At 45.8% G+C, this 144,179-nt stretch overlaps 1 non-coding gene across 1 annotated transcript; it reads left to right on the top strand.

Moving 5' to 3' along the window:
• Window positions 1-135,325: 135,325 nt before the first annotated feature.
• On the top strand, window positions 135,326-135,398 carry TRNAG-CCC (transfer RNA glycine (anticodon CCC)). Its single transcript has one exon. It is a non-coding gene; the product is annotated as a tRNA-Gly (tRNA).
• Window positions 135,399-144,179: the final 8,781 nt, after the last annotated feature.

Here is a 144,179-nt window from a genome sequence, read left to right as displayed (position 1 = left end):
AGGCTTGAGGTCTGAGGGGGCTAACGTCACAACTCGGCCACTCACCAGCTGTGCAGACCTGCAGATAATCTTCTCTGCCTCCCTGGACCTGCTTGGGAAAGGCTTCTGTTGCTAAAACACAAAAAGGAATCTGAACACAGAAGGCGCCTGTGGAAGATGTTCAGTGATTATCAATGTAGCACTGCCCCCTTCTTATCACCTATGGAACTCTGATCAGATTGCCAAATCTTCTGTGCCTCAGTTTCCTTATCTGTAGAAGGAAGGTGTGATTGCATTTACCCGCAGATTGTTGAGAGGATTAAATGAGAAAATGGGAGTAAGCAACTCAGCACAATGCCCAGCACATGGCAAGCAATCCACAGACAGTATGTATTGCTACTGTTTTCATTAACTATTGACTCTAAGTCCTTTTGGTTAGTAGTTAAGCACATGAATTTTGCTGTCAGATCAACCCAAGTTTGACTCTGCTGCTGCTGCTGTCGCTTCAGTCGTGTCCAACTCTGTGCGACCCCATAGACGGCAGCACACCAGGCTTCCCCGTCCCTGGGATTCCCAGCTGGGTGAATAACTTATGGGAATTAATTTCTTGGGACCTCAGTTTGCTCAACTACAGAGGTGGGAATGATACTACTATTGCTACCTTGCAGGGTTGCTATGAGGCTTTCATGGGACCATCTATAGAAACCCAGGGTATAGAACATAGCTTAAAAGAGGGTGGCTGTTGTTGGGGGTGGGGGGGGCTATTCCCAGGTAATTCAGATCTCATAAGTGACATTCCATGACGAGGGGAGAAAAATCTGAATGCCACTGGGATGGGGCTCAGGACTGATGACACCAGGTTCAGGGCTGGAGCATCTGTGCTTTGGAAAGGGACCTCATCTGGGTGCTGAATTTGCAACTCATTTATTGAGCATTGACTGTGCTGGGGCTTCCTTAGTGGCTCAGATGGTAAAGAGTCCACCTGTGATGCAGGAGATTTGGGTTCAATCCCTGGGTCAGAAACATCCCCTGGAGAAGGGAATGGCTACCCACTTCAGTGTTTTTGCCTGAAGAATCCCATGGACAGAGGATCCTGGGGGCTACAGTCCACGGGGTTGCATAAAGAGTTGTACATGACTGAGTGACATATACTTTCATTTCCTGTGTACTGGGGTACAAAGATGGAAACAAGGAGCTAGCAAGCAGTTCCCACGACCCATGTGGATTTGGGCAGAAGGGAAACAAGTGTACACTGAGTGTCCACTAAGGGTTCATACTACACTGGATGTTTTATGTACTACAACCCACTGAATTCCCATAGTAACCCTTTGAGACAGCATGTTAGCCCCCTAGGGCTAGCATAACAAAATGTCATACCATAGGGAATTCACATGACAGAGATTTATTTTCTCATGGTTCTGGAGGCTATAAGTCCAAGATCAAGGTGTTGACATGTTGGTTTCTCCTGAGGTTTCTCTCCTTGGCTTGCAAATGGTCACCTTCTTATTGCAACCTCACAAGGTCTTTTCTTTGTGTGCACACAGCCCTGCTGTCTAGCGTATCCAAATTCCCTCCTCTTATAAGGACACCAGTCTGATTCCCTGGGCTTCCCTGGTGGCTCACATGGTAAAGAATCTGCCTACAATGTGGGAGATCCAGGCTCAATCCCTGGGTCGAGAAGATCTCCTGGAGAAGGGAATGGCAAAACACTCCAGTTTTCTTGCCTGGAGAGTCCCATGGACAGAGGAGCCTGCTGAGCTACAGTCCAGGGGGTCACAAAAGAGTCAGACATGACTGAGCAGACACAGCATAGCATAACCTTAAAAAATCCCATGACCCTATTGATGGGATTATAAAACGTTCAACCTCTATGGAAAACAGTAGAGTTCTTTTAAATAAAATGAAAACAGAACTACCATATGACATAGCAATTCCACGTCTGAGTACACATCCCAAAGAATTGAAAACACTATATCAGAGATACTTGTACACCCATAGCAGCATTATTCACAAGAGCCAAAAGATGCAAGCAACCCTAGTGTCCAGTGACAGAACAGTGGATAAACAAAACATGGCATGTACATAAAATGGAATATTATTAAGCCTCAGAAAAGAAGGAAATTCTGACACACATTACAGCATGGACAAATCTCAAAGCCATAATGCTAAGTGAAATAACCCAGTCACAGAAAGACAAATACCTTATGAGTCTATTTATTAGCTCATTATTGACCAGGAGATTTTTGCAAAAACTAACGCCTATGCCCAGAGATTTGTTATGCAGGAGATATTGATACGTCTCCCGTCAATAATGTTCAGGTAACAAAAGACAAATTAATATGTCTCTGGTCAATAATGTGTTCCATACAAAGTTGAGGGGGCAGGGGGGGGAATCCCATGACCTTCCTAGATCTCAGTTTTCTCACCAGCAGAATGGAGCCCATATCTCATAAAATGGGAGATTGACCTAAATCACCTGTTGGAGTTAAAGAACTTAGTGAAGGACTTCCCTGGTGGTCCAGTGGTTAAGAACTTGCCTATCAATGCAGGGGACACAGGTTCAGTTCCTGATCTGGGAAGATTCCACGTGCCTTGGGTCAACTACACTTGTGTGCTACAACTACTGAGCCCACACACCTCAACTATAGAAGCCTGCACGCTACAACCTGTGCAAGAGAAGCCACTGCAACAAGAAGCTCCCGTAATGAGAAGCTCCACATCATAACTAGAGAGCAGTCCCCGCTTGATTGCTGCAACTAGAGAAAGCCCTTGTGCAGCAATGAAGACCCACCCAGTGTGGCAAAAATAAATAAATTAAATTAAATTAATTTTTTAAAGAAGCACTTGGCAGAGAGGAGATAATTTCCCCCCACCACCATGCACTCTCTCTCCATTTCCACTTCCCCTTCTTCCTTTCTCATCTTTGCATCCTCGACACCTTCGTCAGAGCTTCTTGGCTCATGCCAGGCATGCATATTTCCTCCATTGTCGACCGGTTTTCTACCTCTTAGTCTCCAGTGTTATCTGAACTCTCTGCTGCTCGGCTGGCAGAGAATCATCTTAATCTCTTCATCGCCAGGTACCTGAGCTGAGTTTTGAATTAGGGAAAGTGAACGCAAGTGGTGGAGATCCAAATGACAGGGCTTTGAGAAAAAAGTTTGATTTTTGTATCATGTAACAAGGACTGACATTTGAAATAAAGCTAGGAGTATTTTTTAAATTCCATCAACAGATATGAAAATTGATTTGGTGTCCAATTAAAATCCCATAGATTCGAAGTCCTCCTATGGACGGGGACATTTTACAGATGTGTATTTAATGCATAATTCATGGGAAAGAGGTATGATTTATTTATGTTTATCTATGAGTATGGGCTGAGCAGGAGCGACTTTAAACGAATAGTTTTACAGCCTTGAAAAATGAAAGAGGCTCCATTTTACATTCATAATTAAAGGGCCACCATTAACTGGGCTGCCCAGGTGGTGCTGCTGCTGCTGCTGCTGCTAAGTCACTTCAGTCATGTCTGACCCTGTGCGACCCCGTAGACAGCAGCCCACTGGGCTCCCCAGACCCTTGGATTCTCCAGGCAAGAACACTGGAGTGGGTTGCCTTTCCTGAACTCGCCTGCCAATGCAGGAGACATAAGAGATGCAGGTTCGATCCCTGGGTCAGGAAGATCCCCTGGATGAAGGGAATGGCAACCCACTTCAGTATTCTTGCCTGGAGAAGCCCATGGACAGAGGAACCTGGTGGGCTATAGTCCATGCGGTCACAAAGAGTTGGACACAACCGAGCTACTAACATGCACACAAATGACTGAGCATAGTGTAGGCACAACTCAGCCTGTCCGCAAGCCAGCGGTTTGTGAGAAATGGAACGTCCAGATTCCTAAGGGTTCTGAGAATGGTCCTGGAGGGCTCGTAGGTGACCGAATGGCATCACACAGAGCTTTGCTGGGGCCTCTTTACCAAAACCACTGAGAGATCATTTCAGAATCTGAAGCAGGAGAGGGCACTGGTTCAAGGTAAGATCTGCAGGTGAGGATAAGGTCAGTGCCTGGACCTCATGGGACAACCTGGGGGAGAGACCGGCAGGCAGCCAGCACTCAGGGACATGCCGCACAGAACTTGGAAACCTAGCAGCACCAGCAGGAAGGCCCTCCCCCGTCTTCAGAGCATCACCGTCAAGAGCACTGAACACAAACAGGAATGCGAGCAAGTTCTAGACCTTGAGTCCTTCACTGAGCCTCCCTCATGCCAAGTTTACTCATCTGTCAACTAGGGTAATGACAGCAACAGTCTCACAGGAGTATTGCAAGGAATGAAATAGGAGCGTACGTCTTACCGTGGATCCCCTCTAGCACTGTTGGTATCGCCTCCCTTAGCGATGAGTAAGGGGACCTCACGGCCCGCTTCCGGCATAATCGAACAGCGTCCCCTTCACGCTCCCTGTGTCCCTGTTCAGATAGTTAATCATCTAAACAAATTAATAGTTCCCCTAGAGAAGAAAACCGAGGTGAAAGAAGTAACTTGCCCCAGATCACACAACAGAGCCAGGCTCACACCCCGACATTCATCTCCACTCCTTCCTGCCTCTGATTCGGAACTGACCTCCCAGTGCTCTTGGTAAAGAGGCTCCAAGCAATGTCAGTCGCCTGGGGGCCTGGGAGCCATGCAAGACCGTCCTCAGAACCTCTGGGGTTCTTGAAGCTTTGCTCCTCACATGCCACATAGGTGGGCTGAGCCATGTCTATATTATGCTCAGTTAACTTCTCATCCTTTGATTATGAATATACAACTGCCATCCTTCACCTGTTTAGGATTGCTCCTGGGGTGTTAAAACTCTCTAGCACATTTGCCTACATGAGGCACAGGCCAAGGATGCCCCAGAGGGTGGACAGAGTGCACCCCAGGGAGCCAGAGAAAACCATCAGGATGCAGAGGAGCTGAAACCCCAGCCGAGGCCGAGGGGTGCATGCAGGGCCCCTGCAGCATCTGCTCCAATAGGTCTGGTGGCAACATCTGTGGTCTGGCTCTTGCAGCTCCCAGGAGGTACCTGTGATCTGAGCTACTGTCCCGAGTGTTCCCTGAGCCAGCATCTATCACACGTGGTCCAGGGAGACCACAGCCTGAGATGATGTTGAAGGGGAAACAAAGCCTGGGAGAGCATTGATGGAGCTTCAGAGTTTACCCCGAGGACAGTGGGGAGCAACTAATGGGGAAACTGAGACTACATGTGATCTGATGAACACTTTCAAGCAATCACCCTAACTGCGGCATTGTAAAAAATAAAAAAATCCCAGGGATGATCAGTACTCATCAAAGTGAAGAAGGGCGAGTGAGGAAGAAGAAGGTGACCAGGCAAGGGCCTGGCATGTGTGAAGGCTCTGCCTCTCCATCACTATCGAATCTCATACCTGGGAGACCAGAGAACACACACAACCCCCAAGGGGCCCAGGGTTCAGGGGAGGGGAGCACCTGAAGATGGTCCATGGACAGTCGCATCTCCATGGCAACACACTCACTTTCCTGGGACACAAAGATCTGGAGGGTGAGGTTGGATCTTCCAGTATCTTCTGGAGAATCATTCATTCATTCGTTTGCTTGTTCATTCATCCAATAAATATTCACCAAGCTCCTCCTAGGTACCAAGCCCCATAAGGGAAACAAGGACAAACCAAACCCATAAGATATGTCCTCATGGAGCTCAGTGTCAACCTTCACATCTCCACGATGACAAGCCAGTCTTCTCAACCAGGATCCTCGGAGTTCCCAGGAGAAGGGGGAAAGGCGGTCACTTTGGGAACAAACCCCTGGTGGCTTTAGTAGACTTCCCTGCAGTACCTGAGGCTCCAGCAGCCTCTCCTGCTGACCCAGCGCTTCTTCCAGAAATGGACAAAGCCTGAGCAGGGGTCTCGATGTCATGTACACATTCAAAGGGTTCAGCACAGGCCCTTGTTCCTGAAAATAATCAAGTCTCAGGCAGCACCCGCCTAGTGAGGAGGCAGAATCTAATTGCCACAAGGAAAGCAAAACAGCACAAGCTGGTTGGTTACCTGTATGTTCTTGGCTCCAGAGAACCATAAACCAGGGCTGGTTCATATGCAAAACAGCTTTGTTCAGACCTCTGCTTGTTCCGGCTTTCCACCTTCAAAGGCAAGACTTTGCTTTGTTTGCAGACTTGGAGGCTTTTTCAGGACGCACGTCTACAGTCAGCTCCTCCGCGCTTAGAGGCTCTGCAAAGGCCGCTGAACTCCTGAAGGATAAGCCTTTCCCCTGAATTTCCCAGACCTCAAGGCTGCTGGGAACTTACTCGTCTCTTTTTATCCATTAGCTTCTCCTCAAATGTTCTTGATATCAGAAGAATTATAACAACTATGACAATATTGTCAAAGACCGTTCATTGAGAGGCTGATATGTGACATGTGTGTGTCAGAATAGTGTTAGTCAGTCAGTTGCGTCCGACTGATTGCAACCGCAGGGAATATAGCCCACCAGGCTCCTCTGTCCATGGGGATTCACCAGGCAAGGATATTGGAGAATTGAATGGGTTGCCGTTCCCTTCTCCAGGGGATCTTTCCAACCCAGGGATTGAACCCATATCTCCTGCATTGCAGGCAGATTCTTTACAGACAGAGTCACCAGGGAAGCCCAAGGAATGGGTGGGTTGTGCTCAAAAAACCTGAACTCCCCAAAAGGTTTTTCAGCAAAGCATTTTTTAAGACCAGTTGAAGGAGGGGCATCCGGGTATGCAATCAACTCATGCACAATTCTCTGATTGGCTGACGGGGAGGAAACAGGGCAGTGTCACGGGCATCAACATTAGCAATCCTTAGGTACCAGCAGTCCTAAGGATTCCTTAGGGCTTCCCTGGTCGCTCAGCTGGTAAAGAATCTGCCTGCAATGCCAGAGATGTGGGTTCAATCCCTGGGTTGGGATGATCCCCTAGAGAAAGGAACAGCTACCCATGCCAGTATTCTGGCCTGGAGAACTCCATGGACTATTCCATGGGATCACAAAGAGTTGGACATGACTGAGTGACTTCCATTTTCACTTTTCTGGCACCAGCAGGTCTGGGGGCTACACGACCATCAAGTAGTTAATTTATTCCATTTGCTAGTGGCTTTAACATATGTAGGGGCTTCCCAGGTGGCTCAGTGGTAATAAAGAATCCACCCGCCAATGCAGGAGACACAGGAGACTTGGTTTCAATCGGTGGGTCAGAAAGATCCCTCAGGAAATAAACATCTGATACTATTATCCAGTACTTCAGAGAAGAGATAAAGTAGAGGATATGGGGGAGGGCTCTGCACCAGAAAGGCCCCACAGGGTCCTGCTCAGGCACAATGATATGGTAATTGGCTGAGGTCTCTTTTGTAGCCCTACCAATTCTCCTCTTCCTACTGCCAAATCCTGCTCCTTTACCTTCCAACAAGTGTTGAGCCCTAGAACTCTCCCCTCTAAACCTCCAGACAAATCTCCACCTCAGTCTGTTTCCTGGGAACCTGATCCACCACAGTGGATTTTATTATACCTTTTCTGCACAAAAGAAAGCAGAGGCTCAGAGAGGTGGTATAATTTGCCCCAGGCCACTCAGCCAGGAAGTAGACTTGGTGCTTGGGGTCCTAGACCCCAGCTTCAAAACCCCTTCAAAGGATTCCATCCTTTCACTGAATCCATTCCTTTCCTCCTGTCTTCCAATAACTGCTGGTTCCAAGGTTCACGAGTTCCCTCCGATGAATCTCCTTAACACATCCCTCCACCCTCCCTAGCACTTCTGCTGAAAGAGCAAAGCAGGGATGCCCTTTCTAACTCTCCTGGCCAGCGGGTTATCAGGATGCTCGGCAGACAGGAAATAATGTCAAAATCAGGTTCGAAAAGGCTCTGCAACCCTTGGGGGCAAACCGGTCACAAAAAATTTATTTTTTCCAAATCAAATCAGATCAGACTCTGAGTTCCATCTGCCGAGGTAGTGACAAATGAAGTCTCGGTTGGGTTTTGCTGTCCCTCCTCTCTGAAATCCTCCAGGTTTCTCGATGCCTGGAGAATGGAAGAGAGACGTGGACCTGAGATGGATGGGGTCCTAGAATCAGTGCCAATTTTTCTGTTTTGTGACACCTGTTGAACCCACTTTTCAGCAATCTCTGGCTGTTGATGCCTAATTAGGCTCAAAGTAGCCACGGCCAGAGATCCCCTCTCACTGACCACTGGTCCAGCCACAAAGGCTTGCACCACTGCTGGCAGCTTCCACCCTTGCACAGGCATCCTGAGAGGGTCACCAACTTCACCACCCACAGAACCGCCCTCAAATCCCATGCCCTCTCTCATCCAGGGACCCCAACCCCATCCCTACCACCAGAGCTATTTCCATCTCATCCAATCCTTAAGAATTTTACTTTAAAAAAAAAAACCCACACACTTTTTTCACCTCAAAAGGAGTTAGATTTAGGAAATAAAGTCTTTCCAGTTCTTCCCAGGAGCAAAGAATCTATCCTGGAAACACGTCCTCCCTGCTTAACCCACGGAGATTCTTGTACCTATTGCAGGGGAAAGTCAATTTTGACTCTACATTGGAATTGTTTCTTTGACTTGGTTTTCATTGCTTTTGTTATTATAATCACACAGAAGGGCCTGCCTCAAAGAATCCTGCCCTTTTCTGACTGTTAAGCTAAAGTGCTTTTGTTCAGAACCCAGTCTACCTGTATACCGGAGGAAAGTAATGGGGCTGGGCCTTGACGCTGCCAGGCATTTCGCTCTCTCTCTCTCTCTCCCCTTCCTTCATCAACTTCTGAGCTCCCTTTTCTCTCCTTGACTTCATTATTTTCCACTACAGTATGGGTCTTCTCTACAGGACAGGAAAAAATGACAGCTGCCAGCACCTACAACTTACATACTCCTTTATATTTCCAGCCAAAAACAAGACTGTCTTTCCTTCAGCATCAGTTCCAGGGAAGAGTGCCCATTGGCTCTCCTAAGGTCACATGATCACTCACTGAGCCAATTACTGATGCCTGAGGTATAGAGTTCAATGATCAGCCAGACCTGAGCCATATGCCGATCTCATTGGCCAGATCTGTTATCAGAAGGAGAGAGATGCAAAACCCTGCCAGATTTTTTTTTCCAGTAGCTACTTTACTTAAACATGCTTATCTGTACCCACAGTCTCCAAGAACATCAAGTCATGACAGCAAGAGCATGGACATTTGATGAGAGTTGTCAAAGCTAGAAGATTTTCTTTAAAGTAACTTGGAAATTCACTTTTAGAAGTGAGAAGATGATGGAAGGGTAACTGATCAACATCCAGACGCCCACCTTCAATTGATTCCAAACAGACAGCACATAATTATGCTATTTACCTGGAGATCTCATATGCCAGACGACAAATGTTTCTCTGCAATTATCTGATTTTGCGCTGCCTAATTTAGATGTTCAAGTTGTCAGGAAAGAGCACTTATCCATAAATATAAAATTAACGTATGTGTATCATCCGGTTATAAGATAATCAGAAAACACGGTATTTAAGAAAAGTGTACAGTAATTACTGAGGCATGTTGTTTGGGGGCATATTTCAGGTAATGAAATAACTGAACATGAGTTTCTATTTAAATGTCATTCATCTGCAGATAAGAAAATATTCTGCAGCACTTAAACCATAACATCTCTCAGCCTGACTGTGCATTTGGTAGCAGTTGCTACTAGTTCTCTTTCACAATGAGAGGAACTAATGTTTACTTCTCTGGCTCAGAACCCAGAAATAAGGGTTATGAAATCTTCAATAAAATTTTCCACATCCCTTTCACATTGGCCTCATACCAAAAAAAAAAAAAAATGAAATAACTTCTATAAGCATAAAGCTTGACTTACAGTTGACCTCAGCACTGAGACAGAAGAGGGGAACAGGGGAACAGGCAGGAACAGGCAGTTTGTAGAGTGCCTCGTATGTGCTGGGTACCGTGCAAAGAGAGCATTTCCCATGTGCTATCTCATTATACACACACTGCCTTTTGTAGGGGATGAAGCCGAGTCTCAAAAGGCTGACTTTGTACACCCAAGGTCATACAGCTTGTGAGGGGCAGAGCTGGAGCTAGAAATCAGGCCTGCTGCTCTCCAAGGTCCATGCTCTCACTGCCGCCACAGGGGTTCATAAGCAGGGAGCTAAAAGGGATGGATACCAAGGTTTCCTTCAAACTGTCAGGTTCCATGAGGCCAGTTTTGGTGGCTCTGCTCATACATGACACCAAAATAGCATCTATGAATCAGGGCTCAAGACAACCGAATTCTGCTGGGTAGTTCTGTCATCTGTTGTATTTTGCAACGCAAAACCTGTCAGCGTTATCTTGCTTGCTGCAGACGTTACACCCTCCCTTGAGGATGGCAGGTGATAGAGCTTAGCACATGGACCAGAGGCCACAGAGTATGGATTTTGGACTCAAACCACCCACACTGCACTATTTCCCATCTGCGACTATCCCTGGAAATATAGGCAAGGGATTTCTCCCCTCTAAGCTCCAGAACTCTCACCTGTAAAATGAGGTCAAATATATTCATCTCACCTTTACTACTCTGAAATTACTACCTGACTTTTGTTTAAATATATTATTTACTTGGACCAGAGCATATAAATTGGGTGTTTCTGCCTTCTTCATACTTTGAATAGTAATGAAACTATTTCACAGTTTGAAATGTCTGAAATGCATTTATTTGTCCATTCAATAATTATTTTATAGAGTGCTAACTATGTGCCCAGAGAAGGCAATGGCACCCCACTCCAGTACTCTTGCCTGGAAAATCCCATGGGCAGAGGAGCCTGGTAGGCTGCAGGCCATGGGGTCGCTAAGAATCCGACACGACTGAACGACTGAGCGACTTCACTTTTCCCTTTCATGCATTGGAGAAGGAAATGGCAACCCACTCAGTGTTCTTGCCTGGAGAATCCCAGGGAGGGGGAGCCTGGTGGGCTGCCATCTATGGAGTTGCACAGAGTCGGACACGACTGAAGTGACTTAGCAGCAGCAGCAGCTATGTGCCAGACACTGTGCTAAGCCTTGTATATATGTGTATGTATGTATGTATATATATATACATACATACATATATACACTAGAGAACAAACAGATGCAATGCTGCCTTTTTGGAGCTTACTATCCACCTGGTGAGAGAGATATATGGTTTAGAAATGTGTTCAACTTCAATTAATTGTTTTTAAAATACCAACACATCTTGCAACATAAGTGCATTTGTGGCTTGCAAAATACACTCATAGTAAAGAAAACTAGCAGCAGCTCAGTGATATCATGAGGGTCCCTGGATCTTCCTGTCTTCTGTTATTCTCAGTGAGAGAATTAAAATGGTCACAAAATGGCTGCCACAACTCAAAGTATCACATCTTCACATGGCAGTTTTCCAAAAGGAAGGAATTCTTCTTTTATGAGAGAGAAAACGCTTTGCCAAAAACTCCCAGTAGAGCTACTCCTTAGATGTCATTGGCCAGAACTGGGTCACGTGTCCACGACAAAACCCAGGCGGTTTTGGAAATGAATTGGAATTTCCACAGATAACCTAGACCAACTGTGATTCATCCTCCAAGGCTGAACATACTGCCTTTTCCTTCAGAAGAACAAAGGCGGGGAGGAAATGTTTGTTGGGCAAAAACAAAACCAGCAGTGCTTGCCACAACAGGCAGATGAGCCATGTCAGATACAGCCTGGGTTGGGTGTGAAGCAATCACCTGGAGATGCTGAGAAGCAGGCTGGCCGAGGTGCCAAATGCCCAGTGAGAAAAACAGCCTGGAATATGTAGCTGGCAGTCAGAAGCAAAGGAACAACACAGAGAGTATCAAACTCAAATGCCTACAGGGACCAAGGTTGGTAATAACTCTTGGCAGAGCCCCCGGCAGACGTAAAGGCGAAGTAAGGGGGGCCTAGCCCATCTGTCTAGAGGGTCAGCAGCTAGTCAGTAATTCCTGCCAGCAGGAATTCTGACCCAGAGTTACTAGAGCTTCTGAATTTTCCAGAGAAGCCAGAAATCTAGACTTCTTAAGGAAATCTCCCGATTTTCATTTATGTGTTTATTTCTTTATTTTTGGCTGCACTATGTCTTCATGTCTGCACACGAGCTTTTTCTCATTGTGGCAAGCGGTGAGGGTACTCTCTAGCTGCGGTGCTAGAGAGTTTTTACTAGTTTTACTCCTACGGTGCAAGAGGGTTTCTCTTGTTCCAGAGCATGGGCTCTAGGCACTTGTGCTTCAGGAGTTGTAGCTCACGCACTTAGATATTGAACGACATGTGCAGTCTTCCCAGACCAGGGATTGAACCCATGTCCTCTGCATTGGCAGGTGGATTCTTAAACACTGGACCACCAGGGAAGCCCCAAATCTCCCAATTTTCAAGTGTTGGTAACAAATTTAAAATATCATTAATAAACTGGTGATCCAAACAAGATAGCTGAGGAACTACATTCTCTGCATAGCCCTCAAGTATGTAGCCCCTGGAGAATCTCTTCTCATCTTTTCCAGAAGGCATGTTCAGAGAAAAGCTGAGTTACACGTGTGTGGGTTCCCGTCTCTGGCATCTCCATGCCTCATCATGTTCCTGGCCCACAGTGATGCCCTGAGGTTATATATTTCCAGTCTTTCTAGAACCTTCTAGCCATAGAGCTATTAATATACTTCAGTTCTGGATCATCCTTATCTTTATATCCAGAAGAATCAAGAAGGAAAGTCCTGGAGACCACTCATGATAGCTCTTGAAAAGCAATAGTGTTTTCTTTAAGTGCATTCATCATTAATTTAATTTAGTTTAAGCGGTTTCCCAGGTGCTTCAGTGGTAATGAATCCGCCTGCCAATGCAGGAGCCACAGGAGACGTGGGTTCAATCCCTAAGTTGGGAAGATCCCCTGAAGGAGGGCATGGCAACCCACCCCAATATTCTTGCCTGGAGAATCCCATGAATGGAGGAGCCTGGTGGGCTACAGTCCACAGGGTCTCGAAGAGTCGGACACGATTGAGCACACACACATCATTAATTTAACAAATATTGATGCAGCACCTGTTGTATTGCAGGTACTGTCCCAGAAACTAGAAATACAGTGAAATCAAGACAGATGGCCCCTGCCCTGGCAGAGTTTTCCTTCTCTGTGTCTTTGGGGGGCCCCTGACACAACTCTCTGCTCCATCTTTTCCAATGTGGTGTGGTGCCCACCCTGGAACCCCCAAGTTCTGACTCTCTCCTTGCCATCCCAACATTAGTTACTTGGTTTCCTGGAGAATTCTTTACCTTCTGGGCTACCTTTCTATACTTTTCTTCCTAACTTGGGAAAATATAAAGTGATTTTTTTTTTAATAAAAAGCTTAAAAGCAAGAGGAGAACATTCTTTCCATCACCATCAAACATCACTCCTGAGCGATGCTAAGCCACAGGGGTCTCTGTCATTCCTAAAGGGCCTCCCATCAGGGCTCTGGGAAGAGACACAGAGTAAAGTGTGCACCATGTGAGCTCTGCTCCAGCTCAGTGCAAGGTGTAACATCTGCCGTCCCCTCATGGTTTAGAAGGGTGCAGTTGACAAAGTATTTGCATCTCGCTAGGGACTTCTCCAAGTCAGCAAAGACCTAACCCAATGCATCTCAACCCTGACTGCACGCTGGAATCCCTAATTCTGATGCTCCTCTCATATCAAATACGTCAACACCCTTGAGGGTGGGGCCTGGGCATCAGCATTGTGTCAGAGCTCCCCAGGTTGAGAACCAGGTTACAAACCTGAGAGAATGAACCTATAATGAAGCTGGCACTTATACATGAAGAAGAGTTTTACAGACAGGGGGCTTCTCTTCACCAAGGTAACCTTGGAAATGCAGCTTGGCCACAGAGTGGATAAAGCAATTAACTTGATTTTGTGGTGCTTGCTGTTTGCTGTTTTAGGTGCTAACTCACATCCAACTCTTGGTGATCCCATGGACTGTAGCCCCACCAGGCTCCTCTGTCCGTGGGATTGTTCAAGCAAGAATATGGGAGTGGATTGTCATTTCCTTCTCCAGGGGATCTTCCTGACCCAGGGATGAAACCCAAGTCTCCTGCTTGGCAGACGGATTCTTTAGCTCTGACTCAACTTGACCATCTGTAAAATTCGGGTAGTAATAAGTAATAACTGTCTTGCCAGACTAAATAAGGTAAAGAATATGATTCGTGATGAAAGCTGTTATTAATTGCTCATCTTCCTACTCTCTTCATGGAGAATCATCTGCCAGGTAAGACCAGTCCTGACTCCTACATGGTTTAGGTGTGAGTCCCAGGTTGTGTGAACGAGTGTGTGTGTGTGTGTGTGGTCTTTTATTCCTGTCTCCCTCATGCACCTCAACCAAAATTTTCATCAAGTCCTGTCACAGGGAGAGGTTCTGATCATTTAGAAGATGCTCACAATTCAACATGTCTGCTGGGCTACCTGGCAGAATTAGAAAAGTCTTTTCCCCTTCATTCAAAACTCTTTCTAGAATATGGTCACGTTTTTCCTTAAAATGAAAAGTGAAGAAAACAGCAGCTCAGTTATGTTTAGTCATCACTACTGTCTAGAGACGGAGAAGGCAATGGCACCCCACTCCAGTACTCTTGCCTGGAAAATCCCATGGATGGAGGAGCCTGGTAGGCTGCAGTCCATGGGGTCGCTAAGAGTCGGACACGACTGAGCAACTTCACTTTCACTTTTCACTTTCATGCATTGAAGAAGGAAATGGCAACCCACTCCAGTGTTCTTGCCTGGAGAATCCCAGGGACAGGGGAGCCTGATAGGCTGCGGTCTATGGGGTCGCACAGAGTCGGACACGACTGAAGCGACTTAGCAGAAGCAGCAGCAACCGTCTAGAGAGACTTGGAATGGCTCTTTCACCTCCAAGCAGAACCAAGAGAAGCCAGTCTTCCCCCAGAGAGTCCCGAGGCAACTGGAGCTGACAGCTCTTAGCCAGTAAGGTTTCTGCAAGCGTGTGTGGAGGTATACTGCAGTGGGGGCAGGGGATGGGGGAGAAGGCTATTATTAAAGGTCAGTGAGGAGGACTTTTCAAAAGAAACCCAATATTGTGGAATAAAAAGAGAAAAGAAAAAATTAATAGCTTTCTATACTTCCCACTGCATCTTAATGTCACCTCTCTGATGACTCAATTCATTTGGTGAAAAATTAGGATTTGAAGCTGACATTCTAGGATCCCCAGTGTCCAAGGGTAGAAGGTCCACATCACACAGGGCAATGAGAGGCAAAGTACGCACTGGCCTTGGAGCCAGACAAGCTTCCATTTTAGTCTCAGCTCAGCCACGGACCAGGCCAACCAATGACTCTCCCTGGACTCTGTTGCCCCACCTATAAAATGAAGGCACTAATAAATCAGACCTACTTGCCTGGATTAAATGAGATGATGAATGGAAAGGCCTTGACTGGTATTTATTGTTCATTTGTTCATTTATTCAGCAAATAATTACTGAGGGCTGACATTCAGCATGCTTTCAGAAGCTGGGGCTTGCAGCCAGGAACAAAACGCAGTTGGGGGTGGAGGATTTTGGCTTGTGTGTCCAGGGAAGGCGTCACCAAGAAGTAGGAGAGTGGGTCATGCAGAAATCTGGCTAAGAGCATGTCAGGCAGAGGAATCAGCAAAGATGCTGAAGAGGAAAGAGGCCTGGAGAGTGTGAGGACCAGCAGAGGCCAGAGCGGATGAGGGAGGAGTCAGAGAGAAAACAGGGGACAGGGCTCTGCGAGGCCCGCTGGATCATTATAAGGATGTGGGATTTACTCTGAGTTGAGAGCTATCGGAAGAGTTTGAGCCTAGGAATCACATGGCCTGCTTATGTTCCCGTATGGTCCCTCTGGCAGCTTGTGGAGAATAGAGTGAATGGGTGCAAAGGAGGAGCCCACTGTAATAACCCAGACCAAAGATGAGGGCGGCCGGGAGCAGGATGATATCCCAAGAGGTGGTGAGAAGTGGCCAAATTCCAGAAATTTTGAAAATATAGGATATGAGGTAAAGAGAGAAGTCAAGGGCAACTCTAAGGTTTGGGTTTTTTTAACCTTTTTAAGTATTATTCAGAAAGAACATAACCTCAAAATAAAGACCAGTCCTTCCCCAAAAGACCCTGGTAGCCTTACACCAGCATCTTATCTATCTATCTACCCATCCACCCATCTCTCCATAACTATAGACATAGATTAGTAAATTACTTTTCCAGTTTAATGAGGAACTTCCTGAAAACCAACGTTAATAAAACAAATTATTTGTAATAAACAAATAAGTCCACCAGCCCCTCGGAGCCCAGTCAGTAAAGAAACCACCTGCAATAGAGACCTGGCTTCAATTCCTGGGGTCAATTCAATAGAAGATCCCCTGGAGAAGGAAATGGCAACCCTCTCCAGTATTCTTGCCTGGGAAATCCTATGGACAGAGGAGTCTGGCAGGCTACAGTCCATGGGGTTGCAAGAGGCAGACACGACTTAGCAACTAAACCACCACCACCGGTCCACCAGCCAGCCTCCTTACGAACCTAACAGTGTCATTTTACCTGGACAATAGGTTCTGGGTGGAAGAATTTCTCTTGGGTTTAGTTTCTCCTCTAAGTGTACTTTTCCCTAGTACTCCCCACAAGGAATTCAGAGTTCTCTGCTATTTCTGTGACACCTTCAGAAATCCTAATCGAGTGGTTTTGAATGGAAGAAAGCACTTCAGAAGGCCCCAAGGTACCAAGCTCACCCAACATCACATCTCCTTGCATGATCTGTGGGTCAGTCACTCAGCCTCAAACCTCGGCCTCCTATTGGTTAAAAAGGGACCAATGATATAATCCCTCATCTACCTGGAAAGGTAGCCAGCCTCGTAGACAGCCCCGTGATTCTCATCTCCTGAGGGTCACACTGGCAAAGTCCCCTCCCACACTTGATAGGCTGAGCTGGTGATCAAAAGGATATCACAGGAATGTGTGACTTCCAGTGTTAGGGCATGAAGGACATTGCCTCTCTGCCTTGGTCTCTCTTGGACCGCTTGCTCTGGGGGAAGTCAGAAATCATATTGTGAGGACTCCCAAGCAGCCCTAATGCAAAAATCCATGAAGAACAGAGCCTTCCAGCCACCAGCCTACACCAACCTGCCAGCCATGTGAGGGCACCATCTTGGAAGTGGGTCCTACCTTCCCAGTTAAGCCTTCAGATGACACCTTGACCAAAACCTCCTTTAGAGATCCTAAGTCAGAACCACTCAACTGAGTTGCTCCCAAATTCCTGACTCTCAGAAACTGTGAGACAATAAAGGTTTCTTGATGTTTAAAGATGCTAATCTGAGGGGTAATTTTTTGAGTTCATTCATTTCAGTTCAGTCACTCAGTTGTATCTGACTCTTTGCAACCCCATGGACTGCAACACACCAGGCTTCCCTGTCCATCACCAGCTCCCAGAGCTTACTCAAACTCATGTCCATTGAGTTGATGATGCCACCCAACCACCTCATTCTCTGTCATCCCCTTCTCCTCCTGCCTTTGATCTTTCCCAGCATCAGGGTCTTTTCAAATGAGTCAGCTCTTTGCATCAGGTGGCCAAAGTATTGGAGTTTCAGCTTCAGCATCAGTCCTTTCAATGAATATTCAGGACTGATTTCCTTTAGGATGGACTGGTTGGATCTCCTTGCAGTCCAAGGGACTCTCGAGAGTCCTCCAACACCACAGTTCAAAAGCATAAATTCTTTGGCACTCAGCTTTCTTTATAGTCCAACTCTCACATCCATACATGACTACTGGAAAAACCATAGCTTTGACGAGAAGGACCTTTGTTGGCAAAGTAATGTCTCTGCTTTTTAATATGCTGTCTAGGTTGGTCTATGAGTTCATAAACATAATATAATCCTCCATTAATAATCAGTGGTTGGTCTATGAGTTCATAGACATAATATAATCCTCCATTAATAATCAGTGAGGACTTTCCTGGTAGTCCAGAGCTTAAGAATCCACTTGCCAATGCAGGGGACGCAGGTTCGATCACTGGTCCAAGAAGATTCCACATGCCTTAGAACAACTAAGCCCGCACACCACAACTACTGATCCCTCACCCTGGAGCCCATGTCCTTCAACAAGAGAAGCCACCACAATGAGAAGCCCCTGCTCGCTGCAGCTAGAGAAAGTCCACACAAAGCAGTCAAAAATAGGGCAGTCAGAAATAAAAATAAATAAATAAAATTTAGAAAAACAAAATAATCAATGAAAGCACATTTCTTAGCCTGATACAGACACCTCACCCTCATTTGCAGCCCTTGTCCTCCGTCCTCATCTCTCAGCCCTCCCCATAGATACCCTTGGTCCTAACCCACCAGATCTGTTTGAGTTTTCTGCAAGCAGAGAGCATTCCCAGCTCTGCACTCTCTCAAAAGCTCTTCCCCATCCCTCTGCAATGCCCTCCCCAAGCCTTCTTAGCAATCCTTTCTCACCATCCAGCTTAAACAACACCTCCCACTAAAGCCTTCCCAAGGAGAAAAGTGTGTCTGTGTTTCCATGGTTCCCTGTAAACACCTTTATCCATCCGTGTCCTGATCACTGGTTACTGTGATTAATTACACACTGTTGCTTCCCGCACATGACAAGAATCACGTCTTATCCATATTGGTTATTATCACTCCCTTGCCTGGTACATAGTAGGTTCTCAGAAACTGTCCATCCATATAGCCTCCAGAGACTAAGAATATTCAGTTACCACATGCTGAGCACCTTTCTTGTGTCTGTACATTCTATCTCCAACCCACCCACTTCCACTTTTGGGGCTGGGGGCACACCATGAAGTATTGGGATCTTCCCCGACCAGGGATCAAACCTGTGCCCCCTACATTGGGAGTACAGAGTCTCAGCCACTGGATTGCCAGGGAAGTCCCCCACCCACACTTTGAAGTAAGAATTTTATAAATAAGGAAATGGGCTCAGAGAGGCTGCTAACACTTTGCTCATAAAGTCCCAGCTGCCCGGTGATGTGTTCAGAATTGAAGCCTAGGGAACAAAATGAATTGTCTCCAAACACTTTTAGCTTTCAGGGTTTTCTCTGATTTCAATCTCTCACCACAACCCCGTAGGTAATTGGCAATCAAATGAGAGAAACGTATGCCCAGAACATTCGCAACGATAAATCCTGTGCCAGCGCAAGGGGTGATAATTGCCTCTGACAACCGCAGTCTTCTTGCTTCAGATCTAGAGGCTGAGATCCAAATTCCTGGAGCCCTTTTGCTTCCAAATGTCTTCAAGCCCCCACCAGGCACTGTTCTGCAATGACCCTTTCAAAAAGGTGCTCTGACATTTCCGTGGCCACCCCTCAGATGAGTTGCCTGCCCATGCCGCCTGCAAACAGGCAAAGGGAGCCAGAGGGAGGAGTCCCACGGTTGAGCACTGTTTATGTAACATTTGGATTGATTGTCCCGTCATGGCCACTTCGTTTGGTATTCACTGTGATCGCATCCATCCTAATGAATTTATCTGGTAGGAACGTGGATGTCATAGGTTCTGAGGCAGCATTTCCGCCGGCAGAGAGTGGCAACACGCTTGCCCAGGAACTTCGCCAACTTTCAAAGGTTTGGGGGTTTTCTTCCACCTTCTTCACATGACTCGGGTGTTTCTGCTGAGTGGTAGTTATTGTTTGCCTCTATAACCCATAACCGTTTTTATTTTCATCTCTGGACAAGTCCCCAGGGCATACCTGTTGATCCACAAAGAATGTACCATTGGCAACTTCTAAAACAACACCATTCAAAAGAACTTTCTGCAACGACGGAAATATTCTGTATCTGCACCTCACAAGACTGTAGGAATTAACCACAGAGGTTTATTGAGCACTTAAAATATGGTTCCTCTGATGGGCTTACAGATGATCGTATTAAGCAGAGTAAGTCAGAAAGAGAAAGACAACATATCATAATGATACCACTTACATGTGGAATCTAAAATATGACACAGCTGAATTTACCTATGAAACAGACTCACAGACATAGAGAACAGATTTGCGGTTGCCAAGAGGGAGGTGGGTGGGGGCGGGATGGGTTGGGAGTTTGGGATTAGCGGAGGCAAACCAGTACGTTTAGGCTGGATCAACAGCAAGGTGCTGCCGCCTGGCACAGGGAACCGTATCCAATGCCCTGTGATAAACCATAATTGAAATGAATATGAAAAAGAACATATATATGTATAACTGAATCGCTTTGCTGAACAGTAGAAATTAACAACTTTATAAATCAACTATACTTCAATAAGATAAATTTTTTAAAAATAAAACAAAAAAGACAAGAAGAAAAAAATAGGGCTTCTGTGACGGAGGGACTAACTTTTTAAATGTATTTCATTTTAATTAACTTTAATTTAAATAGCTGCATGTGGCCAGTAGCTGCCATCTTGGTCACTGAGTTTCCAACAAGAGACGAGATCAGGGCTCATCTCATCCTCATAACTCTCAGAGCAGGTGGGCGTGGTCTTTGTATTCCCATTTCACAGACTAAACAACTGAGGCCTAGGGAAGTTAAGGAATTTGCCTGAGGCCATATAGTTTGTGGGAAACGCTCTGATCATTGGTTCAGTGGGACACTGATCAGGGGTTATTTTAGAGCCCACATTTACTGGAACACAGACCTCCACATCCTTGTTCGCAGAGGTCAGAGGTCCTAGAAGGCAAATATATTGATCCCTTTCCCCTTGTCATCAACAAGACCAATGATAAAGTGACTGGGAGGAAGGTCCCTAACTCTTAGGAGAGGAAGGTCATGTCCCAGGATGCCTGCCTTTGCAACTCACAGCCTCTAAATACCTTTCTGATAAAAAGACCATAATCACCTCCCCTTTTGCTCTGCCCACACTTTTCCTACTGCCCAGAGTTACTTCTCCACCCACCTACCTTTTTTCTTTGAATCCACGCTTTTCCTCTGATTCCTCTAAATCCACCTCCAGCCCTGTTTATACACCAATGTGTCTGTGCATGCTCAGTCGCTCAGCCATGTCGGACTCTGTGCGACCCTTTGGACTTGAACCCACCAGGCTCCTGTGCCCATGGAATTCTCCAGGCAAGAATACTGGATGGGTCACCATGCTCTCCTCCAGGATATCTTCCCAATCCAGGGATCGAACCTGTGTTTTTTATGTCTCCCACATTGGCAGGCAGATTCATTACCACTAGCACCACCTGGGAAGCCCAAGGAAGCCACACCTTATGTTGATACATGGTTCCTCTATATTTACATTTCCGAATCCTTGGATTCAACCAAACCAACCAAGGACAGTGTAGCACTGTAGTATCTACTATTGAAAATAATCCATATTTAAGTGGCCCCACGCAGTTCAAACCTGCTCTGTTCAAGGGTCTGCCATAGTTGTCTGACCATCCATGGAGTCCAGAGTCCTTGCATCCAAATGCTGGTTCTATCCCTTCCTCCCCACGTGATCTTAGATGTGTTTCTTTAAGATCTCTGAGCCTCATTTTCTCCAATTATAAAATGGGAATAATAATGAAAATTTAAAAATCCTTTCTTGGTGGCTGTGGGGATTAGATGAGAAAATATACGTGAATTGCCTAGTACAGTATTGACACATGGTGCAGATCAGAAAAGGGTAGCTCCAACTATCATGAGGATGAATAACGGAGACGTTTACGGGCCGTCTCCGACACTCACACCCCCAAGTTACAAACAAGCTGCACTTTCATACATTATGCATCCCTGCCTTGGAGTCAAATCTGTCTGTGAAACATTCACCGTCACACATCATGAGACATGTTACCTCTTTCCAGCACCTCTGCTCACCCACTAGCAGTTCCAACACCATCGACTGTCTTTATCAAGGTGACTAGCCATTTTATTAAAATCTACTCATGATCTTATAAAAAGTGACTGAAGACAGAAAAGTTAAAACACTGCTATTAATAAGGGATCATATCTCCACCGAGACTGAAATGAGCCAATTTTTAACTTCATCAGGTGGAGGCCAGCTAACTGTCCCTTCAATTGTGATGGAAGAGGATGAAATTAAAGTATATATAGGTGTTGGAAAATGCTGCTTCTTGAGTGTGTCTAATGAATGAACTGCAAGATCATTAAGCTAAGTGAAAGAAAACAGGCACAAAAGGCCATACATTATATGATTTCATTATATGAAATGTCCAGAAAAGGAAAATCTATAAAGACAGGAAGTAAATTAGTGGTTGCCTCAAGCTGGAGGAAGGGATGGAGGGTGATGACAAATGGGCATAAGGTTTCTTTCCCGGGTGATGGAAATTACTAAAATTAAAGTCCTGTAGGGCAGCATGCAAGTGTGCCCAATCACTTAGTCATGTACAACTCTGTGTGAGCCCATGGACTGTAGCCTCCAGGCTCCTCGGTCCATGGGATTCTTTCTCCAGGCAAGAATACTGGATTGGGTTGCCATTTCCTCCTCCAGGGGATCTTCCCGACCCAGGGGTCAAACCCACATCTCTTATGTCTCCTGCATTGTAGGCAGATCCTTTACCCACTGAGCCATTGGGGAAGCCTATTTAAAATAAGTGGATGGTAATGATCGAGCAAGTCTGTAAATGTGTTGCTGCTGCCGCTGCTAAGTCACTTCAGTTGTGTCCGACTCTGTGCGACCCCATAGACGGCAGCCCACCAGACTCCCCCGTCCCTGGGATACTCCAGGCAAGAACACTGGAGTGGGTTGCCATTTGTAAATGTGCTAATAGCCACTGAATGATATACACTTAAAATGGGTACCGTCTGTGGTATGTGAATGATATTTTGATAAAGAAAAAAAAGCAACAGGAAAAACAAAACAAAAAGCAAGAAGTAAGTAAAAAAATGTCACATTTATAAATTCTTTAGGGAGTGTCCTTATGCATACACACACACATATACACATATATAACCTTATATCATTGTGTCCACTGACTGGTTAACACATTCGGTGTTGATGAGTGTTGTATAGAGAAGCAATTACATTGTCTTGGGCCGGGAATTTGTGGAGGGCAAGAATCTAGCTTTTTCAATTCTGGACCCATAGCCTATTGGCAGCACTCTATAAATTTTGCTGAACTGATCTGAGGATAAATGAATTTTATTCCTCCCAAAGAATTGCTGATGGAGAGGCTTCAGGCTCTTTGGCCTGTTGGTCCAAAGTCTGCAGTCTGTCCCAATGCAGCTCTCTTATCCCAGTTCAGATGGTTTGTTCTTTAATTCAAGCCAACCCCTAGGAGCAAATGCCATTTGCAACGGTTTGGTTCAGCCTGGCCTCAGCAGCTTTCTGGGTTGTTTAATGTCCTGCCAAATGTAATCACTGAATGGACAAGACACTTGCTTCGGGTCCTTCTGTAAATGGTGTGTCTGCAAACACAGCCTCCAGGAGCCACCATCTGGTGTTCACATATTTCTTCTCCATGGCTCCCCAAGCTGCTGGGGCCTTTAGCGAGCCTTTAAAGTGCCATGTTGGACTTTCAGGAGCACCCATGCCCCTGATCAGGCTCCCAAATCCCAGACCTGCCCATTCCAACCAGCCCATCAACCACCACATGGTCCCCATTCAACAGTGCCTGGTGGTGGAAGGACCTGGCTTGATTCTCCACACTTCACACCACGGAATCTCGGGGAGAATGTAGCTGTACTATAGCACGTGTGCATGCTAACAGGGACTTCTGGACCTGATTCTGTGGAAATCGCTCTAAGGGAGCTGGAGAGGCCGCCTCTTTAACAAGGTTGGCATGGAGGAGAGAACAGTTGGTAGTGAGAAGGTGCAGGATTTACATGGAAAGTGAAAGTGAAAGTTGCTCAGTCATGTCCAACTCTTTGTGACCCCATGGACTGTCCATGGAATTCTCCAGGCCAGAATACTGGAGTGGGTAGCCTTTCCCTTCTCCAGGGGATCTTCCCAACCCAAGGATTGAACCCAGGTCTTCCGCATTGCTGGCAGATTCTTTACTGGCTAAGCCACAAGGGAAGAGTTACAAAATTTAGCTCAACATCAGGGAAAATCCCCCAAACCAACAGATCAGCCCCCAAACTCAGGAATGCAGGGCGAAGAGCAGGACCCCAGGGATGCATGTCCCTGTAGTGAGTTCATCCTCCCCAGGCGGGTGACATGGGGCAAGTCAGTTCTCACCCCTGAGCTGCCTCCTCCTCCTGATGATGGAGGTGATGTCACAGCTCCAGGAAGGATGCCGGGATGTGGCTTCACTCCTTTGTTCAAAGCGGGGCAATGTCTTTAGCAACAAAGCACTACTGCTTTCTGAGGATCAGCAGGGGATTAAGAACCCAGAGATTTATAAATGTCATGGCTCCGTCTGCCCGGCAGGAAAGAACCTGGGACTGAAATGTTGCCTCTACAGACGCGGCAGGATCTGTACCCATACTTGTTTGCCAGCAAGGACTCCCGGGGGGAAAATATTTTACTCAAACTCAGAGTCACTTCAGACAGAAAATGAGGCAATGAAGGAGTTCGTCTGAAATAAGTAGTGATGAAAGCGAACATTGATGATGCCCCTCATACACGCTGGGTCTGGAGCCCTTAATAAACATTATATCGTTTATATCATCCATTCGACAAATATTTATGGAGGGCTGGCTAGGTGCCAGGAATCATCTGCAGAGGGAGCCACAAACAACATAGACAAATATCGCTACCTTTGGGAAGTTTACATTCTCCTGGTGTATTTTGGGCATGAGGAAGAGGAGGAGAAGGGAATGAATCGTCGACGAAGTGCACAACCAAGATATGAAACATGTCAGGTTGTTCCAAATGCTGGATAAAATATATCAAAAGAGAGACTGGCAGTGTGCAGGGCAAGGTTAAATGGAGCATTCAGGTGAATTGCCAGGTGGTCCAATGGTTAGAGGACTCTGAGCTTTCACTGCCAAGGGTGAGCCTTCCACCCCTGCTAGGGGAACTAAGACCCCCACAAGCTGTGTGGACCACCAAATAAATAAACGGGGTGTTGAGGGAAAGCTCACCTTATGTAAGCAAAGACCTGAGGGGATGGGCAAATATCTGGAGGAAGAAGATTCCAGGCAGAGACTATACAGTCACCAAATTGTGTGACCATCATCATAATCCATTTTGGAATGTTTTCTTTAGCCCAGAAAGTAATATCATGCTTATTAACAGTCGCTTCCCGTTTCCTCTCTCCCATCCAGCTCCTAGCAACCACTAACCTGCCTGAATGGACACGAGGTTTCTTTCTGGGTGACTTTTGTAGTTAAAAGATGAATGACTCTAGCTGACGTGAAGAGAAGAGACAGTGGGGAGATGCAAGGTCAAAGCTAGGAAGCTGGTAATAGGGCTGTTGTAGCAAATCAAACAATCTTCACCTCAGGGGAGATGGGAAATATTGTTATGCCCATTTTACAGATCAGCAAACTGAGGCTCGTAGAAGTTGACTTAGCCCAAGTCTCAGGCTAGGAAGGGGAAGGGAAATGCCAGGACCAGGCACCCAGTCTATCATCATCGCTAGTCCTGCCCTGAAGGCTGTGGCAGATTAGATTAGTTCCCCTCTCCCTCCCAATTCAACTTACACCATCCCTCCCTCGGTCACGTGACTGGCAATGACCAATGGACTGCTGGGCTTTAAAAGTACTTAAAAGTGGGCTTGCCATCTTCTGCCTCTGCCAGCACCAGCTAGATTAAAATTCCAGGTTGATATTGTTGTTTAGTCACTAAATTGTGTCTGACTCTTTTGTGACCCCATGGACTATATAGCTTGCCAGGCTCCTCTGTCAATGACATTTCCCAGACAAGAATACTGGAGTGGGTTGCTGTGCCCTCCTCCAGGGGATCTTCCCGACCCAGGGATCGAACCCATGTCTCCCGCATTGGCTGGTGGATTCTTCACCACTGAACCAGCAGGGAAGCCCATGTAGACACTGACTAGTTGAAGAACAAAGTGCAGGTCTTTGCAGTCTCTTCTAAATTAAAAAATGTCCTGCTTGTTAATGGTGGGTGGTTTCCAGAACTCTTCTGGACCCATTTGCTTATTCAGCCTGGGAAGCAAACCTGGAAAGAAGATGTTTCTTATTCCTTGTTTTACAGGTGGGGATTTGGGGGTCAAGAACAAAGCACTGGCCTCTTTCATCCAGGTTGACTGGGCAGCCCAGGTCTCTAACTGCATATCTTCCCAGCTCATTTCCAGCCCTCTCCTGCCTTTCAACCCCTTCCCTTCCCCTGAAGTGCTCGTTATAATTATTTTATAATTAGTTAGCTAACACGCCAAGAGGAATCCAGCAGAAATGTCTGATGGCTCAGACCTTAACAGCTCCCACTAAACTCCAACACCCCCTGCCCCGCACAGCTCTTCCCACTCCGAGGAATTTTCTACACAGCCCTTATCGTGCTGCATTTTAATTGCTCAGCTTCAACATCCACCTCCCTCACCAGCCTGGGAGCTTTTGAAATGAAGGGCCAAACACTCTCCATCTCCAATACCCAGTGTTTTTCACACTGTCTGACCCAGAGAGAAGACCAAGTATGATTTTTTAATAAATTCACACCAAGGCAGCAACTGGATTTCCAATGTTCAGTTCACCTTGATATGCATTTAATCGATTATAAAATGGAGATGCTGACACCCCAAAGAGGAGTGTGTTAAGCATGTCATTTTGATCTTGCAATTTTTCTTTCCTTATTCTTGCACCAGAGACACTTTACCCTACCCTGCAATAAAGAGTTTACCAGTCAATATGCTGGTAGACGTTGTGCATACATTTGAGTGCCTGTGTATGTGTTTCTGTATGCACCTGTCACTGTGTGCTTGTGTGTGCATGCATGCGCATGTGTGGCAAATGTGTGTTTGTACGTGTGTGCATGTGGCTATGTGCACATGTGAGTAGGCATGAATATGTCTGTGTGTGTATATATGAGCATATGCATATATGTCTCTATGTGTGCATATGCGTGCCTGGATACACACACACACGTGTGCAAACCTGAATGTGCATGACCTGTGTGCATATGCATGCATGTCTATGTACATGTGTGTGTACACATGTGCCTACATGTGTGTGCCAGTGAGCATGTGGTGCATACTCTCCCCCTCTTCTCGTCCTTCTTCATCTGCCTCCATCTATCTCTCTCCCCTAAAGTTGATCACTGATGCTGTATGACAAACACAGATAAACCATCAGTGCATGTGCACTGAGTTGCTCAGTGACAGCATGGGCTGCAGCCCGCCAGACTCCTCTGTCCGTAGGGATTCTCCAGGCAAGAATACTAGGGTGGCTTGCCATGCCCTCCTCCAGGGGATCTTCCCACCCCAGGGATCAAACCCAGGTCTTCCACATTACAGGCAGATTCTTTATCCTCTGAGCCACCACTGAAGCCCAAACCATCAGTCTTTGATTCAACTGTTAGTGAATTTTATTCATTCTGCCTCCAAATATTTGTAGAGAACCCACTATGACCCCAGGCACTGTCCTAGGTCCTGAAGACAAGGCAGGGGGATAAAGACAGAAATCCTTCCCTCCCTTGCATCCCGGTGATTATTTCTATCATACACTACTGGTAGAAAATAATCAGCTGTTCATAAAACTAACAGGGCTGATGTGACATACGCTGGAATTTGTAACAGGCTATAAGTCTGCAGCAGAAAAGTATTTTTGACACCATTTCGACCTGCAAGAGATTTGCACTGGGTAGAAAGGCCACAAAAGAAAGAAACGGGGACCTCCCTGGTGCTCCAGTGGTTAAGACTCCACCTGTCCACTGGCAGGGGACACAGGTTCAATTCCGGGTCGGGGAACTAAGATCCCACATGCCACAGGGTGCAGCAGATAAATAATATTTAAATTTTTTTAATTAAAATGTACAAAAGGAAGGAAGCAAACAAACAAAAACCTTAAAACAGCAGAAGTTAGCCGCAGCAGAAATTCAGTATGAGGAGGAAGATGAATGAAACATGTTGTAAAATTTAAACAGAAAATAATCGATCCCATGAAAATAATGTTATGACACCTATTTTGATGGGGGGAAAAAAATGGAAACAGTTTAGTTGAGCTATAGAGCAATTTAAGTCCTGGATTGAAAAGGCTTAATGGAATTTGCTCCATGAAACACTTTGTTGCAGAAAATTAATGTTGCAAGAACTGTCACATGGGTGCGTGTGTAAAAATGTATATGAGGTCAAAAGTAAGGGGGTGACAATGGAGACAGGCACACAGTAATCTCCATCTGTGTCACAAGCTTCATTGATAGATTCAGCTCTTCAGAGGACTCACAGCATTGGATCCAAGCAAGGTCAGAGACTGCTGGTTTAGCCTCTCTGCTCAGCACTTCTCAAACTTTTTTGTGCTTTCAAGTCACCCAGAGGCCTGTTAAAATGCAACAGAACTGGGGCCCTCGGGAGGGCTTGCATTTCTAACAAGCTCCCAGGGGATGCAGAGGCCGCCAGCCTTCAGACCACACTCTGAGCACCGAGGTCTCTGCAGACACTGCTGCTCTAGGACTAAAGCACCCCTCATCCCTCCCAGGGCTCAGATCAGCTGTCCACATGCATTGCGTCATCGCTTCCTGGAAAGGCGGCTGCTGGGAAGAAAAGATGTGCTTTGAAAAAACTGCAATGCAACTGCAGGACCCCAGGAGGCAACCAAGTCTGACAGAGCCAGTTCCCCGGTATGACTGTTGATTCAGCCATTTACCTGGGTTCTGGGGACCCGAGTTCCCCAATCAGAGAACTTTTAGGGGTTCGCTAATCAAATCCTTTCCTAACTCCCCAGGGAAAGAGCAAGGCTTAGCCCAAAGGAAAAAATCACTAAGCGTAGCAGCAGCGAGCTGAAGTGGAAACAGTTTAGACTTTGAAAGCTGACAGTTCTAAGCTCAAACGCTGACTCCTCCACTCACTGATCTCAGGCCAGCCAAGACTTTCCTCTGGACCTCAGTCTTCTCATTTGTATAGTGGGACGATGTGTATGGAATGAGAAATTTCATATAAAACCTGCTGCACTTAATCAAAAGAACATCTGTACATTTTAGCTTCTACCTCCAAAAAAATGGAACTCTAGTCCCCGAGGCACACGGGGGTGTAGAGATGTTTGGGAGGCTGGAGGTTTCATGGCATCCTTTAAATCGTATTCGTAGATGCCAATGACTAAATCCCAAGTCTAGCTGAGATGAGGCCAGAGCCAAAGAACAGGTACAAAAAAGCTTATTTTTTCCTCACTGCACTGGATCTCGGTTGCTGTGCGCGGGCTTTCTCTAGTTGCGGCAAGCAGAGGCTCCTCACTAGTTGCAGTGTGTGGGCTTCTCAATTTGGTGGCTTCTCTTGTGGAGAACGGGCTCCAGGAAAGTGAGCTTCAATAGCTGCGGATGGAGGGTTCTGGAGCGTAGGCTCCACATAGCTGTGGGTGGGCTCCACATGGTTGTGGCACAAGGGTTTAGCTGCCCCCATGGCATGTGGGATTCTCCCAGATTCAAGGATCAAACCTGTGTTCCCTGCATAGGAAGGCGGATCCTCAACCACTGAACCATCAGGGAAATCCACAGACAGGCTTTTAAAAAACAGGATTCACTTGGTCTTTGCTGGGACAAAACAAAGCCAGCCTTGGCAAACACCAGCACCGCTGTTTCTGGACAGAAACTGACTGATCTCAGGCTTGCTACCAAAATGACTTTACAGTTTCTTTAAGAAAGAAAATAAAAAGAGCAAGTCAAGCACATTTTTTTTCCCCTTTCTCGGCCTCCGATGAATCTCAGATCAGTTTCAAAGCACTCAGACTTCAGAAGGGTGGGAAACTCAGAGCCCTTGGCTGTGGGCCTGAGTCTGCAATTTTAGGGCATCAGCTCCTGGGGGAGCAGGCTCAGCCAGAGGGGCAGGACAAAGGCCATGCTCACCTGTGACACTCTCGGTGTGAGGTCCTCCAGAGCCTGGGGAAGGACATGTCCCTTCCCCAAAACTGGAACCACTGGGCTCTGATGCAGGATGAGAGTCCAGGCAGGAGAACTGATCCAAAGCAAGATCTGAGACCTGAGAGTGACCAGAGCTCAAACCCAGCTCTGCCACATCCAAGCCTCGTGACCCTAGCCAAACCACCTCTACTCTGAACCTCTGTTTCCCCATCTGTAAAGTGGAGATAATAGAACTTACCTCATCAGATGTTATGAAACTTAAATGGGTTAATTGCTAAGGCTTGTGTCCTCCCCCCAGCCCCAAATTCTAATCCTCAAACTGATGCTATCTGGAGGTGGAAACTCTTGGAAGTGATTAAGTCATGAGGCTAAAGCTGTCATGAATGGGCTTAGCTCTCTGATGAATGAGACCCCAGAGAACTCCTTCACCCCCTCCTTCTGCCAGGGGAAGACATAGTAAGAAGATAACCATCTATAAACCAGGAAGTGAGCTCTCACCAGACACTAAAGCTGTTCGTGCCTTGATCTTAGACTTTCCAGCCTCCAAAGCCATGAGAAATAAATAATAAATCACCCCAGTCCAAGGTATTTTTTCAAAGTTTTTATTGGAGTATCGTCGCTGTACAATATCGTGTTGGTTTCTACTGTACAGCAAAGTGAGTCGGTTCTATGTTTACATATATCCCCTTTTTTTTTTTTTTTTTGATCTCCTTCCCATTTAGGTCACCACAGAGCACTGAGTAGAGTTCCTGTGCTATACGATATGTTCTCTTTAGTTATCTAAGTTATACGTGCGCATGCTCAGTTGTTCCAGTCGTGTCCGACTCTCTCCGACGCTATGACTGTAGCCCGCCAGGCTCCTCTGTCCATGGGATTCTTCAGGCAAGAATACTAGAGTGGGTTGCCATGCCCTCCTCCAGGGGATCTTCCCGACCCAGGGATCAAACCTGAGTCTCTTATGTCTCCTGCATTGGCAGGCAGGTTCTTTCCCACTGAGCCACCTGGGAAGGTACTATCTATGTTATACAGAGGGTCAGTAGTGCATTGTGTCAGTCCCCGCCTCCCAGTTCTTGCACCGCCCCACCTTGGTATTTTTGTTATAGCAACCTGTACGGGCTAAGACAGTTCTTATGCAGAGAATGTTTCATACCGGAGCTGATCCATGAAAGGAAGCAGAGTTCTCACTCCACCCAAAAATAAACCCTGAGACAAGTACTTTCAGATCGCGGATTTATTTCGGGAAGTGACCCCAGGGGACAGGAATGGGGGACAGAAGATGATGGTGAAACAGTGAAGGAGAGAAGTCTGTGAAATGTGTGTCTCAGGTTGGCCACCACCATGCAATGGGGTTCAGGGTCACTGTCTTGCCAGCAAGCAAACTCCCCTCCACAGATACCCCAGTTGCTGCATGCGACCTTTCAGTTCTGCCCTCACTGTTCACGTGCCTGTCTGCTCACCTTCAGAATCTGCCTGATTTCCCACAAAGATACAAAGAAGAAAAAGAATTAATATGAACTGCCATCATTGTGTGTTAGTTGCTCGGTTGGGTCCGACTCTTTGCGACCCCAGGCGCCTCTGTCCATGGAATTCTCCAGGAAAGATTCCTGGACTGGGTCACCGTTCCCTCCTCCAGGGGCTATTCCTGACCCAGGGATCGAAGCTGGGTCTCCTGCATTGCAGGTAGGTTCTTTTACCATCTGAGCCACCAGCAAAGACCTGAGCCTATATGAATTGAGTACATGATGTGAACCGAGCATGTGACGAAATGTACCAGGTGGTTTGTGTATCTCACAGAATAACATCCGCATGTATTAACAGCTAGGCTTCCCCCCCAAACAGCTATCCCCTCCCCAAATTCCTGTTGATCCTTCCACAAGTCCAGGATGCTAAGGCTTGCCATGTTTATTGCTGCGGGAAAGGAGGTGACAGCAGAAATTTAAGAAGGGGAGAAGAATCTGTTCTCTGCTTTGGCGTTTCAGCATAAGCTTTCGAAACAAGAGTTTGAGAGATTCATTCTCTGAGTTTCAAAATCCTAGGTTGTGAGAATCAGAAGTCAGAGCTCTAAAAGACTCTGGGCAGAGAAATGATGTCATTAATAATAGATTTAGGAGAATTTATAATCAATCAGAATGAGTTTTCCTGCCTTCAAGGAGTTGGAGATTGCCAGGACTGAAGAAAGCAAGGAAGATTGCATGTCACTCGATCTCTGAGAAAGGGTTCCGAGTCCCGCCCCAGCACTTTCCCAGGTCTAGTCGCAGGGGGATAAGAACAAAGGAAAGACGGCAGGTTTGGGAAACTGGGGAAATGAAAGTGATAGTCACTCGGTCCTGTCTGACTCTTTGTGACCCCATGGGCCCGCCAGGCTCCTCTGTCCATGGAATTCTCCAGGCAAGAATACTGGACTGGATTGCCACTCCTTTCTCCAGGGGATCTTCCTAACCCAGGGACTGAACCCGGGTTTGGCGCACTGCAGGAGACCGTCTCAGCCACAAGGGAAACCCAGGAAACTGAGAGCTGAGACCTAAATCTTGCTCCTCATGTGAAGGTTGGGGAAAAGCAAGTCCTGAAATGACCCTCCATAATTATTACCTCCTGAAGGTCATGTCCTTGTGGGAAACCCATCTCCTTGAGTGCAGGTTGGGATTACTTTTTTTTTTTTCTTTTTAGATTCTTTTGATACGGACCACTTTTTAAAAGTCAAGCAACCTAGATGTCCATCAGCAGATGAATGGATAAGAAAGCTGTGGTACATATACACAATGGAGTATTACTCAGCCATTAAAAAGAATAAATTTGAATCAGTTCTAATGAGGTGGATGAAACTGGAGCCTATTATACAGAGTGAAGTAAGCCAGAAAGAAAAACACCAATACAGTATACTAACGCATATACATGGAATTTAGAAAGATGGTAACGACAACCCTGTATGCGAGACAGCAAAAGAGACACAGATGTCTAGAACAGTCTTTTGGACTCTGTGGGAGAGGGAGGGGGGGATGATTTGTGAGAATGGCATTAAAACATGTATAATATCATATAAGAAACGAATCGCCAGTCCAGATTTGATGCAGGACACAGGAAGCTTGGGGCTGGTGCACTGGGATGACCCAGAGGGATGGTATAGGGAGGGACGTGGGAGGGGTGTTCAGGATGGGGAACACGTGTACATCCGTGGCAGATGCATGTTGATGTATGGCAAAACCAATACAATATTGTAAAGTAAAATAATAATAATAATACATTTTAGAAAAAAGAAAAAAAAATCTTTATTGAATTTGTGACAATATTGCTTCTGTTTTATGTTTCGGTTTTCTGGTCATGAGGCATGTGGGATCTTAGCTTCCCCACCCGGGATGGAACCTGCAGTTCCTGCATTGGCCCTCCAGGGAAGTCCTGGGTTGGGATTATTGGTGATTCATGAACAGAATATGGCAGAAGCAATGAGATGCCACTTCCAAGGCCAGGTTACAAAAACACTGGCTTCTGTTCTGGGTTCCTTTTCTCTCTCTCTCTCTCTCTCTTGCAGAAGCCAGCTCCCATGCTGTGAGGAGCCCCATAGAGAGGTCCACATGACAAAGAACTGATTCTTCCAACCAACAGCCAGCAAGAACTTGAGGCCTTCGGTTCAACAGCCATGTCAGTGATGTTGGAAGCAGGATTCTGCAGCCTCAGCTGACACTCGATTGCAGCTTCTAGGGAGACCCTGAGCTGGAAGCACCCACCTAAGCTGCATACAGATTCCTGACTCACTGAAACCATGATCTAATAACCGTGTGGGGTTTTTATAAATTGATACATTTGGATCAATATATAGCACAGCACTAGATAACTAATACATCATGAAGAAGGCTGAGTGCCAAAGAATTGACGCTTTCCAACTGTGGTGCTGGAGAAGGCAGTGGCACCCCACTCCAGTACTCTTGTCTGGAAAATCTCATGGACGGAGGAGCCTGGTGCGCTGCAGTCCATGGGGTCGCTAAGAGTTGGACACAACTGAGCGACTTCACTTTCACTTTCCACTTCCATGTATTGGAGGAAATGGCAACCCACTCCAGTGTTCTTGCCTGGAGAATCCCAGGGACAGCAGAGCCTAGTGGGCTGCATAGTCCAGTCTATGGGGTCGCATAGAGTCAGACACGACTGAAGTGACTTAGCAGCAGCAGCAGCAGCAACTGTGGTGCTAGAGAAGACTCTTGAGAGTCCCTTGGACAGCAAGGAGATTGAACCAGTCAATCCCAAAGGAAATTAACCCTGAATGGTCACTTGAAGGACTGATGCTGAAGCTGAAGCTCTAATGCTTTGGCCGCCTGATGCAAAGAGCCGACCCACTGGAAAAGACTCTGATGCTGGGAAGGATTGAGGGCAGGAGGAGAAGAGGGCAACAGAGGATGAGATGGTGGGATGGCATCACTGACTTGATGGAGATGAGTTTGAGCAAACTCCACGAGATAGCAGAGGACAGGGAAGCCTGGCGTGCTGCAGCCCATGGGGTCGCAGAGAGTCAGACACGACTTCACAGCTGAACAACAACAGCATGAAAGTCAGCCTGAGTCAGCCTCTGAGCCTGCCTCTACCTCTGCTTGCCTCTGGAAGAAGCGAGATCATTTCCTTCGGAACAAGATCAGCATAAACAAGTCAATCAGAACCAGAAAAGTGGAGAGGCTCTGCCATCAGTATCAGGCATGTGCGACAGAAACTCAGTTGAGACCCGGAGAGGGAAAGGGATCCCATTGACTGCATGGTCAATGCCTGGCCTGAGATTCCCACCTGCCCCAAAGACATCACATCTTTCACACCCTCAATAGTCCAGGGAGGTCGGTTTTATTAGTTGTATTCCTTTGTTCAGAGAGTTAACACCACTTCCCTAAAATAGATAGCTTTAAATGGGGGGATATGACTCAGACGGTGATCACTGGCTCTGAACTCAGGTGCAGAACTGCTGTCCCATGCTGCTTGGTTTTCCTTCCCTGGTCCTGTGATGCCTGAGGGGTGAGGCTGGAACCTGGCTTCCCCTGACTCTCAGGGTTAAACAGACGTGATCTGGACTCTTGTTTGAGGCACCAGCTTAGATCCAGGCTTGAGACTCCAGCTGTTGTTTTCTGGGACTGTTATTTATTGGACGGCTAATTGACTCAATTGTTAGCTAAATGATCCCCCTTGTTCAGAAAGGAGAAATAAACAACTCCCCAGACACTTAAAAATCAAGCAGCTGTCTGGTTAGAATGATGATAGTCTATGAATAACTTATTAACAGGGGACAGATCAAAACTATCAACTCAAGACTTCCCTGGCGGTCCAGTGGCTAAGATTCCACATTGACAACACAGGGTGGGGCCAGGTTCAATCCCTAGTCAGGGAACTAGATCCCACATGCTGCAATAAGAGTTAAAGCTGCAATGAAGAGCAAAGATCCTCTGGACCACAACTAAGACCTGGCACAGCCAAATAAATATATATATATTAAAAAAAAAAAAAAAAAAACTCAGAGGGAATTTTCCGGTGATCCAGAGATTAGGATCCCGCATTTTCCCTGCCAAAGGTGCAGGTTCAGTCTCTGGTCAGGGAACTAAAATTCCACAAGCTGCACAGCACAGGAAAAAAAAAAAAAAACACTAACTCAATGGATGATAACCCACAGAATTCACTTAGTCTCTCCCTCCTGTTTCATCCTTGTCCCTTCTCAGAACTCTCCTTGTCTAACTTCAGTAGTCAGGGACTAGAACATGGTGATAGGTTAGCTAGAGCATCCTGGGTGGCTCAGTGGTAAAGAATCCACTTGCCAATGCAGGAGATGTGGGTTTGATCCCTGGGTTAGGAAGATCCCCTGGAGAAGGAAATGGCAACCCAATCTGGTATTCTTTTCTGAAGAATCCCATGGACAGAGGAGCCTGGTAGGCCAGAGTCCATGGGGTTGCAAAGAGTCGGACACCACTTAGCGACTAAAACAACAACAGAATAAAGTAAAGAGCATTCGAACTTATTGGAAAAGGGCCAATACATCACTTCATGCCTCTAGCAGTCAGCATGAGCCAGATCTCAGTGATTTAACATTACAAAATTTTATTTCTCAATCATGTGTTTCCCTGGGTTAGCCTAACTCCACTCCAGGTAGTCACTCAGGCACTAGGCTGTTGGAAGCCCACGAACTGGAATGTGAACCTCCTCATTTGCTACAGCTGGGAAAGAGAGAGAAGAAAAACACTCCATTTCTAAAGCTCTCAGCAAGTAAAGGACTTCCCTGGTGGATCACTGGTAAATAACTTGCCTGCCAGTACAGGAGACGTAGGTTCGAGCCCCTAGTCAGGAAGATCCCCTGGAGAAGGAAAGGGGAATCCATTCCAATATTCTTGCCTAGCAAATCCCATGAACAGATGGCCTACAGTCCATGGATCACAAAAGAGTCGGACACGACTGAAGGACTCAACAGCAAGCAGCATGGGCCCTGCCAGCTCCAAGGGGTCTGGGGAACGTGGCTTTCCACGCATCCAGGAAGGACAGGAGAGCCTGTCTTTGGAGAGTACCAGTGACTAACACTTTCACTTTTCAGTAATGGCAGCCATGGTAGCCACAGCATCTCCACTAGAGTCATAACCCTGTCTCAGGCGGTGGACCCTGCCCATGCACGGGAGACATTCATAAACCCGAAATTGCCCTAAAGGATCTTCTTTTTCTTTCTTTTCTCTCTACAACAAAATGAAATATCTCCTATCTTCGTGGAGCCACGGAACACACCCTGCATTTGCTCCAGGACACAACAGTGCTTGATCAACTGGCTCTGGGTAAAATCAAAGGATGTTGGTGCTTCGAGGGGCCTCCAGGATCATTAAGGCTTGAGTTTTATTGGGAGCAGTTGAGGACAGAAAGATCCAGAAATAGATGGAACAAATCCAGAATTAAACTTTTATTCATCCCTTTTAACAAACATTTTTGAGCGCCTGCTACATCCCAGGAACTAAGTTTTAAAAATAGGGAGACAGAAATATATGAGACTAGCCTTGTCCTCAAAAGGCCCTTGGAAGCAGGGTGGGGGAGATATTGACATGGGAGCAAATAAACAGCAGTGAACAGCACTGTGCGTGTGCATGTGTGTGTGTGTGTGTGCGTGTGTATGCATGTGTGCATGTGTTTGTACAAGAGAGAAAGAGATTGATTCTAGGTCCCATGTTGGGACAAAAGAAGAGAAAGGAGGGAGGTGCCTCTACCCTGCAGGGAGAAGGTCAGAGGAAATTTGCAGGAGGAAGTGAGGCCTAATGATGCTCAGAAGATTAGTAGAAGCTCGTTAGGTGAGCGTGGGCCAGCAGTCCGGGCACAGAGGATGGTGTGAGCAAAGGCAATTTCAGCACCCATTTATTATATCCAGGTCTCTAGCATGACATCTGACATTCCCCACCCCACATCCCAGTCTAGTGCAGTGCCTGATACACAATAGACGTTCAATTAGCACCTGTGAATGCGCACATGTGCTCAGTCACTCAGCCATGTCTCATTCTTTGCAACCCCAAAGACCTCTTTGGAGCCTACCAGGCTCCTCTGTCCATGGGATTCTCCAGGCAAGAATTCTGGAATGGGCTGCCATGCCCTCTTCCAGGGGATCTTCCCGACCCAGGGATCGAACCCACGTCTCTTATGTCTCCTGTGTTGCCAGGAGGGATCTTTACCATTAGCACCACCTGGGATATATCTCATGTTTATCTAGAACATTGTGACTGGTGTTGTAGCCTCCGGATAAAGGATGTGAAATCTCGTGACTCTAGCTTTCCTTACAGAGCAGGACCGGATGGACAGTCTTCCCCCACCCCCATGTCCTCTGCCTGTCTTCTCTCTGTGCAAAATTTAGCCAAAGAATAAGTTTAATCAGAGCAGTGAAAAGATGCAGAAATAAAGGAACATAGACCAATAATAATAGTCAGTAAGCAAAGTCAAGGACCTTTAGTTCCTCTTCATGAGCTACAGATAATACTCTGAGTCATGTCCTGTGACCTGTCTTACAGATACTGAAATCCCTACGAGGTGGAGAAGCTAACTACCTGATGAGCAGACTGTAGCCATGACATAAGCTGCCACAATTCCAAGAACTGGCCTCAAAGAAATGAAAACAAACCGACCCTGGAACTGAAGAGTAACTGTACTCAAAACAATCAAGGTAACTCTGATCAGACCACCACATGACCAATTTCAAGATGACTGGCAGAGTTGACTGCTGTTTCTGCACATAGCCCTCTCCCTCTGCCTATATAAAGCTCTTGCCCACTGATATGCGATGAGGGGGTGGGGAGGGAGGCAGCCTGTGGACAAGAGTCCATCCTCCCCCGGTTGCCAGCATCCTTAACTTTCCTTTCCACCAACCGTGCCTCTTTTTTTGGCTTTTAAGCTGCAAGCAGCTGGACCCCATTTTTGGTAACCACTTATTCTGCAAGTTGCTTCTCAGGTGTCCTGGGCAGGTGAGGCTGGAGGAAGGAGGCATCCCGAAGCACTGGTCTGGGCATTTCACAGCATCCGGCCTCCCCAGTCTCCACGTCTCCAGGCTAGAAACTCAGCATGAAAAGCACTCATGCATTTTCCTCCTGCTGAAGGGTGATTCATTTACTCTCACCTCTGCTCGCCTGTTAAGCCTTTTGTATCTGTATTAGCTACAATTTAACACAGAATGTGTTGCTTAAACAGTACTGCAGTTATGATTCAGAGAGGAGGAAAATGCAATTCGATCACATTTAGTCTGTTTTAACTGCTGAAGGTAAAAGGAAACCATTTTCATACCCGATTTTTTTAATTTCTGTAAATTACTCTGATCAGGAATAAAACCCAGTTATTTCCTTGGCTTCCCTAATGGCTCAGCAGTAAAGAATCTGACTGCAGTGCAGGAGATGCAGGAGACACGGGTTCAATCCTGGGTCGGGAAGATCCCCTGGAGAAGGAAATGGCAACATGCTCCAGTATTCTTGCCTGGAAAATCCCATGGACAGAGGAGCCTGGTGGGCCAAGTGCATGGGGTTGCAAAGAGATGGACACGAGAGCAGTAGCAGCAGTAAGCCTAACCAGCATGAAGCCCAGGAAGACAAGTGATAGATGATTACTGAATAAATAAACGATGTCCTTTTCCCTTCACATTTAAATTTCCCTTCCTCTTGTCTTCCTCTCACCTTCATCAAAATCAACCTAAAACTACCATTTCTTATAAAACTTGAATTCAAGACACCTTCTCCAGCATCTTAGAGCTCTAGTCATTGGGAAGGGGAAGCTGGAGGCCTTGTCTTTTCACAGGCTTGGCTTATTCCATGAGATGTTCTTTATAAGGGATGATTTTAGTACCATCCTTATCACCAGCCCACTTCCGCTCTGAGGCTCCTCCATCTCTGCAAAGATTTTACAACATTTTTCTAATTAACATGGGGCCCACGAGGGCTCACAAATACACTTGTTTTTGTGTAGCTCCTTTTCCTGAGTTTTCAGAATTAAGCCCCTCTTGGAGTTCCAGCCCTCGAAGGGGAGAGATTACTTTCCATTCAGTGAAAGAATAAAGGTTAATCAGTAAATGGGTCTTGTGAATGAAGAAGATACTCATGGGAGAAAAGAAAACAGAATCCGCAAAATAGAGAGTACATTTCTGGATTGATAAGCTCCTGCACTTGTGAGCCCCAGAGAAAATGGAGATGTCAGAAGTCCTTTCTGACTGTGTATGAGAGATTTGGCAATCGTCATTAAATAACATTAAGGGCTAAAGGAAGGAATTAGGTGTCTGTTACATGCCACACGAGATAGAAGCTTATGGATTCCTTTTTAATTTTTATTGTTGGAGTATAATTGCTTTACACTCTTGTGTTAGTTCTGCCGTACAATGAAGTGAATCAGCTACGTGCATATGTAATTCCCCTCACTCTTGAGCCTCCTTCCCATCTCCCCTATCCCACCCAGTAGGTCATCACAGAGCATCGAGCTGAGCTCCAGTGCTATATAACAGGTTCCCACTAGCTATCTATTTTACACATGGCAGTGTATATATGTTCATGTTACTCTCTCAACTTGTTCCACCCTCTTTTCCGCTCTGTGTCCACAAGTTTGTTCTCTACATACAGACGTTCATGGGGTCACAAAGAGTCAGACACAACTTAGAGACTGAACAACAACACTGAGAATCTCTGCACCCTAGCAATGGGGTAGGTATCTCCATAAGGTTAATTTCATGCTGGTTCCTTTTCTCTGAGAACTGCCTCCCACCTTCGAGGTGAGTTGCTGGTAACCCTGTTTGCAGTGTGTCACCCTGATCATTATCCTACAAGGGGCAGACATCAGGCTGAAGCTGGGCCAAATGGGTTCTCTATCTCAGACATCTGAAATTTGGATCAGGAGACAGCCACATGGCAGAGGCTGGGTGAGTGGCCATCTTCTGCCGGCGTGAGCATGGAGAACAAGCAAAAGCTCTTTATCTTGGGATAAAGAAGAAACCAATGCCTAGGGAGAGGCAGAACAGCTCCCAGGGGGACCGTACTGCTGAGCCCTTGTGCCTTGAGTTCCTGACCTCAGACCTTGAAGTATCCTTGCTGGGCATGGGTCCAAGAAATTTCCTGGGATCCTTCAGCATTCAGTAGCATTATTTGGATGGAAATGTTAGGGGAAACACTGACCAAAACCACCTGCCCTGGCCAGGTAAAATAATAGTCACTTGCATGAGTTATCTTACAACAGGAGGTCCTGGTAACGAGCATGGAACTCACAAGACACCACCCGCTGGAAGAACTCAGGAAAGGTCAAAAGGAGAGAGGAGACGCCTGTTCACATGTCCTACCAGCCTCCCAGAATCCTTCCTGCTGGAATCCAGTTTGGCTTAGTGATGCACAAGCCACCAGAAAGGATCCTGAGTCACAGTGATGATGAAAGGTAACTCAGAAATTAATCCCATCACCATAAAACCTGAGACTGCAAGCCAAGTGGCAGAGCAGATCTCCTGGGTTCCCTTACCCTCCTGCTCTGCGCCCGGGCACCCCTTCCAGTAAAATCTCTTGTTTTGTCTGCACATGTGTCTCCTCGGACAATTCATTTCCTAATGTTAAAACAAGAGCCCACTCTCGGGCCCTGTAAGGGGGTCCCCCTTCCGGCAACAGAAAGTGATAGAATTCAAACCATGGTAAGCAAACTGATGCGAGTTACTGACTTACATACCAATAACTAGAGAGAAGGAGGTGACTTTAGGCACAGCTAGGCCCAGAGAGGAAACAACGTTGCAATCTCCCTCACTCACTCACCTGCCGTCTTTCCAATCCCTATATCCCTATGTGGGCGGCATGCTCTTTTCCGATAGACAGCTTTGCCTCACATGTTAGGAAACAGGCTGCAGGCAACAATGCCCCATCATTTTAGCTTCAGAACTCTAGAGGCAAACCCTTCCTCCCGCTTCATACCAAAAAACGCAGGGAAAGTCTTTAAACCAGAATTGGAAATATGCTCACCCATCCACCCACCACCAGTCTCTGTTAGCCAGGAAATGACTTACCGTGATTGGCTTTTCATGGGTCACCTGACTGATTTCTATGGCAATGGGAGTAAGGTCTATGATTGACAGCTTCATCGGAGTCACCTGGTTGAAAGAGAAGAAACAGAACGGGAGACAATGAGCGGACCACAGCAGATATTAATGCCTCTTCCAAGAAAGCCTTCTTTCCCCTCGATTAAGCAGTTCAGTGCAGTCGCTCAGTCGCATCCGACTCTATGTGACCCCCAAGAATTTAAGCTCTCCTGGGTGACTTTATTCCTAGTCATCAAGTTATCTTAACTGGGTATGGCTATAAAATTAAATCAGGAGGAATTTTTGTGATAGAACTGTTCTATTAGTGACTCTACTAAGTCAATATCCTGGCTGTGATTTTATTGGAATTTTTGAATTTTTCAAGTTTTCCATTAAGGGGGAAATAGGGAAAAGGATGCATGGTATCTCTCTGTACTGTTTCTTACAACTGAATGTGAATCCAAAATGATCTCCAAAAAAAAAAAAATTAATTAAAAAAAAACTAGAAAGCAAAGTAAAATGAAATCTTGAACAAAGACCCTGCTGCCAAAATTAAATCCAAGCAGAGACTGGTCTCTAAACGGAATCAAATGGAAACCAATTCATGGGCAACAGAACACCACAAATCTTCAGAAAAGCCAGATCCACTTTCTCCTAGATCTTTATTTTAATGACCAAAAAAAAATGAAGTCCCAACAGGCTCCTTTCATAGCATCATCAATTCACATCCACACAGCGATAATTAGAGGGAAAGGTTCAAGAATGTCCTGAAGGCCACAGCTCACATGCCATAAGACATGCCAGAATGTGATAATCAGCCCCGAATTAGCACTAATTCTTCATACGTTTCTAAGCACATCAAATATTAAAATACAATTAGACACTGGGCGAGGGCCTGAAAGTTTTGTCATTACCTTTTCACTATGTCAGGAAACCAACCAAAAGTAAAAAGTTAAAGGTTGATAGTGAGGATCAGTTTTTCCATCTTAAATCAGGGTGCAGGGGGAGTAGCAATTTAGTGGCAAGCAAAGATGTTGACTTTGACTTCCCTGATGGCTCAGTGGTAAAGAATCTGGCTGCCTATGCAGGAGACCTGGGTTCAGTCCCTGGGTCAGAAAGATTTCCTGGAGAAGGAAATGGCAACCCACCCACTCCAGTATTTTTACCTAGAGAATCCTATGGACAGAGAAGCCTGGTGGGCTGTAGTCCACGGGGTTGCAAAGAGTTGGACATAACTTAGCAACTGAGCAACAACCACAAAGACATTGAAGGGCTTCCCATTGAAAGACCCGCCTGCCAGAGCAGGAGACATGAAAGATGCAGGTTGGATCCCTGGGTTGGGAGGATCCCCTGCAGGAGGGCATCGCAATCCACTCCAGTGTTCTTGCCTGGAGAATCCCGTGGACAGAGGAGCCTGGCAGGCTCCAGTCGATGGAATCGCAGAGAGCTGGACACAACTGAAGCAACTTAGCATTCACACAGGCAAAGACTTTGAAATCTGAGTCTTGTATTCAAATTTGGTTCATCTCCTGGGCAAGTCACTTCTATGAATCTCATCTGTAAAATAGACATCCTAGCAACCCTTATCATAGATCTATCGTGGGTGCACCTATGGCAACCCACTCCAGTGTTTTGCTTGGAAAGTTTCATGGACAGAGAAGACTGGAAGGCTACAATCCATGGATCACAAAGAGTTGGATACAATTGTGCAACTGAGAATATGTATATACATGTATACACACACACATATATACACATACATATACATATTTGGGGTTTCCCTGGTGGCTCAGAGATTAAAGCATCTGCATGCAATGCAGAAGATCTGGGTTCAATCCCTGGGTCAGGAAGATCCCCTGGAGAAGGAAATGGCAACCCACTCCAGTATTCTTGCCTGGAGAATCCCATGGACGGAGGAGCCTGGTGGGCTACAGCCCGTGGGGTCACAAAGAGTCGGACACAACTGAGCGACTTCACTTTCACTTTCACATACATATTTTATTTTTTATATATGCATATATATTTTTTCTATATATAAACACTTGGCATGCAGAAGGTCTTCAGAGAATGATTAGTTTTTCTTCCACTTGGGAAACAGCACAAAAAGGATCCCGGTGTGATAAATGTGTTTTCATAAAACATAAAAACTAGAATTATACTTCCCATTTAATTAGGAAAAAAAGTTAAATGTTCCTATGGCAGATATTCAAACATGACACAAAATATTATGATAGCATTGGGTCTTCTCCTCTTGAAAGGGAATGCAGGAGAGGATGCCAGGAAGAAAAATTAAGAGCCAATAAATCTTTCCAGAGCCTCACAGCCATACAATTGGCCAGCAGAAAGTTTTTTAAATGAATAGCCCCTTAAGAAATTAAACAGTTGATGGATGATGCAAACATCTTTGTGGCTGGTTTATTTACAAGGGGAGACAGACACAGAGAGGACTTCTACATACTTTCCTTGTCCCCTAATTTTATTGGAAACACTGCAAGTGAAGCAACAGCACTGCCATTCATGGGAGCTGAGTTGCTACCTCTCCACCATGCATTAGCGAAGAAAAAAAAGAAAAGGAGGTGTTTATCCACAAACCATTTCAACTTCTTGCAGCTTTGTGCTATAAGAAATATAATAAAGCAACAATATAATAAAGAAACTGTTCAATGCATTATCCATTCTCCCCTTTTCCTCATTAATAAAGTCCTAACTTTATTCTGACTGGCCATCTGCCTGGTTAAAAACTACATTTCCCAGGCTCCCTTGAGGGGGGAGTGACCATGTGATACAGTCTGGCCAATAAGAAGTAAGCAGAAGTAACCAGGTGGGTGTGTTCATTATCTCTTGCTGGTAACAACTTGAAACAAAGAACATTTATTATCTTACTTTCTGTGGGTCAGGGATCTGGCAGCAACTTAGCTAGATGCTTCTGACTCAGCCTTTCATGAGGTTGTTGTCAAGCTGAATATATTCATAAATATTCATATCTGTCCTGCAGCTAGAAATTATTCTACCCACTTTACAGATGAAGAAACTGAGGTTCAGAGGTGTTAAGTGACTTTCTTAACTAATAAATTGTAGGAGCTGGATTCTAATTCAGGTCTGACTGCAGTCTCCCTTCTGCTACACCAAACAGTTGATTTGGGATTGAAATAAGTATTTATCAATAATAACAATAATTGCTATTTATTAAGCCCCCATTCTGGGTCCAGCAGTTTACTGGCTTATCATTTCATTTAATCCTAACTACAATTCTGTGAAGTAAGCACTCTTTTTTTTTAATTATATTTATTTTTAATTGATTGATGATTGCTTTACAATATTGGTTTGATTTCTGCCATACATCAATGTGAGTTAGCCATAGGTGTACGTGTCCCCTTCCTCTTGAACCTCCCTCCCACCGCCCCCTGTTTCCCACCCCTTAAGGTTGTTACAGTGCCCTGCTTTGAGTTCCCTGAGTCATACAGCAAGTTTCCATTGGCTTTTACCCTCGTTTTGCCAATGGGTAAACAGAGGCTCAGACAGGTTAAGCATATTAGCCAAATCCTCATGGCTCTGCAGGACTGCAGGCAGGATTGGATTCAGGTCCATCAGAGGCTCATGGACCAGGGCCCATGTGACCCTCATGCCGGGATTTGGGATGTGGCAGCCAGAGACGGACAAGAGGAGGTGACTGGCTGCTTAGCATGCAAGTTGCACCCTCGTACGCTCTTTGTTCCTGGTAATGACCTGTTTACTGAGGACCAGAGCAAGAAGTCGAGGTGCCCAATCCAGTCCTAGTGAGAAATCATCAAGACCACACCTGAGGGGGACTCCCCTGGTGACCCAGTGGCTAAGATTCTGTGCTCCTAATGCAGGGCGTCCAGGTTTGATCCCTGGTCAGGGAACTAGATCCAACATTCTGCAACAAAGATAAAAGATCCCGCATGCCTCAACTAAGACCCAGCGCAGCCAAATAATAAATAAAAATAACTATTTTTTTAAAAGACCACATCTGAGAAGTTTAGTGTGTGTTTAGTGAGCTAGGGAAGGAGCTTGTCTGTCAAGAGTCTTTTTTTTTGGCTGGTATCAGCTGCTCCGAGATTTGACCCATGGCTGACTTCCCATGTCTAAGCAGGAAACAGAAATAGATCACTGAGGACACCAAAGAAACAGGTGGATTTGGCGCCTCTAAAAGGGCATTTTAAAGAAGGCACTTTAACAGAATTTGTGACTTTTTATTTTCAAGTCCACCCTTCTTCCTATGGTTTACTGATAGCCTGTTGGGAAGAAATTCCAATCGTGTGTCCATTCCAATGCACTATAGACTGCCGAGGTGGGGTAGAGACTCAGCTCACATATCCAAGGGTAGGCTCTTGAATCCAGGCCAGACAATCCCAATCCCTGAAGCCAAAGGGCATCTTGGGTGGCCAGGTTTAGAGGGCAGCAGGAGCGTCTCGTGTGCCCACACTGTGGTCACTTCTCTGCAGCCTCTGAAGCATCCTTGTTTCCCACCTATGTCTCCACTTATTCCCCTGATTCTATAAGGCCCTGCATCCTTCAAAAGGTTACTGTCTTTGCTTAATTCAGAAAGTATTTCCAATGCTGGCCTCTAAGAAAGCTTGTTGATAGAACATTAAAGTCGAATGGCACACTTCCTCTTTTCGGGGAGCCAGTACCCTCATGACCCCGCTGCCCCTCCTGTGCACTGAACGAGTAGGTGAGTGTGCTTTCCAAGACTCTTTCTAGTTGCATAAAAGAGAAACCAATCCAAGCAAAAGTAAACACCAAAACACAACCAGAACGCTTATTATAAGGGTACAGTAGTGAACCATGGATGCCGATGGATGGCAAGTCTTTGAAAGCTGGTCAAATAGGACCTCACTTGTTCGGTGAATTTCACTCAATGATTTGGTCTGGTTCCACCCCCTCCAGGAAGTCCTCCTTGACTCTCGGGTTTTTTTTTTTCTGTCTCTGTCATTCTTTGGATACTTCTCTGTGCATTTGAGAAAGCACAAGATCTGTTATCTCATATATGTATGTATGTATAAGTTTGCGTGTGTGTCTATGTGCCTATGTGTCTGTGTATATCCCCTTGATCACAGCCTTGTCATGGCAAAGGGGCTTGTGTAACTCAGTGAAGCTATGAGCCATATCGTGCAGGGTCACCCAAGATGGATGAGTAGTAGTGGAAGAGTTCTGACAAAACGTGGTGCACTGGAGGAGGGAAAGCCAAACCACTCCAGTATTCTTGCTGCGAGAATGGTATGAAAAGGCAAGAAGACACGACACCAGAAGATGATCCCTCCCAGGTCGGTAGGTGTCCAATGTGCTACCGGGGAAGTGCGGAGAAATAACTCCAGAGAGAATAATTGTCTGTCATTCAGATTACCCTGCTACTCTCCAGTGTCTCAAGTGAAGTTTTTCAGGGCTGTGACACACAAGGACGGGTTATAAACCCCGCAAAGTGTGGAGAAGGAAAGACGCTGGGGGTCTCTGACAGCATACAGCAGGGAGACCCGGCTCAGTCTAAGAAGTGAAGGAACCTTCTAGGAGGAGGTAACCCCCTGCCCCAAAGCTTGGAACACAAGGTAGGAGGTGGAGGGGAGGCCATGGTGTCACACACAGGAGACAGATGACGGAAAGACCAGGATGACAGCAAGAGAGAGAACTGCACGTCTTCGCCTTAAGCACCGTGGTGAGGCTGGTGGCCCGGCGCAGAGGGGAACATGGTGGGGGAAGGGCCGTCGGTGTCACTGGGGAGAGTGGCCACTGCCCTGGGACCCGCGTGCATTTGCCTGCTGAGGAGCAGCGTGCTTTCGTTTGCATTTTAGAGAGTTTGCTCCGCCTCCTTTTCAAAGAGCCAATGACAGCTGAGCAAGTGTGCGGGGGCGGGGTGGGGGGAGACCCCTGGGAATGTGCGATCCTTGGGGACCCAGACCCGCAACCACAGAAGCAAGACAAGGAATGTGCCCCATGCAGGCAGAGGGTTCTGTGGCAGGTCTGATGCTTCTGCTGCCAAGTTCAGTTCAGTTCAGTCGCTTAGTCGTGTCCGACTCTTTGCGACCCCATGGACTGCAGCACGCCAGGCCTCCCTGTCCATCACCAACTCCCAGAGTTTACTCAAACTCATGTCCATTGAGTCGGTGATGCCACCCAACCATCTCATCCTCTGTCGTCCCCATCTCCTCCTGCCCTCAATCTTTCCCAGCATCAGAGTCTTTTCAAATGAGTCAGTTCTTCACATCAGGTGGCCAAAGTAGTGGAATTTCAGCTTCAACATCAGTCCTTCCAATGAATATTCAGGGATGACTTCCTTTAGGATGGACTGGTTGGATCTCCTTGCTGTTCAAGGCACTCTTAAGAGTCTTCTCCAACATCACAGTTCAAAAGCATCAATTCTTTGGCACTTAGCTTTCTTTATAGTCCAACTCTTACATCCATATATGACCACTGGAAAAACCATACCTTTGACTAGATGGACCTTTGCTGGCAAAGTAAAGTCTCTGCTTTTTAATATGCTGTCTATGTTGGTCATAACTTTTCTTCCAAGGAGCAAACATCTTTTAATTTCATGGCTGCAGTCACCATCTGCAGTGATTTTGGAGCCCCCCCCCCCCAAAAAAAAGTCTGTCATTGTTTCCACTGTTTCCCTGTCTATTTGCCTGCTGCCAAAGCACTTGGCAAATTTCTGCTTTTATCAGAAGCAAGCTGGCCTTGTCCAGAGAGCTCAGGACCAGTCCTTGCCCTCCTGAGAGAACACAAACGCTGAAGCTGTAATTGCTCTTTTCTGAGGCTCCCTCATTAAGAACAGCAATGGTCAGCATCTCTCCTCAGCTGCCGCTGGTCCCCTAGGGACAAGTGTAGGAAACCTGCCTGCTCCTCCACTGTGGGAAAAGGCTCCCAGAGGCCGCTGGGAAATGAGAGACGGAGCCCCTGGGGTCCAGTCCCGGCTCTGCCGTGAATTTGCTGAGTGACATTAGGCGAGTTATGTCTCCTCGCTGTTGTCTCCTTTACAAAATGGGATAACAACAGTACCAACCTGCAGGATTGTTATGCAAAGTAAGCCCTCCATGAGAGCACTCAGAATGTGTCTTGCACTGAGTGAATAAATGCCCAATAAGTGTTAGCAATTAGTAGGGACTTCTCTGGGGGTCCAGTGGTTAAGAATCTGCCTTCCAATGCAGGGGACGTGGGTTTGAACCCTGGTGAGGGAACTAAGATCCCGCATGGAGCAAGACAACAAAGCCCATGTGCCACAAATACTGAGCCCACATGTTCCAAAACCCCTGTGCTACAATTAGAGAAGCCCTCGAGCACCGCAACTAAAGGGTTAGCTATTGGTAAACAGAGGGGAAAATGGAAGACAGAAGGAGAGGGAAGAGAGAGAAACTATATGGGAATATATATATAGCATTGGAGAAAAAATGTTGCTTCTTCCAACACATCAGATGACCACATGCTAATTCAGTGAGTACCTTGTGGGCGTCCTAAGTCACTGCAGTCATGTTCAGCTCTTTGTGACCCCATGTAGCCTGCCAGGCTCCTCTGTCCATGGGATTCTCCAGGCAAGAATACTGGAGTGGGTTGCCATTTCCTTCTCCAGGCAATCTTCCCAACCCAGGGCTCAAACCTGAGTCTCTTATGTCTCATGCCTTGGCAGGTGGGTTCTTTACCGCTAGTGCCACCTGGGAAGTCCGTTCAGGGTCTACTGTGTTCACATGTGTTATTTAAGTTATCCTTCTAAACAACACCTGTGGACAAGTATTATTATTTCTATCTTACCACATGAGCACACTGGAACACAGACAGGTAAGGTGCCTGTCTCACAGCTCAGTGAGATTGGACTGGGAGTCCATGTCCTCCAGAGCTTGGCTGTGTCCACTTCTGGCTGGTGCCATGATGCTCAGACAGAGAAACTGACCCCTAGGTGGTTCTAATCCCTCAGCAGGGATATACTCTAACCCCTTATTTTGTCCCCCGCACCCCTGAGCACTGGCTTGGCCACTAGTCCATGAGTCTTCTCCCAAACCCTACCCCCTACCCCAAACCCTGCTGTGAGCCTCTAGAGGGCAGGAGACTGTGATGGTTCCATCTGGGATGCCCTGTGATCTGATACAAGGTAGTGACCCAATCAACACGACAGACTTGCATCGAAACAATTTCTTCAAAAAGCCAAACAACAACAGCCATCTGTCAGTTTGCCAATTTCCGTGGTGTACATTCTCCTGCTGAGACCATTTCAAGCCACTTGATTTGGGTCCTTAGCAAGCACCAACTGTGTGCCTAGCCCTGAGCCAGTGGCAGAGCAGGACCCAGAAGTCAAAACACGATGGACACGATGGCCATCCTCAAGGAACCTAGTCATATGGTGGGGCGAAATGAAGTTGCTTAGTCAGGTACGACTCTGAGATCCCATTGACTGTAGTCTACCAGTCACCTCCATCCATGGAATTTTCCAGGCAAGAGTACTGGAGTGGGTTGCCATTTCCTTCTCCAGGGGATCTTCCCAGCCCAGGGATCAAACCCAGGTCTCCACATGGTGGGGTGAGGGGAGCCTTACCTGTAGCCTTTGCCAATTCCCATGGTGTAAATACTCCCACTGTGGCTGTTTGAAGCTGTGCTGTGCTTAGTCACTCAGTTGTGTCCGACTCTTTGTGACCCCATGGACTGTAGCCCACCAGGCTCCTCTGTCCATGGGGATTCTCCAGGCGAGAATACTGAAGTGGATTGCTATGCCCTCCTCCAGGGATCTTCCCATCCAGGGATCAAACCCAGGTCTCCTGCATTGCAGGCAGATCCTTTACCCGCTGAGCCACCAAGGAAGCCCAAGAATACTGGGGTGGATAGCCTATCCCTTCTCTGGGGGAACTTCCTGACTCAGGAATCGAATCAAGGTCTCCCACTTTGGAGGCAGATTCTTTACCAGCTGAGCTACTAGAGAAGCCGCGTTTGAAGCTACCCATCACCAAAAACGGGGTCAGGAAGAACTGCTGGTGCTAGCACATTACCACTTTACAGGCTTGTTGGAGAGACAGACAATAAACAAGCAAGTGAAGAAATAAAATAAAGTAATAATAACCAATTGGCCTATGGAGAAAATACGCAGGGCACTGTGACAGAAAGAGGGATGCCACATTTAAGCTGAAAACTGCACAGAGGACTCTACTTTTTGAAAAAGCCATAATGCAGTTTTTCAATCCAAATGATTCTCTGCTGTTATTCACAGAGACTTACTGGAACTGACAAATCCATTTTCCAGCCTCCCTCCAGGGGCTGCTTCCCCAGGCGGACCCTTTACCTGTGGGCTCTGTCGGGGAGGAGAGATGATCCCTTCCCCACAGGACTCAGCAGCCAAGGGAGGTTAAACTGATTATGGTTTCCCATTTCCCCCTCCTCCTCCTTCTCACGGGATAATGTCTTCCTCCCTGATGTCTGCTGTCGTGGGACTCCCATTGAATCGAATCAATAGTGTCACGTTTTAGACTGATGTCAAACCCGAGAGGAGCTGGGTTTTCTTCCTCCACTTTGTCACGTATCACATAGCCAGAGAAACGCTTTGTATTATTTAATTCTATGTATTTACTAACATTGGGAAATATCCCTATTGGCCTTTTTCTGTTCAGATTAATCCTAAATGAAGATTCAGAGAAACAGTGAAAACATTGATTTCTTTTAATTCCCTGTGAGAGTCACTGGCATGAGTGGTTACTTCTGTGGATGCTGGCAGCACATAATCTGAGTTTTCATTCTGGCTCCACCCTCTACGCATCACATGTGAAAGCAAATGTCACTCAGTTGTGTCCGACTCTTTTCTACCCCATGAACTATTCAGTCTATGGAATTCTCTAGGCCAGAATACTGGAGTGGGTAGCCTTTCCCTCCTCCAGGGAATCTTCCCATCCAGAGATCAAACCCAGGTCTCCCATATTGTAGGCAGATTCTTTACCAGCTGAGACACCAGAGAAGCCCAAGAATACTGGAGTGGGTAGCCTATCCCTTCTCTGGGGGATCTTCCTGACCCAGGGATTAAACCAGGGTCTTCTGCACTGCAGGCAGATTCTTTACCAACTGAGATATCAGAGAAGCCAACTCATTACATGGATGTGAGTATTCCTTTATTTTCCTGTCTATGAGATGGGCATCAAGAAACCCAGCTCATAGGAGTTGTTGGGAGGATTACATGAAATAACACATGCAAAGTCCTTAAAAGAACACCAGAAAGTTTTAGCATTATTATTCCCCATTTCCCTTCTTGTGTTTGATTTCTCAGATACCTACCAGGTGCCAAGTCCTGAACTAGGATCTTTGCTGATATGATCTCACTCAAAGGTTTGATATTTTGCTTATCTGGGATTTTTCTGCATGAACTTCGACGCGCTGAAATACTGCATTAGGGACTTCCCTGGTGGTCCAGTGGTAAAGAATCCGCCTGCCAATGCAGGAGACACGGGTTTGATCCCCGGTTCTGGAAGATCCCACATGCTGTGGAGCAACTAAACCCTTGTGCCACAACTACTGAGCCCACACTCTAGAGCCCCGGCTCCACAATAAGAGAACCCATGCAATGAGAAAGCTGCTCCCCGCAACTAACGAGTAGCCCCCGCTCCCCGCAACTAGGGAGAGTCCACGTGCAGCAAACAAAGACCCAGGGCAGCCAAAAATAAATAAATAAAAAATTTTTTAATCGTTAAAAATGGCTTCCCTGGTGGTTCAGTGGTTCAGTGGTTTCCTGCCAATGCAGGAAACACAGGTTCAATCCCTGATCTGGGAATGTCCCATAGGCCACAGAACTAAGCCCATGCACCAGAACTACTGAGCTTGCCCTCTAGAGCCTGGGAGCCACAACTAGCAAAGCCTGTACACTCCCCTCCTCTGCAACTAGAGAAAGCCCGTGTAGCAATGAAGACCCAGCACAGCCAAAAATGAATAAATAAAGCTATTTTTAAAATAACAATAATAATTTTCAAAATATTCCACTGAAGTATGATTTCTCTCAACTGCTAAGTTTGGTGGCACCCCTCCTTAAATTTTGCACCCAAGGCAAGGGCCTCACCCCACTCCCCCAGCCTCAGCCCTGGTAGGTGCACAGTGAACATGAACCCACGTTTTGGTGTTACTATATCCCTCACCCCAACCCTGCTCCTATCTATTCTTCAGTCACAGCTTTATTAATCACACCAAGTTCCGGTATGAAAAGAGAATCGACGGTGAAATTAGAGAGGGCAGAAGAAAATGTTCATCCTTGGTTCTCTGCTCCCAACTGGTTGCTAGGAGCTTCAAGAAAAGGTGACTTTGAAGACAGGACCCCTGCCTAATGGCTCTCTTTGGCTCTGATGTATGTGGCTGCGACACAGACAGCCCAAGCTCCACAAAGGGGTGTGGGTAGGAGGCCTGGACGTTTTTCCCTTCTCAGGGACAGACAGCACAGGGCCGAAGATCATGGGCTAGTGGAATGTCAGACCTCTTAGAAGGAAAAGAGATGCTCGCGGCCGACAGTGGGGGCTCATTTATTCTCTGGTTCATTGTTCGTGTCTCCGTATAACATCCACTGCATAAAACCAGGGACTTGGTCTGTTGTGTTCACTGTCTCAGTCCCCATTTGGCTTCCAAGCATATGGCAGAGAGCAGAAGCTCCAACATTTCCTGAGCCCACGTTGAATGAATGGTCCAGCGATAAGCAGAAAGTAACAGAATTCCTAAAGGAAATCAACCCTGAGTATTCATTGGAAGGACCGATGCTGAAGCTCCAATACTTTGGCCACCTGATGTGAGGAGCCAACTCATTAGAAAAGACCCTGATGCTGGGAAAGGTTGAAGGCAGGAGGAGAAGGGGGGCTACAGAGGATGAGATGGGTGGATGGCATCATCGACTCAGTGGATGTGTGAACAAACACCAGGAGATAGTGAAGGACAGGGAAGCCTGGCGTGCTGCAGTCCATGGGATCACAGAGTTGGACACGACTGAGCAACTAAACAATAAGAAGTTCTAATGCCTCTTGAGCCAATGTTGAACAAATCGTCCAAGGATAGGCTGAAAGTAACAGAATTCAACATGGGCTGTGCAGGTGGCCATAATGGAGCAGGGTAGGCTGTCCCCTCAATATCCCCACCATGCACAGAGCCTCCCACCCCCACCAAAATAACCTTTGCATGGGGAGGGACATGGAATAGTAGGGGGGATCCTGGGAGCTGACTCTGCTTGGGAAATGGAGAGTTTCTAGAAAAGGCTGCCTCTCTCCACAGTTTAGTCCAGAACCCTACTTTGACTCCCCATATGGGAAGATCATCAAGCAACCACTAGATCCTCCTAAGAGTCTGCCAGTGAAGTAGTCTGTCTCCAATGTCGAGACTCTAGCATCTTGGGACCTGAACCCTAAGGTGGGATGGATTCCATTAGTATAACCCTTAGGGGGCGTCACGGGTGATTCTGCTCTTCTTTAAAAGGATGAGCTTGGGACTTCCCTGGTGGTCCAGTGGTTAAGAATCCACCTTCCGACGCAAGGGATGCCAGTTAGATCCCTGGTCCGGGAACTAAGATCCCACACACTTTGGGACAACTGAGCCCAGGAGCCGCAACTACCGAGCCTGCGCATTCTAGACCCCATGGTCTGCAACAAGAGAAGCCACAGCAATGAGAAGCCCAAGCACCGCAACAAAGAGTAGCCGCTATTCTCAGAAAGCCCACATGGCACAGCAAAGAGGAAATTTAAAAAATAAAAATAAAAGGATGAACTTGAGCCCGTGTCTTAATGCACATAAATGCACCAAGTACACAGCATGCCAAAAGATGGGTGAGGTTGCCCTCTTCACATTATTATGCGGCACAGTAGGTCCTCAGGGGATACTTGTGGGATGCACGTGTCATGGGTTGAATCTTGTCCCCCCAAAAGATACATTAAAGCCCTAACCCCCAGTACCTGCAATGTGACTCTATTTAGAAATAGAGAAGTTGCAGATGTAAGCAGGTGAGGTCATTAGGTCATATGATTTAACTGTATTTATAATTATCCAATGAAAGTGAAAGTGAGTCGCTCAGTCGTGTCCGGCTCTTTGCGACCCCATCATCTATACAGTCCATGGAATTCTCCAGACCAGAATACTGGACTGGGTGGCCTTTCTCTTCTCCAGGGGATCTTCCCAACACAGGGACTGAACCCAGGTCTCCCACACTGCAGTGAATTCTTTACCAGCTGAGCCACCAGGGAAGCCCAAGAATACTGGAGTGGGTAGCCTATCCCTTCTCCAGGGGATCTTCCTGACACAGGAATAGAACCAGGGTCTCCTCCCTTGCAGGCAGAGTCTTTACCAGCTGAGCTACCAAGGAAGTCCCAATTATCCGATATTGGCCTCCTTTTATTTAAGAAAGAAATTTGGACACACACACCAACACACAGGGATAGATGCCATGTGACAACAGAAGCAGAGATGGGAGCGAGTGATGGGTCCACAAGCTAATAGGAATAAAGGAAAAGGGACGGATTCTCATTTAGAGGCTTGAGAGGGAGCATGGCCCTGCCGACCCCTTATTTCAGACTTCCAAACTCCAGAGCAGAGAGAAAATAAATTTCTGTTGCTTTAAGTCACGTCATCTCTGGTCATCTGCCGCAGCAGCCCAGGGAAACTCATATAGCATGTGAGTTAACATCATCTCGTCACGATCTGCGGGTGTGACACACCCATTGCTTCAAATGGGTGTGGACACATACAGCCCAGGACACACACAGTCATGCCTCTGACTCCCCCGAACACCCCCCACAACGTTGAGGTCTGAATTCCTGACGCCAAAGCCAATGTTTCCTTTTAACCTGCACGAAGCTATTTTTGTTCCAACCTCCAGGTCCGGTTTTGTTGAGCTCCAATTAACGAGGTGTCTGAGCCCTTCCAGGAGGTCTCAATAGAACTGAATAATTAGTCTCCTGTGTTTGCTTGAAAGGAAAAGTGAAAGTGAAAGCCGCTCAGTCGTGTCCGACTCATTGCGACCCCATGGACTATACAGTCCATGGAATTCTCCAGGGCACAATACTGGCCTTTCTCTTCTCCAGGGAATCTTCCTGACCCAGGGATCAAACCCAGGTCTCTGAAGCCGGCATTCAAAAGAGGCAGGAACTCCAAGTCCTGCCTGGCATCCTCAATGTTCAGTCCCTTAGAGAAGCAGCCTCTGGGATACTGGCATCCCTGTGTGGGTGCCCTGGACCAGTGTCCAAGGGGAGAGTTCAGGCAATTGTATCATCAACAGATTGCCCCAGAGATACTGGGCTCCTCAAAGCCCCATCTTATTAGCCCTCATGCACAGAGCTGCCCACACCTGAGTGCCTCGGGGTTCCAGTCACAGCTCATGCACCTTTGGAAAAGAGTGTTCTCTCCAGTTTCTCCTTCCTCCCTGTGGTCCTGGAGTGGATGGTGGGGTGGGCAGTTTCTGGGGAGAGACCAGGATTCCCCAGCCTGGTTTACCTTGAAAGATGGGAGACAGGCTCAAGGTATGCTGAGCAGGTGAGAAGGGTAACCAGAATTAGGACCTTCCTGGCGCCTTCCCAGCCCCACTTTGGGAGAAAGCCTCTGCCATGTCCTTAACAACCATCCGATGCTTTCCAGGGACTTCTCTGCTGGCCCAGTAGTTAAGAGTTCACCTTCCAGTGCGACGGATGTAGGTTCAGTCCCTGGTCGGGGAATTAAGATCCCACGTGCCATGGGCCAGCTAAGCCCATGCACCACAAAGAAAGATCCCACATGCTGAAACTAAGATTCATTGCGGCCAAAAATAAATAAATTTTAAAAATTTGCGGGGACTTCCCTGGTGGTCCAGTGGCTAAGACTCCTTGTTCCCAATGCAGGGGGCCTGGGTTCCATCCCTGTCAGGGAGCTAGACCCCACATGTCACAGCTGAGACTTCTCACACCATAACTAAAGATTCAGCATGCCACAACAAAGACCTCTGGCAGCCAAATAAATAAATAATAAATTTAACGAAATTTTTTTAATGTGGGAGAAAAAAAAAAAAGAATGCCTTCCAGACCTGGTTGATTCTTGATTAGATTTTCCAGAATTGGATGGAGGAGGGACTTACTTGTTCATTTGGTAGGAAGTCTATATGGCTACATCTATCAGAGGCAGAAGAATCCACCCAGTAAATCTGTTCACTTAGCAAATATTTATAGAGGATTGAGAGTATTGGAGGGCCTGTCCCAGATACAGTGGACACACAATGAACTGGTTTATCCAGCTTTTGCTTTAGTTGGAAAGAAAAGCAATAAACGAGCCAACGGCAGGACAGGACACAGCCTGATTACTGAGAAGGCTGGGGGAGGGGACAGGGTCGTGGGAGAGATGGTTTAGATAAGCCAGATGGGAGGGTCTCCCTGAGAACCACAGATCTGGATACGTCGAGGCTGGGCCCCTGGAGATACCTGGATGAAAACAATTCCGGGAACAGGGGCACGTTTGGGGACCAGCAAACAGGCTTCGTGGCTGGTGAGGAATCAGGCGAAGAGAGGCCAGGAGGGGGTGAGGTCCAGGAGTGGACAGAGACCAGACCGTGAAACTCGCACTCGTCGGGATCCCAGACGGTCCTGGAACGGGCAAGGATGGGGATCGCGGAGGAGGGGCAGAATGGATGGGTTCTGGATGGGTCTTGAGATGACAGGATGTCAGGGCTTGTGGATGCAAGTGGGAGGACGATGGAGGAGGAGGAAGCAGTTAGTTCCCAGACACAGACGGGATACGGGAGGATATTAAAGAATTATCAACAGCTTCGATGTGATCGTGGTACAGTGGTTATGTATTCTTCAGCGTTCTTACCTTTTAGAGATCCACACTGGAATCTTTATACATGAAATGATATAATTCTGGGATTAACTTCAAAATAATAGAGAGGGGGAAACTTTGGAAGGGGTGGAAATGAAGTAAGATGGGAAACATGCTGATCATTGCTGGAGCTGGTGATGGGGCTGTAAGTTTGTGTTGCACCATTCGCTCCATTTTGGGGATGGGGAAGCCAGGGAGAGAGAAGGATCAGGTGAAGGTCCTCCTGTGGCAGGAATTCAAGCGCTGGTCCCCGACCTGAGACATCAGAGAGAGGGCTACACGCCTCCCCTACTCTCCCCAAATGCTCCCACCCCATTCTCAGAGGCTTCATTGATCACAGCCTCCTTCACACACACCCCAGAACCAACCACATAATTGTAGGGACCAGTGTAAAGCGAAAATGCAGGGCCTTTCTTCAAAAAACATTTATTTAATTGGCTGTGCTATGTCCTAGTTTTGGCATATGGAATCTTTTTTTTTTTTTAGTTGTAGCATGTGAAATCCCTTGTAGCTCCGTTGGTAAAGAATCTGCCTACAGTGCAGTGGGCCTGGAAGATCCCCTGGAAAAGGAACTGGCAACCCACTCCAGTATTCTTGCCTGGAGAATTTCCTGGACAGGGGAGCCTGGCGGGCTACAGTCCATGGGGTCACAAGAGTCAGACACAACTTAGCGAATTAAGAGAGAGAGAGCATGTGAACTTAGTGTGACATGCAGGATCTAGTTCCCTGAGCGGGGATCAAACATGGGGCCCATGCACTGAGAGCTCAGAGTCTTAGCCACTGGACCACCAGGGAGGCCCCTCCAAAATTATTCAGAATTTCAAGATGGCGCTAGCATAGCTCTCAACTGACCCGTCTGAGCCCGGGATCCTGTACAACCACACCAGCGCCACCTCCAAGAAGCCAGCTCTGCCCTACCCTTCAAGGATCTGGAGAAGTTGTTCACAGGTGCCCATGTATCAAGTATTAGCATCACTCGCTGCCATGATGGAATGACTTCCTCTCTCCACCCATTTATTCAACAAGCCTTTTTCCCTGTGTTTCTGTTATGGGCACCCCCCTCACCTACAGGGTGAGGGGGTGATGGCAGGGTTCCCCAGCCTCAGCACTATTGACATTAGGGGATGGATAATTCTTTATTATGGGGACTGTCACCCTGTAGGATGTTAGCATCCCTGGTTTCCACCCACTAAATGCCAGGAGCACCCAACCCCCAGTTATGATGGCCAAAGATGTCTCCATACGTGGTGAAACATCCCCCATGGACAAAATCTGTCCCTGCTGAGGACCCAGGTTACAATCATTTTAAAAACTTTGAAGGAGCCCATGACCAACTTTTCCTTCATTGAAACTTTCATGCTCATATTTTAAATTATTTGTCAGGCATTTGTATAATGTCTGTCTCCCCCGGACAGACTCTTGTTTCCAAGAAGACAGAGCTCTCATACATGTTTGCTCTCGGCTGCATCTCCATCTCCTTAGCACTGTTCCCCTGATGTGGTTGGAGCACCACAGATATTTGTTGAATGAAGAATACTGGAGAGAGAGGCAGATATCAGAAACAGTCAAGTGTCTCAACACAGAAAGAAAAACTAAATGAAGTGCCTATGGGGGAGCATGCATTATATAGGAGGGAGGGATTTACTCCTGGGAGAGGGAAGCTCTGGGCTATTGCTGTTTAGTTGCTAAGTCGTGCCTGACTCTCCGTGGCCCCATGGACTGTAGCCCGCTGGCTCCTCTGTCCATGGGATTTCCCAGGCAAGAATTCTGGAGGAGGGTTGCCATTGCCTTCCCCAGGGGATCTTCCAAACCCAGGGCTGGCACTCGCATCTCCTGCATCTCCTTCATTGACAGGCAGATTCTTTACCACTGAGCCACCAGGGAAGCCCAGGGCTTCAGGAATCTACATAAAAAGACTGAGCAAAATGTTTAAGAACAAATAGAGATTAGGCTGGTGGACTAAACGGGTGTGGAACACAGCAGCAGGAACACATCTGCAGACGACAGATGAGGGAATTCTCTGGCAGTCCGGTGATTAAGACTCCACCCCACCATGGCAGGGAGCACAGGTTCGATTCCTGGTGAGGCAACCAAGATTCCTGTTATGCCATGTGGCCAGAAAAACAAGGACAGAGGTAAGACACAGGAGATGAACACAGGCCCACGAAGGGGAAAAGGAGTGAGCTGGAGAGCAGACAGGAACATCCAGCCTACAGGGGGCCTTGAATGCCATGCCAAAGTGCTTGAACTCTGCAGGTGCTGAGCATCCAGGGAAGGTATTTAAGGGCTCTGTGTTTGCAGAGAAACCCCTCTGGCCATTGGTTACGTGCAGAACAGATTGAGAAGGCAAGCTGTAAGCCAGCCTGGAGACTTGGATTTATGAGACACCAGAACCAGGGCATTGCTGCTTCACCTCCCGCCCAGGCCGTGAGGACCTGGAGCTGCTGTCTTTACCATTAGCTGATCGCTGAGGTGTAGGTGCTTGGAGCAGCAGTTGCAGTATTCCAATCCAGGAAGCAAGAACTTCTTGCTGTATGCTGACAATGGGCACAGGCTGTTGGAAAATTCTCCAGATCCATCTGATCCAATGACTAGACAGAGGAAACAGGTCTAGAATGCGTGGGAAGGAGCTGCGGGGAGAGGAGGTCAGGCTGAGGTTTACCAGGGATGGATGCTAATGATCTCAGTGACCATTCCGTGTCTAACCAGCCGCCCTTTGGCGAACAGTCTCTGAAGGGAGGAAGAGGGTGGGTTACAAGCCTCATTTCCCTCGAAACAGCTATGACATTGCAGTTCAGTTACTCCATTAAAAGGTGGCGATCTGTCATCTGAGGCTGTGGAAGATGCTGCTCATAGCTATTCAGCAACCTCAAAGAAAATCCAAGGTGGGGAAATGTCAGGCAGGGACGTGATGATGTTTTCTTTTGCTTTGGTTTATCTTGTTTCCCCCAGAGAGCTGTTGCCAGTGGAAAACTTTGCTCTGCATGAGCCATGATCGCTCCATCAAGGCAGGAGTGAGGGTACTTCTTGCTTGGGGCAACCTGTCTGAGAAAAGCTAGCAGGGCGACGGGAAGGGATCACAGGATTTGACCAGCGGTGTTCTTTATAACACTTCCCAGGTGATGCTAGTAAGACACAGGTTCAATCCCTGGGTTGGGAAGATCCCCTGGAGGAGGTCATGGCAACCCACTCTAGTATTCTTGCCTGGAGGATTCCATGGACAGAGGAGTCTGGTGGGCTACAGTCCAAAGGGTCGCAAACAGTGGGACATGACTCAAGTGACCTAGCACACACACCTGCCTGTCCTTGATATGGGTGGGGTGGAGGGAGGCAGTACCATGAAACAAGAGTCATCCACGGACCATGCAACAATACACATTTGTTATAACATCCGCCTCTGTTTGCCCAGCATATGCTTACTGGTGCCAGGCCCTGGAATAAACACTTCACTATATTGCTTTGCTGGGCTGCTGTTGAGACTGGGAGCTTTAAACAACAGAAACGTTATTGTCCCACAGTTGTGGAGGCTGAAGTCCAAGATCAAGGGTTGGTTCCTTCCGAGGCCCCTCTCCGTGGCTTGCGGACAGCCGTCTTCCCCTGTGTCTTCACACTGCCTTCCCTCTGTTGCGTCCGTCCTGGTCTCCTCTTCTTCTTAAGAGGACACAGTCATATTGGGTTAGTGCATGCATGCAGGCATGCGTGCGTGCTAAGTCGCTTCAGTCGTGTCTGACTCTTTGCGACCCTATAGACTGTAGCCTGCCAGGCTCCTCTGTCCAAAGGGTTCTCCAAGCAAGAATACTGGAGTGGGTTGCCATGGCCTTCTCCAGGGGATCGCCCCAGCCCGGAGATTGAACCTGCGTCTCTTTCATCTCCTGCATTGGCAGGTGGGTTCTTTTACCACTAGCGCCACCTGGGAAGCCCAGGGCTGACCCTAATGACTTCGTTGTGAGTTGACCACCTCGGTAAAGAGCCCATCTCCAAATAAGGTCACATGCTGAGTCCTGGGGGCTGGAACTTCAATGTATGGATTTGGGGGACGCATGCAGTCTGTAACACCCCCTTATTTAATCCTTTAATCAACAGCAAGAGGAAATCAGAGTTTAAAAATGAATAAACGGGGGCTCAGAGGGGCTGTGATGTTGGCCTTAGATCATGCCAGCCTCTTTGCTTTATTTTTCTGTATCTGCACACTGCACATATGATGTTTATCATATGTTACACACACACACTACACATATGACTTGTTTATCATATGTTACACACATGTACACACACTAGAATTAAGCCCCACGAGGGCAGATTTTATCCATTTCGTTCATTGTCTCTAACATTTTGCACAGTAACTGGGTTTATACAAGGAGCTCAATAAATATGTATTGGATGTTGACATTGCACTTATAACTCTCAACGCCTCTCCTCAGCCTATCCTGCCCTGTACCACTCAGCCCCACCACCGTCTCCGCCTCATCCTCTGGTACTGCCCCACCTCTCACTCTGCTCCACAGTCCCAGGCCCCTCAGTTCAGTTCAGTCCAGTCACTCATTCGTGTCTGACTCTGCAACCCCATGGACTGCAGCACGCCAGGCTTCCCTGTCCATCACCAACTCCCAGGCTCCTCACCGCTCCTCAAACACACGAAGAGCATCCTGACCTCAGGACCTTTGCACCTGCTGCCTAAACATTCTCATCCCCTGCTGCCCTCCCTTCATTCAGGTCTCCAGTTGAGATTCATGTTGTCAGAGCAGCCTTCCCAGACCTCTACATCTAAATAGTTCCCCCACTCCACCCCTAATTCCTCCCCTTTCCTGTTCCATCCAGACACTTATCTCTCCCTAACTCTATGGATTTTTTTTGCCTGTGGGATCTTAGTTCCCCAACAAGGGATTGAACATGCATCCTCTGCATTGGAAGTCAGACTCTTAACCACTGGGCCACCAAGGAAGTCCCCAACTCTATGGACTATATTCATATGTGATTTATCATGTTTCCTCTTCCACTTTTCACCAGAGATAATAAAGTACCAAGCTTGCAGTATTTCTATGGTAAAGTGCATGATGCTGTGACTCCAAAATACCCTGGACAGGGCCTCTCCCCTTGTTACCATGCTTCTATCAGTGATGTCAGGGGACTGAGCCTCTGAGCCCTCCTGGGGACCATTTCTTAACAGGGTCACATAGACAGTGGACCAGCGCCCTCTTGCTGCTGCTGCAAGACTGCCCAAAGGCCTCCCGCAGCTGCAGCTCAGCTCCAGCCACACCGGACTAGGCAGCCAAGACTGCTAGATCTTTGGGTCTGGTTTTCTTAAGTTTCAAGTCTGGATTTTTATGTGGAATCTTCTCATTTTTACTGCTGAACATACACCCTGCAGGGCCTGCAGGACAGAAATCAGCTGAAAAGGAGAGCTGCTGTCTGCTCTGAAAGTGGCATGAACTCCTCCGTTCACTTCAAGCCTCACCCAGAACGTTTCACTCATTTGCCTTACCCATTCAGCCTCTGACAGTACTTGTCTTTTCAGCTCTTGATTGGTCTTCGTCAGGACTTCCCTGGTGGTCCAGTGGTTAATAATCTGCCTACCAGTGCAGGGGACACCGGTTCCATCCCTAGTCCACGAAGATCCCACATGCCACGGAGCAATTAAGCCCGTGTGCCCCAACTACTGAAGTCTGTGTGCTCTAGAGCCTGTGCTCTGAAACAAGAGAGGCCACTGTAATGAGAAGGCTGTGCGCCTCAACTGCAACAAAGGGGAGCCCCTGCTCACCGCAACTAGAGAAGCCCCGAGTTTCTCTAGCAGCAACAAAGGCCCAGCACAGCCAAAAATAAGTAAATAAATATTTTTTTAAAAAAAGAGTTAGTCAGTGCTAAGATAAACATGAGCTAGCCATATAAAGTAGCTGCCACCAAAATACTAAAAATGAAAAAAAAATTTTTTAAGACTTAATGTTATCTTGGGTTGCATCAATAGAGGTCTATCGCTCAGGGAAAGGGAGGTGACAGTCCAAGTCTGGTTTTCACACCTGGATTCAAGGCCACCATTTCAAAGAGATAAAGACTATTGGAACTTGTTTATAGGAAGTCTGGTGAACTTTTTTCCAAGATTTTTTTAAGATTTGTTTATTTTATTTTTTGGCTGTACTAGATCTTCATTGCTGCATGTGAGCTTTCTCTAGTCGTGGTGAGGCAGGGCTGCTCTTCGTTGGGGTGCACGGGCCCCTCATTGCAGTGGCTTCTCTTGGGAGAACAGGCTCTAAAGTGTTTAGTTGCTCAGCATCATGTGGAATCTTCCCACACCAGGGATCGAATCATTGCATTGCAAGGAGGATTCTTAACCACTAGACCACCAAGGAAGCCCTGTCTTTATTCTTTTAGGTTAAAAAAAAAAAAAAAAAAAAAAACAGGGGTATAAGCAGTATCTTTAGATGTCCATGCAGCACTCATGTGGAAGAAAGATAAGAGTTATTTTGTGAGGCTACTGGGGGAGCTCTGGAGAAGGAAAAGACAACCCACTCCAGTACTCTTGCCTGAAAAATCCCACGGACAGAGGAGCCTGGTAGGCTACAGTCCATGGGGATGCAAAGAGTCGGACACAACTGAGAGACTTCACTTCACTCACTTCATACTTTATCACTGGAGAAGGAAATGGCAACCGCCGCCCCCCTGCCCCCAACCATTGTTCTTGCCTGGAGAATCCCATGGACAGAGGAGCCTGGCGGGCCATGGTCCATGGTGTTGCAGAGAGTCAAACAAGACTGAAGTGACTGAGCACTGGGAGAGCTTAGTTAGACCCAGTAGGTGGGAGGTACAGAGGAAAAAATTTCACATCAGCAATTTAAAAATTGAATTTTCTCCTTGTCAGAGCTGAACTGCAACAGAATGAGAAGTCATGACTTCCTTGTCACTGGCAGTATTCAGACCAAGTCTGGACACCATCTAATGGGTATATTGTAAATGTGATTTAGGCATCAAAAATAAGGTTGAGAGGAAAGGGAGGGAGGGAGAAGACAGGAAAGAACAGAGACTGGAGAGGAATGCATGGATTTACTGAGTGCCTTCCATGCCTGGCATTCTGTCTGCAGCTTAAAGATCTTCCCTCCCTCTTCCAGTATTTAAACTCGGGATCAAACCTTTTCCCACTTGGTCGCACATAACACACAATCTCAGGTGAAAGTGTCCCCCACATAAAATTACAAATGCAGATTATTCACAAATTCCAAAGGGGCTGCAGTTAGGTTTCTTTCAGAAAGAGGAATAGGAAGCAGAGTGGAAAACAGGTCCAGAAAGTCACCTCGGCCTCGCCTCCTCTCCCCACTTCCTCCCAGGATCGCGGGGAAATGATTGCTCACTTGCAAGCAGGGCTGGCAGAGACACAGCCAGAATACTCCATTACGGCAGCACACGCTCCTTCCCTCACTCCGATCCAGAGCTTCATTAATCAGTAAAAAATTGCCTTGTTTTGTAAGACAAGCTTGACAGCTGTTCATTGTCTGTCGGTGAGAAGAGGTAATGAGAATTACTCGGCAATTGAGTGTTAACTAAGACAGTTACAGCATAACAAGGGGTCCCCAAGATTCGTGGGGAGAAAATTGCATCTTGCCCATCCTACTGTGCATCTCGCTCTATCCCCAGGGGAGAGTTCAGCCTCAGATCCTGAATTATAACAAGGAGAAGGACCACTGCAATCCATCTCCTTGCAACTGTTTTACTGCCCTATGAACCGCTGCCCATAGGATCCTTGAAAAATGAATATCAGACATCACTCCCACTTAAGATTAAGCCCAAACGCATCCATCTGTCCATGAAGACGTTCATGATGAGTCTCCTGCCAACCTCACCATCTTCATCTCCATCCCCTGTCCACTAGGCCACCACTGGCTTAAGGGGCATCTGTCTTAGTTTGAATTCCCACAAAGCAGACCCCAAGACAAGGATCTGGGCATAAGTAGTTGATCTGGGAAGTGATCCTGGGAAGCAAAGGGAAGAGAGAGAGGGAGAAGGGGAAAGAGCCAGCATAGGACATGTCAATGAGCAGGTCACACCAGGTCCCTGGTGGTCCAGTGACTAAGACTCCACGCTCCCAAAGCAGGGGGCCCAGGTTCAATCCCCGGCCAAGGAACTAGAGCCCACATGCTGAAACTAAGAGCTCCCATGCTGCAACGAAGATAAAGATCTCCTATGCCACACCTAACAGCTGGCACAGTCAAGCAAATAAGTAAATATCTCAAAAAATGAGCAGGTTACCCTCTGGGCCACAGAGAGTGATGAAGCTGGAGACCACTGGAGACTGTGAGACATGCCTTAGAGTCATCCCATTGGAGGACGAGGAAGCTGGGGTGTTTATCCACGGTATTCACACCTTGAGCTTCCCTGGTGGCTCAGACAGTAAAGAATCCACCTACAATGCAAGAGACCCAGGTTCGATCCCTGGGTCAGGAAGATCCCCTGGAGAAGGGAATGGTGACCCACTCCAGTATTCTTGCCTGGAGAATCCCATGGACAGAGGAGCCTGGCGGGCTACAGTCCATGGAGTCGCAAAGAGTTGGATATAACTTAGCAACTGAGCAGCAGCAGCTACTCCATTTAACAAAGTAATCTGCAAAGACTCTCTTTGCAATAAGGTCTCACTCTGAGGTTCTATACGGTTATGAATTGAGGGGAGTAGTATTCAACCTAGTACCTCCACCAACTCCCTTCGTTGCTCATCCAGGCAACGACATTCAGTACACCAGCCCAATGGTGCAGTTCCATCCACCTCAACCACTTCAAGTGTCTGGACTGACCTCCTTCAACTCAGTGCATCCAGCTTTCTCTCACCTCAGCCCCTCACTCATACCTGCAACACTCTTCCTCCCAATATCTCCCTAGTTAATTTCTATTATTTTTCAAATCTGTAGTAAATTCCTTTTAGATGCAAGTAACAGAAACCCAATTCATATTAACTTAGCCACCCACGAATGTGGGAAACACATCAATTGCTATAAAAGCGCAGGCTTCAGGCAAGGCTGGATCTGGGGTTCCAATGTATGCCACCACAGCTCGGGCTTTCCCCATCTCTTAGACAGCCTTTCTCCATGTGAATGCAGGATGGTTGTCAGAAACCCCAGACTCACATGGTTGTGGGTGGAACTGTAACCGAAAATGGGGTTCAACTGCTCACCATTTAGAGGCCAATAAGGAGGCCAGGTGGGTGGAAAAGAAAGTTTGCTTTATTTGGGATGCTGGCAACTTTGGGGGAGGGTGGACGACAGTTCAAAGGCTGACTTCCCTGGGGAAGTCAGCTTTTATAGGCAGAGGGAGGGACTACATGTAGAAACAGCACAGTCATCTCTGACCGTCATCCTGAAATTGGTCGTGGGTGGTCTGACCAGCATCATCTTGATCGTTTTAAGTACAGCTAATCTTCAGTTCCAGGGTCAGTTTGTTTACATTACTTGAGGCCAGTTCTCAGAATCGTGGCGGCTTATGTCATGGCTACAGTCTGCTCATCAGGTAGTTAGCTTCTTCCACTTGGTGAGGTTTCAGTGTCTATAAGACAGCCCAAGGGATATGGCTCAGAATATTATCTATAGCCCTTGAAGAGGAGCTAAAGGTCCTTGATTATACTTATTGACTAAACTAATGTAATTTTGTCTTGTATCATTTTCTGTTGTTTCTGCATGCTCTAACTTCTTTGATTAAACTTATTCTTGGGCTAAAGTTTTTCCACAGACAAAAGGCAGGTGGAGGACATGGGGGACAAGGACCAGAGGGCCCAGCTCTGTTTCAGAACCACGCTGGGAAGAGAGCATCCTCCCTGTTGGCTCTGGATGAAAAGCCCAGGACAGATTCTGGTTTCTCTCTGACCACGTGCCTGCCCCTACAGGAGCAGAGTATTCTGATTGACCAGGTCCAGGTCTCATGCCCACACCTCAGCCTGGGGAACAACCACATCCAGTCCACATGGAATGAATGGGTTTTCCCAAAAGCAGCTCTGTTATCAAAGAAAGGGTGAAAGCCAAGCAATAATAGCAGGTATCAACCAAAAAGTCTCCAATTGTATGTTATTTCCCCTAACCCTCTCTTCTTACGCCCAAATTAGCCCTATGTCAGTCTCCCCTTGAAATTAAAAGACACCTGGTTCCTGGAAGGAAAGCTATGACAAACCTAGACAGTGTATGAAAAAGCAAAGACATCACTTTGCCAAAAAAGGTCCATATAGTCAAAGCTATGGTTTTTCCAGTAGTCATGTGACAGTTGGACCATAAAGATGGCTGAGCACCAAAGAATTGATGCTTTCAAACTGTGGTGCTGAAGAATACTTTTGCGGGTCCCTTGGACTGCGAGGAGGTCAAACCAGTCATTCCTAAGGGAAATCAACCCTGAATATTCATTGGAAGGACTGATGCTGAAGCTCCAATACTTTGGCCACCTGATGCGAAGAACTGATTCATTGGAAAAGACCCTGATGCTGGGAAAGACTGATGAGGGCAAGAAGGGAAGGGGGCAACAGAGGATGAGATGATTGGCTGGCATCACCAACTCAATGGACATGAATTTGAGCAAACTCCAGGAGATGGTGAAGAACAGGGAAGCCTGGCGTGCTGCAGTCCGTGGGGTCCAAAGAGTTGGTGAAGAACAGGGAAGCCTGGCGTGCTGCAGTCCGTGGGGTCCAAAGAGTCGGAAGGGACTGAGCAACTGAGTGAGTGAACAATGACGAGACTGTCCCCACTGAGGATTGGCCCCCAGCACCTGTCTGCCTCTTCTTGTTGCTTGGTCTAGCTGAGTATAAACATCAGAGTCTTAGCAGCTGAAAGAGCCAGTTTCAAATCGCAATTCTACTTAACACTTCAGTGGTTGCAGGCAAGATTCTTAAAGGCAAGGAGACTCCACTTCTGCGTTGCTTTTAAGAAACTGTTTTTTCTACCTTCACCTTTTGTGATGATACTCTATTTTATAACTCCCTATAAAGCCTTCTATAAGCTTTCCTAAAACGTGGCGGGGTATAAATAGAAGGTATCTGCAAAATAGAGATAATATTTACCATGCAAAGCTGCTGGGAGGATTAGAGATAATGTAGGCAAGGCACCTGGCAGCCAGGAGCTGCTATTGTCATTATTACCATTATTTGGGGGGAGGCTGAGTCTCAGTGCATGCCTCCTCAGACATCAAGCAGGAAGCCAATTTCCTTGAAAATAAAGGCTACAGATGTGAAAGACTTATCGAAAAATAAATAAATCATCTCTAAGAAGGACAAAATCCAGGGCTATCATCAGGTCACAGGAAAGACCCCATGCTGGTCTAGTTTGACCCCCAGGATGGTCAGAAAGGTGGGCTTTAAAAAAAAAAACCAGAGCTCAAAATATGTGAAGCAAAACTGATAGAACTGCAAGTAAAAATAGAAAATTTAAACTATAGCCAGAGATTCTCTCAAAAATTAATATAACAGGTAGAAGGAAATTAACAAGCGTATAGAAGACTTGAATAATACTGTCAACTTGGCCTAATTAACATTTATGGGAAACCTGGGTAGCTATTCACCCTCAAAAGAACTTGGATGAACACATCACACTATATACAAAAATTCACTCAAAATGGATTACAGACTAAATGTAAAATCTAAAACTATAAAAATTTTAGAAGAAAGTTAATGGAATCTAGCTTTATCCTTAAAAACATAAAATCTTTGTAACTTTGGGTTGGGCAAACATTTCTTAGATATAACACCAAAAGCATGATCCATAAAAGAAAAGAAATTTGATGACTAGTATGTACTTTGTCAAGTTTTTTAATCTTGACTCTTCAAAAGACATTATTGAAGAAACAGATTCACAGACATAGAGAACAGATTTGTGGTTGCCAAGGGGGTAGGGGAGGGAAGGATTGGGAGTTTGGGATCAGCAGACGCAAACTATTATAAATAGAAAGGATAAGCAACAGGGTCTTACTGCAGAGCACAGGATCTATACTCAATATCCTGTGATGAACCAGAATGGAAAAGAATACAGAAAAGAGTGTGTGTGTGTGTGTGTGTGTGTGTGTAACTGAATCACTTTGCTGTACAGCAGAAATTAACACATTATAAATCAAGCTACATTTCCATTTTTTTTAAGTTAGAAAAAGAGACCCTGTTAAACACATGAAAAGACCAGCCAGTAGAAAATATATTTGATCATGGACTTCTGTCCAAGTTATACAAAGAACTCTCAAAGCTCAAAACTAAGAAAAATAAACAACCCACTTTGAAAAATAAGCCAAGCATTTGAACTGACATTTTAATAAAGAGCATATATAGTTGCACACACCCCCTCACCATACACAAACATAAACTCAGAGTGCCTTAAGGATGTAAACCTAAGAAACGATGCCATAAAACTCCTAGAAGAGACCGCAGGCAAGACATTCTCTGACATAAATTGTTTTCTTAGGTCAGTCTCCCAAAGCATAAAGACAAAAAGAAAAAACAAACAGGACCTAATCAAACGTATGAGACAAGCTCTTGTGCAGCAGAAGGAACCAGAAGCAGAACAAAAAGACAACCTACAGAACGGGAGAGAATATTTGCAAATGACAAGACCAACGAGGGCTTAATTTCCAAAATATATAAACAGCTCATACAACTCAATGACAAAAAATGAACAACCCCGTCAAAGAGTGGGCAGAAGACCTAAATAGACATTTCTCCAAAGAAGAAATACGAATGACCACCAGGCACATGAAAAGAAGCTCAACATGGTTAATAATTGGAGAAATGCCAATCAAAACTGGGGTACCAACTCACACCAGTCAGGACGGCCATCAGTAAAAACTCTACCAAAAAAACAAAAGCTGGAAAAGACGTCGAGAAAAGGGAGCCCCCCTACATTGTTGGTGGGAATGTAAGTTGGCACAGCCTCAATGGAAAACAGTATGGAAATTCCTCAGAAAAATAAAAATAGAATTACCACTGTTGTTCTTCAGCTGCTCAGTTGTGTCCAACTCTTTGTGACCCCATGGACTGCAGCATGCCAGGCTTCCCTGTCCTTCACCATCTCCTGGAGTTTGTTCCAACTCATGTCCATTGTATGATCCAGCCATCTCCCGCCTGTGCATACATCCAGACAAAACTCTAATTCAAACACATATGTTCACTACAATAGCCAAAACAAGGAAACAATCTCAATGTCCATTGACAGATGAATGAATAAGGAAGATGTGGTACATACATAGAATGGAATACCACTCAGCCATAAAAAAGAATGAAATAATGCCATTTGCAGCAACATAGACACAACTAGAGATGATCATACTAAGTGAAATAAGTCAGAAAGAGAGAGAAAAATACCAGATGGCATCACTTTTATGTGGAACCTTAAGTATGGCAGAAATGAACCTATCTACAAACAGAAACAAGCTCAAGGACATAGAGAACAGGCTTGTGTTTGCCAAAGGGGGTGAGGTTTGGTGAGGGATGGAGTGGGAGGCTGGGGTTAGCAGAAGTAAGCTATTATATCTGGCATGGAAAAAAAGAATATATATCGATGCCAACAAGCACATGAAAAGATGCTCCATATCATTAGTCATTAGGAAAATGTGCATTAAAACCACAAGATATTGTTATCAGAATGGCTAAAATTTAAAAGTTTGACCATACCAAGAACTGACAAGAATGCAGAGGAACTGGAACTCTCACACACTGGTGGTGAGTTTAAAATGCTACAATAACTCTGAAAAACAGTTTCTCGGTGTCTTAAAATTCAGACATGCATCTAACAGGTGATTCAGCCCATTCTACACCCAGATTACTCAAGAGAAATGAAAATATACGACCATCCAAAGAATGTACACAAATGTAAACAGCAGCTTTATCTGTAACAGCCAAAATTGACGTCCATCAATCAGCTATTTGGTGCATGCCCAGTTGTATCCGACTCTGTGCAACTCCATGGACTGTAGCCCACCAGGCTCCTCTGTCCACAGGATTCTCCAGGCAAGAATACTGGAGTGGGTGGCCATGCCCTCCTCCAGGGGAATCTCCCTGACCCAGGGATCGAACTCTCATCTCCTGTGTCTCCTGCATTGGCAGGCAGATTCTTTACCACTGTGCCACCTGGAAAGCCCAAGAGGTAAATGTATAAACTAATCATGGCACATCCATGCAATTAAAGACCATTCAGCAGCAAAAAGAATGAACTATTGTTATACTCAACAGCAGGGCTGAATCTCAAAATAATTATGCTGAGTAAAAAAATTCAGACAAAATAGAGTACTTACTCTCTGATGTGTGTGTCCAGGCCCAGAGGAGCCTGGCGGGCTACAGCCCATGAGGTGGCAAAAACAGTTGGACACGACTTAAGGACTAACCAACAACCATCTTTTGAATAAAAGCCATTCTAACAGGTGTGAGGTGATAGCTTATTTGATTTGCACTTCCCTGATGGTGAGTGATGTTGAGAATCTTTTCAGATACCTGTTGGCCATCTGTAGGTCTTCATTAGGAAAATGTCCATTCAGGTCCTTTGCCCAGTTTTTAATTGGAATATTTTGATTTTTTGGCTATTGAGTTGTATGAGTTCCTTACACATTTTAGATATCAACCCCTTGTCGGGTATATGGCTACAGATATTGTCTCTTAATCTTTGGTTTGCTTTAGCTTCACTGGTTACTTCATCACACCAGACTCCACCCCACTGTATGTTTGAAATATGGGCAGTTTATTTTTTGTCAGTTACACCTGTCGATTAAACAGATGCATAATGTGAGAGCTGTGAGTTAAGTTTTATTTGGGGCAAAATGAGGGATGCAGCCCAGGAGACAGTATCTCAGATAACTCAGAGAAACTGCTCCAAAGAGGTAGTGGGGGGGGAGATCAATATAGAAAGTGAAGTCACTCAGTCGTGTCCGACTCTTTGTGACCTCATGGACTGTAGCCTACCAGGCTCCTGCGTCCATGGGATTTTCCAGGCAAGAGTACTGGAGTGGGTTGCCATTGCCTTCTCCAGGGGATCTTCCCGACCCAGGGATTGAACCCAGGTCTCCTGCATTGCAGGCAAATGCTTTACAGTCTGAGCCACCAGGGAAGCTCAGTGGGGGGAAGATCAATAGAGAAGACTTTGGTGAAGAGGGAGTTCAACACAATCACGGGCTTACTTTAAAGAGGCTTTCTGCTAGTCACAAGGAGCTGATGCCATCAGGAAGAGACCTAGTGCTTTTCCAGATATGAAGAGATGCAAAGATTGGGATCATGAAATCAGTGCTTGAAAATATCTATCTAAAGATCCTATTTCACCAGTTTCTCTGGAGCAGAGTGCCTCACTCTCCACCCTGAACTCCCTTGGGGGTGTTGAAGGTAACAGTAGGCGCAGCACAGGGTTCAGGCAGAGGCAGATGGCAACTGCCCTTGGCAAGTGCCAATCTGTAGCTTACACACCCCATAACGCAATTGACAAAGTCCCCTCAAAAGAGTTGTACCCTTAGGACTTGTACATTCTATGTACTAAAATTACATCTCAATAAAATCCTATTTTAAAAGAAATTTGTAGAAATCAAGCCTATAAGAGTTCAGAGAATACAACACCTCTGAGTTTCTCTTGGAAAAAAAAAAGCTTGACAATGAAATGTATTCAAATAAGAAATGAATCAGCAGAGCTCAAGAAAGGACACACCTGGGATAAAGCATAGAGTTGTTTAAATCTAAAAGTAAAGCTAAATAACAGTAAGAATTACAGAATTTAATTCCAACACTATGACCTTGAAAATGTAAGCACTTATTTTACATAATTAAAACCATGAGGTTGGGAACAACAGACAAGAGGAATGTGAGCATGCTGTTTCCTCACCTTTTACAGGAGTGAGTGAGTGATAGTCACTCAGTTGTGTCCAACTCTTTGCAACCCCATGGACTATAGCCCGCCAAGCTCTTCTGTCTATGGAATTCTCCAGGCAAGAATACTGGAGTGGGTTGCCATTTCCTTCTCCAACCTTGATAAAGTGAAACAAGTTGCTGAAAAACAAAGATTCTAGCCATGAAATGAGTCCATAATTTTCCTCTTCATTTTAGAGGAATGACTCTGGGATGAGAATTATTTCTGGGAAAGGATTTGCTGTCTAAGCTTTAACAATTTCTTCAAATTCCATTTCCATTTAATTTTCTTCAGGTAAAAGTTAAAGTAATTATTTTTGTTATGAATAAGATGAAGAGCAGGCTCGCACTTAGCAGAATAATTTCCATCTATCTTTGCACTGACCTCCCTATCCTGATGTCTGTGTATATACGTGGAGAGATGCCTAGAATGATAGTCACTAAATATTAATTATGTTTTTCTAGAGAGGGTGAAACAAGGTAAGTTATTTTTCTTCTGTATATTTCTCCAATGGCTTGAATTTTTATAATATGGGTGCAACACTTTTACACAAATAATAAAGTTATTGATCTTATTTAACAGAACAACAACAACAACAACAAAAACACCAAAAAAAAAAGTTGCAGCTGTGACATCAGACAGAGATATGTTCCCATCGCAGCTGGACCACTGGCTCCTAGTGGAAATGCAGACATCTTTCATCTCTAAGTGCCTCAGATTTGTCATCTATAAAATGGATGTAACAAGACACTGAATCCTTTAGGTTGGAAGGGGATGGTGTGTGAGGTGGTAAACACAAAACCCACGTGGCAAGTCCACTAGCCAGTGGAATCCTAGCTGAAAATGAAGTAAAGAATCCCACAGTGGTCTTAAGTCTAAGTCATAGCGTTGGAATTAGATTCTGTAATTCTCACTGTTGTTTCAGTTCAGCTCAGTTGCTCAGTCGTGTCTGACTCTTTGCAACCCCATGGACCGCAGCACACCAGGCCTCCCTGTCCATCACCAACTCCCGGAGTTTACTCAAACTCATGTCCATTGAGTCAGTGATGCCAAAATGGCATTGGAATTAGATTCTGTAATTCTCACTGTTGTTTAGCTTTAGTTTTATGAGCTTCACATGAGCCGTAAATCGTATTGGAAACTTTAGGGAGGAGCAATGGGCAACATTAAGTGAAAGTGAAAAGTGGAAGTGTTAGTTGTGACCCCACGGGGCTATAGCCCACCAGGTTCCTCTGTCCATGGAATTCTCCAGGCAAGAATACTGGAGTGAGTAGCCATTCCCTTCTCCAGGAGATCTTCCCAACCCAGGGATCAAACCCAGATTTCCCGCATTGCAGGCGGATTCTTTACCATTTTAGCCACCACGGAAGCAATATTCAACGGAGACCAATACCATCTTCAGAACTGCATTCCATCCGTGTGGGGGCGCCAGAGATGGAGATCCCAGTTTCCTCCCAGTTATATCTCGGACCATTAGTAGAGTGTCTCGAGTTGTCAAATGCACACTTCAAGCTGAGGAGTTATTGAAGAGAAATCTGACAAGTCCCCACCATGGGTGATTGGCCTCAGCATATGGAGGTATTTTTAGCAACTGATCTCCAAACACGACCAGCTGTTTCCTTGCTGTTCACAATGGGACATTTCCTTGAAGTTTGCCCCAGTATCCACCTTGGGTCCCCAGAACAGCTTGGGGAAGAAGTGACAATCATATGACACTACTTTAGACCATTGCCAGAATTCTGACTTTGGAGCATCTGATTTTTATTCATCTCCATAGAGGCATCTTGTTGCCTTAGCAGGTAGCTATATTTCAGGAAAGTGATTTTGTAAAGTAAGTCTAACTTTTTCATAGACTTTTCTTATACACTTGTAGATGGGTTTTCCCTGGAGACAAAACAAAACAAAAAAAGCAATTCAATATTGAAAAAAAATACCACAGTGGCCAGGTCTCAGGCTTTTTGTTGGTGGTGTTGCTAGAACAGATGATTTTTGAAGAGTTTTCAGAGCTTTGCAGCACTTCGCATGAAATCTCTTTTCTCTCATGCCAGGCAAGTATTACCTTCTTCGGGAAACAATATGATCTCCCAGATCACATAATCTCCTGAAAACTCCATTTTCAAAATTTGCAGTTCAGCTCTATTTCTTCATTTATATGAAAATTGCTTGCTCTACCAGAAGCACACTGTGCCAGTAGAGACCACTTTATAAAAAATGTGCTCCAGTCCCCCCAACTTTCTGGTGTGTATGAAAAAAAAAAAGTTCTAGAGCCAGTTGTCAATTCCATGTGCTCAAACTTTCGTAAAACTGGTTTTCTTAAACGTAGGAATATATGTGCCTGAAAATATCAGTAAGAAATTCAACAGAAGCTTAATCAACAGACTCACAGACTTAGAGAATGAACTTATGGTCAGCAGGAGGGAAGAATTGGGGGAAAGCATAATTAGGGAGCTTGGGATCACATGTACACACTGCTATAGTTAAAATGGGTAACCAACACGGTCCTACTTTATAGCATAGGGAATTCTGCTCAATGTTATATGTCTGCCTGGATGGGAGGGGGGTTTGGGTGAGAATGGACCCATGTAGATGTATAGCTGGGTCTCTTTGCTGTCCACCAGAAACTACCACAACATTGTTAATTGGTTATTTGTTCAGACACTAAGTCATGTCTGGCTCGTTGCAACCCCATGGACTGCAACACACCAGGCTTCCCTATCCTTCACTATTTCCTGGAATTTGCTCAAATTCATGTCCATTGAGTCGGTGATGCTATCTAACCATCTCATCCTCTGTTGTCCCCTTCTCCTCCTGCCTTCAATCTTTCCCAGCATCAGGGTCTGTTCCAATGAGTCAGCTCTTCACATCAAGTGGCCAAAGGACTGGAGTTTCAGCTTCAGCATCAGTCCTTTCAATGAATATTCAGGGTTGATTTCCTTTAGGATTGACTGGTTGGATCTCCTTGCTGCCCAACGGACTCTAAGAGCCTTCTCCAGGACCATAATTTGAAAGCATATGTTCTTCAGCGCTCAGCCTTCTTTATGGTCCAACTCTCATAACCATATGTGACTACCGGAAAAACCAGCATTTATTTTTCCAGTAGTCAAAAGCATTGACTATAGGGACCTTTGTCAGCAAAGTTATATCATTACTTTTTAATATATTGTCTAGGTTAATAAGCTATGCTGCTGCTGCTAAGTCACTTCAGTCGTGTCCGACTTTGTGTGACCCCATAGTCGGAAGCCCACCAGGCTCCCCCATCCTTGGGATTCTCCAGGCAAGAACACTGGAGTGGGTTGCCATTTCCTTCTCCAATGCATGAAAGTGAAAAGTGAAAGGGAGGCCGCTCAGTCGTGTCCGACTCTAAGCGAGCCCATGGACTACAGCCTACCAGGCTCCTCCGTCCATGGGATTTTCCAGGCAAGAGTACTGGAGTGGGGTGCCATTGCCTTCTCCAAGATTAATAAGCTATAATCCAATATAAAATAAAAGTTTAAAAAAAGCTTAATCAAGTCAAACACCATAACATCGGGCATCCAAAGACCTACCGTAGCCCAGAGCTGGGCATATCAAGAGAAGCCTTGCACAGAAACTCTCCAAGGAGAGAAGGGAAATTAGCAGCTTCCAGGCCCCTGCATTCCACAAACAACACGATGACAGGGGCCCTCAGGGTGTCCCTGCAGCAGGTGGCATGGTGAACAGGACGAGAGGGAAAGGATGAACTCGTGAACGCGAAGCCCTGAATCCTGTTTCAGGAAAGCTAAAGGGGTTATAGATGGAAGATACCAACTTCTGGTGGAGCTGAATCACAAAAATGAACAATACCATGGGGTGTGCTCTGGAGGAGGGCATGGCAACCCACTCCAGTATTCTTGCCTGGAGAATCCCATGGACAGAGGAGCCTGGTGGGCTGCAGTCCATAGGGTTGCATAGAGTGGGATATGACTCAAACAACTTACTTAGCACTTGTACAGGCATGGGGTGTGCTACAAGGAGGGAAGGCTTCCCCAGTGGCTCACACGGTAAAGAATCTGCCTGCACGGCAGGAGACCCAGGTTCGATCCCTAGGTCAAGAAGATCCCCTGGAGAAGGGAATGGCTACCCACTCCAGTGTTCTTGCCTGGAGAATTCCATGGACAGAGGAGCCTGGCTACAGTCCATGGGGTCACAAAGAGTCAGACATGACTGAGCAACTAACACTTTCACAAGGAAGGAAGACTTCTTGGCCCCCAAATATCCCCATCCAGGGGCCACAATATTTACAATTCCACCTCTCAAGAGGCAGGGAGGAGACAGGCATCGAACGGCACAAAGGATCTCCGGAAAAGAGAAAGCTAGGAGGCAGGGGGGACCATCAGTTATCCAGTGCCGCTGGACATCCTGACTTGATCCTGGATTCACTGCAGTTTAAAGCAGTCTCCATTTCTCCAGCCGAGACAGTCTCTTATGGAAACACAGTTGCACCAAGGCACACGCCAAGTGTCACCCCAAAATACGTGCACCTCCACTCTGCTGGTGGGTCAGCCGCCTTTCCAACTTGCTCTCCACCGTCCTCAAACTTGGCCCAGTTCTTTGAACCACGTGTATCAGCTGCACAAACCATTCCTTCCGCAGAAGTTTCACCCCTATGCCCTAGTTTCGCGTCCCTTCTCCATGCATCCTTCCAGATCATGCTTCCCGCCACCAAAGAGAAACAGCCAGACCTTAGTTGAAGCAGCAAAAGCAGATTTTATTCAGTAACAGTAGGAAAAAGATCAGGCCTCCATCCAGATTTGTGCAGAGATGAGTGGATCTCTAAAGGGAGAATGAGGGAGTAGAAGGAGGAGTGGAAGGATCTTGCAGAGACAGGGACGTGAAAAGTCACCAAAAAATGGGAGGGAGGGATGTGTGTGTGTGTGTTAGTCTCTCTGTCCTGTCCGACTCTTTGCGATCCATGGACTGCATGCAGCCCACCAGGCTCCTCTATCCATGGAGTTCTCCATGGGTAGCCATTCCCTTCTCCAGGAGATATTGCCCACCTGGAGATGGAACCCAGGTTTCCAGCATTTCAGGCAGATTCTTTACCATCTGAACCATCTGGGTTTGCTAACTGGTGCTGCTGGAAATTAGGCTCCAAGCCTCCCAAAGAGGCAGGAGTCCCATATTCAGGAGTTGGCTGGAACAACCAGTTCTATGGACATCCTTAGGTTTTCCTCAGGCAGCATTTTAAGGAAGATTAGACTCATCCCAGGGTGCAGCCATGAACTGCTAGAAAAACTATGGTGGTGCTGGTTCAAGTCCAAGGTCGAGCTTGTTCAAGTTCAAGGTCAGTCTTGAGGCCTCATGGGGAAGAGGACTCAGAGGAGCTACTCTCAAATGTGGTCAGGAAAGGTCTTTGTCCTCACCTCCCCTGGGTTAAGCTGCTGCTGCCGCTAGTCGCTTCAGTCATGTCCGACTCTGTGTGACCCCATAGACGGCAGCCCACCCGGGGCTCCCCCCAAAATCAGCACTCTGCTCCCCTCCAGTACTGCTTCCCCTGCCAAGAGGGCCCATGAGCCTGGCAGACTCTGTACTAGACCTTGAGCTCTACAGGACAGAGGAGAGGCACCGGGTCTCACTCACTATTCAGTTCCCCCACTGGCTGGTCTGTTGAGATGTTTGATCATTTCTCCTGAACACACACCATCGAGGGCAGACGTGCCATAAACGAATATTCCCCAGAGTGGCTGCCGGGGCTTCCCTCCCCGCCTCCCACACCCAGGCAGCCCTGCACTTCATCCTCTGGCCCTTCCACTGTTCCTTTCCCTGTGACAACTTCTAGATCCAACAGTCTCTGCCTGGGCAAATCTAGGCCAAGTGTGTGTATTGGGAGGATGACAGCTTTCTTTTTCCCCTCTTTAGCTGAGATGTAAACATTATGATGAAAGTGATAAGATCCAAGAGGGCCCAAAGCTCAAGCAACAGAGGGGAACTTTCTGCATCATCAGGGTCCCGGAGGAGCCCACAGGGCAGACAAAGAAATGGTGAGAAGCAGCATCATATGTCTGGGTGAGAAGGAGGACCTCACTGCCATTCTCATGAGCCTGAGCTGAGGGATTTAAAGCCCCTGAGAGGGGTGGAGCTGGGAGGAGGGGGTCCGAGCTGGGGGACAGTGCAGGTGGGACCAGGAGTGTAGATGGGGCTGCCCCCAAACCCGGGCTCAGCCGTCACTCTGTTGTTCACTGTAAAGGTGTCCCCTCTCTCAACCTCTGTGTCCTTCACTGTTAAAATCAGTGTCTAGGGAGTACAACAGTTACACAGCCAGATGGCTGAGAAAACGATAAGGAAAAACAGAAAGCACCCAGCATGGTGACTTGTCACCTACCCTCCCAACCTTCCTTCCGCTTCCGTCTCTTGACACATACCCAGACTCAGATCCCCAGTTCTGCCTCCCTAGAGTGTAGGGGAACCCATCTGACCTTTTCCTAAGAGAAGGACAGAAAGAAAAGAAAACAACGCAGAAAAAGAAAGACGTAATTACTGTCTCTTTTCTACTTTTAAAATAGAACAAGCTTATTGTGGCAGTATTTTAAAATATAATAAAGAAGAGACTTCCATGGTGGTCCAGTGGTTAAAACTCCATGCTCTCAATATAGGGGACCTGGGTTCGATCCCTGGTCAGGGAACTAGATCCCACATGCTGCAGCTGAGAGTTTGCTTCCATGACTAAAAGCTCCCTTGTGCTTCCAAGTTGTGGTGCCAGAGAAACTAAAGATCACATGTGACCCAACCAAGACCCGGCACAGCCAAATAAATAAACAAATATTAAAAAAAAAAAAAAGAAGTTGAATTTGTTTTTAAAAAAAGACCCAATTCAGACACCCCTTTCCTGATTTCCTTGTGCCTCTGAGTCTTATAGCCCATATATAAGCGCTATAATAACAGATTTCACGGTAGGCTGAATGCCAAGGCTTGAAACCCAGCCCCACAGCTTCCAGGGTCTGACTCTTTGAGCGAGTTACTTAAACTTTGTAATTGCATTCTAAACTGTGAAAAGGGGATGATCGTAATAACCCCATCTCATTGAGTACTGATGAGGATTAGTTGAATTAATGCATGTAAAGCACTTGGTGCGCTGCCTGGAAAATAGTAAGCATTCAATAAATGATGACAATAAGAACCACGATGATGATCATGGTGATTAAGGACTCGTTAGACTGAGCTCCTGAGAACAGGAATAGCATCTTTATCATGAATGCAGGACCCTGTCCATGGGGATTCTCCAGGCAAGAATACTGGATGGGTCACCATGCTCTCCTCCAGGGGATCTTCCCAACCCAGGGATCAAACCCAGGTCTCCCGCATTGCGGGTGGCTTCTTTACCATCAGAGCCACCAGGGAAGCCCTGTTACATACATACAAGTGCCTAAAACAGTACCTCTCAAGAGAAGACATTAAATATTTGTTGAATCATTGGACAAATAAGTTAATGAGCTTGTCTCTTCCTCTCCAATGCCCAGCCTCAAGTAGGTGCTCAATCAATGTCAGTTGACTTATTAAATAAGTTCATAAATGACCACCCTCATGGTTGTCTGTGAAGCCCCCAGAACTCCTTACATCTCTGCTCTCATCCTGGCAGCCTCTTGTCAGAAAGGATACAGACTTTTGCTCCCTGACCAGGCATTTGAAAGGCTTCCCTTGTAGCTCAGCTGGTAAAGAATCTGCCTGCAATTTGGGAGACCTGGGTTCGATCCCTGGGTTGGGAAGATCCCCTGGAGAAAGGAAAGGCTACCCACTCCAGTATTCTGGCCTGGAGAATTCCATGGACTGAATAGTCCATGGGGTCAAAAAGAGTCGGACACGACTGAGTGACTTTCACTTCACTTCAAACAACAGCCCAGGTTTATGGGGATTTCCAGGGACCCAGCCATGGAGAGCACCCCGGCTTTAATAAGCACCCTTGAGTTTGGCTGGGTTCCTTCTGTGAGGCACCATAATTAATTTGGTGCTCTTTGGCCTTCTAATAAACTTTCAATAGGAATAAAAGCAACTTTGACTTCCCTTCAGGCCTATAAATAATTCATCCCCATTTGTGTCACTGACGCTCATTTAGTAGGAACTGTACAAAGGTCAGGGCCAGATAAAAGTCTCTTCAATGTTTGTGGATAATGTCAAAGAATATTTTTAGGGCAAATGGTGTTCAAAGAAGAGACGAAGAGAAACGGGGAGTTAATTGTGTTCAAGTGCAGATATTTCCGGATGGGTAAGTTTGGGTTCCCATGACAGCCCCCAAGCTAGACAGCTCCTGCCTGCAAGGCTGACCTGGAGGCAGGTTAATGAGGACCACACTGCCCTTTAAGTGGAATGGTGGATCTTAAGCTTTTCCAGATCCAGAAGCGGTGCCAGAACAATTTTCATCCCAGTTCTTAAGCCTGCAGATTCTAGCGGGACTTAAAATAATGAAAAAATAAAAATAAAAAAAGCCTCTTCCTGCCTATGAATTAAATGCAGCAATTAACTACCAGAAGAGTACAATGGATGAGATCATGGACTTTGAAGCCACACAGCCAAACATTTTCAGCTGTGTCACTCTCTGCGTGATTTCAGGCAAAGTCCCTGAACCCACTAAGCCTCAGTTTCTCTACCCATAAAAAGGATATTTTTGGATATCCCTACATGAAAGGGGCATCATGAAGACTAACACAAATAACCCAAGTACAAAGATTGGCACAGGGTCAGTGTGCCAAGTGTCTTAAAATTAGACACTCTTTTAAGTATGTTTTAGGTTGTGGTTTCCAGTGGCTCTTCTTCCAAATACATGATTGCGTTTTGATGTGTCAAAGATTTCTCAAGAATTTTGGTTTGCCGATGCCACTCTTTCTCCTTTTCCAGTTTGTTGCTTTGTATATATTTTCATTTATATCCTCTGTCTTCCTCTCCCTGTCTCTTGTCAATTCATAGGACTTTGGGCCAGAGGAGAGGCAGCTGAGTGTGCTCATTCTTTTTTTTTTTTTAATTTTATTTTATTTTTTAACTTTACAATATTGTATTGGTTTTGCCATATATCAAAATGAATCCTCCACAGGTTGGATTTCACTCCTTGAAATCCATTATCCAGGGAGGCAGAGTCCCACAAGGGCTCCTCACCTGAGGATTACCAAATCCCATGCTTAGAAAGAATATCAAGGGCAAGGCACCCATTTTGCAAGTGAGGACACTGAGGTTCAGAAAAGGGACATAATGTCCTTAAGAAAATGCAGCTAAATAACCAACAAAATTCTGAAAAGCAATTATCCTTCAGTCAAAAAATAAATTTTTAAAAGCAACTATCCTTCAATTAAGAATACATTTTAAAAAAGAAAATGAAGCTAATGCAGTTCTTAACCTGAAGTCCACAGACCCTCAAGATGTCCTGAATGGAATTTAGGGAATCTGTGAACTTGAATGGGAACAAATTAGAAAAAGTTTTTCATAACCTCTAGCTGAAAAATTTTCTTTTCTTCGACTGAATGTAGACAACCAAGCACAATTGTATTTACCTTATTCTGACTTTGTCACCAAAGGAAACCACAGATATTTCCCCATCACAATACAAGTGTTGAAGTGGTGGAAAAATATTATTTATGATCAGCAGAATTCTGAAATATCGATAGTTATTAGATCTGCCAATAGTTCCAGTTATATTTAACACACTAATAAAGAAATGTGTGTATTATTCTACACACATATTTGTATTTTTTAAATGTCTTGCCAGCAATAAACTTTGTAATTCTGATTATTCTATTTTATGCATTTAGAAAAAAAAATTTTTGAGGGAAGATCTGGGTATTCACCCCACCTCCCTTTGGTTCATCCAAAGGTGTAAGCAGCTAAATGAATGGCAAAGCTGCCGTCCAAATGTGTCTGCTGGAAACTCAGAGGACAAGGCCCTTCCACAGGGCAGGCTAGAACCTTATCTCCAGGCATATGCTACACTTCCTGATCGTTCACCATTCCTCCATATTATTATTCAGACCATGTAGGAGAGGAAGAGGAAAAGGAGATGAAAGAAAAGGAAAAAAAAACCTGAATCCTGATGATACACCTTACAACTGACCCAGTTCTTAGCTCACAAAAACTCCATCTATTGGGCACAAAGGAGTGGAGACACCAAGAGTTTGGTCCAAAGCCACACAGCTAGTCGCAAAGAGTCGGACACGACTGAGCGACTAAACACACACAGCTAGTGAAAAGCATATCCAGAATTCAAGGCCAGAACCCTAGACCACTGCCCTGCCCTCCGTAGTCCCCAACAGCCATGCCCACCTCCAGTAGCCCACCTGGTCTCTTTCCTTAGCAACCACACTCAGAATACGTAATTGCATCTAAATTATATTGTCTTTATCCAAGCTAATTTCTGCTGTGTAGTCCTTGCTTTTCCAAAACTAGGCAGAAGTTTTGTGGAGATGTCATCATGTCAAGAGGATCCTGTCTGTACAATCTGGGCAGGAACCTCCTTTGTTAGCTGGGGATTGCATCAGGTAGGGTAGGCTAGGTGACGCTGCCGTAATAAATGACCCCGGTAGCCCAATGCCTTGACAGTAACAAATATTTGTATCTCCTTCATCTTGTAAATCCACCGCGGCCAGCACAGAGCTCTGCTCCACGTCTCTTCTCTCTAGGCTCCAGGCTGCTGGAACAGCCGCAGTCTGAGACATGGCTTTGGCAGAGGGAAAAAGAGAATGCAGCCCCTAAATCTCCTGCTTGGAAGTGACTCATGTCACTTCTGCTCCCATTTCATTGGCCAAAGGAGGTCAAAAGTATGACATCATTGAGAAAAGGAAGCATTATCCTCCTCCAGGGAGAAGGAGTGAATAGTCCAGTGAATAATTCAACTAGCATAAGAGAAGAGCCCATAAAAAGGTGCTCCTCTGACTACAATCTCAAAATGTCTGCAGGTTTGACCTCTGATGCATCAATCACGTACTTACAAAACTGACCCTTGTTTCGTCTACTTGTAGGCATCATAGTCTTAACCCTTGTTATGATGACAGATTGCCTTTTAAAATCATTGCAAATGTGCAGCTTTTAGAGACTGTGTTTAGAGGGAACATTACTCCATCCTGTTCCCTTCTCCGTGCAGTTCCGGCACTGCCTCCAAGACTCTGACACTCCTTGAGCGTAGTTTCTATTTTCCCAGCCACAGCCGAGGACACACAATGGGTATTCAACCCACACACAGCCCCTTGCCCCGAAATGCTGCGGACGAGTGAAGGTTGTTGTCTCCTCAGCCAACGCTGGGAACAGCAAGGCAGCCTGCAAACACTCTTCTGAAACCCTGTTCACTAATGAAGGAACTGTGCCAGGCTAATAGTTGTCCCCTCTGAATTTAAATGTCATGTATAGAGAGAGAGTACTGATGTAGCAAGATGGATTAGCAGAGGGAATGAAGGCGCTGTGTCGCCAGAATGGTTTTCTTCTTGCCCCTTGATTGATGAGAAGGAGGCCAGGCTCACTTTTGTCTCCGACAGGGCATGTTGGAGAAGTGTTAATGATGTCATCAGGTGATGGATTTCCTCATACCTTCACCCACTGAACCGTGCCAGACCTATCAAGCCCCGCGCATGGGGGAGAGCTCGACTTCAGGAACGATCTCCTTATAATCAACTTGCAGAGACAACACCATGTTGTCTGATGAGGACACATGATGAGGACACATGATGGAATAGAGCCAAGTCTAGCCCACAGGGATGCGTGTGTGTGTGTGTGTGTGTGTGTGTGTGTGCATGTGTGTGTGTGTACTAAGCTCACACATAGTTTCTTATTGGGTTGGGGGGGTTGCTAGTTTTCCCATTTTTTTATATATTTTTTAAATACTTATTTATTTAGCTGTGTTGGGTCTCAGTTTCAGCATGCAGGATCTTTTGTTGTGGCACACGGGCTCTCTAGCTGTGGCACACAGGTTCCAGAGCAGGGGCTCAGTAAATGCAGCGCACGGGTTTAATTCCCTGACCAGGAATCAAACCTGTGCCCCCTGCATTGCAAGGTGGATTCTTAACCACTGGACCACCAGGGAAGTGCCCCAGCATTTTATAATGAAAATTTTCAAGTACACAGCAACTGCCGATTCATTAACATTTTACTAAGCTTAATGTATCACATATCTTTCCATCCATTCTTCCATTAATCCGTCTATTCTTACGTTCATCTCAAAGTAAGCTGTAGACATCCATATGTTAATACTTTCTCCTAAATACTTCAGGATGATTGCCATTAACTAGAGTTCAATATGTGTTAATAGATTTTGGTATACAATTTACATACATTGAAATATATACTTTTTCAAGTGTCCATTCACTGTGCTGTGCTCAGTCACTCAGTGGTGTCTGACTGTTTGTGACTCCATGGACTGTAGCCCGCCAGGCTCCTCTGTCCATGGGATTCTCCAGGCAAGAATAGTGGAGTGGGTAGCCTATCCCTTCTCCAGGGGATCTTCCCAACCGAGGAACTGAACCCAGGTCTCCTGCATTGCAGGCAGATTCTTTACCAGCTGAGCTACCAGGGAAGCCCATTCACTAGGTTTTTTAAAATTTATTTCTTTTTAATCAGAGGATAATTGCTTTACAATACTATGTTGGTTTCTCCCATACATCAACATGAATCAGCCATAGGTATACATATGTCTCTTCCCTCTTGAACCCGGTTTTGACAAATGCATGCATCAGTTTAATCCAAACCCTGTGAAGATACAGAATGTTACTACCACAACTGAAAGGGTACTCACTCCATTACCAATTAATCCCTGCCCTCATCATGTTTTAATTTTACTTGTCACAGAATTTCAAATAATGGACATATGCCGAACACATTCTTTTGTGTCTGGCTTCTTCTACTCAGATTATCTGAGATTCATTCATATCTTGCACGTGTATCAGTAATTCATTCCCTTCCCTTGCTGAGTCAATTTTGGTTGAATCAATATCTCTATTTGCTTAATGCCCTATCTAACAGGAATCTTTTAGAATTAAGTACTGAGTTTTAAAGGACATACATTGATTTTCATAATTTGTTGACACCTAAAAATTAGGAGATTTCACTTGAAGATCTGAATTTCTGGTTCCTTTTGGGAATCTGAAGATTGGGCAATTCTCAGCTCACCCTTCTCCATGGCAAAAATGGCCTGGACTGAGGAATTGTGCCAACTTTAGACACGACACATGCTCTCTCATTTGCCACAGTCCCCACCACTCCCTATTGTACCCTATCTGGGTAACTATGTCATCAGCCTGCCCCAAAAGGTATATGATTTTCTAACTCCTGTTAATAAGTACCAAGAGTTCCAAAGTGATTATGGAGTGAATTAATGAAGAAGACAATAAATGAACATAGTATATTTCATTAGTTATGTTGTGCCAAAGATTCTGCAACACAGACTGGATAAGCGTCCTAGCTTTGAAATGATACAAATGAACTTACAAAACAGAAATAGACTCACTGAACTTAGAGAACGAATTTATGGTTGCCAGGGTGAAGAAGGAGGGGAATGGATAGTTAGGGAGTTTGGGATGGACATGGACATGCCGCTATATTGAACATGTATAACCAACAAGGACCGACTGTATAGCACAGGGAACTCTGCTCAAAGTTAAATGGCAGCCTGGATGGGAGGGAAGTTTTGGGGGAGAATGGATGCATGTATATGTGTAGCTGAGTCGCTTTGCTCTCCACCTGAAACTATCACAGCGTTGTTATCAGCTATACTCCAATACAAAATTAAAGGCTTTTTAAAAAAATTTTAAAAGTCCTGGTTTTGGAATCAGTTCTGTCTAGGTCTAAACCCCTTCTCTATTTCATACTGTCTCATAAGTTTCACTTGCCTTCACATTCTTCTTATGTAATATAGGGATAAATACACTATTAAATAATTTATTAGTTGCTGGAAGAGTCAGTGAACTAACATTAAAGTGCTTAGCACCACCAGGATGGTAGTTTATAATCATTGATATTATCATGGTTATCATCAACCAGTCCTCCACAAGAGGGGAGGTCAACTCACTTTTAATGCCATCTTTCCAATGCAGCAATCTGAAGCCTCTGAATCCTGAGAGAGTATGATTGTGGCCAATGATGGAGAGGAATTTCCTGGCCCTCACACCCTGCTTTCTAATTAGCCAGCCTCTCAAGCCCGAGTTTACATTCGAGTCGAAGCCATTGCAAAAGTCTAGAATGCAGTCAAAACAGCAGGAACTTCCTTTCTGTGATTTAAGAGGACCTGGGACAAAAAGCACTAGAGACCGCCAAAGACCAAATAAGATACCCAAAGGGGAGAGAATTACAGAGGAGACAGAAATACACTAGAAATGTTCTAGAAATAGACTCCAGTACATACATGATCTAATACGATGGCATTGCATTCATATCAGCGGGAGAAAGACAGAGGACTCCACAAACGGTAACAACTGGAAAACCAGCTGGAGAGATATAAAGTCGAATTCTTATTTCATACCTTTGCACTAAAACAAATTCCAGATGGAGCCAAGATTTAAACATAAAATAATGGAACCAGTAAAATACTAAGAGAAAAAAAAAATGTTTTTTTTTTTTTTAAATAAACTCTTGATGACCAGAAAACATTAAGGGCAACTTAAAATTCAGAATCCATATATTTTAAAAGGTATATGTGAATAAATACAATAAGCAATTTCTGCCTTTAAAAACCACAAAGTTTAAAAAGATACAACAAACTGGGGAAAACGTTTGTGTGAACCAAAAGAAAAGGCCATTTCCTAAATATAAAGAAATTCTAGAAATCTAGTAAATACATAAATCTAGTAATAAAAAGACTCACAACTCAATAGAAAAATGGACCAACAGTCCTTCACTTAAAAATAAAATATGAATGGTTCTTAAACATATTAAAATATAGTCACTCACACTAATTATAAGATAAATGTGAATTGTTTTTTAAAAAACACTTTTTTAATAGGTACATTTGATTTTTTTTCTTTTTTTTTTTTTTTTTTTTTTGGATGTATAGCATTCAGGGTCTTAGTTCCCAGCCCAGGGATTGAACCTGTGCCCCCTGCAGTGGAAGTGCAAGGTCTTAACCACTGGCCCACCAAAGAAGTCCCAGATAAATGCTAATTTAAACTACAATAATATTTTTAAATAGTTAATTGGCAAAAATCTGGATATTTGATAAAAAACTGTCATTGAGTTTGTGGCAAAATAGTCATTTTCACAATTGCTAATAAACTTCTATGAAATGAAATTTGGCTCCAAATTTTTTATGTTTTTTCAATATAGATATATATTGAAACATGATTACTACAGGAAAATTAGTTAACACATCACATAATTATAATTTTTTATGTGTGGTGAGAATATTTAGTTCAGTTCAGTTCAGTCGCTCAGTCGTGTCCAACTCTTTGTGACCCCATGAATCACAGCACGCCAGGCCTCCCTGTCCATCACAAACTCCCTGAGTTCACTCAGACTCAAGTCCATTGAGTCAGTGATGCCATCCAGCCATCTCATCCTCTGTCGTCCCCTTCTCCTCTTGCCCCCAATCCCTCCCAGCATCAGAGTCTTTTCCAATGAGTCAACTCTTTGCATGAGGTGGCCAAAGTACTGGAGTTTCAGCTTCAGCATCATTCCCTCCAAAGAAATCCCAGGGCTGATCTCCTTCAGAATGGACTGGTTGGATCTCCTTGCAGTCCAAGGGACTCTCAAGAGTCTTCTCCAACACCACAGTTCAAAAGCATCAATTCTTCAGCACTCAGCCTTCTTCACAGTCCAACTCTCACATCCATACATGACCACTGGAAAAACCATAGCCTTGACTAGATGGATCTTTGTTCACAAAGTAATGTCTCTGCTTTTGAATATGCTATCTAGGTTGGTCATAACTTTCCTTCCAAGGAGCAAGCGTCTTTTAATTTCATGGCTACAGTCACCTCTTTTAGCAACTTTCATATATATATATAATATATATTATACATATATATATCACATTTTCTTTATCCATTTATCCACCAATGGACACAGGTTGTTTCCATATCTTGGCTATTGTAAATAATGCTGCGATGAAGATGGGTGTTTAGATACATCTTCAGAATAATGACTTCATTTCCTTTGGATAGATACCCAGAAGTGGCATTGCTGGATCATCAGTAGTTCTATTTTTAATTTCTTGAGGACCCCCCCATACTCTTTTCATTTGGGCTGAACCAGTTTACATTCCCACCAGCAAACGCACAAACTTTTTAAATTAAAAATCCACATACTTTTAAAATGCAGCGATTCCACTGGAAAAAGTTATCATATTTGGACCTGCATGAAACACTGTAAACACAAAGATTATTTGCAATACCAAACAGTGAAGACCATCTAAAAACTATAAATAAGTTATTAGTACTGTAGATTTTGGTATCGATACATGCTTAAAATGGAATACTGCTTTTGTAGCAATAGAGAACAGAATCCAAGACATATTGCTGAAACTGACCAGGAGCAGGATGGGGCGAGTACAGAATGGTGAATAGTCAGTGGTGTCAGGGATAGTGGGGGAGGAACAGATACAGCATAATGTAGAGCATGTAAGTGCACATTGGGAAGGGCTCACAAGAAACCAATACCAGGACTTCCCTGGTGGTCCAGTGGTTAAGAATCCACCTTGCATTGTGGGGAACCTGGGTTCAATCCCTGGTTAGGGAACTAAGATCTCACTTGCCGAGGAGCAATGAAACCCACGCACCGCAACTACTGAGCCCTCACCACGACTGGAGAGTCTGTGTGCCACAATGAAAGATCCGGCATGATGCCATTAAGACCCAATGCAGCGGAGTTAATTAATTAAATATTTTTCTCAAAAAGAAACCAGTACCAATAGTTGATCCTAGAGAGGAGAACTGCTGAAGCAGCAAACCCTTTTATACCCTGTGCATGTATTACCCATTCCTTTATTCTTATTATTTTAAAGGTATCGCAGGGAATTCCCTTGGTGCTCTCACTCCCGGGGCCCCAGGTTCAATCCCAGGGAACTAAGATATCACAAGCAGTGAGGCACAGCCAAATGCAATTGCCATCTCTGGGTCATTTAAAGAGGGATGACGATTTTAGCCAATTATGATAAAGAATAAGCAAGCTTCGTGCAAATGGCCCCAATAGATTCCCTTATAATTTGGGGATTCTAGGAATTTCCTGAAATACATCAGCACTAGATGATTTCACTGCACTCAAGGTGACAGAAGTATTGCTATTAGTCTGTAAAAGCGTAACAGGCTTTTGAACTTCAAGTCCCCCCAGGTCTGATAGCAGAGAGCAGAGGGAGACTCTCTGGATCACCCAGCGTTCTGCTGTCATCTTGGGAACATGCAGAACTCCCTTCCTCCCTGTGCTGAGGACCACCCAGTTCCCAGGGACCATCTCACACACAGGGATGGAGAACAGAATGTGGTTCTTAACATAAATGGAATTCAGGGCTATTTTCAAAGCTAGAACACATTCAAACTGTAATGTGAAGGCATTTTTAGCTTCCAAATGGTACCTGACATTTCAGGGTTTACTATCTGCCAAGCCTTTATATGCATTATCTCTTTGAGGGGTCGGGTAGAGGGGGGGTTCTGTCATTATTTTCCATTTACAGGTGAGGAAACTGAGGCTCCAAGATGTTTGCCCAAGGTCACCATGCAAGACTTTAACCCAGGCAGTCTGACTCCAGAAACCCAGAAAGCCTCTTCTACATCCACCTTACACTGCTTTTCAAATCACAAAGCCTCACCTCTCACCTGCCACTCATCCTCCACACACAGAAATATGTCTTTTGCTGTGATTTCTACTAGAACTTTAGATGCAGTAGTGGATAGAATAATGATCTCCCAAAGATGTCCACACCCTAATTCCCAGAACCTTTGAATATATCATTTTGCTGCTGTTCTCCCGTCGCTAAGTCCTGTCTGACTCTTTGTGATTCCATGGACTGCAGCACACCAGGCTCCCCTGTCCTTTACTATTTCCTGGAGTTTGCTCAGACTCATGTCCATTGAGTCAGTGATGTCATCCTACCATCTCACCCTCTGCCACCCTCTTTTCCTTTTGCCTTCAATCTTCCTGAGCATCAAGGTCTTTTCCAGTGGGTCAGTTCTTCACATCAGGTGGCCAAAGGATTGGAGCTTCAGCTTCACATCACTCCTTCCAGTGAACATTCCAATGAATTGATTTCCTTTAGGATTGACTGGTTTGATCTCCTTGTAGTCCAAACGACTCTCAAGAGTTTTCTCCAGCGCCACAATTCAAAAGAATCAATTGTGCAGTGCTCAGCCTTCTTTATGGTCCAACTTTTGCATCTGTACATGACTACTGGAAAAACCGTAGCTTTGACTTTTGTCAGCAACGTGATGCCTCTGCTTTTTGATAAGCTGTCTAGGTTTGTCATAGCTTTCCTTCCAAGGAGCAATGTTACCTGGCCAAGGGGAATTAAGGAAGCAGGTGAAATTAAGGTTACTAATCAGCTGATCTTAAAATTGGGAGAGAGGTCTTATCCTGGGTTATCAAGATGGGTCCATTGTAACCACAGAGATCCTTAAATGTGAAAGAGGAGACAGGAGTTCAGAGTTACATCAGTGAAAAAGACTCAGCTGCCCATTGGTGATTCTGAAGATGGAGGGGGGACGATGAGCCAAGGCAGCTTCTAGGAGATGGAAAAACCAGAAAACAGATTTTTCCCACTGGGCCTCAGAAAGGAATGCATGCCTGCTGAAAACTTGATTTTGTCCCATTGAGAACTTTCTCACTTCTGACTCCCTGGAACTATAAGATAATAAATTTGAGTTTGGCTACTGACCACTTGAACTGTGGCTGGTGTGACCGATTTAATTTAATTTTAATTAATTTATGTAGCCACACAGGTGGCCCGTGACCCTCATATGGACCATAAAGCTTGAGGGAAATATACGGCGGGCAGGTTCCTAAGGAAGATCCCCCTCTTGTAAAATGACTTCCCCCTCTTCTCTGTTCTCCGGATGCCACATAAGTCTCCAAGCAGCAAGGTCAGAGTGAGCCCTGGAAACACAAGAGGGAAAGTACAGTGGCCAGTAGCTGAGAGTCTGTGACAACCACATCCCAGCCGTGTAACCTGGTTCATCAGTCAGGGGTCTCCAGAGAAACAGAACCAATAGGGTACACATTAGAGATACACAGGTTTGAGTATTCAACATTGAATTCTCATTGGAAGGACTGATGCTGAAGCTGAAGCTCCAGTTCTTTGGCCATCTGATGCCAAGAGCTGACTCATTGGAAAAGACCCTGATGCTTGGAAAGATTGAAGGCAAAGGGAGAAGAGGGCGGCAGAAGACAAGATGGTTGGATAGCATCACTGACTCAATGGACATGAACTTGGGCAAACTCTGAGAGGCAGTGAGGGACAGGGAGGCCTGGCATGTTGCAGTCCATGGGGTCGCAAAGAGTCAGACACGACTTTGCTAATGAACAACAGCAACAGCAAAGAGATACACAGAAAAAGGTTCATTATAAGAAATTGGCCTGTGGGATTAGGGAGTCTGAGAAGTCACACGACCTCCTTCCTATCTGAAAGCTAGAGCCCCAGGAGAATCCATGGTGTAGTTCCAGCCCAAACCCCAAAACCTGAAAGCCAGGGAAGCCAGCAGTGTGCGTTCCAGCCCAAGTCCAGAGGCAGGAGGGCAAGACTCGCTGAGGTCCAAGGACAGGAGATGGACGGCCCAACTCAAACGAAGAGAGCAGATTTGCCCTTCTTCCGCCTTTTTGTTCTATTCGGGTCCTCAACAGATTGGATGAGGCCTGCCCACGTTGGTGAGGGTGATCTTTCTACAGTCTACTGATTCAGATGCTAATCTCTTCCAGAAACACCCTCACAGACACACCCAGAAATAACATGCTGCCGGCTCTCTGAGCATCCCTGAGCCTGGTCAGGCTGACACCTAAAAGTAACCATCACACCTGGAGCAGGTGACAACCGTCTCAGAATGAGATGGTCCATATAAAAGGCCTTGCACATGCAGGCTGTCGATCCAGGTTATACACTGGTGGGAAGGTTACTGTTCTCTTTCACAATGCTCTGTCCTCCCCTGTTGGATGGTGGGCTGCTGAACTGAGCTCTGATTCATCCTGGTTTCTTTCTCACCCCCACTGGCATCTAGCACAAAGCCGGGCACACAGTAGAGAAAAGGAGCAAAACCCTATGGTCCTTGCCCGCATCCCCGCAAATGTCCGTGCCTGCCTTTTGTCTATAGAAAACTTTAGTCACAGGATAAGTTTAATCAGAGATATGAGAAATACAGAAACAAAGGAAAGCAGTCAAAGGAGACCAATAATAATAATGTAGGATCATTAATATACGACATTAAACATAGTCAAGGACCTTTGGTTCCTTCTCAAGGACTATAGATAATATTCTGAGCCATATCCTGTGAGCTGTCTTATAGATACCGAAATACCAGGTGGAAGAAGTTAACTACATAATGACCAGACTGCAGCTATGACATAAGCTGCCACAATTCCGAGAATTGGCCTCAAGCAAATGGGAATAAATGGACCCTGGAACTGAAGATTAACTGTACCTAAAACAATCAAAATGATGCTGGTCAGACCACCAATTTGAAAATGACTGTTAGAGGTGACTGTGCTCTTTTCTACATAAAGCGCCCCTCCCCCTATTGCCTGCATCTGAAATAAAGCAAAGTTTCCTTTGCACCAACCTGGTCTGTTTACTGGCTTTTGAGAGGTGAGCAGCCAGACCCCACGCTCATTTAGTACCAGCAGGTCCTCAGTTCAAGTGTTTGAATGGGATTGAGTCCATTTAAGTCTCGGTACATTTAAATGCTTAATGTTGTATGTGTGGTTTTAGGTATCTAAAGATGTTGAGATGAAGTGCACGGATGCTTTTCTGTAGGGAAGAGGCTGGATCAAGTGTGCTGGGGGGATGGGTGGTTTCAAAGGCACCCAGCAACTCTCCTCCCTTTACCATCCCCCGCACTCCAAAAGTTACCTCTCTTACAAGTCCGTGTCTGTAATATCTTTAACCCCACCCCAAAAAAAAGAGATTTAAGGTTTTTACTCCGCAAAGAAGATTCAAAATACCAAAGAAAGGATGAATTGACTTAAATTCACTCTCAACAGGGAAGCAGGGTTGGCAGGAACCTTAGAGGTTGTTCTGTGATTCTGAACCTTGTTGCAGGTTAGGATCTCCAGAGCAACTTTTAGAAATTACTGATGGCTCAGTGGTAGAGAATCTGCAATGCAGGAGACGTGGGTTCAATCCCTGAGTCAAGGAGATCCTCTGGAGAAGGAAATGGCAACCCGCTCTAGGATTCTTGCCTGGGAAATCCCATGGGCGTAGAAGCCCAGTGGGCTACAGTCCATGGGGTCGGAAAGAGTCGGACACGACTTAGTGACTAACCAATGAACAAGAGCAAAATGGAATGAGAATCCATAGGGGTGGGCCTGGCATCCATTTTTTAAAGCTCCCAGGTGACCTGAATATGCTACCAGGGGATAAGGACCAACGCATTGCCTTTTTTTTTCCTTGAGGGTAAATGTATCTAACATGAAATTAATGATGAATGCTTTTAAAGTTGACAGTTCAATGGCTTTTAGTACATTCACAGTGTTTTGCAAGCACCATCGCTAAGATATTTTCAGTACCCCCAAAAAGAAGCCCAGACCCACTAAGCAGGCACTCCCATGGCCCTCTTCCCCCAGCTCCTGGAAATCACTAATCTATTTGCTGTCTCTGCAGATTTACCTAATATAGACATTTCACGGAAATCACACAGCGTGTGACCTCTTGTGTCTGGGTTCTTCACATAGCACCTTGTTTTCAAGGTTCATCCACGTTGTCGCATGAATCAGTACTTCATTCCTTTCAGTGATTGCATTGTGTGGATGGATCATATCTGCTTATCCATTAATCTGTCAATAGATGCGTGGGTAGTCTGCAGTCACTTTTTTCAAAGATAGGGACATGAAGGACTTCCCTCATGGTCCAGTGGCTAAAATTCCATGCTCCCAGTGAGGAGGGCCTGGGTTCGATCTCTGGTCAGGGAACCAGATCCCATATGTTGCAAGTAAGAGTTTGCATGCCACAACTAAAGATCCCTCATGCTTTCAAACTGCGGTGCTGGAGAAGACTCTTGAGAGTTCCCTGGATGGCAAGGAGGTCAAACCAGTCAATCCTAAAGGAAATCAACCCTGAATATTCATTGGAAGGACTGATGCTAAAGCGCCAACACTTTGACCACCTGATGTGAAGAGCTGACTCATTGAGAAAGACCCTGATACTGGGAAAGATTGAGGGCAGGAGGAGAAAGGGGTGGCAGAGGATGAGATGGCTAGAGAGCATCACTGACTCAGTGGGCATGAATTTGAGCAAACTCCAAGAGACAGTGAAGGACAGGGAAGCCTGGTGTGTTGCAGTCCACGGGGTCACAAAGATTCAGACACAACTTTGTGACTGAACAACAACAACAAAACTGAACAGCGTAGATGAGGTAGCTAAGACAACAGACATGTACTTCTCATAGTTCTGGAAGTAGGGAAGTCCAAGATCAAAAGGCTCCAGCAGATCTGATGTCTGGTGTGGGATTCTTCCTGGTTTGATTGTGGCTGTCTTCTGATTGTGTGCTCACATGGTGCAAAAAGAGAGAAAAGGTAGTCTTCTTTTCAAGACTCTTATCCCACCATGGGGCCTCCACTCTCATGACCAAACAGCTTCCCCAAGGCCCACCTCCCAGTACTATCACATTCAGTTCAGTTCAGTCGCTCAGTCGTGTCTGACTCTTTGCGACCCCATGAATCGCAGCACGCCAGGCCTCCCTGTCCATCACAAACTCCCAGAGTTCACTCAGACTCAAGTCCATCGAGTCAGTGATGCCATCCAGCCATCTCATCCTCTGGCGTCCCCTTCTCCTCCTGCCCCCAATCTCGCCCAGCATCAGAGTCTTTTTCCAATGAGTCAGCTCTTCGCATGAGGTGGCCAAAGTACTGGAGTTTCAGCTTTAGCATCATTCCTTCCAAAGAAATCCCAGGGCTGATCTCCTTCAGAATGGACTGGTTGGATCTCCTTGCAGTCCAAGGGACTCTCAAGGGTCTTCTCCAACACCACAGTTCAAAAGCATCAATTCTTCGGCGCTCAACCTTCTTCACAGTCCAACTCTCACATCCATACATGACCACTGGAAAAACCATAGCCTTGACTAGATGAACCTTTGTTGGCAAAGTAATGTCTCTGCTTTTGAATATGCTATCTAGGTTGGTCATCACTTTCCTTCCAAGGAGTAAACGTCTTTTAATTTCATGGCTGCAGTCACCATCTGCAGTGATTTTGGAGCCCAAAAAATAAAGTTTGACACTGTTTCCACTGTTTCCCCATCTATTTCCCATGAAGTGATGGGACCAGATGCCATGATCTTTGTTTTCTGAATGTTGAGCTTTAAGCCAACTTTTTCACTCTCCACTTTCACTTTCATCAAGAGGCTTTTGAGTTCCTCTTCACTTTCTGCCATAAGGGTGGTGTCATCTGCATATCTGAGGTTATTGATATTTCTCCCAGCAATCTTGATTCCGGCTTGTGCTTCTTCCAGCCCAGAGTTTCTCATGATGTACTCTGCATATAAGTTAAATAAGCAGGATGACAATATACAGCCTTGACGTACTCCTTTTCCTATTTGGAACCAGTCTGTTGTTCCATGTCCAGTTCTAACTGTTGCTTCCTGACCTGCATATAGATTTCTCAAAAGGCAGATCAGGTGGTCTGGTATTCCCATCTCTTTCAGAATTTACCACAGTTTATTGTGATCCACACAGTCAAAGGCTTTGGCATAGTCAATAAAGCAGAAATAGATTTTTTTCTGGAACTCTCTTGCTTTTTCCATGATCCAGTGAATGTTGGCAATTTGATCTTTGGTTCCTATGCCTTTTCTAAAACCAGCTTGAACATCAGGAAGTTCACGGTTCACATATTGCTGAAGCCTGGCTTGGAGAATTTTGAGCATTACTTTACTAGTGTGTGAGATGAGTGCGATTGTGCAGTAGTTTGAGCATTCTTTGGCATTGCCTTTCTTTGGGATTAGTTGGGGGGGCCACAGGCATTGGGTCCATAGCAGAGGCAACCCCTGTGCATCTCAAAACAGCTTCCTTCTCTGTCTCCTCTCTGAGTTGGTTGCTAAGAGGAATGGACTTGCTACAGCCATGCTTCTTTCACTCAGATCGACAGATCGCTCTCAGTCTCAGCTCAACTGTTCTGATGGTCTATGGGCCCCCTCCCTCTCCCCATAAAACTTCAGAAAGTTAATTCAGGGCAGATGGGAACTGGTCAGTCTTCAGCCATTTTCCATCTTGGAGACCTCCAAAAATAGCTAAACTCTAATGCATATTTCAGGTTAGACTTGTTTATTCTCCCTCTTTCTGAGCCAGCAAGCTAATTTCCCCAGAGGGGAAAGGAAAGCAAAGGCGGCTGCCAGAACAGAAAAATCAGCTTGAGCTTCTCCCTTGATTGCCCGCGGGAACAATGCCTCCTATCTCAATGCTCTCAGCGAGGCCCCAAGAGCAGAGACTTTCTTCTCTGTGGGCAAGAGGTTTGAATATGCCCAGCCACAAAGCCCCAGTGGATGCCAGGCCCCAGGCACAGGCTTCCAGACCTTCTCAGCTTGCAAAGCTAGAAGCAGGAGGCAGCAGCTGAACACCAGCCTTGGTCCTTTCTCAATAGCCAGATAGGAAAAAAAAAAAACAATAAGGATTACTGTGGTTTAAATTCCAAACTGAGGAAGCACCCTGATTGGCCAGGTGTCCGCACAGCTAGAGCCAAGGATGGAGTGATGGTGGGCTGGTCTTGGGCACAGTGTGCTCAGCTGCTAAGTCGTGTCCGATTCTTTGTGACCTCATGGACTGCAGCCCATCAGGCTCCTCTGTCCATGGGATTTCCCAGGCAAGAATACTGGAGGTGGGTTGCCATTTCTTTCTCCAGGGAATCTTCCTAACCCAGAGATCAAACCTGCATCCCTTGCATGTCCTGCATTGGCATGTGGAATCTTTACCACTGTGCCACCTGGGAAGCCCCCATTCTACACTTGATTTTAGCCAAAAAGACTGAGAAGCGAGTATGAGGAGAAAAATCTACTATTTGGCTGTATTACTATAACAGAAGCTCAACTATGTTCAACCAGAATAAAGGGTGGTGAAAACACAAGCAAGAAACCTTGATTTCTCCATCTATTCATTGTTAGTAATTTGTAAATAATCTGAAGGTGGAAAGGGTTGCAGGCTCAGAAATCTGCAGGCTTTCCTTCTGCTAGAGGAGCTATTTGGGTAAGGACTGCCCTGCCAATTCCCCCAGATCCCTCCAGCCTGAGGCCATTTACAGCTCTGATAGAACACTCATTCTTCTTGGGTCTGCAAGGATTGCATGACTCCAGAAACAACGAGATGGTGAGAAAGTTATCAGTGGTCTTCACCTTGGCGCTTCATAAAGACCTGGGGTGGGGCTGGCAGTCTCGGTCTCTCTCTCCCAACTACAGAAAAATCAAGAAGCTAAACTCAATATCCAGGACTTGCAGAAAGAAGGGTGTTCAATGATCTAGACAGCCGGACCAAATCATCACCTTTGGGATCAACTGAAACTAACACACAACTTCTCCTTCAGAGTCTCGTGAAATTCACAAGGCTGATAAAGTGACCGAAGCCACCAGGATCTGGAGCTGTCTTTCTTTTCTCTAGAGACATTCCGGAAGGCATGATCCCCAAGAAGAAGCATTCCAGGACCTTAGAGATAGGAGCAAAAACCAGGGTAGTCTTATCCTAAATGGATTGTTCCTTTCTGGATTCATATTGTCAAACACACACAACTTGCCTAACATTGTACCAGCCACATCCTCACAGGTAGATTCCACGTGGAAGGAACTAATGCTCCACTTTTGGCAAAACCTCCTAAGTTAGGCAGGTTTTACATTTTTAGTTTTAATTTACACAGGAAGAAAATTAAGCTCGGAATGTTCAAATGACCTGGCCAAAGTGACTTAGGTGGTATGTGATGCGATCGATGTGCTAATCCACATCCAAACCTGAATGAAGCCTTTCCACTTCACTGTTCTAGAAGACACGGAAATTCAAGGGAAACCACAGCCCCATGCTCAGTGTGGTTCCGCAAAGTCTTTTCTTTTTACAGTTCTGTTCATCACCGCCTAGTGCCAAAAGAAAGCTTTTGCTTTTCTCTCTCCTGTCTCTCCTCTGCCTGAAAAACTCATTTGCATTAGGTCTTAAACAATGCTGTTGGCTCATTTCTCATAGGAAACTGTGGAGGATAGGAACTAGCTTTTTCTGGAGCCTGCCAATGTCTAAATCAAAACTTTTCCTCTGGTAATAGGCGGTCAGGATGGACCTTGTCCAATTCTTTTTTACTTCCAGGACAGTTGGTGTCTGTGCCTCCCGTCCTGCTTTTCTAAACAACTTCCTCTTGGAGAAAGGATGACACCTATGTGTGCATACTGTTTCTTTTCTCCTTTATCCGTGGCAGACATTTCTAATCAATCCTGACATTCCATTTCACTGATCCTCACCTCGACTTCAATCTTCTCTGTTTAGTTAAGCTCCAGGCATCAGCTACCAACCCAAAGAAGTCAATTTCCCATCCTTTTCCTGTAGCAACACTCCATCCAACTGTGTTTCCAAATCAGCCTTCTGCATTGGAAGGATAATACAATACCTCTCTCCATAAATCTGCTGAATGCCAGGCTCATGTTAGGAAAGCCACTTCCTATAATAGAATCTCAGTGTGGAGTACTCTGTTAAACCATTTAACCTGACAATTACACATTAAATACAAACAGAATTTGTCCCTATGTGAATTCATAACGAGTTCATTCCGTGCGACTTCACCTAAATGCTTGAATTTCCAATGAATGCTTGAGGACAATTTCAAAACATCTCATGAGATAAAAGTCAATCCCCCAGGCCATTCTGAAAGCGAGGGTACCAATTATGGGTTAAAATAAAAGTGTGAGTCTGCCTCTCCCCACCACATAGGTCTGCATGGAGCATCAGCGAGCTAAGTGATGCGGCAGAGTACACGCGCTCCAAGGCCAAGGGCAGATGCGGCTGCATTATTTATAGTCTGTGTTCCACATTCCTCATAGGCAGATGCACCCGCGCACCACCGCCCGTGTGGGGGCTGCCTGCCTCCTTCTCCCAACTGCAATAAGAAAACAAAACTCCCACTATCAGACCTTGTCACTATCACTTAGATGAGACCCAGAGCCAGAGTTCCTGGAGGCAGAGAACACAGATTTAGAAAGGATTGCAGTAAGACTTAGCATCATCAAAACCCACCCAACACAGGCCACCGTGAGCAAGAAGGAGGAGGAGAAGCAAGCCATTCAACACACTCCCTCTTCTTTGTGTGTTCTACTCAGAAATTGTGTGCTGGTTTTTTTCTTTTCTTTGCCTCTAGGGAGTTATAATCAAGCTGTAAGTTTGCATATGGCCTCGGTTTAGCCACATATGTTCAAAGGAAAGATAAACTCTCAAGGAAAAAAATCTTACTTCTCAAAAGCAAAAGCTTACTTGAAATGTAAATGTTGCTTCCATCCTAATGGAAAGAATTTTTCCAACTCAGACTGGAATTCAGTCTGTTCCTCCACGTGGCGCGGGTACCAACACGCTCCACCCCTGGGCCCCAGGCAGACATCACTAATCAATCCTGATTCTCTTTTACTCCGAGGTGAGAAGTAGCCTCGGAACTGCCCTCTACACAGGGCTCCAGGAAGCCATGATCAGTCAGTGAGAGCTGGCATGTAAGATAAAAGCTGTTTGCCAGTCTACCCTCTACAATTTATTGATGTGGCTGCCAGGGGTTCACCTTTGACTGCTATGAGCCACATATAATCCCTTTTCCTACTTCCAGACTGTCTATCATACTCCTTGGCTACTCCCCAACACCCAAGCACCAGATGTGGACCGTGGATAGAGGGACCCGGATCATTCTTGTTTTTTCCAAGCTCATCCTCAAATCCATCTAGCCTCCTCCTATTCTACTGATAAGATCTCCCCTATCCCTAGACCCTGGGCTTCCCATGTAGCGCTACTGGTAAAGAATTGACCGGCCAATGTAAGAGATGCAGAGATGAGGATTTGATCGCAGGGTTGGGAAGATCCCCTGGAGGAGAAAATGGCAACCCCACTTTAGTATTCTTGCCTGGAAAACTCCGTGGACAGAGGAGCCTGGCAGGCTATAGTCGATAGGGTCACAGGCATGCACATCCCTAACCCGAACATTTTTCCATTGTCCTCTGGTCCCTTGAAATCCTTACATTAAGCCTCTCCAAATATCCCCTCAGACCCCTGGGAACCCAAACCCTCCTTGACTTGCCCTAGCATCCGTGGAAAGAACTCTGTTGACAAAGTCAGTCCATTCTAGAAACTCAGTGATGATAACTGCAGTTCCAGTTTTTGTGACGAATCGTCACATCCATGATCTCAGGGGATAATTCAGATCCTCTTGGGATGGCAGGTATTTAAGGCTCATGACAACAAACAGAAACAGTGACCAGCCTGGGTGACCTTCAGCACATCCCTTCACTCTCTGAGCCTTGATTTCCTATCTGCAGCCAGAACCTACCTCCCAGGGATGTTGTGAAGATCAATGAGATAACACTCTCCAGGTGCTTATCACAGTGTCTGGTAATCAGAACATGATGGCTGTAGTGGTTTTTATTTAATAGATCCTGTCTCAGATTTGGGTTCTGAGAAGGAGACTCTAAGGTAAGTATCTGAATGCAAACAATGTATTTGTGAGGCTATCCCAGGAAGCACCAGAGGGAGAGGAGACAGGGAAGCAAAGCAAACCAATGAAGAGGGTGTTTTGAGTAGGTCTCCATGGTGCACGGCTGGGGCTTCACCACATCAAGACTCTAGGAGATGCTGTAGAACATTCTCCCAGAGTTATCCCATCCAAGAGGCATTTATGCACCAACTCTGCCCAAGATTGAAAAAAACCTTGCATTATTTTTCATTATTCTTTTCTCTCTGCGACTACCTTTGCCTTTCCCAAACCAAGTCAGTCATAGTGTTGTTGGGTTTTTTTTAATATTTTATTCGGTTGTGAGAGTTGGACCATAAGAATTGATGCTTTCAAATCGTGGTGCTGGAGAAGACTCTTGAGAGTTCCTTGGACTGTAAGGAGATCAAACCAGTCAGTCCTAAAGGAAATCAACCCTGAGTATTCATTGGAAGGACTGATGCTGAAGCTGAAGCTCCAATACTTTGGCCACCTGATGTGAAGAGCTAACTCAATGACGAACACCCTGATGCTGGGAAAGACTGAAGGCAAAAGGAAAAGGAAACGACAGAGGATGAGATGGTTGAATGGCATCCGCAATTCAATGGACATGAATTTGAGCAAACTCAGGGAAATAGTAAAGGACAGGGGAGCCTGGCGTGCTGCAGTCCATGGGGTCACAAAGAGTTGGACACGACTTAGGGACTAAACAACAACAACCCATTCCTGTTGGTGGAGGGTTGCTCCTAACAGTGTTATCTCCCCAGAACTCCTGACTTGCCTTGCACACGGGACAAGCAAGCTCTTAAGCTTGGGGGAAGCCCTCAGGCAGAGCTGTGGGTTCCCCACAGACAGAAGCTGTTGTATGGAAGAGTGAATGGCGGGGGGTACTGGATGAGCAGGGCGCCAAAGCCTCTGCCCCTGAGACCCAGGTCACACAGACACTGAGTGGCAGTGCAGCAGGAAAGAAAAAGTATTGGTCCAGGTTCAAAGTGTAGCTCCACCACTCACTCAGGTGTAATACGATGGTGTTGATGCCTACCTGGTAATGATTTATAGGGAGTGAGCTGTGTGGTGTAGGAAACAACCTCACACAAATAGGATGCTCAAGAAATGTGATGCTAACAAAACTGCTCAATGACATTTCCCTTTCCTCTGACCTCAGCTGTCTGCCACTAGAACAGGGAGCCTCCCTGCAAGCAGTGAAATCTGTTTTCTCTTTCCATCTGCCTGTCCATCTATCTACCTACCCATCCATCCATCCGCTTATCCATCCATCCACTCCCCTACCCATCCATCCGCCCCCCTACCCATCCATCCATCCATCCACTCATCCATCCACCCATCCATCTATTCACCTATCCATCCATCCATCTAACTATCCATCCATCCACCCCCCTACCCATCCATTCTTCCATCCATCCATCTACCTACCATCCATCCACCTACCCACCCACACATCCACCCACCCACCCATTACCCACACATCCATCCATCCACCCATCCATCCATCCACCTACCCATCCATCCATCCACCCACCCACCCATCCATCCATCCCCCTACCCATCCATCCATTCGTCCATCCATCCACCTACCCATCCATCCACCCACCCATCCATCCACCCACCCACCCATCCATCCACCCATCCATCCATCCATCCATCCACCCACCCACCTATCCTTCCATCCATCCACCTATCCATCTATTCACCCACCCATCCATCCCCCTGTCCATCCTTCCACTCATTCATCCGTCCATCTATCTATTCACATATCCATCCATCCACCTACCCACCCATCCATCCACCCATCCATCCATACATCCACCTACCTATCCATCCATCCCTCCATCCATACATCCACCTGTCCATCCTTCCACTCATTCATCCATCCATCTATCTATTCATATATCCATCCATCCATCCACCTACCCACCCATCCACCCACCCATCTATCCATCCATCCATCCATCTGTCCATCCATCCATCTATTCACCCACCCATCCATCTACCTGTCCATCCTTCTACTCATTCATCCATCCATCTATCTATTCACATATCCATCCATCCATCCACCTACCCACCCATCCACCCACCCATCTATCCATCCATCCATCCATCCATCCATCCATCCATCTGTCCATCCATCCATCCATTCATCCATCTAACAGCTACTGAATACCCCCAGGATATAACCCTTATATAGGAGATGGAGATACCCAAGGGAATAGACATGGTTCTGGCCCTTCTCCTGGATGCAGACAGGCAGTCAAATGAGCAGTAAAGGACTACAGGTGATGTAGAAGCAATTTCTACAGCCTTGCTTCTCAAACTTTCCTGTGTCTGGGAAAGACCCAGGGAGTATTACTAAAACACAGTTTCTGATTCAGGGTCTGGAATGGGGCTTCAGATTTGAGGTTCCAACACATTCTCAACTGATTCTGAAGCTGCAATTTGAGCAGAGAAACTGAAGAATTCATTGGGGAAGCAAAAGAGGAATCCATTCATTCATTCACTGCTTACTCATCAGGTTATCTAGATATTGCTTCCCTCTGCTTCTGGAAAGAGGAGAAAGCTATGACGTTCATGAGCTGGAGAGGATGGTTCCAGATGATTTAATCCAGATGCATAAGAAGGTGACTCTCTTACAATCCCCAAATGAGAGCCATCCATCCAGGGTCTTCATGAAGAGATAGAAACACTCTGTCCTCCCTGAATACCTGAGTGGCCAAGATATTTTTCCATGGCCCCAGATCTTGCGTGGGAGTAAGCACAGGAAACTTTATAAAATGAGCATGCCTCCTGCCAGCCTCAAGTAATTTCTTGCTTGCACCTGTGGGACCTGAATCGGAATGCAAACTCAGTACAAAGTGGGCATGCATTGAGGTTACATCGACTGAATATCTAAACTGGGTAATGAGAGGAGCAGACTTCACCACAGATTTCCAATCGATCCCCTATATTTTTTTCCAGAAAAGCTTTCCAGTTCCTTTCCTTTAAAAAAAAAAATCCATCTAATTAATCCTAAAAGAGCTAGCTGGAAATACATGCAAATGGGGTTAGATGTTATTCAAAGCTCCTTAAACTTAAACTCAAATATAATAAGAGGAGCAGAGAATCCACTCTGATCAGGCTGCAGAGACTTCCGGGGCTAATTAATATTCTCCATAAGCAGTGTGTGTATTGTTATTATACATTTCATCTAGAAGAGTATGATGTAATTTCTGGGAGAAGAGAGGATAAAATCAAGAATCCTGTACTCTTAGAATAAATCCTCTCCTTTTGCTTTTTCTCAAATTAGCTTCAGTAGGTTTCTGTATCTTGCAACTACAAGATTTGATTAAAAGACGGGTATCTGGATGGTCTGGGCCAGGCAACGTTCCTGGTTCAATGGATGATTGTTAATAACTGAACAAGCAATATTGTAACCCCAGAGAAGGTAATTATGTGAAGTTTTCAGTATCAACAAGGTACAAAGGAGGCCTTCCCTCATCCGAATATCTTACTCTGCTGATACTGCTCAGCCTCTGGCAAAAGAAAGATTACAAATTCAGCACTAGCAAAAGGTGAGGACAAATTGATGTTGGGAAAGATCTCTGAATCCAAAGATGTGAGACTAGGTTTTAGTCTCTGCTCCAATACTCAGTGACCAATAAATGACTTTCATAAATGACTCCATCCTCAGGTTTTCACATCCTAACCTGGATCTGGAGTAGAAATATGTTGACTGCCTATTCAGCATCTGTACCCTCTGCCCTCTCCCTAACAGCATCCATATGCTTTAGGAGAAATTGACTCCAAGCCAATCAGCATTTTAGCACACCTGCCCCTGCCTGAGCCACTGTTGCTGGTTCAGGAGTGAGCACGTGACTTCTGTAGGTGCAACTGAGGTGAGCCTTCGGCTTCCTCTTGGAATGTGGAAACAAAAAGGCTCTTTCTGCTCAGTGGATGTGAATGAGAAAGCATAAAGCATCGTTTGTTGTAACCATATTGCAATCAAGGAAGAAGCCAGCTTGAGAATGAATCTGACTTGCAAAATAACTGAAAAAAAAAAAAAAACACTGACAGAGAAATTAAGCCATAGTAATGATCACACGGCACCCAAAACTGTTTCTTCCTCTGGATATTTCAGTTCTATGTCAGTAAGTTCCCTTTATTTCTGTGTCCATTGGAGCTGAGTTTTCTGTTACTTGAAAATGAATGCATCCATCTGTGGATTCCCAATTTTTTAAAGTGCCCTTATGGCTCAGATGGTAAAGAATCTGCCTGCAATGCAGGAGACCCGGGTTCGATCCCTGGGTTGGGAAGATCCCCTGGAGAAGGGAATGGCTACCCACTCCAGTATTCTGGCCTGGAGAATTCCATGGACAGAGGAGCCTGGCAGGCTACAGTCCATGGGGTCACAAAGAGTCAGACATAACTGAGCGACTAACACTAAGTAACTATACAACACAGGATGGTTTGTAATACCTGGACCAAAAATCCTGTGATTTATATGAAAGGACTTTGAAAATCCTAAGATCCTTTAGAAAGGTAAGGGAAGATTGCTATTGCCCTGAAGACATCTGGAAGGAAAAGAGTTAATCTTTCCCCTGAGACCCAAAAGACAATTTAGTCAAATGTAATGAAAGAGGCGGAATGAAGGATTCATTTTGACAACAATTGGCTTTGAGAAGCAAAAGCCAATTATTCAAAGCTTACTGCTTATTTATTTGGTTCTGTTTAAGAGGATCCAGCAGGCTGAGCAGGATTTGCCCTTGGTTCAGAGAGAGTTAGGAAGTAGCAGATTCACTCTCAGGAAAATTCCACCTCAGATTCAAGGTGGGGAGGCAATGAAGAGTTGGATCTCGTGAGAGTCCCCCGCAGGGAGGACCCATCACCCAAGCTGTTCAAGGAAGCTCTGGTCTGAGGATAGTGCAGAAAAAGCCAGTGAGAGGGGCTTGCCGTTGGTCATCCTGTCAGTGGAATGGACTCTGATTCAAATCCACACTCGGTCACTAACCCTGATCGACCGTGAACCTCTCCGAGCCTCAGTTTCTTCATCTGCAGAATGGGAATGATAGCACCTTCTCTGAGTCACATCATGGGATGTGTTAGCAGGAAGTGGGTGCAATTCCATCCTTCTTGCCATTCTACGCTGGACTGGAAGAAACACAAGCTGGAATCAAGATTGCCAGGAGAAATATCAATAACCTCAGATATGCAGATGACACCACCCTTATGGCAGAAAGTGAAGAGGAACTCAAAAGCCTCTTGATGAAAGTGAAAGTGGAGAGTGGAAAAGTTGGCTTAAAGCTCAACATTCAGAAAATGAAGATCATGGCATCCAGTCCCACCACTTCATGGGAAATAGATGGGGAAACAGTGGAAACAGTGTCAGACTTTATTTTTCTGGGCTCCAAAATCACTACAGATGGTGACTGCAGCCATGAAATTAAAAGACGCTTACTCCTTGGAAGGAAAGTGATGACCAACCTAGATAGCATATTGAAAAGCAGAGACATTACTTTGCCAACAAAGGTTCGTCTAGTCAAGGCTATGGTTTTTCCTGTGGTCATGTATGGATGTGAGAGTTGGACTGTGAAGAAGGCTGAGCACCGAAGAATTGATGCTTTTGAACTGTGGTGTTGGAGAAGATTCTTGAGAGTCCCTTGGACTGCAAGGAGATGCAACCAGTCCATTCTGAAGGAGATCAGCCCTGGGATTTCTTTGGGAGGACTGATGCTAAAGCTGAAACTCCAGTACTTTGGCCACCTCATGTGAAGAGTTGACTCATTGGAAAAGACTCTGATGCTGGGAGGGATTGGGGGCAGGAGGAGAAGGGGACGCCAGAGGATGAGATGGCTGGATGGCATCACTGACTCGATGGACATGAGTCTGGGTGAACTCTGGGAGCTGGTGATGGACAGGAAGGCCTGGCGTGCTGCGATTCATGGGGTCACAAAGAGTCAGACACGACTGAGCGACTGATCTGATCTGATCTGCCATTCTATGGGAAAGGAAATAAGGAGGCAGGCCCTAAAAAAAATTCACAGAAGAAGTAGAGGATGCAGAAGACAATTGCAAGGATTTTGAGGGGGGGGATTTTTTTAATTTTTATTTATTTATTCATTTATTTTTGGCTACTCCAGGTCTTTGTTGCTGTGCCTGGGCTTTCTCTAGTTGTGGCGGGCGGGGGCTACTCTCTAGCTGAGGTATGAGGGCCTCTCATCATGGTGGCTTTTCTTGCTGCAGAGCGCAGGCTGAAGGGCACAGGCTTCAGCCCTGACACATGGGCTTCATTGTTCCATGGCAGGAGAAATCTTCCCAGACCAGGGATCAAACTTGCGTCCCCTGCATTGACAAATGGATTCTTATCCACCGGACCATCAGGGAAGTCCCAACTTTGTGCATTTTACATTACACCTTGGACAAAACCTTTTGCCAATGCCTCTTATCTAGTCGTATAGGCATTTGACAGTCATTTCCCAAAAATCCATTGAGTTCCTATGATATGCCAGATACTGGGCGCAAACAGAAATAAGACAGAAGAGACCCCCATCCTCATAGATCTTACATTCCAAAAAGGAAGAGACAAGGAATACACAGACACACAAATAAAAATATTATCTCATCTCTGGAAACTATCCTTGCTCAAAGTTCATCTCTGAAAGATGACTTTAATATTAATACACAACTCTGTTCGCCTTACTGGCATCTCAGTCCTCTGCTTCTTTCTCCCTAGTTCCTAACTCCTTCTAACATACCAGATAATTTACCCACACATATATTACATATTCTCTGTCCCTCCTGGGAGAAGGTAAGCTCCATGAAGGCAAGAATTACTGAATTTCTTTTTTTCACCAATGAAGTTCAAGTTCCTAGAAAAATCCCTGACACATAGTATGTGCTCAGTAAACATTTATTGACTCAGTAAACATTTATTGACTGCAGAGTGCTACAGAAAAAATAATGCAGGGAGAGTGATGGGCCAGAGGTGGGACTGGGGGCTTCGTTTAGATAGAAATCCAAAAAGGCTACTCTGAGGAGATGTCCCTTCGGTGGCAAGCTGTATGGTGAGAAGTGAGCAGCAGATATAAAGATCTTGGGAAAGCATCCCAGGCAGTGAGCGTGGCATATACAAAGGCCCTGAGGCAGGGAGAGCTTGTGTGTTGGAGGGCTAGAAATCCAAAGAGGCTGAGGAAGGAGGGTGAGGGAAGAGTGGTAGGAGTCAGGACTGGAGAGGTACAGGGTGGACATGAGCTTCAAACCCTGCTAGTTAAACACTCTACAAATCCTCCACTGAACTGCAAAGAGTTATAAGACACAGGGACTTCCCTGGTGGCCCAGTGGCCAAGACTCCAAGCTTCCAAAGCAAGGGGCCTGGGTTCGATCCCTGGTTGCAGAACTAAATCCCATATGCCACAGCTAAAGATCCCTCAGGCCTCAACTAAGACCTGGCCCAGCCAAATAAATAAACAAATATTCTTAAAAAGAGTTATAAGGTATGAACATGCTTATCAACGTGCCTGGACTGTAAAGAGGAGGTTCTTTGATAAATATTTATTAATCCAATTGACTGTCCTTTTTGCAATGGCCAGTTGGCTGAAGAATCAAAGAAATTGCCAAGGTGGGTTATGACAATCTCCATTTTCGCATAGCTTAAGGGCTGTTGTGGAGGAAAGGGAACAGAACTGTTTGATGTAGAAGGGAAGTCCAGTGGGTAGAGCGATGGGGAGAGAGTCCCTGCGCAATATGAGATGAACTTCGTTACAAACACCACAGTGGTGAAATTGGGGTAATGAGTTCCCCATCACTGGAAGAGTTCAAGCCAAGGTTGAACTTCCACTTGGTAGGAATGGAAGGGAGAAGGAACCCAGGCACTGAGAAGACTAGATAACCTCCCAGGCATACAATTTGATGACTTTATGATAACCTCGTAATCTTGCCATCTAAACACACCAGTGTTTGATCTCACCTTTGTTTACAAACCGCATCAGTAAAGTCCTCACAGAACGCATCTACTAATAAGGTAGCAAAGACTAGAATGCATAATAAGGGATGAATGCACCCATCCTTTGTTCAATAATACAATATTTTTCTTGAATAATGCATGAGCGGCTTTTCATTGCAGAAATGAGAGAATCTATAATCCCACTGTGCATCAAGTGAATATTTTTAAACATTTATAAATGAGAGGCAAAGACAGTGGTAAGAAGCTTAAGGACAGCAGAAATGTGGGTAGCTGAGAACCAGCGCTGGCAGGGGGCTTCCATTCAATCCCCTATTGATGTGGTCCCCAAGGTAATGCAAGCAAAGACAGGAACCCAGGTTCAGACACCCACTCTACAAGGCTTTCCCCAGGCCATGTTGATTTCCAGTCTCCAAAGAAAACTGGAAGAAGACTGTTGAGGATCAGCCTTCAAGTTCAGCACTTTGCAATCAGGGAATGGAGATGCGCGACTTCCCGGAAGGCTCTTTAAATGAAGTTGATTCCCCCAGACATGACCCACCCCCCCGCTTTGCTCTTTCCATCCTTCCCTTTTCCTGTTGCCACAGGAAGACATCATTCTGATGGATGGTGGGGGTCAACCCCAACCTAACCCCATGGGGAAAAAGCGTTGCCAAAATAGGAAGAATGGTTGTTTAACAGACGTCCCCTCTGTGTGGCCAAGCCGCAAAGACACAGAGAAGGTGAGGATGGATCTGTTTGGATTTATAAATGAGATGGGGAAGAACATTCCAGAAGGTGGCCACAATGCAGACCAAGGCATGGAGGTGGGAAAGTGTGGTGCTGAAGAGTCACCCTGCCTGCTCGTGAGAGAAAGCAGAGGACAAGGAGGCCAAAGGCAGCTGACGGCCAGATCGGGGACGGTCTCTAACACAGAAGAGCTTCAGGTCTCTAACACAGAAGAGCTTCACACCTCTCCTTAACCGGTTTCTCATGCTAACGCCACTGCCGTCCCATCTGAAAGCATTGGGCCACTTGAATCTTCTCTATTCGGAGAGGAAGATGAGATGTGACGTCATGGTTGTCCTTGGGCTTCAAAGGCCAATGGAGAGTGATGCTTTTTATTCTGAATATTCCTCTTAGTGATCTGTTTGTGGTCCATCTCAGAAGATGTTAGCGAGATGGGCAAAGCAGCAGTTGGAAATGAAAGGAAAGAAGGAAAGAAAAGAAAGAGAAAGAAGAAAGGAAAGAAAGGAAGAAGGAAGGGAACAAAGAGAGAAAGAAAAGAGCAGGAAGGAAGAAAAAAAGAGAGAAAAGAAGTCAGGAGGGAGGGAGAGAGGAAAGGAAGAAGGAAGAAAAAGACATAACAACTATAATAACATGTAAGCCCCAAGCTAAGCACTTGTCTGACTCGCATTTCATTTATTCCTTATGACAATGCTATGGGGAAAGCAGGACTATTCTAGCTCTTTTATTGCTGGGAAAACTGAGAGGCTATGGATTAACCGAGAGTATACAGGTGAGGCTACAGAGCTGGACTGCAAACTCAGCTCTGCCTCGCTCTGCAATAACCAATTCTCCTAACCACATGCCTCTCTCTAGATCTTTAACTTCTGTGTGTGACCAGAATACCTACGTACGAGAAGAGAAACAAGAAGATTGTTGGGTTGGCCAGAGAGAGGAGACCACACGTTCCCCCAAGAGCCATATATTGTTATCAGTCCAGACTTGCCAATTTCCCACTCTCTACTGCCCTGCCTCTCTGAATCAAGGTTTATGGTCCCATTTTGCAGATGAGAAAGCTGAAGCCAGATAGCATTAAGCCATGTGGATCCCAGCTGCTCTTTTCTGCGTCCCAGCTGCTTCCCACGCTGGCTGAGTGCACCTAAGCTAACTCCTAAGGCATGGGTGGTGTTTGCTCTCAGCCTGGCGGTTCCCAAGGGTGAGTCGGAGGCCAGGAGCACAGAGCAGTGGCGCACAGAGTGATCAGCCTGGAGCCAGGGAGGCCCGCCCCCTGCTGACTTTATGAATCATGATGCTGCAGTGCGAAGCGGCGCCCTGGGAAGCAGAGCCCCCTTGGCACTGGGAAGCTGCAACTGGTGCCTTGAGGACTGGCTGCAGAGCGAGCTTCCCTAGTGGCTCAGTGGCAAAGAATCCGCCTGCCAATGCAGCAGACACAAGAGACGCAGTTTTGATCCCTGGGTCGGGAAGATTCCCTGGAGGAGGAAATGGCAACCCACTCCAGAATTCTTGCCTGGAAAAATCCCATGGAAAGAGGAGCCTGGCAGGCTACAGTCCATGGGGTCGCAGAGTTGGACATGACTGAAGTGACTTAGCATGCACGCACAGCATCCACTGAGCCTACTCTTCAGCTGACAGATGCTTTGTTATTTAACCCTCTCAGCCCATCCTATGAAGGTAATGTAATGCCATTTAACAGGTGGAGAAACGGAGACCATCTGACTTGTTTATGATTACATGCTAAGTCACTTCAGTCGTGTCCGACCCTTTGTGACCCTATGGACTATAGCCCTCCAGACTCCTTGGTCCATGGGATTCTCCAGGCAAGAATACTGGAGTGGGTTGCCATGCCCTCCTCTTGGGGATCTTCCTGACCCAGGGATCAAACCCACGTCTCTTATGTCTCCTGCATTGGCAGGCGAGTTCTTTACCACTAGCGCCACCTGGGAACCCCCTTTTACCATCACACAACTATGAAACAGCAGAGCCAGGATTCAAACTCAGGTCTGTCCACAGTCAACACCTTCCCTCTCTCTCTCTCTCTCTCTGTCCCTCTTTCTCTGTCTGTCCCTCTTTCTCTCTGCTCTCATCACCACACTGGAGGAGTTAATGCGTTACCATCCAAACACACTACTGGCTACCTCCGAGGTACTTACTAAGCACTACTTGGCTTAAGTATCTGAGGAAATTTCCACATCTGAGTTTCCTGGGTAAGACGCCTTGAAAAGAAAGTGAAAGTGTTAGTCACTCAGTCATGTCCAACTCTTTGTGACCCCATAGACTGAAGTCTGCCAGGCTCTTCTGTCCATGGGATTTTCCAGGCAAGAATACCGGAGTGGGTTGCCATACCCTCCTCCAAGGGATCTTCCCGAACCAGGGGTCGAATCTTGCACTGCAGGCGGGTCCTTTGCTGTCTGAACCACTAGAGGGTACAGTAAATTTCTGTTCCCAAAGCACTTTCACGTGTCTTGGAGGCTGGCTAGTAAAGCAGCAACCAGGAGCCAAGAGCACTGGCCTCACCAGATACTTGTTAGAAAGACATGCAGTGTCTTGGGCCCCACCCTAGACCCACTCACTCAGAGTCTGCCTTGTCACAAGAGCCCGTGTGACTCACGGGCATGAACTTAGAACCCTGGATCCTGAATCAGCCAAGGAGAATGTCTTTGTTATAACCACAGCCTTGGGGACTTCCCATGTGGTCCAGTGGTTAAGTTCCCTGTCAATGCAGGGCAGAGGGGTTCCATCCCTGGGCGAGGGAGATTCCACACTGCTGTAGAGCAACCACGTCCATGCGTCACAGCTACTGAGCCCAGGCTCTAAAGGCCACAAGCCACAGCCACTGAGGCCACGTGCGCCAACTACTGACATCCGTGTGCCTAGAGCCTGTGCTCTGCAACAAGAGAAGCCGCCACAGCGAGAAGCTTGCGCACCGCAATCAGAGAGTAGCCCCCACTCTCCGCAACTAGAGAAAGTCCATAGCGGCAATGAAGACCCAAGTGTTAATTGCCCTCAGTCGTGTCCGACTCTCTGCGACCCCATGGACTGGAGCCCACCAGGCTCCTCTGTCCGTGGGATTCTCCAGGCAAGAAAACTGGAGTGGGTCGCCATTCCGCCCCTCACTGCCCTGCTGAGCATCCATTTCATTACGTAACTGGCTCCCCTTCTTAAGACCAAGCTCCCATTCACATCTGCCAAGTGGAAGGAAGCTAAATCGTGGAAGGACAATCAATGAGTCTCGTTAGCCATCAATGAAATGAAACAAAGGCTGGCAGGCACTCAGGACACAGTGACAGGAGGCTCTCCCATGAGACAGGCAGGGGTTTGGTCATTAGAAAGAGCTTCCACATTCCAGGATGGGGTTGTATATAATGTATGTATCCTAGCAACGCGGAGGGCTGCATCAGCATTTCTCCCTTGGAGCCTGCTTTTTCCAGGGATTATAATGAACCCAGCATGTGGCAAAGCAAATGTCCCTGTCCTTCACTGCAGACAGTCCCTGGGGATCAACGACTTAAGGATGTTTATCTGCAGAGTATGGATGAGGAGTATTTTTTCCCCATTTTAGTCTTTTTCTGTTTGCAAACGGAAAAGAATAACTCAGGGAACATTTTAAGTGGAGCGAGAAGATTTGTGAGTGATTTTCGAGTTTTACTGCTGCTTGGAAATCAGTCACAGGACTTTCAGGGTTTATGACGCTGACTTGGCTGTGGGTCAGACGATACATTTGCAGCTTGAATTGAAGACTGAATTGGAGAAAGGAAACACCAGCGATGAGCCTCATGCTTTATTTTCATACCTGTAGTCAACCTTCTCAATAATGCCCCCATTTTGCAGATAAGGAAACCGAGGATCCGAGAGGATAAATAATTTTCCCCAAGGTCACACAGCTAATGGGCTGGAATACTCAGCCAGGTCAGTTTGACTCTGAAGCCCAAGCTTTACCCCTTGTCCCATAGGGCCTTGTGCTTCTGAAGCACTTATCAACTTTTGGTTTAATTAATTTTCCCATGTATATTCAAAATGTATCAGTGCAAGAAGAATAGGAGACAGTCTTTGTCTCTTTGCCCAGCTATATCATCAACTGAGTGCCTCCTGGTGCCAAATCCTGGAAGGGCCTTTTTCTACAAGCTCATAAATCCAGAGACAATAAGTACCTGCACCCGCATGCCTCATGCCCTCCCATCACCTGTGGCAGACAGCCACAATCGACCAAGTCATTCTTTCTCTCTGTACCCAGACACAGCCTCAGAATCCTTCTTAACACCATGCTACAGGAAGCAGCTGACAAACAAACCAGAGTTAGTATAAGGGGCTTAACCAGATGTGCTGGAGCTGGTTCATAGCCACTCATAAGAGCAAACTATGGGTATCCCTTCCCAGTTCAATAACTGGACTTCCTCCATCTGTTTATTCAGGACTTAGAAGTTTGTTTAAGGTTGGGATTTTTGCTCAGATTTTAGCAGCCACTCGTACACAATGTGACTAGTGAATATCATTTCTATATCACAACACTTTTCTCCACAAACACTTGTGAACACCTACTAATAAATCCAGTAATGCCCATTAATGGCCAGGGTCTAGCAGGTGTGGTGGGGGGAAGAGGATGAAAATAAAGCCTAATAATACCTAACATCAGGTAAGCAGCTACTACGTGTCCCCTACTGTTCCAAGTACATGTGTGTGTTCATGCATGCTCAGGCGTGTCCTACTCTCTGCTACCCTATGAACTGCAGCCCACCAGGCTCCTCTGTCCATGGGATTCTCCAGGCAACAATACTGTTCCAAGTACTCATACACTTATCTCATGTAATCCTCAATATCACTATAAGGGGAATAATATTATCATCATTCCATTCTTTGGAAGAAACACTGATGCACAGAGAAGGAAGAAAACTGCCTTAGAACACATACCAAGTGAGAGGCAGAGGAGAATGTATCTAGATACTCGGCTTTAGAGTGCATGCTCTTAACCACTAGACAGAAGAGGGGTTATCTGGGCTGGGTTTTCAGGGATGAGTAGGAGTTCGTTTGATCAAGAAAGGGAACATGGGAAACTCAGAAAAGTGCCTGTCCATTTGGGGACACTCCCGATACTTTGAATAAAGGAGAGAAGGAATGGATGCTGAGCATCCAGATCACAGCAATCCTGATTCCAGCAGACACTGCATACCATGCCACATGTACTTGGCACTGCTTTATGTGATGTGTATGCTTGCTTACTGACCACCACCACAATGCTGGCAGGGGTCTGTGTGTTTCCTCACCTTACAGTCAACCAAGGACCACCAGAAATGTGCCCGCAGTTAGGAGGTGGAGCTGATGGGCTCACCGCAGTGAGAGAGGACACACACCACGGGGAAACATGAGGTACCTGGGTAAGGATTTCTTACATGATTTGGGCTCATGTTGGTTGATTTGGTGATGACTTTAAGGAAGTGGGGCTTTATTCTGGATTGGCAGTATCAGGAAGTGAAAGCAATTCTATAATAATTTTTAAAAGACCCACAGAAGGTGGCAGAAATGAACCAAGGCTTAAGCTGATTGGTCAAGAAACAGCAGTCTCTCAGATCAGCCAGGATAAAGGATGGTTTGATCATTTTGGGGATCTGGACAATGTTTGGGTTTTGTCTGTGCCTAGACGTGATTACAAAGTGTCATTTGTAATCTTAGTTTTGTCTTGATCTGTTAGGATTACAGAGGGTCCTTCTTGTGTTTTATTTTGTTTTTTTTGTAATTCATTCCCTTATTTTATGGAGATGTAACTGACATATAACATCCTGTGAGTTTAAGATGTACCGCAGTGCTGGTGTGATACATGTATCGGTTGCAAGATGATTGTCCCTGGAGTGTGAGCTCACTCCTCGACCAGGTTGCGTAATGATCATCTCTTCTTTGTAGTGAGAACAATTAAGATCTGGTCTCTTAGCAACTGTGCAGTTTACAATACAGCATTGTTGGCTGTCATCCCTGGGCCATGTGTTAGACCTCCAACCCTTATGTATCCACTAGTTGCAAGTGTGTGTTTTCAAACAGCGTCTCCCCAGTTCCCTCACTCCCCAGCACTTGCTAACCACCATTCTACTGTCTGTTTGCACAGCTTCAGTCCCTGGTCAGGGAACTAGGATCCCACATGCCACAGGGCAACAGGGACCACCAGACCCAACAGGGCCATTAAAAAAAAGTTCAAAGGAGTTCTATAATATTAGGAACTCATTTCAAAATATTTTCGTAATCCAAATAATTGGAAAAAAAATCTTACACTATTTTTCTTTTACTTTTCTCTCTGCTTCTATCTTTGCCTTCCCCAAACCAAGTCAAATCATAGTGGTTTCTTGGTAATATTTTATTTGGATGTGAGAATTGAACCATAAAGAAGGCTGAGGGCCAAAGAATTGATGCTTTCAAATTGTGGTGCTGGAAAAGACTCTCGAGAGTCCCTTGAACAGCAAGGACATCAAACCAGTCAATCCTAAAGGAAATCAACCCTGAATTTTCATTGGAAGTGCTGACGCTAGAGCTGAAGCTCCAATACTTTGGCCACCTGATGCAAAGAGCTAACTCATTGGAAAAGACTCTGATGCTGGGAAAGATTAAAGGCAAAAGGAGAAGGGGCGACAGAGGATGAGATGGTTAGATGGCATCACTGACTCAGTGGACATGAATCTGAGCAAACACCAGGAGATAGTGAAGGACAGAGGAGCTTGGCATGCTGTAGTCCATGGGGTTGCAAAGAGTCAGACACAACTTAAGAGACAGAACAACAACAGCAATTTTTAAGAAGGAAGCCTTGATGGCAGCCTGACATTGACAAATTGCCCGCCTGCTTTTCCAAAGATTCCCAGAGCTCGCATTTTCCACACTTACACGATTCAATGAGGAATCCCATAATGTGTAAATCTTGGCATTCTTACTGCTCCATCAAAGAAACAAAGTATTAAGTGCAGATACATTTCCTTAAACGTTGGTGCCTTGGTTTCCATTTGCTCCAGATGTGACAGCCGATCTCTTACGTTATCAGGTCCCTCTGAGGATGACTGATCCCATCTCTCCAGGGAGGCCATTGTGTCGGGTGTGGGGGAGTCACAGGGATTCCAGGGACAGGGCATGGAGAATCAGTGTGGCTATAATTATTAAGATAATAATGGCTTTCTTCGGTGTCATTCCCTAGTCTTCCTCAGCTCCCTGTTTCCCTTCCCCGATCCTGCTCGAGACTGCTGCAGCCAAATTCAGCAAAACTCCGTTTTCCTTTTTTTTTTTTAAAGGTTGAAAAGTTTTATTATTTTTTTAACTTTTTATTTTATACTAGTGTATGGCTGATTAACAATGTTGTGATAGTTTCAGGTGGACATCAAAGGGATTCAGCCACACATATGCATGTATCCATTCTCCCCCAAGAGGGCTGCCCAGGTGGTACTAGTGGTAAAGAACCTGCCTGCCAAGGCAGGAGACATAAGAGACCCACGGGTGTGATCTCTGGGTCAGGAAGATCCCCTGGAGGCGGGCATGGTAACCCATCCCAGTATTCTTGCCTCGACAATGCCATCTACACAGGACCCTGGCAGGCTACAGTCCATGGGGTCACAAAGAGTCGGACACGACTAAAGCGACTTAGGAGGCACATGCATTTTCCCCAAGCCCCCTCCCATGTAGACAGCCACATAACATCGAGCAGTATTCCCTGTGGTATACAGGAGGTCCTTGCTGATTGTCCACTTTAAATACAGTAGAGCATGCACGTCATCTCGGACTCCCTAGCTATCCCTTTCCCCCATCCTTCCCTCCCACCCCCCGCAACCATAAATTCATTCTCTAAGTCTGTGAGTCCATTTCTGCAAAACCCATTTTCTTCCTGCTGCTTTCCTGCCTAAAGAGATGGATCCCCAAGGTCTGTCCCACCATGAGAGAGACCTAAACGGCTGACAAGGAGACACAGCCACAGTAAAGCATCCCGAGAAAGAGAAGGCAAGAGAAGATTCAAAATATAATAACAGAGCCAGACTCCTGCCTTCAAGGCTCTGCATCGTCCCCTCCCGGTTGTGTGACCTTGGGCAGGTCATCCAGCCTCTTGGAGCTTCAGTCTTATCACCTCTAGGAGGGAGGTGACAGCGCCTGCCTTACAGCACTTAAAGGACCCCACGTGGCATCTGGAACACAACCAGCATTCAATCAACACCAGCTCCCTTTTTCAACTGACCAAAGGCCAAAGCACAGGTCGCTCCAACCGAGAAATAAACACAGACTGCACAATTAATCTTCACCGCTGCATGTCGGCAGCCCACGATTCCAGTCCAGTCGATCTCCTGCCTATAAACAGGCAACTCACTCAGGGCGGACGAGCAGCTTTGGGATGCAGTAAGACGGTCTGTCTCCTGCTACGACCCTCAGCAGGAAGGCCAGGTCACAACAGAGGGCCACAGATGTTTGCTGCAAGATGCCCTGATCACCTGAAGAGCTCCTATGCGGGGCTCTTCCCTGGTGGTCCAGGGATTAAGACTCCGCCTTGCAATGCAGGGGACACTGGTTCAATCCCTGGCTTGGGAAAACCCCCCGCATGCCGTGGGGCAACTGAACCCGTGTGCCACAATTACTGTGCCCACAGGCTCAAGAGCCTCTGCTCCCTGGAACTAGAGAAAGCCCGGGCACAGCAATGAACACCCAGCACAGCCAAAAATAAAATAATTAAAATTAAAAAAGAGTTCCCATGCAGTATAGTATCATGGTTAGGAGTCACCTCACCATGTCCAAATCCCAACCCCGCCACTTACAACCTGTAGAACTACAGGCAAATCACACGGTTTCTCTGAGCCCTCATGGGTCAAACAAGGGTAAGAGGGTAAGTACATGGTTAGAGCTGTGCTAATACAGTAGCCACCAGTCAACTCTGGCTCTTTATATTTTAACTCATTAAAATTAACAAAAATTTTGGAAGGGGACTTGGGGGAGATTGGAATACATGTATATGTATGGCTGGGTCGCTTTGCTGTACACTGGAAAGTGTCACAGCATTGTGACTTGGCTATACTCCAATGTGAAATTAAAAGTTTAAATTTTAAAAAAATTAAAGAAAATTTAAAACTTTGTCTTTCTGTCGTGAGAGCCATGCCTAAGTGCTCGATGGCTATGTGTGGTTACTGTCTACTCTGTTGGATAGCACAGATAACAGGTAAGAAAGATAAAAATGTCTTCATCATGGCAGGAAGGGCTGGTGGGCAGCAGTCTTGGGTTATTGTGAGGATGAAGTGAACTGGTGAGCATATGGTGCTTAGCGCATGCCTGGCAGATAGGAAGTGCTTGATAACAACAGAGCTAGGGAGTTATTAGATCATTAAATCATTTCTAAGGGAAGCAGCATTGTTCCCACTTAGCAGATGAGAAAGCTGAGGCTCAGAGAAATGAAAATAACTTGTTCAAGTTTTTGCGGCCAGTAAGTAGCAGAGGGAGGCTTAAACCCTGATGTGTGTGATTTCAAAAACAAGTGTGTTGGGACCTCCCTGGTGGTCCAGAGGCTGAGACTCTGTGATCCCAATACAGGGGGCCCAGGTCCTATCCCAGGTCAGGGAACTAGAACCCACAAGCCACAATTAAGAGTTCACATGCCGTAATTAAATATCACACATGCTGTGATGAAGATCTCACGTGCCACAACTAAGACCCACCTAGCCAGATTAATATTAATTCTTTTAGAAATGGAGTTCCCTAGGGAAAAACAAACAGGTATATTTTCCATGTGGCAAGTGATTTCTGCTCAGTAGGAAGAGAGACTGAAAGAAGGGTGGCAGTAACACAAAATACAACAAAAACCACAGCCGAATCCTCAGAATCCAAGAGAAGACAGTCCACTCGGCCTCAGGAAAGAGAAGCCCAACACCACTCCCCTCCCCAAGAAGTCCAGCTTCAGTAATAAAACCTTGTGACCCCCATGGATTGTAGCATGCCAGGCTCCTTTGTCCATGGGATTCTCCAGGCAAGAATACTTAAGTGGGTTGCCATTTCTTTCTCCAAGGGATCTTCCTGACCCAGGGATCAAACCCAGGTCTCCCACATTACAGGCAGATTCTGTACCATCTGAGCCATCAGGGAAGCCCAATAAAACCTTGGGTTGGTCCCAACCCTTCTCTAGGTCTCAGTTTTTTCTTCTTTCTAGTCATAAAGAATGCTGAGCACTGAAGAACTGATGCTTTCCAATCGTGGTGCTGGAGAAGACTCTTGAGAGTCCCTTGAACAGCAAGGAAATCAAACCAGTCAATCCTAAAGGAAATCAACCCTGAATTTTCATTGGAAGTGCTGACGCTAGAGCTGAAGCTCCAATACTTTGGCCACCTAATGCAAAGAGCTAACTCATTAGAAAAGACTCTGATGCTGGGAAAGATTAAAGGCAAAAGGAGAAGGGGCGACAGAGGATGAGATGGTTAGATGGCATCACTGACTCAGTGGACATGAATCTGAGCAAACACCAGGAGACAGTGAAGGGCAGGGAAGCCTGGCGTGCTGCAGTCCATGGGGTCGCAAAGAGTCAGACACGACTGAGTGACTGAAGAACAAGTTGCTTAGAGGATAATGCGGGGAAACCCATTTCCAGCCAGAGTAGGTGTTCAAGAAAGGGTTTTTTTTATCTGTAGAATGTTAAAGACCACCTTGGTCCTGGTCCTACTGGAATGAGACTCCTTGCTGTTTTGACTGTAAGAATCAAAATGTGGTCAGGTCTGCATTCTCCAAGGAGCAGAACAGCTCACTTCCTCTCGGAGCATGGCCCTTTAATTTGTTAATCTTTGTAAATCCTGGTTTCCAAGCTTTGCAAAGATGCGGAACCATCCGAGCGCTCTACAGAAACAATCAATTCCTTGATTAAAATCTGACAGCTTAATTAATTAGCGCTTAATAGCTCAACCTTAATTATACTCGACACCATTATTCGATAATATTCATAGATTTCCTGCATGGCTGTGCACACATGCCTTTTACCAACTGATTACAAAAGCCTGAACTTGACCTCCATCCGCCGGAAAGTGACTGAACTTTGGTAACACCAATGCTGACTTCCCCAAGGCCAGCTCCCTGACCAGAATTCTCTGATAAGAAAATTCTTGGAGAATGCAATGCTGGGAAAGATTGCGGGCAGGAGGAGAAGGGGGCGACAGAGGATAAGGTGGATGGACAGCATCACTGACTCAATGGACATGAGTTTGAGCAAACTCCAGGAGATAGTGAAGGACAAGGAAGCCTGGTGTGCTGCAGTCCATGGGGTTGCAAACAGCCAGACACGACTTAGCAACTGAACAACAAAAACTTATTTTTAATCAAGAGAATGGGTTAGTTCCTAAATGAGCTGAGTGAGAGTTGCTGAAATTCTTCAGACGTGATGGGAGAGTTGTGAGTGATGCCATAGAAGCAAAGGAACAAATATAAGCCTCAAAGCTGCAATGACCTGGACTTGAACCTTAGGGGTTTTTTGTTTTTGCTTCTTTCTTTTCCTGTTTTGGATGCACCACGCACCTTGTAGGATCTCAGTTTTTAGACCAGGGATTGAATCCTGGTGGCTCAGATGGTAAAGCGTCTGCCTACAATGCAAGAGACCCAGGTTCAATCCCTGGGTTGGGAAGATCTCCTGGAGAAGGAAATGGTAACCCACTCCAGTATTCTTGCCTGGAAAATCCCATGGATCAAGAAGCCTGGTAGGCTACAGGCCATGGGGTCGCAAAGAGTCGGACACGACTGAGTGACTTCACTTTTCACTTTCACTTTTTTCACTTGAATCCTGGCCACAGCAATGAAAGCCCAGAATCTTAACCACTAGGCCACCAGGGAACTCCCTAAATCCTCGGTGCTTTTGAGCTGCGTGATCTTGGTTGAGTTTCTTCACCTCCCTGAGCCTCCACTTTGTAAAACTTTTGTGAAATGAGCCTCTTCATATATCAAATGGGAATACTACCACCTATTCCTCAGGATGTTGATATGAAGTTTAAGGGGATGGGAAAGTGCCTGCCACATAGTAGGTGCTCAATAAAAGGCACACAGGAAGTTAGCAGCTGCTACAGAGCTCTGTTTGTCCAGCTGCCCACGGAGGCCACTCACTGGGAGGAGGGGGTCGTATTTCTGTATTGGGAGGCTTCTGCGAGTGAGCAAACAGAAGGGCTTGTCAGAGTTGATAACACCATGAGATTCTGCCAAATAAGCCAGCCCTTCTGTGGACATGTCTTTGTGAGGGGTGACACAAAACCTTCCCAGAAGTTTTCAGAACTACTGCAAGAGCTGTGGCCTGGCCCAGAAGGGGAAGCCTAATCCTTGTGTTAAGAGGCTAAGCCTCCAGGCATGGATTTGTGTCCAGTGGCATTAAGCAAGTCCCTCATCACCCAGCGACTCAGTTTTCTTATTTGTGAAAGACACCAGCTCCGTTTTTCCAAGCATCTGCTCCTACTATAGAACCACCTGGAATGCATATTGAAATATAACATATAGTATATATGATGCTGATGCTGCTGCTAAGTCGTTTCAGTCATGTCCAACTCTGTGCAACCCCATAGACAGCAGCCCACCAGGCTCCCCCATCCCTGGGATTTTCCAGGCAAGAGTACTGGAGTTGGGTGCCATTGCCTTCTCCGAGTATATATGATAAACACACACATATATATACACACACCAGGTAGTGACTATTTTGACACAGGAACTTTTTATACACAGTAAGTTCTCTACTACATATAAAAAAATGTATATATTCCAATCCCAAAGAAAGGCAATGCCAAAGAATGTTCGAACTATTACACAATTGCACGTATCTCACATGCTAGCAAAGTAATGCTCAAAATTCTCCAAGTCCGGCTTCAACAGTGCATGAACCATGTACTTCCAGATGTTCAAGTTGGATTTAGAAAAGGCAAAGGAATCAGAGATCAAACTGCCAACATCTTTGGATCATAGAAAAAGCAAGAGAATTCCAGAAAAACATCTACTTCTGCTTTATTGACTATGCAAGAGCCTTTGACTGTGTGGATCACAACAAACTGTTGAAAATTCTTAAAGAGATAGGAATACCAGACCGCCTGACCTGCCTCCTGAGAAATCTATATCCAGGACAAGAAGCAACAGTTAGAACCAGACCTGGAACAACAGGATGGTTCCAAATTGGGAAAGGAGTACACCAAGGCTGTATATTGTCACCCTGCTTATTTAACTTATATGCAGAGTACATCATGAGAAACGTTGGGCTGGAGGAAGCATAAGCCGGAATCAAGATTGCCGGGAGAAATATCAATAACCTCAGATACGCGGATGATTCCACTCTTATGGCAGAAAACAAAGAGGAACTAAAGAGCCTCAATGAAAGTGAAAGAGGAGAGTGAAAAAGTTGGCTTAAAACTCAACATTCAGAAAATGAAGATCATGGCATCTGGTCCCATCACTTCATGGGAAACAGATGGGGAAACAATAGAAACAGTGAGAGACTTCACTTGGAGGGGGAGAGGGTTCCAAAATCACTGCAGATGGTGACTGCAGCCATGAAATTAAGACTCTTGCTCCTTGGAAGAAAATCGATGACTAACCTAGACAGCATATTAAAAAGCAGAGACATTACCTTGCCAAAAAAGGTCCATCTAGTTAGAACCATGGTTTTTCCAGTAATCATGTATAGATGCAAGAGTTGAACCATAAAAAAAAAGTTGAGTGCCGAAGAATTGATGCTTTTGAACTGTGGTGTTGGAGAAGACTCTTGAGAGTCCCTTGGACTGGACGGAGATCCAACCAATCAATCCTCAAGGAAGTCAGTCCTGAATATTCATTGGAAGGACTGATGCTGAAGCTGAAGCTCCAATACTTTGGCCATCTGATAAGAACTGACTCTGGGAAAGACCCTGAAGCTGGGAGAGATTGAGGGCAGGAGGAGAAGGGGACGACAGAGGATAAGATGGTTGGATGGCATCACCGGCTCTGTGGACATGAGTTGAGCAAACTCCAGGAGTTGGTGATGAACAAAGAAGACTGGTGTGCTGCCATCCATGGGGTTGCAAAGGGTCAGACACAACTGAGCGATTGAACTGAACTGAAGTCCTCTACATATGAATGAGTTCTATTCCCAGAGTGCATTAGTAAGTCCAATTTGTTCATAAGCCCAACAAAGTTAGCCTAGGCCCCGCTAACACAATCAGCTATATAATACTGTACTGTAATAGGTTTCTAATACTTTTCACACAAATAATACTCAAAAAAGCAAAAAATTTTTTTAAAAAATTTAATCTTACAGTGCAGTACTTTGAGAAGTACAATGATAAAGTACAACAGCTGGCATACAGGGGCTGGCATCAAGTGAACAGATAAAAAGAATTACTGACTGGAGGAGGGAGAAGAGTTGGGAGATGGTAGAGCTGAAGGGTGGTCAGCAATAGGAGACGGAGGGCAAGCTGCAATTTCACTCACACCTGACGTTGATGGAATGCACATTCTCATCTTTGAGAGTTCACAACCTGAAGGTTTGTGTGTAGGGGAATTACTGTACTGATTTCTGGACCTCAGCCCCAAAGACATCAATTCCATGTGTCTGAAGGGATTTCCAATAGTCTATTCTTTTAATTTTCCAAGGAATTCTGATGGGCAGCCAGATTGGGGAGCAAACAGGGTTGCCAACCTCCAGTTTCCCATCCAGATGGAAATCTTGGCTGATTCTTTGCCTGAATCAGGAGACCTGTGATAATCCTCATCTTTCCTTCAACTCACAGAATCTGCCAAGTGAATGAGATATGGAGATAAGCTAAGATGCTGAAAAAGACAGGAAAGGATTTACCCACAATCCCCCACTCCCTGGGCTCTGTGATGGCAACTCTTTAGATCCCTGTTGCTGTTTCTATTTACCCTCAATATTAACCATATTAATCACTGACATGATGGAAAGTCTACCCCACACACTGGCCATTTGCAGCCATTCAACTGCCCTCATCAGTAGGGGATTTTTGTTTCTCCCCAATATAATTTCCCATTAATCTTAAAAAGCATTTTTGCTAGATTTTTTTTCCCCATTATTTTCCCAGCATGGACCTAATAGCGACCAAGAAGTACTTTCAAAATCCCATTAACTCTATCTAATGTAAATTCTCACAACATCACAATTGCACAAGGTCTCTTTTCTTCTGGAGTTAACCTTGGGGAGCTTTTAGATGTTCTTTGGGGCATGCACAGAGGGCCAGGGAAATCTTTCATTTCTACATCCTTGGAGAGCTGGGCACGCTTGACTAAGTATGGAGCTGCTCGTTCCTAATTTGTTTCTCTGGGTACATACTGATTTGACTGTTGTATCTCACAAGTGCACCCAACCTCCAGCAACATGGGGTGCTGAGGGGTTTTGTTTAAGATTCAACTGTGAGCAACTCTAGTACTTACACAATTTTTTTTTTTTTTTGATCGCTTACCTGTGGCTCCTCCAGACATCTGAGTTAAATCCACTGTATACAGAAAAGTCATTGCCTTGGCTGTTAAACAATATGGACTGGGGACTCCCCTAGCAGTCCAGTGGCTGGGACTCCATGCTTCCAATGCAGGGGGTGGGCAAGGGTTCAACCCCTGGTGGGGAAACTAAGATCCCACATGCTCTGCAGTGCAGCCAAAGCCAAAAATAAAATCGAATTAAATTAAAGAAAAACACAAGACCAGTTTTTCTTGCTCTGTTGGGTGTCTTCAAGATTCCCGAGAGGTCAAGCTTGGAGAAGCTTCCAAGGTGAGATGCTCATTTGAAATCGGGCACATTCAGTGGCCACTCCGGTTATGTATTAATAGCAAACCCGTCTAAGTCTGCATTTCCAATATATTTTTGTGCTGGTTAAATCAGCACTCAGGGGCATCTAATATTGCTTCCCCTCCCTCCTTTCAGCATTCTCTGTATTTACGGGGAAGTCTTCTATGCTGCATGTTAGAGAGTACCATCATTCTGAGTACCATCCCTAATGCCTAGATGTTTCTGTGTGTGCTTAGTCGCTCAGTCATGTCCGACTCTTTGCAACCCCATGGACTGCAGCCCAGGCTCCTCTGTCCATTGGGGTTCTCCAGGCAAGAATACTAGAGTGGGTTGCCACACCCTCCTCCAGGGAAACTTCCCAACCCAGGGATCAAACCTAGGTCTCCCACATTGCAGGCAGATTCTTTACCATCTGAACCACCAGGGAAGCCCCTAGACGTTTGTAGTTCTTTGATTTGAATGAAGGTTTTTAAGTGATAAGTATCAGGAGCAATGTTCTATTTTAAGAACATAAGAAGAATATAAAGATTCTAAGGGCACTAGTGGGAAGTGCTGTGTAACACAGGGAGCTCCGTTTGGTGCTCTGTGATGACCCAGAGGGGTGGGATGGGCTTCCCAGGTGGCGCAGTGGTAAAGAATCTGCCTGCCAATGCAGGAGACCCAAGAGACGTGGGTTTGATCCCTGGGTCAGGAAGATCCCCTGCAGGAGGAAATGGCAACCCGCTCCCATTACTCTTGCCTGGAAAAGTCCATGGGAGAAGAGCCTGGCAGGCTATAGACCATGGGGTCCCAAAGAGTCCGAAGCCACTGAGCACACGGAGAGGAGGGAAGTCTCAAGAGGGAGAGGATATACATATATTTATAGCTGATTCATGCTGTTGTACAGCAGAAACTAACACAACATTGTAAAGCAATTATCCTCCAATTTTTAAAAAAAATGGTTAAGATGGTAACATATTATGTAGATTTTCCCACAATAAAAAATGCTTTAAAAAATAAAAATAAAGAAGCTGCTCAGAAGAAAAAAAAACTGATTCTAAGGGCAAGCATATTTGATTGGGGAGGAATTCCTTGGGTGCTATTAATAGTTTCTCCCTCTTTCCTGTGAATACCCCATGGCTAACTGTGATGGCTGGGTTGTCAAGGTGATGAGAGGAATTTAGCAAAGATGTCACAGTGAGAAGGCATTGCCTATCCCCCTGGGGCAACTGGGAGGCATTAAGAGGACAGTAAGTTTCCTAAGATTTTGCCAAACAGATGGGATTGCTATTTTGTTTCATCACCTAGGGACCCCAGGGAGGCCTCGGCTATGGGTACAGGGGCAGGAATCAGGGCCAGGAGCAACCTGCAGTGATGTGTGCGCTTTCAAAGTGGAACAAAGCAGATGTTGATGGCACACCAGGCTGCACCGGCAGGAAACGAGCAACGGGACAGGTGTCGGGAATCAGAGAGGACACAAGAGATGCTACAAGGCCTGGGAATCCTCCTTTTCCAATCAGGACTGGGGAAGCCAGGGGATTCTTGGATCCTGAGCCAGGCCTGCCTCTTGCAAGACGGCTCAGGTCAGGGCAAAATGACAAACCGCCCCACTTCGCCAGGACAGAGTGATTTCCAAGGACTCAGGGGTTTCCATTTTATCTTTTAATTAATTTACATATTTTAATTGGAAGATAATTACTTTACAATATTGTGATGGTTTTGGCCATACATCAACATGAATCTGTCACAGGTATACATGTGTCCCCCCCATTCTAAACCACCCCCCTCACAGGGGTTTCCACTTTAAAACCAGAAAACTAAGATGAGTGGGTCATCCTAGGTGTACCTAAAAGACAGTCTGACATTGTTTATACAACCTTGACTTTACTTTTTAATTTCTAAAATATTATTATTTTTGGCTCCACTGGATCTTTGCGGCTGGATCTTTGTGGCCTGGGCTTTCTCTAGTTGCAGCAACTGGGGGTTGTGGTGTTCAGGCTTCTCACTGAGGGGGCTTCTCTTGTTGCAGAGGAGGAGTTCCAGGGCACAAGGGCTCAGTAGTTGCAGCTCCCAGGCTCAACAGTTGTGGCGCACAGGCTCAGTCATCCCACAGCATATGGGGTCTTAGTTCTGAGACCAAGGATCAAACCCATGTCCTCCTCACTGGCAGGCACATTCTTAAGCACCAGACATCAGGGAAAATCCCAAGCACTGACTTTAAAATCAGACAGACCTGGGTTTGAACCCTCCCTGTGCTAGTTCAGTGACCTTGGGTAGGCTACTCCCTTCCCCTTGTCTGTAACGTGGGGATGATCAAGGTACTTCCATCACAGGAAAGTAGTAAGATAAATCAGTATCAGTTCAGTTGCTCAGCCGTGTCTGACTCTTTGTGATCCCATGAACTGCAGTACGCCAGGCTTCCCTGTCCATCACCAACTCCTGAAGCTTGCTCAAACTCTGTCCATCGAGTTAGTGATGCCATCCAATCATCTCATCCTCTGTCGTCCCCTTCTCCTCCCACCTTCAATCTTTCCCAGCATCAGGGTCTTTTCCAAGGAGTCAGTTTTTCGCATCAGGTGGCCAAAGTATTGGAATTTCAGCTTCAGCATCAGTCCTTCCAATGAATATTCAGGACTGATCTCCTTTAGGATGGACTGGTTGGATCTCCTTGCAGTCCCAGGAACTCTCAAGAGCCTTCTCCAACACCACAGTTCAAAAGCATCAATTCTTCGGTGCTCAAAAAAAGATTAAAAATGAATGCAAATGAAATGCACAGATTCAGGAACAAAGAAAGTTTTCTCTACTCTTTTAGATTCTTCTGGCTGATTCTGAATTAATTCTTAGGAATTAAATTGACACAGAATATGAAACAAAAGTTTAATAACCTGTATACATGGGAGAGACTCAGAGAACTGAGTAACTCGTAATCTCCAGCTAAAGACAGAACAAGATGTTGAGGGAATTCCCTGGCAGTCTAGTGGTTAAGACTCGGTGCTTCCATGCTTTCACTGCCGAGGGCCTGAGTTCAATTCCTAGTCAGGGAACCAAGATCCCACAAACCACACAGTATGAACAAAAATAATTAAAAGGAAAAAAGAGGATGTTGGGGGGTAGTGGTTTAGGATTTCAAAACAGAGGAAAGCAATCAACATGGAGCTGGAAAAGCAAATGAAGCAAATGTTTGGCAAACAAATGGGACACAGAGAAGATTTTTTTTTTTTGGGGGCTGTACTTAGCAGCAGCAGCAGCAGCAGCAGGTGGTCTTCCTGCTCAGGCTTTTCTCTAGTTGCAGTGAACGGGAGCTACTCTCTAATTGCGGTGCAGGGACTTACTGTGGCAGCTTCTCATCATGGAGCACAGTCTCCAGGACACACAGACTTCAGCAGCCGCATCACACGGGCTCAGCTGTTGCAGCTCCCAGGCTCTAGAGCACAAGCTCAATAACTGTGATGCTTAGTTGCTCCGCAGCATGTGGGATCTTCCTGGATCGGGGATCGAACCTACGTCTCTTGCATTGGCAGGTGGATTCTTTACCACTGAGCCACCAGGGAAGCCCACACAGAGAGGAGTTTTAACAGACTTTGCTGGTTTCCTCCCTGTCTACACAGCTAGTTCACACCCTGGTGATCTCCCGTGATGCTCCCTTCCTGTAACAGGTCCTCTGTCTACATTCTTTTAAGCAGTTAGAGAAAGGTCAAAGGTTCTTCCTGAGTCTTTTAGAACACTGATTGCTTTCAGCACACAATAATACGCAAAGAGATATTTGGGGAAAGCAAATTGTACTCCCCTACATTATTAATAGCATAAGGCCTAGACAGATTTTATTTTCTCAGGCTCCAAAATCACTGCAAATAGTAACTGCAGCCGTGAAATTAAAAGACGCTTGCTCCCTGGAAGGAAAGCCATGGCAAACCTAGCCAGCATATCAAAAAGCAGAGACATCCCTTTGCTGCTGCTGCTGCTGCTGCTAAGTCAATTCAGTCGTGTCCGACTCTGTGCAACCCCACAGACGGCAGCCCACCAGGCTCCCCTGTCCCTGGGATTCTCCAGGCAAGAACACTGGAGTGGGTTGCCATTTCCTTCTCCAATGCATGAAAGTGAAAAGTGAAAGGGAAGTCGCTCAGTCATGTCTGACTCTTCAAGACCCAGTGGACTGCAGCCTACCAGGCTCCTCCGTCCATGGGATTTTCCAGGCAAGAGTACTGGAGTGGGGTGCCATCGCCTTCTCTGCCTTTGCTGACAAAGGTCTGCATAGTCAAAGCTATGGTTTTTCCAGTAGTCACGTACAGATGTAAGAGTTGGACCATAAAAATGGCTGAGCACCAAAAAATTGATGCTTTCAAATTGTGGTGCTGGAAAAGACTCTTGAGAGTCCCCTGGACAGCAAGGAGATCAAACCAGTCAATCCTAAAGAAAATCAACCCTGAATATTCCTTGGAAAGACTGACGCTGAAGCTCCAATCCTTTGGCCACCTGATATGAAGAACTGACTCACTGGAAAAGACCCTGATGTTGGGAAACACTGAGGGCAGAAGGAGAAGGGGACAACAGAGGATGGTTGGATGGCATCACCGACTCAATAAACATGAGTTTGAGCAAACTCTGGGAGATAGTGAAGGACCGAGGAGGCTGGTATGCTGCAGTTCATGGGGTCACCAAGAGTTGGACACGACTTAGCTGTTGAGCAACAAAAACAAAGCCTAGAGCTGAGTAAGCCTCCAGTACATGTTTATTCTCATCATTTGAAGAAATGAGCTACAAGTGCACAGTCTGAATGCCTACTGAGCTCAAAGAGAGGAATCAAGCCCAGGTATGGGATGCAGCCAGAGAGAGAGACGAGGAAACCAAAGGGCCCTGAATGAATGCAAATCTGTGCTGAGAGTGGTCCACCTGGAGATCCAAGTTTAAACAGAGAAGGGGAGAAGAATTTGTCACCCTAAAACATGCCTCTCCAGCATCAGGATAACTGTAGGTTAATTGTTTTTGAGCAGCAGCAACCAGAGGAGCTCTCAGAACCCCAGTAGTAGAAGCGACCCTTTGTAACCAAAATTTACATTGATAAGGGAAATCTCCATTTGGAAGGGTGGCTTCCTCTCTGGACCACAGGAAGCATGACTAAATCTCCGGAAAATCTTATCAATGGAGAAACCAACTGACTTAAATTTGCATTGTGTCTGTACCCTTGTTTACTATGCTTTTCCTGGTCACCTCCCAGACCTGGTTCCCTCAATATATTCTTTTGACTTTAGCTGGAGACAGTATTTAAGGTGGTGACTTGGACCATTTCAAGGAGTTACTCAGTTCTCCTGGGTCTCTCTCACATATGCTGTGCTCTGCTGTGCTTAGTCACTTCAATCGAGTCCAGTTCTTTACGACGCCACGGACCACAGCCCACCAGGCTCCTCTGTCCATGGGATTTTTCAGGCAAGAATACTGGAGTGGGTTGCCATGCTCTCTCATGTATATGTGTTATTAAACTTTTGTTTCTTTCTCTCCTGTTAATATCTGTTATTACAGGGGGATCTCAGGGCTTCCCAGGTGATACAGTGGTAGAGAACGTGCCTGACAAGGCAGAAACTGCAGGAGACGCAGATTTGATCCCTGGGTTGGGAAGATCCCTTGGAGAAGGAATGGTTACCCACTTGTTTTCTTGCCTGGAGAATCCTATAGACAGAAGAGCCTGCTGGGCTACAGTTCATGAGGTCACAGAAAATCAGATACGACTGAGCAACTGAGATTGCACGCACCATAGAATCTCAGCCAAGAATTTAGAAGAGTGGGGGGGGGAATTGTTTTTCTTTCCCTCAAAGGTTACACTAAGTGCCGTTAATTAATGTTCATGAAATTCCTCCTAAGTTCCAGGATTAAGTGCCTATTGCAACAGGCTGATTGCATTGATTGCTCCAGTTAATGGTCTCCCTGTTTGCACATCTTTCCAATGTGACTTCGCAGCTTCTCCTAACAAGAGGTAGAGAGTCTTTTCCCTGGTGGTCCTGTGTTGAGAATTTGCCTGCCAGTACAGAGCACAGGGTTTGATGTCTGGTTCGGGAAGATTCCACAAGCCTCGGAGCAACTAAACCCATAGGCCACAACTGCTGAAACTGTGCCCTAGAGTCCAGGAGCCTCAACTACTGAGCCTGTGCTCTGCAACAAGAGAGACCACCACTGAGAAGCCTGTGCACAGCACCTAGAGAGTAGCCCCCACTCGTTGCAACTAGAGAAAGTCTGTGCACAGCAGCAAGGACCCAGTGCAACCAAAAAAAAAAAGAGAGAGAGGTAGAGTCTTATTTCCCCACCAGTTTATCCAGGCTGACCCTATCACCTGATCTGGTCAATAGAATGCAATGGACCAGAATTCTAGTTCCAAGTGGAAGCATTAGGAAACTTTATAGCTTCAAATGTCTTGCTTCCGCTGTGAGAACAAGCCCAGGCTAGTCTTCTGGAGGCTGGGAAATCACATGAAAAGAACCAAGAGGCATCAGCCAATAGTCAGGCAACCTCCAGTAAAAGCCATCAAGATGACCCTCAGCTGACCACAGACACAGAACAGAGCCCCACTGGGAGCCAAAGAACATCCCCCCTGCAAATAGCCAACACACAGACTCATGAGCAAACACAAATGTTTATAGATTTTAAGCCATTTAGTTTTGAGATGGTTTGTTACACAGAAATATCTATCTGATACTCTTACCAAGTAAAGGATGTTTCAGATAGATTATTTTTATCCGTGCAACTAAGAATTTCTAATTCTCTTTGTCCTAAAAGGTTTCGTGGCAGGAAGGAAACAAGAAGGACTTGCCCGAGGTCACTCATCTGGTTAGTTCCAGAGCCAGAATTGAAATGAGTTCCATTTAATTCAAAATCCATCTCTTTATGTCCCTCACTCCATGCTGCCTAAGATGATGCCAAATCTTCCAACACCCAAGATTGTTTCTATATTTCAGGAGAGCTAACAGGACAGATCTGGCCATCAGTTACTGACGCCAGACTCCCCAAAGTCCAGGCCAACACAATAGGATCATAGCCCAATAGGAAATTAGCATCCCATGAAGGCTGGGCAGAATATTAAACCTCATAAAAGACAGTACAATGTTGAGAACAATGAGAGATGTGGGAGTCAGCAGAGCTGGAATTGCCAGCACAAGATTTATGGAAGATAAACAAAATCCATTTGATCAAATGGGAGATGAAATTGATCTGTTAAATAGGATGGCGGGAAGTCGGGGATCTCTGAATACACATTTCCTTGTTGTTGTAAGTCATTATATACACAAACACAGATAGACACACATACAGAGGCAGAAATAGTTGTGAAATGTACAACAAAAACACACATGCAAAGGCATAAATATTCACAGAGACATGCACACCCTCTTACGCATGAGTGCCTGGGTTTATACACATGCAAAGGCATTCACCTGTGTGCACCCACTCACCTTCACCCTCACCACCCCAGACAGGCAGAGGGCAATACCTGTCTGCTGGGAGAAGGTCTGTCCCCCCAGGATTTGTCCTCAGAGTTAGAGCATTTCACCTGCAAATCCTGCCATGGAAGAACCTTCCAGCTGATCCTTAGAGTCCCTTCCCAGCAAGAAAGCTCAGCCCTCTCTAGCCCCGGGGCCAGTCCTGACCTTGGCTAGAAAGGATTTAAAGAACTCTGGGCACGGACTTCCCTGGCGGTCCAGTGGTTAAGAATCCTCCTGCCAATGCAGGGGACTCGGGTTCAATCCCAGGTCGGGAAATATTCCATATGCCATGGAGCAACTAAGACCCTGTGGTAGAACACTTGGGTCTGTGCTCTAGAGCCAGGGAGCTGCAACTACCGAACCCATGTTGCAGCAACTACCGAAGCCCTTGTGCCCTAGAGCCTGCACTCCGCAGCAAGAGAAGCCACCACAGTGATAAGCCTGCACACCGCAGCTAGAGAGTAGCCTCTACTCACTGCCGCTAGAGAAAGCCCGCTTGCAGCAATGAAGACCCAGTGCACCCAAAAATAAATAAATACTTTTAAAAATAAAGAGCCCTGGGCTGAACTATATTCAATATTCTGTGATAAACTATAAGGGAAAGAATATGAAAAAGAATGTAAGCAAATGAGTAACTGAATCACATTGCTTTACCGCAGAATCTAACACAACATTGTAAATCAACTATACTTCAATAAAATAATTTTTTAAAAAACATCCAGAGCCAAAGGCAGGGACTAAATGTGAAGTCAGCGCTTTGGGTTCCCTTCTGGAAAATTATGGCTGTGCCCCATCCTTGGGTTGAAATGGGTGTGAAAACATCAGCTTTGACATCAGGAAGACCAGTGTTCAAATACCACCTCCGCTACTTCCCAGCTGCACGAACTTGGGGCCAATTACATCAATATGCTGAACTTCAATGTCGTCAGTTACAAAGTGGAGACAGTGACTCCTACCAAACAGGGATTTGAAACGATTAAAGGTGATCATGTTAGTGCTCGAATCAAGACCTGACACATACTAGATATCTAGAATTGTTGGGAGAAGGAGTAGATATTTTCCAGGTCAAGTTCTCCATCCAGGTACAGCCTTAGCTTTTTTCCTCTCAAGTACAACACAAATTTAGGCTACTTTACATGTATATTCTATAACTTTTTATGTATCATTATTTTGATATTTTATCCAAAATGATCCTTTTTTCTCTAATTCTATCAATGTAAATGTCTTTGGAATGAACACGGGCTAATGTCTTCTGTCCTTGGGCATCATCTTTCCTAACGGAAAAGATGTTTAAACCCATTGAACAAATCAATTTTCCTAAACTCAAATTCTCATTACACGTACTATTTCAAAACTCCGATCCTCCTGAAAAAAAGAAATTTAAAAGCTGCTGTCTCAAAGGCAGAACCTGACTTTACTCTTAAGAGAAACCTGTATTTAAAGTGGTCCTTGAAAAGGCTAATTTTGAATTCTCATTTTAACATTCATACATTCAACACCACAGACATTTCTGAGCACTTACTATGTTCTAGGCCCCATGATCAGAAACCAGTTCACAAAAATACAGTGTGTGCTTGCTAAGTCCAGTCAGTTGTGTTCAACTCTTTGCGACCCTACGAACTGTAGCCCACCAGGCTCCTCAGTCCATGGGATTCTCCAGGCAGGAATACTGGAGTGGACTGCCATTTCCTCCTCCAGGGGATCTTCCCAACCCAGGGATCAAACCTGCATCTACTGCGTTGGCAGGCAGATTCTTTACCACTGTGCCACCTGGGAAGCCCATGACCTTGTCTAACTAAACGTAATCCCTTTACAAAAGCCCAGTTTCAAATACTATCACATTGCAAGTGGGACTTCCCTGGTGGTCCAGTGGCTAAGACGCTGCACTCCCAATGCAGTGGATCTGGGTTTGATCCCTGGTCAGGGAACTAGATCCCAAATGTTGCAACTGAAGATCCTGCGTGCCCCAATGAAGATGGAAGATGCTGAGTGCTGCAACTAAGACCCAGCACAGCCAAATAAACAAATAACTTTTTTAATTTTTGCTTTAAAAAATCTTTTTAAAAAACACATTGCAAGTGAATGCTTCAACATATGAATTTGGGGAGGACATAAGCATTCAGACCCAGACAGAACAAGAGAAAAGAGGATGAAGAGACATCCCCTGCTTCTAGGAAAGCAAGTTCCCATTACAAGAACTGCTCCTGCTGGAGACAGCTTTCAGAAGACTAGCGCAGAGGAAAACCCAGGGGGAAGGCAGCTGCCTTTTATGATTTTCGGCACCCGCAGACCCAAGATCCATCACCAGCCTCCCCAGGGGCAAGTCTGTTGCTTTTTCAATTTTGACAATGGCTTTGAACTTCACTTTGATGTGGAGGTGTGGGGGATAGAAGAAGAATTTCAGGGGCACTGCAGAGATCCTGTGAAAACAGAACGCGTGGCCGTCATCATCATCACGTCCCTACTGTTCCTTGCAGACCTCCTGTGTCCAAGAGGTTCATATGAGCCTCAAATTCACAGATCCCAGGTGGCGCTAGTGGTAAAGAACCCACCTGCCAACGCAGGCGACAGAAGACACGCAGGTTCCATCCCTGGGTCAGGGAAGACCCCTGGAGGAGGGCACGGCGACCCACTCCAGTAGACCCACTCCAGTATTCTTGCCTGGAGAATCCCATGGACAGAGGAGCCTGGTGATCATCAGATTGCAAAGAGTCAGAAGTGACTTAGTGCACAGCACACAGAGCTTATATTTATAGAGGGTTTGCTGGGTCCCTAGTGCTGTGCAAAGTGCCATGATGCCTGTGTTTGCTTTTTTTTTACGATTCTTCTGATGTGGATCATTTTTAAAGTCTTTATTGAATTTGTTACATTACATTACAATATTGTATCTCTTTTTTTTTTTTTTTTTTTTTTGGTTTTTTGGCCATGAGGCGTGTGGGATCTTAGTTCCCTCCTGAAGGGAGTGTCTGCACTGGATCTTAATTGTGGCATGTGGGATCTGTTTCCCCAACCAGGGATCGAGCCTGCATCCGCTACCTTAGAAGGTAAAGTCTTAACCACTGGACCACTGGGAAAGTCCAGAAACATCTGTTTTTAAAACAACCACCCAAGGCATTCACTGGTCTCTGCCTTCCCCCCGGGCAAGGGAACAGAATGTTAACCAGGTTAAGTGACTTCTCCTCAGGCTGGTTAGCCATGGGGCTGGGTTTCTCAACCTCAGCACCACTGACTTTCAGGGCTGGGTCACTCTCTGCTGTCGGGGGATGTCCATGCACGTAGGACGTTGAACAGCATCGCTAGCCTTGACTCACTAGACGCCGGCAGCATCTTTCCCAAGCTGTGACAACCAAAAATATTTCCAAACATGGCCATATGTCCCCCAGGGAAAGAGAGTACAAAATCACCCCAGGTTGAGAATCAGGGCAGCAAAGATCTGAATCCAAGCCAGCTGTCTCCAGAGCCAGCTCCTCTAACTGTTAGCTGACACAACTTTTTCCTGTTCGTCTCCAGTCTTCTCCCGAAACAGAGGTTCCGAGAAGGAAGTCCATCCCCACCATCACTCAGTGAATATAGGGCCCAGGGGATGCGAAGCCAGGTGTGACCCTAAACTGAGCCCTCGTCCCAGTCACCACCCTGGGGACTTTCCTGGTGGTCCAGGGGCTAAGACTTTGTGCGCCCAATGCCAGGGGCCCAAGTTCGATCCCTGGTTGGGGAAACAGATCCCACATGCCACAATTAAGATCCAGTGCAGACACTCCCTTCAGGAGGGTGTATGTGTGTGTGTGTGTGTGTTAGTTGCTCAGTCGTGTCCAACTCTTTGTGACCCTCTGGACTGTATCCCACCAGGCTCCTCTGTCCGTGGGATTCTCCAGGCAAGGATACTGGAGTGGGTTGCCATTCCCTCCTCTAGGGGATCTTCCCAGCCCAGGGATCGAACTCGAGTCTCTTGTGTCTCCTGTGTTGCAGATGGCTTCTTTATCTGCTGAGCCACCAGAGAAGCCAGTTCAAGCAGGGAAGAGGAGGGGAACATGTATATACCTATGGCTGATTCATGTTGTTGTATAGCAGAAGCCAACACAACATTATAAAGCAATTATCATCCAATTAAAAATAAATAGCCCAATAAAATTTTTAAAAATGAATAATTTTTTGAGAAAAGGGAACCCTGATGCCTGTGTCAAATCCTAGGCTTGAATCTGGGTGGGAATTAGGAAGGAATCACTCCCCAGTCATGTCCCAAACCACATGGCTTGGATCCAAACCTGGGTCCGCTGGCTCCAAACACAGAGCAGGTTACGCTCAGTTCCGCTGCCCCACCTCACAGCAGCTTCCTCCCCTCCAGCGTCCCATCCCCTTCCCTGGCCAATTACAGCCAAGTTTAACATGTAGCGATTTTTCAAATGTCCTTGTTTCTTGTTCAATGGCTGATACCAATGGCCAATACTATCTGGGTGGTAAAAGAGAGGGTCCATGTGACTTCAGAGATTCAAGGGCAGCAGGCTGGAAATTCCAGTGCTCAGCTGGATTTTGAGCTGTACTGGGCAGGACACAATCCATGGCTTATCAGACATTCTCCCCTCACTCCCACCCCGACCCCCTGATGTGACTGAAGAGGGAACCCTGCTTGACATTTCAGTTAGCTCTTTAATTACGCAGAAAGCAGAGCCTTCAGAAGTCAGTCAATCTGAAGGGGAAGAAAGAAACAAGTCTGGCTTCTAATCGATGGCTGTTGCAGTCTTTTTCATCAAAGGCTTGATCTGTCATTTTCTATTGTCTGGAGTTAATGAGTCAGTTTGAATTAGGCCTTCCATGGCTCCCTGGGATGAAGGGAATTTGCTTAACTCTGGGGACTGCTCTATCCTTGATAGCATCGCTCTGTATGTTTCTCAGAGAGCTTATAACTATGCAATTGCCGTTCACTGGGCATCAGCCATGAGTCAGGCAGTACATCAAGGATTCTGCCTCTCTTAGCTCTTCTGATCATCATGTCAACTCAGGTGAGGTTCTTATGCCTCCTGGTCCTGCCACGTACCAACCGGAAGGACTGGGTCCTTCCTTCCCTGTCCTTGTTTTCTCATCTATAAAGCAGGGATAGTAACAGTTGTTGTAAAGATCCAAGGAGTAATTTTTGTAAAGTGCTCAGAACAGTGCCCGGCACATATAACTGCCTGTAAATGTTTGTTCTGTTTATGACTGTCCCTTTTTTACAAGCAAGGAGATCAAGGTTGATGAGGGTTAAGGAACCAGGCCGAGGCTCAGAAGTTGGCAGCAAGAGAGCTGGGACTTAACCTTGGCCCATTTGGCTCTAAAACTGAGTTCTTACCAAGGAACCATGAGGAAGCAGCGGGGATAAAGGAGCGTGCAATGGGAGCGCCAAAGAAGTGGGAGCCACAGAACTGGCCCCACACAAAAGCCAAGAGCAGGGAGTTGCTGGTGGTCCAGTGGTTATAAATCCACCTGTTAATGCAGGGGACATGGGTTGGACCCCTGGTGTGGGAACTAAGATCCCACATGCCGCAAGGCAACTAAGCCCATGTGCCACAACTAGAGAGTCAGTGCACCGCAATGGAAGATTTCACACCACACCATGATGATCTCGCGTGCCACAACTAAGTCCCGATGCAATCAAATACATAATTTTTTCAGAAAGCCAAGAGCAGATCTCCAGCAAATGGTGCTGCCCTCAACTGGGACAGCTCAACCCAGAAGAGGGAGCCCCCACCCCAGGGTCAGGGTGACCACAGGGCTGCCACAGGAGCTCTACATACCCCCAAATAAAGTCCAAACCCTAGTTTGGCTTGAAGGCTCTTGTGACCCTTTCATCTTTCTGAATTCACCTCAAGTCCTCTACACTTTCCAACCACCCCCCACTCACACACACACACACTGGACCAGCGTCTGTCCTCATACCCACCAGTTTTTCAAGCATCATGGCTGTTTGTACATCCTCTCCATTCCATCTGAAATGCCTTCCTCTTCCCCATCCCCTGAAACTCAGCTCAAGAGTCACCTCCTCCTGGAAGCCTTCCATGACCACTGCCACTCCTCAGCTGGGCTAGCCACCTCTGGGGAGTCACCACAGGTGTTCCTTCCTTCTCTTTCCAGGTTATGATTGCCCTGTAATTACAATTCAGGATGCAATTGTCTGTCTCTCTCATAGACCCTGAAACTCCTCCAAGGCCCAGCCCAGAGGCCAGCCCATAGTGGGTGCTCAGAAAATGTTTGTGGATGAATGAATGAATGGGTTCTTGTGGGATGGGGAGCCAACTGGATGCCATTCTCTGTGAGTGTTGCTGTTTTTTAGTCACTAAGTCATGTCTGACTCTTGTGACCACACAGACTGTAGCCCACCTGGGTCTTCTGTCCATGGGATCTCCCAGGCAAGAATACTGGAGTGGGTTGCCATTTCCTTCTCCAAGGGATCGTCCCAACCAAGGGTCAAACCTGGGTCTCCTACTTCACAGGCAGATTCTTTACCATCTGAGCCACCAGGGAAGACCCTCTGTGACAGTGAGATTTCATTAATTTTGTGGATCCATACAGGTCATAAACCCCACTAATATCGCCTTCCAGGGAAATACACTGGTATAGAGTATGTGCACTCAACCATCTCCACAGGCAATGAGCTCCCCAAGACTGGCAGTATCCCAGCAGAAAGGACACTTCTTGGGGAAATCATAGTTAATTTGTGAGTCACCTAAGGGACGGATAATATTCTCATGCTGCTGGTCTGTCTCGACTGACACTAAATCTTCTGAGATAACCTTAAAGATGATGATGATGGTGGTGATGGTGGTGATGTGGAGGATGATGAAGATGATGATAGTGATGATAATGTTGGTAAAGGTGTTGATGGTGGTGATGATAATAGTGGTGATGGTGGTAGTGATGATGGTGGTGATGGTGGTGGTGGTGATGAGGGTGATGGTGCTGGTGGTGGTGATGGTGATTGTCGTGATGATGATGGTGATGATGAGGGTGATGGTGGTGGTAGTGATGATGATGGTGATGGTGATGGTGGTGGTGGTGGTGATGGTGGTGATGGTAGTGATGGTGGTGATGGTGATTGTTGTGATGATGGTGGTGATGATGAGGGTGATGGTGGTGGTGGTGGTGATGGTGATTGTCGTGATGATGATGGTGATGATGAGGGTGATGGTGGTGGTGGTGATGATGGTGGTGATGGTGATGGTGGTGGTGGTGGTGATGGTGATGATGGTAGTGATGGTGGTGATGGTGATTGTTGTGATGATGGTGGTGATGATGAGGGTGATGGTGCTGGTGGTGGTGATGGTGATTGTCGTGATGATGATGGTGATGATGAGGGTGATGGTGGTGGTGGTGATGATGGTGGTGATGGTGATGGTGGTGGTAGTGGTGATGGTGATTGTCGTGATGATGATGGTGATGATGAGGGTGATGGTGGTGGTGGTGATGATGGTGGTGATGGTGATGGTGGTGGTAGTGGTGATGGTGATTGTTGTGATGATGGTGGTGATGATGAGGGTGATGGTAGTGATGGTGGTGGTGGTGATGGTGATTATAGCCATAATTTAGAAGGCACCAATATGTACCATGCACTGAGGTTGGTCCTTTATATAAAGAGCAATTGTCAGCCCTTCATGCATATATAATGCACAACTGCAGATGTCTACAAAAGTTGAATAATCATTTCCTATGTTGAGGGAGGGAAAGATCATCTTTGTGTACAATCTTTAACCTCACTTTTTGGATGCAACCTTCAACCATGTGTCTCTGGCATTTTCATACACATTCTTCCAGTTTATTCTTTTCTTTCACAACCAAGAGACAGATAGTAAGCAAAGCCCAGAGCTCTTCCAGCTAAAGATCTGCTGTGCTGGATAGCTTTTGTGATTTTATCTTCTTTTTTTCTCTTCTTTTGGTTCAGTTGTATTTAGTTTATGAGACTTGTGTTCCTTCAGTGGGATCAGCACTTCTTCTTTCTGCTTGGTTTTATACAGTAATCACAAAAAATGCAATAAAATATTAAAGTCTTTGGCACAAAATGCTGCGTGGGCAAAGGTAGAGACCCTCTTGGAGAGGAACTGCCTGCCAAGAGGCATCATCACACGGATGTCAAGATGGATTTGCCTCAGCTGATGTTCAAAATCCCAAACTCACATGGAAGAAATAGTGTACAAGCTTTAGTGTAAATGCCTCCAAAGCATAGTTTGTCACAAAAATGGACATGGGAAAATCAGAACTTCCAGTATTGTTCTTATATCCATTTGTCTGCTAGGACACTGTGGCTCAGAGCAGTCAAGTAAGTCACCCAATATTACACGGGCAAAGAGAAATAGAACCAGGATGTGAATCAAGGAGGAGTTTAGTGCTTGTGTTTATCAACAGTTGATGTTTATTGAGCACTTACTATGCACTAAATATTGTTGCAAGCACTGTCGGTTTTTAACTCAATCATCATAACACCCCTAGAACAAGTGTTCCCATCTTACAGATGAAGAAACTGAGGTGCAGAGTGACTGAGCAACTCACTGTGGTAACCCCACAACAGGTAGTGAACAACCAGACCTTGAACCTGAGTCTTCAAGCCTCTTTCTCTCTTAAGGTTTCTTGACGTGCATCCTCAGGCCAAAATCTCAGCACAGACCCTTTATGCTCAGGGGGAGCATAAAGCGCTCCCGCATTGCAGAAGAAGGACCGAGGACATGAGGGGACAGAGGGGAACCACGTGCCCTGGGACTGGGTTCATTGAAGAAGCTGGTGCTTTCCTGCAGGGAAGCAGCTCTACCATCAAAGGCTTGTATATCAGAAGCCTACCTTGCAGTTCAAGGACATCTGAGCCAGGGCTGGAGCAGCTTTGCTAAGGAACATTGCTCTGAGAACTGCTTCTCCTGCACGTCCCCTTGTCATGAGAAGCTGTCAGGTCTCAAAGAGCTGAACCAGGAACTTAATTTAATGCTACAGAAAGCAATGCTGTGTGGATCTCTCTAGGCTCAACTATAATAGTATTTGTGCCTTTACCATTAAAGCACCAAAATGTAAACCACTTGACCTCTCAGTGCAGGAAAAGGAACAAGGGCTCGGAGGTCAGGAGATCCTGAATCAAATTGTGGCTCTGCAACTGACTCCCTGTGTGACCAAGGGCAAATGACTTAACCTCTCTGAGCCTCAGGCTTCTTTGTACATTGAGAGTGATGAATCAGGGTTTTGCAAAGTACCCTGCTGCCTCCAACATCCTGGGTTCCTGTGCCACACACTGAAGGAAATATACATTATGAACTGGCCTGAGCTTCTGTCTGCGATTACGGTTCAGACCTACGTGTTGTGGTTGTTGTTGTTCAGTGACTAAGTCATGCCCATCTCTCTGTGACCCCATGGACTGCAGAACACCAGGCTTCCCTGTCCTTTACTATCTCCCAGAGTTTGCTCAAATTCATGTCCATTGAGTCAGTGATGCTATCTAACCATCTCAGCCTCTGTTGCCCCCTTTTCCTCCTGCCTTCAGTCTTTCACAGCATCAAGGTCTTTTCCAGAGAGTCAGTTCTTTGTATCACGTGACCAAAGTATTGGAGCTTTGGCTTCAGCATCTGTCCTTCCAATGAATGTTCAGGGTTGATTTTCTTTAGGATTGACTGATTTGATCTCTTTGCTATCCAAGGGACTCTTAAGAGTCTTCTCCAGCACCACAATTTGAAGGCATCAATTCTTTGGTGCTCAGACTTATTTACGGTCCAGATCGCATATCCATACATGACTACTGGAAAAACCATAGCTTTGACTATACAGGCCTTTGTTGGCAAAGTGATGCCTGTGCTTTTTAATATGCTGTCTAGGTTGGTCATAGCTTTCCTTCCAAGGAGCAAGTGTCTTTTAATTTCATGGCTGCAGTCACTGTCCACAGTGATTTTGGAGCCCAGGGAAATAAAATCTGTCACTGTTTTCACTTTTTCCCCTTCTATTTGCCATGAAGTGATGGGACCAGATGCCATGATCTTAGTTTTTTTAATGGAGTTTTAAGGCTTTTCCCTCTCATCTTTCACCCTCATCAAGAGGTTCTTTAGTTCTTCTTCACTTTCTGCCATTAGAGTGGTATCATCTGCTATTATTCATAGATGCCACTTTTTGAATACCCTACTGCATGCTAATCATTTACTCACCATGCAAATCTTGGTAGATAGATATAACTTAGGCCCATGAGAAAAATAAAGAAACTGAAGCTCAATTAGTCCCATGTGCCCAAGGGCACATGCTATCCATGTGGTACCTGCAGGTCTAGACCCCAAGATTTTGAAACTCAAAGTCTGTGCTCTTTCCACCACTTCTCCCTGTAATCTCAGATCTTGGTCTGCCAAATGAAAGCTTTAGAACAGCCTGTCAACATAAAAAATATTCACTACCTAAAAGTAGAGAGTTGTGTTTTATTTAGTGGGAATTTTTAAGACTTTAAGCCCAGAAGACAGCATCTCAAGTGACCCTGAGAGAACTGTTCCAAGGAGGCAAGGGGAGGAGCCAGGTTTTATACAGAAGTGTTGCAACAAAGGGCAGGTAGTCTGCACATCAAAAGATTACTGTTAATTAAAAAAAAAAAAACAGATAACCCAAGTTAAGGAATTTAGCACTCTTCTATATGTGGGAAGATGTAAGAGAATGGGCTCACTGAAGTCATTCCTTTGATAGGCATCTCAGCTCTCTGGGGTGTTTTCTGTGTTTTCACATCCTGAGCTTCC

Source organism: Bos javanicus, chromosome 25 (assembly GCF_032452875.1).
Source record: "Bos javanicus breed banteng chromosome 25, ARS-OSU_banteng_1.0, whole genome shotgun sequence".
Taxonomy (NCBI): Eukaryota; Metazoa; Chordata; class Mammalia; order Artiodactyla; family Bovidae; genus Bos; species Bos javanicus.
The sequence above is the reverse complement of the archived record's forward strand: the minus strand, read 5'-3'. Positions and strand labels throughout refer to the sequence as shown.